The sequence below is a fragment of the Brachycentrus maculatus genome, unplaced genomic scaffold (assembly GCF_059751285.1).
Source record: "Brachycentrus maculatus isolate JH-2025_06_01 unplaced genomic scaffold, ASM5975128v1 h1tg000176l, whole genome shotgun sequence".
Lineage (NCBI taxonomy): Eukaryota > Metazoa > Arthropoda > Insecta > Trichoptera > Brachycentridae > Brachycentrus > Brachycentrus maculatus.
Window position 1 is genome coordinate 682795 of NW_028280928.1, and position 104012 is coordinate 786806.

Here is a 104012-nt window from a genome sequence, read left to right on the forward strand (position 1 = left end):
TCATACTGTCCTAATGTATTTATATGACTTCAGCAACAAGAGTGTTAATTTTCCACCACATTGGTATTTACTTCATTTCAGCAGCAGGTGTGGAGCTGTAGTTGCAAGGTTTACTCACCGAAATTTCCTTCACTCCGAGTTTTTAACATCATAATGTACTAAATATGGAAGCTGACCAATATAAAGGTTTCACTATAAAAATATTTTTTAGTGTTTTTTATTGGTAATATTATGACAACAAAAACTTAATTTTTAAAAAAATTCACTTTGAAATTCAAGAAATGATATTTTGGTGTGAATTTTTGGTTAAATGATGTTTATAATCTATTTTTAAAAAATGTTTTTGGATTATCTGAGTAATTAGGAAAAAACATCACAATTAATTTTGCTATAAAAATTAGTTGTCATTAAATCACACAGCTCAATATTTTTTTTTAAATACAAATAAACAAATTCGTTTGAATAAAATATATGATTTATCATTGTAACTTACAGTTATAAATTCTTAAAAAATATGAAAATATAAAATTTTCGAGATCACAATATATAAGATAATAATAACATTGTACTTAGTGGAGAAATGGAATGGCGACGTCTCACTGTGTACTAGTGGTGGGCGGTGTCGGAATCACTTCCGGCTCCTGTCCCAATCCGGGCGAGGTAACGGGACCGGATTCGGTTAGAGTTGGCCGTATCCGGCTGACCTTCCGTCCTCTCGTACGAGTATGCATCTATGGATTCCGATTCTTGCAACCTTCTAATATCATTCTCCTCGCTGAAAACCAAATAAGATATAGTATACTGCTACCCTAAAAAACTAGCAAGTTTTGAAAATAGGTGCCTGAGGCGAATACTGGGTATAAAGTGGTATGACTTCGTCAGGAATGACGATGTGAGGAGAAGAACTCAACAGCCCCTCATGCTGGAAGTCCTAAATAGGAGAAGGTGGACATGGTTGGGACATGTCCTTAGAATGCCACCTGAGTGCATCAACCCCTCATGTCTCTTCTTCCAACCTCGAGGATTCCGGCGCCCCGGAAGGCCGCTGACGACCATTTACCGACTATACTCAGCGGAACTTCGGGACGCCGGACTGACCTGGGAGGAAGCCAAGGAGATGGCGCGTGACAGAGTGACTTGGAAACGTCTCTCATATGCTCCACCTAGAGAGCGAACATGGAAGAAGAATAAGAAGATACTGTTACCCAGTGGCGTGCACAGAGTTTGTAATCAGGGTAGGGAGTAAGGTTGAGTAAGGATAAGGCATAGTAGGAACTGGTCGTGTTTCTATATGGAACGCGAGTAAACCAGGGTAGGCATTGATTTTCTGCCTATATATTGTAGAATGCACACCTCTGCTGCTACCTATTACATACAGATCTCAAAGGGAGCAATTGCGTATAGTGTGGCCCACTTTTTTTCTTTCCGTGACATACACAGTATAAATCACAACTATAGTGACATTTAAAAAAATAATAACCCTTTTTTTCTCAAGGACCAATATTTTTTATGATAACGGATGTGTATTGAAGTTCCAAAAATTAAATAATATTCAAACCACTTAAGCTTTGAAGAAGGCGACATTCAATTAAACATATTATTCCTGAAAACCAAACATTTTTACTGTACTTCACTTCTTCTCACTCTTAACCGCACCAGATCAACATAATGAGTTGATTGCTAATTACATATATGACCAGGTACCAATCCAGGGTGACATTAAATAAATATTCTTTCACATACGGGTAGAATTTGGGACCTCAAGTATGGTATCTAATGATGCTAACTACTAAACTATGGAGACAGATTGTGTATCTCCATTACTCTTAAATACGGCTGGTCAAGTTGTTATTATGATACACAGCGCAAGCGAGATGCACAGTTGTTTGATTATGGCAACCGCCGAGATCGATGTAACCCAATTCAAACATTTAACAAGGATATTTCTTCAATTTATGTTTTCAGCCCAAAATAACTATTATCTGAATAATTGCTGTCTGAATTATGAGAAGCACGAACTGTGTTTCAAACACGCAGAGGTTATTTTCCAAGGTTACATAGACTACTGATCAGGTGTCGCAGTCCTAAAGTCATGACCTTAATTTAATATAAGTATGTATCTGCAAATAATGGCAGGGAATTTTTAGTCTTACAGTCTTTTTTTCCTTTGTGACGGTGTCATGTTGAGAATCCCCTTGTTGGCCGAATCCAAAATTGCAATAAAGGCAGCAGAAATCAGTGCAACTGAAAAAATGCATAAATATGAACTTTAAAAAATACATTTTCCTATTTTTTTATACCTTTTAAATATAAAAAAGATGGAAAAAAATCTCATGACGTTGGCAAAGTGAGAATAGGGCCGTCATATCGCTCATTCCTTTCAAGAACGTCATAAATCAAAAAACTTGATTTTTCAGGAGAACATTTTTAAAGTTTAAAAATATAACACAATGTATTAAAAATAAATATCAAGCCACTTATAGAACTTTTTACTGTGCAACAGATCTTTTTAGGTAAAAAACCTGAAGGTTTTTTCTCCATTTTAAAAATATTTAGTATATTAAAAAAAATAATTAAACAATACCTTTTCTTCAAAATGCAAAAACAACATTTTTTGCCCTGTAGCGGGTAAATATTAAGTTAAAAATATGCCTCATTTGCTGGGATTTTGCTCATTTTCTGGGCATTCTGAAAACATGCACAACTGAAAATTGACAATTTTTTATTTATGACGTTCTTGAAAGGAGTGAGCGATATGATCTCAAAAATAAGTATTTTTCTTTGAAACATAAAAATTATTTTAAGTATAATATTTACCAAATAAGCATCCCAAGAAAAACATTTCCAGCATGAAGTATCCACTGTTGTCAACAATCATTCCAGATATGATGGAAACTATGGCGAGACCCAGGTTCTGGACTGATTGGCATCTGAATAACATTTTTAAAACATCAAATAATTGTTTTTTTTTAAAGCCTGTTAATTCCAAATTGTACAAACTGATATGTGGCAAAATTTATAAAGTTATTTACATTTTTTGTTAGCAAAACATAAAGCAGGGAATGAAATTAGTTTAGAAACTCGATTTAATTATTTTGAAAGTTAGTTAAAAATTCATTCAAATTTACTATTTATTAGTTATATACATATACATATAATGCTATGATCTGATCACACAGCTACTATTTATTTTTAATTAATGTTTTACTTAGTAAATACCACTATTTCTTAAAATCTACTGTGACACGTGTTTCGATGCATTCCGCATCATTTTCAAACACGGTGTTGATACGGTGTTTGAAAATGATGCGGAATGCATCGAAACACGTGTCACAGTAGATTTTAAGAAATAGTGGTATTTACTAAGTAAAACATTAATTAAAAATGGATAGATTTTACCACAAAGTGACTGCCGAATCAATTAATGAAGCTACTATTTAACTTGGAAATGGAAATCACATAGTTCCTGAATATTATTGATATTTTATTATTACACATTCAGAAATTATAGTCACCAACACAGCAGCTGTGATCACAAGTAGTATGTTGTTCACATATTTACCTTCTAGTTACGATTTTGCATTGATTTTTGTTATCAAAATTTTACTTTGAATGATCTTAAATTTTTCATAAAAAAATCATAGCAGGGACAAATTAAAAAAGTTCATAATGACTTAGTTCATAATAAATTCAATCTGTCCTTGTTCAATTAGACTCATTATGATAATGAAGAAATAACTTACATTCCATAGGCGGTACCGAGCTGATTCTCTGGAATGATGAGCGACACCAGAGGCCATAATCCACTGGCTAGCATTGAGTATGCCAAACCTAAAATGGTCTGAAAAAAAATATTTATTATAACTATACTAGAGTTCTTTTGACCCTCTATCTAGGGATTCCAAGTACTAAATTAATTAATCTCTCTCACAGAAAAGACCTTATAACATCCTCTTTCACGTTTTATACTAATAATGGTCTATAAGTAAATAAATACAAAATGAAAAATACACTAAGCTAATATACTAATAAACCATAAACCCTGCACAAATGAAAAGTGTGTTGAAAATGTGTGACAATCATGTGAGTGTCCCAAGAGTAAGACAGTCAACAGTAATACGTATGTGGTATAACAAAAAACTACAGATAGTTGTGTCAGAGCCTAAGTATCAAATTTTTACACAGTAGTGAGAATCTCAGATCTTTAAAACCAAAAAATGTAAAATTATAAAATGTAAAAATAAATCAATTCTTTCCCTTCAAACCTTCTCACAGCGTAATTATTCTGACCCACAGCCAATGATTCACCTCCGATTCTAAATACAAAATAACATAAATTTTTATACAGGAACTTTTGACAAAGGCATATCTTTTTTTCCTTTTTCAATTTTTTTACAATTTTTTTTTAAAGAGAAATTTTTGTATTTTTATTATTTACACAAATATTTCAATTTCATACTATTTCTGTGAGCCTAAGCAGCTAATCATTAAAAATAGGTATCAAATTATGGTAGAGTGGGTTCGAACCGAGAAACTCTGACTTAAGAGTCCGCGACACTAACCACGGGACCACAACCCGACACAATTATTATATTTATTGTAACTGCAGACAGTTGGTAGAATTCCATATTGAATTGTTGGGTAATATATCCAATATTAAACAAGGTTTATTGGATTGAATTCTACATTTATTTATGTATATGCTAATACGTGACGCGTTTCGTCTTATTAAAACATTATCAAACACTAAGTGTTTGATAATGTCTTAATAAGACGAAACGTGTCACGTTTTAACATGTACATAAATAAATGTAGAATTCAATCCAATAAACCTTGTTTAATTTTGGATATATTACCCAACAATACAACTATTATATTCATAATATTTTATCGTGATTGCGATTTATAAACTATAACTTCTTGAGATTTTGAGTATTTCGCAAAAAAGTGTATTATTGGATGTTACCATTCCGATGTAGGGGTTCCAGAAAGTAAAGGTGAGTATGGAGTGCGCTCCGATGGTGATGAAGATGCTGGAGATGACCCAATACAGATTCCTGCCCGTCTTGTCAATGATGAACCCGGAGGCGGGGCTCACGGCAGCTGACAGGATGTATATGATCGAGTTCACTACATTGGCATCCTCGGGGGAGTAGTCAAATTTCCGCTCGAAAAACATTCTAGAAAAATCAAGAACATCAAAACCAAACGGCGATTTTAAAACTTATACTTAAGTCTTGCATTTCTAGTATCCAAATTTCAAATATTTAAACTAATTTAAGTTGAGAAATCCTGATATCTCATTGAGTATAAATGTACAAATAAATACACAGTAGGATTGCAAAAGGGTGAATGAATAAAGTATTTATTTACCAAAACTAGATGTACTGTACCTCATTAGAAAAAAGACCAATATAACAATCGCAATAATCGGTAGCTTGAGTTTTACTTCGTAAAAACCACTATTTTTTTAAAATCTATTGTGATACATGTTTCTATGCATTCCACGTAATTTTCGAACACTGAAATACGTACTTAGATTTCAATAACTGGTAAAACCAAGTAAAACTTATAAATGGATAGATATTACCGCAAAATGACTGCCGAATCAATTAATGAAATAAATCATTAGTAGGTTTTATCAATATATAATTATTTGATGTTGCAAGCTGTGAGAAAAATATGTACATAAAATATCAACAAAAATGGATGATAATTTTCCTTACTTTCCGAGAGCGACGAAGGGAAATATTGCCACGTAATAGGCGACACAGATGACCGTCACAAGCCAGAAGGTGTTGCTGAAGTAGCGGACGTCCGACAGCTTGACGGGCTCCTCCTTCTTGCCATCCTTGTCCTCCTCCTTGTTCAGCACCGAGTCGGCTCTCTTGTCCATCCACGCCAGCAGGAGGCCGCACATCAGGGAGATGACACACGTCAGGGAGGCGAGGAACAGAACGACTCCGGTACGATGGTATCCAGAGTAAAACTGACCAATGTATTTATATAGCGGTTCCATGACAATGAAGTTGATGGTACTACCAACTCGAGCGAAGGAAAGTTGTAGGCCAAACACCATATTTAATTCTTTCCCTTTGAACCATCTCACAGCGTAATTATTCTGAGCCACAGCCAATGATTCACCTCCAATTCTAAATGTAAAAAATATCAATTATTATATAGAAACTGTTCGGCTGTCCAAACTCAAAACCCAGTAAGGGACATTTTTTTGTAGTAGGTTTTTTTTGTATTTTTGGACTAAGTAGATTCTACTTAGTCCAAAAATGCAAAAAAAACATACTACAAAAAAAATGTCCCTTACTGTGTTTCAAGTTTGGAGAGCCGTGTTGACAAAGGCATATTTTTTTATTTAAAGAATATTCATAATATTTTATTGCGCTTGCGATTTATGATCATAAATAATGGGATAAAAAAAAACATATTTTCTAAAGTGCCATTTCCGCTGCTTGTCTTGCAGCAATGCGCATACAATTTTTTTATTGTTTGCTCCTGGCCCATGGTCTTTCATGCGGTTTATCCCGTTTGAATGTCTAAAGGCAGCTAATCAAAGAAATAATTCATTCCTATAAACAGGGCTTTTTTTCCATGTAACTCGGTGGAATGGCATTCCGGCACCTTTTTACACAGATAAACATATATATATTTTTTTAAATTTTTTAAATCAATAAGACAAAAGATTGTTTGCGCTAACGTAATTACGATCCATGTTTACATAATTTGTCGAAATGATAAAATATTGTATTGTAATGAATATTTAAATGATATTAGAATCTATATTTTTTTTAGTAAAAAGCTCGACATGAAGTGAGTTCCGGGACCTTTTTTGTTGAAAAAAAAAACCCTGCCTTTGATTGAAAAAGTTGAACACTTACCCAAAAATAAATCGTCCCACTACCATCAACCAAAAGGCATCCAAATAGCCTCCAAGTGCAAATATTAACGCTCCAGTTAGTAATATAGCCATATATAGCAGCGTTCCCATACGGATTCCAAACACTCTACAATAATTAGGAAATAATTAACACAGCGCAACAATATTAACCTATTCATATCTCAAAATTTGTCCGCCTCCGTAGTGTAATGGTCAGCACGCTCGGCTACCGTTCTGTAGGTCCCGGGTTCGATTCCCAAGGGGGGTACAATAAATATAAGTGATTTTTTCACTGTTATATTTATTCAATATTACCCTGGACTGGTACCTGAAGCGGAGGGCTGATCACCTTTCCTTAATGCGTAAACGATCAAGATAACACTGCGTTTATATGACGCAGTGCCCTATGCACCATTGGGGTGCGGATAAGGGTTTTATTTTTATTTATTTCTCAAAATTTAGGATTGAAACATAGCTCGTACTATAAATGCCATTTAATAAATAGAATGTGTTTTATTTTTTTAAGGAAGAACCCGCAAAGCCTCTACTTTTAGAGGCTTGTCTGCAGGTAGGATAGTAGGGATAGGAAAGGTAAATGTGAAAAATACACCACAAACATCCTGACCAATTGAAAATAAATCTTTCTTGAATTTATTTTGCAATAGGTAGGAATCGAACCCGTGATACCAGTTTCGCAGTCGGGCGTCTACCCAACTACGCCACGGCGCCTGTGATGAACCCACGATTGATATTTTTACAAATAAAAGTAAATATTAAGATTACAAATGACATTTTGTTATTTAAAAGAAATATAACCTGATAAAACATGAGAGATATCCCACCTGTCAATTAAAAATCCTCCGATGAAACATAAGATGACATTTGGCCAGGAGTATATAGAATATAAGAGGACAAATTGGCTGGTGTTAATTCTAAGATCTTCTTTGAAGTTATCTTGAAGAGCTCCGGGGTTGTCATAACAGAAATACGAACCTGAAAAACAAATTCACATCAATTTATCAAATAAAAGCTATATTTAATAATAATGATACATATTTGGCTAACTTGTACAGTGCTATTTTTACAAAATATTGTCTCAAAGGCGCTTTACATTTTTCTTATTAAGTACATCTTATACTATGTACTATAAACGAACTTAATTATAGTCTGAATATAAGAGCTGAATCTAAATGCAATAAATAAATTACACCTCACAAAAAAAGTAAGGAGGAATATTGCTTGAAGGAAAAAAGCTTTGAATTTATTATTAAGTTTTAATTTCAATTTAATTGAAAGAATGTCTACCATTTGATTGCATTTGCGTTATAAAATTTGAAATTTGAAAATATTATCAAAGCTTTTCATACTATTTTCATAGGTATTTTATTTTACCATGTACACAATGAAAGTAGCTAGTATTTTTTTAAATTAAGTCCATGTAAGACACTTACCAAATCCAATCAAACACATCAAAACTAGAGCAAGGAATCTGTGACAAGTGTTGGTTGGGTTACAAATATCAGTACAGCAACTAGGACTTGGAGCATCCTCCTGATTGTCCCTATCTCGTAAAAGTGGACGCTGATCACCCTCATCAGCAGATGACTGCATTGTAAGCCTTAAAAAAATATAAGTCAATTAAATAAATGAAGGATACAGAATTCCCTTGATATTTGCGCACATGTTGCTCACTCCTTTCAACAACGTCATAAATCAAAAAACTCAATTTTTCACGAGAGAGTTTTTCAAGTTTAAAAATATAATAAAATGTATTGAAAATAAATATTAAGCCACTTATTGAAATTTTTACTGTTTATCAGATTTTTTTAAGTAAAACTTGAATGTTTTTTCTCCATTTGAAAAATATTTAGTATATTTAAAAAAAATAATTAAACAATGCCTTTTACAATCCAATGCCAATGCATTCCGAAAACATACACAACTGAAAATTGACGATTTTCGATATATGACGTTGTTGATAGGAGTGAGCGATGTACGTTTTTTTTTGTTATAAAAAAACATTTTTTATTAAATACATTTGAGTAGAGCCAATTGCAGTAGACAACTACTAAAAGACATTGAGATCTGCCAAATTTCATATATGGGTCACATTCTGCAGGGAGAGAGGTATAGTTTGCTTTAAACGATACTGATGGGGAAAATTGAGGGGCAGCGTGGTCCTGGCGGAAGGCAGACATTTTGGCTGCGCAATATAAGAGATTGGACCGGGATAAGGCATGTGAGGGGGCTGTTCCAGGTCGCGCATAGAGAAGCCTTCGCCAGAGTGATTGCCAACGTCGGGGGAACGTGATACGGCACAGGAAGAAGAAGAAAATATATAAAATTATAAATTAACTCTCTGACATTTCCGTAATGTCCAACATATGTTTGAGCAGAAGAAGCACAATAACCAACATTTTAATCAACTGACTATGGACAACCCAATGATATTTGCCTTTAAAAAAGCTAATTCCTCCTACTACAGACATTAGTAGAAATGAAGAAAAATATTTTTTGTATAGTTACAAAATGGTTGTTGGTCAAATAAAATTCAAGTGGAAAAAACTACATACTTGTTATTTTATTCTATAAAATAATGGTTTGCGCCCGCCGAAATTAAAAATAAAGAATAAAAAATTGTATCCACATGGAGATGAGTTATATATATGTACCAGCGCAGAAGAGGTACTTGTATTCTAGACCAGTGTTCTGCAAACTTTAATTTATGCATTCAAGGTACACCTACCAAATTAAGAAATTTCAGAGGTGCATATTTACCATATTATGGTAACGTATTTAACACATTATGTTTAATGTGAAATGTGAGCCTACTTAACTTAGCACAGGCAATCAAAATTTGGAGCAATTGTGTTATTTTCACAAAACTATACTTTTTTCTGCGGCACACCATCTAATCACCACGGTACACCAGTATGCTGCAGCACACACTTTGCGGAACAATGTTCTAGAATGTTTTGAGGAAGAAAAAACCCTAACTGGGTTTTGAAATAAGAAAGTCAAACTGCACAATAAAGTTTTATATATCGTAGTCGTACAGGAGAAAGTGACCAATTACCAAAACGTAAAATGCTTAGGAAGGCCATTTAAGTCACTTTTGCTTGGCAAAAAAATAAACACCAATGCAGTTAGTAATTTTTAACAAATCAATATATTATGCTTCCAAGTTTAAAATCCTTTGGGATTTTTACAGGGCAATATTAAGTTAGTAAGATATCAAATAGTCAAATGATCACGTTTTTGTAAAACAATGCACTTGGTCACTTTCTCCTGTATGACTACGATATATTAAATGTTGAAATTAAATTCTGATTTTTTGAGTCCACTAAATTGTATTTTATTGTTAAAAACACATAAAAATAAAAATTGTGAAAATTGTTTCGCCTTGTTATGGCATTTTCAAACCAATATCTTGTCACAAATTTTATTTTAATGTATCTTAAACAATAAAATACAATTTAGTAGACTCAGTCAAAAGTCAATGATTGATTTTAACATTTAATATTTAAATTAAAATGGGAGTTCTACAAATTCAACGCCAAATCTATAAATATATAAATAAATGCGCAATAAAGGTTGCGAATCATTCAAAACATCAAGTAGGTTGAATATTTTCTACAATTTATCGTTAAACGCTTTTTATTCAACAATTTCAAACATGATTCCTGCAATGATAATACTAAATTATGAATAAATAATAAATAGATTTCCAATTTAAAGCGAATTTAATATTAATACATTACAATATATCCATTTTCGAAAAAAAAACAAAGAATACAGTTGACAAACTGACATTCAAAAGCTTGAATAATTTAGTAAAAACAGAATTTTAAAGGAGATAAGCAATCAGTAATTTAGCAGATAAGGAACGTTACAGAATTACTAATACATTGTAGCACTCTACCATAATTTGGTAATACGCCTGTTCACTAATCAATAAAAAATGTTTTTAAACGGAATTTATTTATTCTTACCTTAAGATCAATATTTTATTTTATGCCGACTGTAGATGACAATCGGCCGTTCGGAACCAAGGAACTGAAAATATAATTTATATGTTACCATTAATTATTATTTATTAGTCACAAGTCTAATACCAATAGCATTATTGTATGCTTATTGACACAATTAGATAGCGGTTGACTCATGAATATAATACTCATGGTCCTGACAATACGATATTGATATCCGAACATACCAACTGATTAATCAAAAGTTACATACATGACATAAATGACGTAAAATGAAATAGTAAAATTATCACCCTTCTCTCGTTTCAGGCTTAATTTGTGTTTGAATTCATTACAAATAAGAAGAAAAGATATCTCGCTCCTTCGTCGGTCTGTCACTTTTTGACGTCAAAATCTGCCAAAATCAAATTTGTTCTTGTTATTCTTTTTCTTTGTTTCTGTTGGTTTCTTTGGTTCAAACATGGATAATCACGAGTTCACAGTTGGTTACAGTTCGACAAAGTTTATACAAAACCACATTACATTTTTTTAGTTCTGTTTAAATCCGCTCTACGGTGACCCACAAATCAGTTTATAAAAGTACCTTCAAAGGTTCTTCTTCTTCTTTTTAATGGCTTTTCACCCATTTTGGGTGTTATAACTAACAAAGATTATAGTAGGTACTAAATTGACAACCTAATTGGCTATGGTTAGGTCAGTGAGCCTTCTCCTTCATTCGAGTTTTCCACCGGGGTCTCCTTTTTAAGAATTCCGTATACCTATTATTAGGCCGGGCTACGGTTGAATGAAGAAAAAAAATGGGGTACAGAAAGAAAAATATGCCAAATTATGTTTTTACCATACATACAAAATTTTATACACATCGGAAATCTAATCCATACATACAAAATTTTATACACATCGGAAATCTAATCTCCGCACTCCGGATGGACTTTGTTAATTTTTTTGTTTGTTTTTTATTTAAATTTAAGCAGTTAGGCTAAAAAATCAAAATAGGTAAATTTAAAGTAAAAAAATTAGGGTCTTTATAACATTTAAGTAAGAATTTTAACAGTGTGTCGGGTTGTGGGTCAGTGTTTCTCGGTTCGAACCCACTCTGCCACAATTTGATACCTATTTGTAATAATGAGCTGCTTAGGCTTAATTGAAATATTTGTGAAAATAATAAATAAAATAAAACACAAATATTTCTCTTTTTTCATTAAAAAAAATTGTCCAAATACCATTCAACAAATATTGTTTACTTCATCATAAATATTAAGAATGTAGAGTTAAAAAAAGGTGTCCCGACTAAATTTTTCCGTGCCGATGGCTCATTTTACAATACACGAAAAATAAATTATTTGCAATTTATATTTGAAGTACTAACATTGTGATTTTCCATTTAATAATTTCAATTTAACATTATTTTAAAATCACTGTATCAAATATATAAACTGCAATAAAAGGTAAAGGTATAAATAACATAAAAGAGATAATGTCATAAGAAAAACATTACTGGGATGATCGATAGCCCACAGCTTAATCTTCTTCAAACCCAGGTAATATTTGTCATTGATTTTTTGCTTAAAACACTGCCTTTGCATCTAAAAAAAAATCAAAATCTTTTAGTTCAAAATAAATATGTATTAAAAAAAAGAGTTATCGAAAGGTTTTTTTTTCAATAAACCTTTGTTGAAAAACAAACAAACAATAAATACTTAATTATTACTTAGTGAAGACTCGTCTGGCTCCTCGCACAGCCGGTCGCGTAGTGAATTCTATAATTGCGAGTACCCCTTTACTTACAACAATAAAGTCACGAGTACTTTATAAATATAGGTACATACATAAATACCTAAGTACCTACTAGTTTTTCGGCAATAACGAATACGAAGTACTGAGCAGTACTGAGCTGTTAATTTTTATAGAATCTCTAGTCCACTCTAGTCTGTGGTTTTTTTCCAATATGGAGAAATAAAGTCTGTGAAATGTGATGTCCGGTGCGTTTTGCGATGGGTTCATTCCGTGAAATGCAAAGTTTAATGCATTTCATTGACAAATTTATAACAGTCTTAAACCATCCTCCGTTATTTTGTTAATTCATATGAGATGTCTCCCTACCCGAATGCATAAAAAACTAAACATGTTTATAGGTTAGCTTCGCTCAATGCCCGCACCACGATGCGGCAAAAGTAAGTGGTCACTGTTTTGTTTATATTGCAAAAACTTTGCGTTATGATAAAGACAGTTATGCTAAATGATGTTTTTTTCAAAAGGTTTTTATGAGATGATAGTTTTACTAGCATTTATACAGGGCGGAGAGTGTATTCTCGAGTTTCATGAGATTTGGCATAACAATATGTATATGTATACATACACATACACCGACTCAAGTCCGTAGTCCACTGGGTACTAAATTTTGAGAAATTTACATTGAAAACATAATCGATCACATTTTTTATTGTTATTCACGATATTTATTTCAAAAGGAAAATGTTTATTTTCATATTTTACTTTTGCAGCCTGGTTGTTACTACTTAACTAAACAGTTTGTTTTGAAAAAAAAAATCTTGCAATTATTCGCCCTCGTATCGTTTAGCATATTTGGTGGTTTATAACAAATGCGTTATCTACGCAGTTAAGTCAAGGGTAACTTTACTTCAGGATTTTAATTGGTAATATGAATCCCATGTACCCATTCTGATATTTTCATACCTATTTCTAATAATGAGCCGCTTGGGCTCACAGAAATAGTATGAAATTGAAGTCTTTTTGTAAATAATAAAAAATTCCAATATTTATTTTTTATTAAAAAAAAATAATGTTTGGCATTTTGAAACTGGGTGCGATCCTTATTGTCATAAAGTTAATGTTTGCTGTAAAAAAATAAGTTCTTTGTCCGCCTCCGTGGTGTAATGGTTAGTGTATTTTCTACCGTGCTGGAGGTCCCTGGTTCGATTCCCAGGGGGGGTGAAAATAAATTTTAGTGATGTTACACTCTAGTATTTATTTAATATTATTCTGGACTGGTCCCTGAGGCGCAGGAGTTATCACCTTGCCTTCATTTGTTACCAATCAAGATAAGGTTGTAAATACGATGCAGTGCCCTATGCACCATTGGGTGCATAGGGCGGATAAGGGTTAGAAGAAGAAGAAAAAAGTAAAAATTATATTTGTTTTTATGTAAATACAAGTTTATTTACACTTGACTTATCTACATAGATAATGCCTTATCCCCTGGTTGCCATTCCAGAAGTCCTGTGTTTAATTTCTGGATGAGTCTCCTGTCAATTGCATAATATTATACAGGATTGTAAAAAATTAAATATATAACGCATTACATTTTGAGTGTCCGAATACTTCTTCTCTTTTTTGTGTGTATATTAGGTTAAAATCGTTAAAAACAATAAAAAATGTATTAAAAAAAGAACTCCACCAACAAGACACACAAGGTGGCTTGGTGGGTCTCTGCAAAAAAAAGTTCTAAATATGAATAAATTGTGATTTAAATAAATGTATACAAATAAAAAAAAATTAAAAAAACGTATCGCTCACTCCTTTCAACAACGTCATATTTCAAATATCAACAATTTTTGTGCTGTTGTGCATGTTTTCGGAATGCCCAGAAAATGTACTATATCCCAGCAAAAGCGGCATATTTTTAACATAATGTTTACCCCCTACATGGCAGAAAGTGTTGTTTTAGCATTTGCATTGCATTGCTGAAGAAAAGGTATTGTTTAATTTCTTTTTTAAATATGCTTAATATTTTTCAAATAGAGAAAAAACATTCTGGTTTTGCCTAAAAAGATCTGTTGCACAGTAAAAAGTTCAATAAGTGGCTTCATATTTATTTTTAGTATATTTCATTATATTTTTTAACTTTAAAAATGATCTGAAAAATCAAGTTTTTTGATATGTGACGTTGTTGAAAAGAGTGAGCGATATCTGGATTATCTCCACTTCGGAGTCTTTTTTTTGTTTTTTTTTTGACATTTCTACAAAGATGTACAAGAATATGTAAGTCTCGGCATTTACAGGTCTTTCGACCATCATAGGCTTGGTTAAGTGATCACTTTACGCACATGTAATATTCACATTGTAAATAAAATATCTGGTCAAATTTACAAACTAATTGAAAAAAATTAAATCATGTTTTACGGCAAGCCTCGAGTATGTGAATATAATCCAGGATTCAGACCTCGCATACATATATGGAAAGAGTCTCTGCTAAATAAAAGCTTTCCCATTCCAACATAGATGGCTGTTGTGAACTCGCACATACTGTGTCACGAGTTAGATCAATATATCTAAAAGTTACACAAATTTGAGTAGTGTGGTTGTCAATCATGGGTAGAATTGGTGAATGTTACACATGTGTAAAGTGATTAGTTAACCAAGCCTATGACAGTAGTAAGCCCTGTAAGGACCCAGACTTCCATATTCTTCTTCATCTATGTTGAGATATCATAATAATATATAATACATTAGGCGAGTTACTGTTAGTTTTCAGATGTACCCTCAATTAATTTTTTATATAACTTTTAATTGTTACTGCACATGTTACAACTACATATTACTTAAGTACCTAGAATTTTACATCTATATAAGGACCATCAGTCCATTTAATCTTTACATTAGTTTGAAAATGGCATAACAAGGCAAAACAATTGTAACAATTTTTTTTTATGTGTTTTTAACAATAAAATGTAATTTCGTGCTCTGAAATTCAGTGTTTGATTTTAATATTTAACCTGTCCAGGAGAGAGTTTTTTTTCATGTGTTTTTTTTCCTTTTTATAATTTTATATCAAAGTCGATGCGATAAGCAACATATTTTCATGAATAAAAAAAAATATTTACACCAGTAAACACGATTCATCGAAACATCAATAATTTTGACATAAATCATATTTCAATTTTTTTTTATATAAATCATGTTTGTATTGGTCGTACATATACGACCATACTCCTGGATAAGTTAATATATAAATTAAAATGGAGTTATACAAATTAAACGCTAAATCTTCAAACAACTTTTAATGGATCTGTCTAATGGGTTTTTTTTCTCATTGATCATCATAACTAATAGTAAATAATTGATTTCAGCCGCTTCAAATGTTACTGAAGGCTCTTATGACTGACAATACCGCGGGCTCCACCACACCAGTATGATTTATTTCCCTCTTCCCCACCCGCACTGAGCTTTCACCAAAAGCTATGCTGAATTCCCAATTCATGATGGACTTCAATCTGGGGATCGATGTACCAAACATTGATCAGCAACTCTTTAACGGTGCGTCTGAAATTTCATATATCGTCCTCGTACAGGAGAAAATTATTAGTGATTATTGAATATTTGACATCTTACTAGCTTGATGTTGAACTAGTAAAAAACCCAAAGTGATTTTAAACTTGGAAGTATAATATATTGACTTGTTAAAAATGACTAACTGCATTGATGACAAAAGTGTAAAAATGGTTAAAAGGCCCTCCTAAACATTTTACGTTTTGTTGGTTGGTCACTTTCTCCTGTACGACTACGATATAATAACACATTTCGGACAGGTATTTTTACATCTGCGGACCGCTGGCGACAGGATTTGATAATTATTTACATATATAGTTGAGACAAAGAGATTGGTATATAATATTCATATAAAAATATTGGATACTTAATTCCTTCTCTTCTGTCCGTTACGCGAAACATTTTTTGTTTAGACTGGCGCAGAAGTCTTGGCTCACAAGTGAATGAAAAAGGGACTTACCCTGTCTCTGTAACTCCTTATGCGAAATGTTGCTTGTTAACCTGTTAACCGGGCGGGACGCATAAATACGTTAAATGTAAACAATATCGGGTACGGGTAGGACATATGAATACGTCCTTGAAATATATGTTTATTATATTATATATATGGACATATATTTTTCGAACAACAAAGGTATTAGTCATCCATACATGTCTCGACATGAATTTAAGACACAGAGTGAATCAGTATTCGCGCCCGTTACAAGTTGCGTAATTGGACAGCAGACCGCCCGGTTAACAGGTTAAGGGAGCGCTTAGGCTCACAGAAGTAGTATAAAATTGAAGTATTTTTGTAAATAATAAAAAACAAATACTTGTGCGAAATTATTATGCGAATTACTCGTTATGAGAGGTTCCACTGATCTAGAATTCAAGCCCGTGTTACATTTTGTCTATTCAAAGTGTATAACTATGTACAATTTGTTTTCAGATCACCTAAATCCGGACATCACAGGTACATTCGGTCTCTTCAGAGAATGGGCGATGCTCTCTGGTAAAATCACCCAGTTCATGAGCAATCAGACTATTCTATTTTCCGATAAGGACTTGGAATACGACCCGGAGCCCTCCAAATTGGCCATTATTTCCGATTTCACCGCCGAGAATGATAATCCCGAACTCCAAACCCAAAATATACATTCCACTGCGGAGGAAATAAATATTGATGAATTTTTGAAATTTAATACTAAAGATAAGGACACCGGTTTGAAAGCCACCAAATGGGTATCCCGCTGCGGAATATTCTGCAACGTCTGTAAACAAAACTACGCCGACAAGATAGACTTTGACAATCATTTTGCCAAGGATCACTTCGGTACTAAAACCGTTTACACTTGTTCTCTGTGCGAAGAAGAAAATGAAAATTATAACCGCTTTCGTAACCACTGTTACCGCCATTTCGCAAAAGGGAGGATCAAGTAAGTAACTTATCGTCACGCGGATTACTTCATCTGACCATTTCTCTACACCCTATCCACACCCGCTGTTGCATTGGACACCCGATCAAATTAATGCACCATTAACTTCGTCATTCATTATATGAACGTAAGGTGATCAGTCCTGTACCCCAGGTTCTTGGATTTAGAAATAATGTATATTTTACGGTACACGGATGACAAATGAAGGACATCACTATTATACGGGGAAGGAAATTGCAATATGTCTCCAAAAATCACACAGGAACATGAGCTTTTAAAGTTTAAGTGCTGTTGCTTATATTCTCCTTTATTTTCTTTGCAGATATAATACCTATAGTTTTGTCCGCCTCCGTAGTGTAACGGTCAGCACGCTGTGCCACCATACTGGAGGTCCCGGGTTCGATTCCTAGGGGGGTCAAATAAATATAAGTGATTTTTTCAGTCTAATATTTATTCAATATAACTGGACTGGTACCTGAAGCGGAGGGCTGATCACCTTCCCTTCATGTGTTATTGATCAAGATAACACTGCGTTTATATGATGCAGTGCCCTTTGTATTAACGGGAGCGGATAAGGTTTAAAATAAATTGTTTGTAATAAGTAGGGTGAATAGCGGCCACAGCTGGGGCACTTGTAGTTGCACACCCTTACAAGTTGGTGTGGTTTGTACACATCAGCATTGATTTACTGCAATTTTCTAAACGTGAAGAAAAAAATTGTTGATATTTTCCAGATGCAGTCATTGTCCAGATATTCGCTTCACTCAAGAGAAACATTTGCTCTCACACGAGAGATTGTTTCATCATAAAGAGGACACTGGATGTAATGAACCGACCGATCCGCCCGACAGTTTCCAAGCCCCGGTACCGGTCGTAGCGCCCACGGTTAAGAAGGAAATTCTTATATCATGCCCCCAAGCCCCGGTACCGGTAGTACCGCCCACAATTGAGAAGGAAATTACTATATTATGCAGCAAGTGTAAACAGAGATACAGTGGTCGGAATTTTTTCGATAAACACTTTAGAACCAAACATCCATATTTCAATTTGATTTACTCATGCCCTACCTGCAATGAGGATTTTAAAGAATACGAGGCATTCGCAACACATTGCAGCATACAACATGAAAATGCTAAATTCAGGTTAGCTTACCCCAACCATTTAACTAATTTGTATTGACTAATGTCTAAGGGTGAAAACTGACCGGAGCGTTTCGTCGTAACGTAACATGTTACGATGCGAGCATTCAGGTAGTCAGTGCAGCGAGCCGAGCTGCTCGCCGCTCCTTCCGAATGCTCCATCTGAAGTCGGATGCAATTTTAGGTCAGTACCAGGGTTGCCTATCTGTGGGAAATTCCCCAAACTGCGGGGAATCTTTTTTTTTCTTCATCTTCAGTAAGCTGTAATTTGTTAAATTAACAGAACCAAGAATCACGTCTTTGTCGTCTGACATTTTAACTACGAATGCAAAGTTGCAAAGATTCATACAGATTTTGGGTTATTGATTCTATACAGATTTCTAGACTTCAGTTCTTATTATCTTCATTAATTCAGATTTTTTGGTGACGTATGGCAACACTGAGCACGAGGCCACAAACGAGCACTGATCGCGGTCAGTCAGCAATGCTGTAAAGTCATAACGTAACATGCTTGCTGCGAGCGATGTTACGACGAAATGCTCCGGTCAGTCTTCACCCTAACATTTAATTTCAAAATTATAATCACTTTCCTAACAAATGTTGTCGCCATTTGGTCAAAGAGAGACAAATTTGGTTTTGGTTAATTTACTGCATTTTCCTTAAAATGTGATTTTTTAAAAATATTTTCCAGTTGCGGTCATTGTCCAGATATTCGCTTCACTCAAGAAAAACATATGTTCTCACACGAGAAATTGTTTCATCATAAAGAGGACACTGGAAGTAATGAACCGTCCGATCCGCCCGCCAGTTCCCAAGCCCCGGTACCGGTCGTGCCGCCCACAATCGAGAATGAAATTCTCATATTCTGCAACAAGTGTAAACAGAGATACAGTGGCCGGAATTTTTTCGATAATCACTTTCCAATCAAACATCCACGCTCAAATATTATTTACTCATGCCATACCTGCTATGAGGATTTTGAAGAATACGAAGTATTCGCAACACATTGCGGCAGTAAACATGAAAATGCCAAATTCAGGTTTGCCCAACCATTCAACTTATTTGTATTGACTAACGTCTATTCATTTTATCGTGTACAGTACGGCAGCTTGTGCACTACACGGAATTTTACCGTCCGGCAGTCCGGCTTTGAAAAATGAAAGCGACTACGACAGTTTAGCATGATCAAATTTACGCGCAACGTGTTCATGCACCGATCAAGAACACCGATCCGAAGAAAGATGGACAAAACCACAAGCCAATCCAAGTCAATCATCGTTTTAAAACGCTAACTGACGTGCCGGATGGTAAAATTCCGTGTAGTGCACAAACCTAAGTCCTCCACTTACGTGTTTTATTTATTCCAAAGGTTTTCATATAAGCCGAAAGAAAAAAAAATTGTGATATTTTTAGATATACGTTATGTGCGCTAGTTTCAAAGGATATAGTATGTACATATGTGAAAACAGAATAGATCTACATGCATATATTTAATAAAACATCATTTTTAGAAGTTATTAATCAGCTTCATACGTAATTATTTATGTGTACTATATTTGTCCACCTCCATAGTGTAATGGTCAGCACGCTCGGCTACCGTTCTGGAGGTCCCGGGTTCGATTCCCAGGGGGGGGTCAAATAAATATAAGTGACTTTTTTCAGTATAATATTTATTCAATATTACCCTGGACTGGTTCCTGGAGCGGAGGGCTGATCACCTTTCCTTCATGTGTTAACGATCAAGATAACACTGCGTTTATATGACGCAGTGCCCTATGCACCATTGGGGTGCGGATAAGGGTTTGAAGAAGAAGAAGATAAATATATAGTTGCATTTAAGTTCAAACTACTGATTTATTATTTATATACCTCTATTTTTGGTAATTATCATATATTGCATTAGTACTATTTTTTTACTAATTATTTTTAATAATTATCCTACCCACAGACTTTAAAGCATGGGTAACCAACTTTTTTTTTTTTAATTTGTGAGACATCTGATTTCGTTTGTCGGAACTAAGTACATCAATGTTGATACGTTAACGATTGATGTTGTTGCTACACCCAAACAGTTTTCCAAATGCTCATCAGTGATTATTGTTCTCATTTGAGATTTAATATGCTTCATTCGACTAGTATCATGGCTACTGCATAACTAGCTTTTACATAGCATTTTGACTTTGGGTCACTCTAGTACTCAGATATAGCAGCTTGTATTCTTATCAATGTGTATTTAAAAGTAGATCGCAAAATGTTGCGATTGTTTGTTAACACGAATATACCATAGGAGAAATTGTCACGATAGTGAGATGCCTCCATATATGGGATATGATACGAACTACGCACGATGGAATGTTCTTTTGGTGGTTTAATTGAAGGCTTTGTGGGTTAATTCTTTAAAATAATTGTTTCTTTTTCTAAATGAAAACGTGGAGAGAATATATTTTTTAAATCTCTCAAATTTAAAAAAAATATTGTATGTACGAATTCACGTAAGTCGAAATCATGTAAGTAGAGGACTTACTGTACTTGTTAATCATATGTAGTGCATATCGCTCACTCCTTTCAAGAACGTCATAAATCAAAAAACTTAATTTTTCAGGAGAATGTTTTTAAAGTTTAAAAATATAACACAATGTATTAAAAATAAATATCAAGCCAGTTATTGAACTTTTTAGTATGCAACAGATCTTTTTAGGTAAAACCTGAAGGTTTTTTCTCCATTTGAAAAATATTCAGTATATTTAAAAAAATAATTAAACAATACCTTTTCTTCAAAATGCAAAAACAACATTTTCTGCCCTGTAGCGGGTAAATATTAAGTTAAAAATATGCCTCTTTTGCTAGGATATAGTAAATTTTCTGGGCATTCTGAAAACATGACTAACTGAAAATTGCCGATTTTTGATTTATGACGTTCTTGAAAGGAGTTAGCGATATATGAAAAAGAAAATAAATATGGATAGTGTTTATGTAGCATAGGCGCTGCAAATGACAAAATGTGGCAGTATTAGGATATTTTTACCCAGTCATACAGTTTAAATATATATATTTTTTTTAAATTATATATTTAAAGTCCCGATTTTAAGTAAAAAATAACAATTCTTAAATGTATAGGAATGAATTTAAACAATGAAATATTTAAGTTTCATAAAACACGCGGTAGGGTAATATCATACTAAAATTAAAATTGTGACACCTTGACAGTTATCAATTCCTCAGCATTATCCTCACCAATTTCACAAAAAAGCAAACAAATTCCTTAGTTGGACAGCATTTGCCCGGTTCGGGCATAAATCATATATTGTGGCAAAGGCACTTGACAACGATCCGTCCCTACTGCAAGCGAGCGATGGGATCTTGCAATTCACATATTTGATTACCGTATTGTTAATTAGTAAATATCTAGCTTTTAATATGCATAATTACAAAATGTACCACATTATAAAATATTTGAAAATAACCTTCCATTAGTTAGAACATTTACGCATACTTCATTTTACTGCAATACAATTATTTTCATATTAAAATGTCATCAGTAATTATTTTATGATAAATTAATAGGTTTAAATTAATTTCAAAAATATATATTTTGTTTATTTTGAAATTATAAATGGATGATTGTACCCCGCCGGATTATGTTATTTCAGTGAAATATAATAAAAGTTGTTTTTGTTTTCTAGTTGCAATGAGTGTTCCGCGAGTTTCACAAACAAATGTAATTTACTAAAGCATACAAAATCGGTTCACTGTCAAGAAATCCACTCTCAGTTCACCGATAAGGAAATTACTACCAATAATTATTTTGGACTAAAACACGAAGAACTGGAAATTAATGATACAAATAATATAGTACAAAGAAGAAATTCCAATGTTGATATAGATATTTGTACAAATATAGATAAAACTTTTATTTTGAATAATAGTAGCGATATATTTAGCTCGGAAAAAGAATATTTTAAAATCGATCGCAAAACAGAAATGGCCAACAAAGAAGACATAAACAGTTATGTTATCAAAATGGAAGATCAAAATTCTTGGTGTTCACAATCCATAGTGTCGGAGAGCGATATTTCCGATTTGATTTCCAATATGGACACTGTTAGCAACATGGACAGTGAGCTCAATAATTGGCATCACCATATCGGGATACTGTGCGGAAAATGCAGCGAGAAATTCTCAGACAAACATGCGTTCGATGACCACTATCACGAGAAACACGACTCCTCCGCCATTTACACTTGTCCTCTGTGTAAACGGGAATATGATAACTACAATCACTTTCGGGGGCATTGTTACCGCCACTTCACACAAGGAAGGTTCAAGTAAGTCGTATCTCCTGATATTCTTAAAACATTTACTCAAAAATATTCCTACAGTGTTGTAATGTGGCGATGCTTGCAGGTGCTACCATTGTTCTCATCGCTTCCCGAAACTGTACCGCTTGCTGAGTCACATCAAGGCCGTCCATCCTTCCCACGCGCTACGCGGTGGGGCCGACAAGAATGCAGACTTCTGCCGGCAGCCTCCTTCCGTACCTTCGGCCAACACGGAGTACAGCGCCGATTCCGGAGGACAGAAACACTTATACACTTGGTTATCTCACTATGGGATATTTTGTTGTAAATGCAAAATGAAATTCCCGGATAAAGCTTCGTTTCTATCCCATTATGAAGAGAACCACCCCAAGACGGGCATCGTGTACACGTGCTCCGTATGCAATCAGCAATACGACACCTACAGGTGTTTTAGCAACCATTGCCTCCGCCACTTCAACAGGGACAGTCATAAGTATGTCTCTCCTATATTGTAATTGTACCTTCGGTCACCATCTGAATTCTGTCGGCTAATATACTCGAATCGTTTCAGGTGCCAGTTGTGTCCCAAAAGTTTTGCCAAGTACCGTACCCTGTTTCAACATATACAAGATATACATTCTGGAAACAACAAAGACATTGTCACTTTTACTTGTAAGTTTTGTAACAGGGTCTACCTCACGCAAGATCGCCTCATCCAACACAACCTGTCATCGTGCCACTCTGACGCCTCCAGCATCAGCAGCGCGAGCTCTTCTCTTACCAAGGCTTCGTGTTCCCCTTATAAAATGGATATATCGTCTCAGAGTTACACAGACACATCGCTGGACACCAGCTACTCTTCCAATAGCAACAACAAAAGTGAATACAGAGATACAACGGAGAGATATCTAGGCAAACATGAGGAAAGCTCGACCTTGTTTTATGAAGAGCATTCTGCTAGCGCTAGTAGTGTGGAAATATACAACTCTACCTGCGAAAAGGAGAAGAGGATTCGTGAAAATAAAGTCTCGGACGAGAACAGCGCTAGAAGCTTCAGCTGGCTTTCTGCCTACGGAATTCTCTGCATCAAATGTGACCAGAAGTTTCCCGGAAAAATTATATATCATTCTCATTATCATAAACAGCATCCGCAATGTGACATCCTATACACATGCTCTGTTTGTCTTCATCAATTTCAACACTACCGAACTTTTATAAGCCACGGTTGGCGCCATTTTGTCAGGGGAAGATTGATGTGAGTATTATTTTATGTTCGACTACAAAGTCTATATATTTTTTATCTATTCATAATCCGCTAACATGTTTATTTTAGGTGTGGTTATTGTCAGCTTAGATTTTCACACGAAGAGCAGTTAGACGCGCACATCAAAGCTTTCAAGTTATTCGATAAGAAACACCAAACTGACGATATGGAATCTTTGTCTCGGATAAATTATATGCCCTCCGATGAAAATCATAATAGCTATGAACATATAAATGAAATAAACGTAAAAGACCAAAGCGGAAAACCAACAATGTTATGTGACAAATCGATTATTAAAAATGTGCGTAATAAACCGAAGCAGCCAATTATCAACAAATCAGAAGAATATATCCAATATTTGAAAAATGACCCTAAGAATGACTTGAAGAACAGGAATAGTGTTTTATTGTGCGGACTGTGCAAGTACAAGTTTGAGAAGAATACAGATTTTGAAGCTCACTTTAGTAGTAAACATTTCGGCTGGCATCCCATCTACACATGTCAGTGTAGATGCCGTTTTATTAACCTGAATAAATTTTATGCACACTCTTGCTCCCCCACTTCCAAACTCATCAGAAGGTTTGTTTCACATTCATTTTTATTTCACTTATTATTATAATTATTAGGCAATAATTGAAAATTTAATACCTACTTAAAATCTGTATTATGAATATGCTTTGTTGAGTTAGCCAGCATTTTACATTATTTATGAACAATTCACCTTTACTAGGGCAAAAATAAGTAAAATCTTCAATTGATAATAAAGTCATAAAAAAATAGGTGGGCTTTAAGTCAATTTTTGTTACGGTATCTTCTCTTAGCACGCTAAGGACGGGAAAGGTATTTTCACCCTTTCGGTCGATTGATGCTTAAGGTCGGAAAGGGTATTTTTACCTTCTGTGCTGGCCTCCTTTCCAAGTCAAAAATAAAGGAATTACATATTTAATGTTTTTATGTAAATATTGTGTACCAATCTTTTGCTTTAGGTCTTAACTATATGTACATGATTATCAATTCCCGTCGCCAGCGTTCCGCAGGCGTAAAAAACACCCGTTCTAAGTGTGTTATGTGCGAAAGTGGTACTCATGAAGTAGTGTTTTTAAGTGATATTACACAAATTGAATGATGAATGATAAGGAGAGTGTTATATGTACGTATAATTAAAATGTAACTTTGTTTTGAAATCACTATAAACATTTTATTATAACTAAATTACATTTTAATTATAACGTACATATAACACTCTCCTTATCATTCATCATTAAATTTGAGTAATATCACTTAAAAACACTACTTCATGAGTACCACTTTCGCACTTTTCGAACATAACACACTTAGGACGGGTGTTTTTTACGCCTGCGGACCGCTGGCGACGGGAATTGATAATCAAGTACATATAGTTAAAACCTAAAGTAAAAGATTGGTAAAAGTTATAATGCCTACCGGTTTCGAAGCTAATCGCTTCTTTGTCACGACTGATTAATACTAATGTCAGCTTAGATTATACAGTACAGCTTCAAAACCGGTAGACATTATAACTAAGTTATAATTAAATATTTATAGTGATTTTAGAACAAAGTTACATTTTAACTATAAAATGGAAAATCACAAAGTTAGTGCTTCAAATATAAATTATATTATATGTATGTATTACCATACCACAAAGTTAACAATGCTTTCAATATGTAAAATAGAATGCTTATTATTTATATAAATTAATGAACTTTTCCTGTTACCAATTTCTTTTAGGCTTAGAGACCAGAGTCGTAATACAAAGTGGATAAGCCGGAACGGAATATTGTGCGGGAAGTGCGATCGCAAGTTCATCTCTGTACTGCTGTTTAGGGAACATTTCCAAGAGAAACACGTTACATTCAGCCTTATATACACATGCTGCTGGTGCCGAAAGGATTTTGAAAATTACGAGCAGTTCAGAGGCCACTGCTACCGCCACTCTAGCAAGGGAAAGTTTAAGTAAGTAAAATGCTTTAAAAAAAAATATTTGTAAAGAATGACAGAAATATATCGTTTTGTATCATAAGTAAAATTTTAAAATCGTGCAACAATTAATGACCAGCTAAGTAACCATCACGTTGCTTCGCCCTCTAGCAAGGGAAAGGTTAAGTAAGTATAATGCTTAGAAAAAAATTATAGGCAATGGCAGAAATGTATAATTTTGTATCATAGTAAAAAATTGTAACCGTGCAATAATTAATGACTAGCTAAGTAACCGTCACGTTGCTTCGCTGCGGTGGTAGGCAGAGAGGATAGAACACCACACCATTCTGTCTTTGCTAATTTGATCACCTGTGAACGTCCGGGGTCACCAATTTGGCCACCTTGTGTGTGTGTGTAGCGGATTGCTACGTTGAGGTGGCCATTTATACACGTGAAAGAATCACGTGTGAGTTATTGAAACGGGAAGCCAGAAAAGGATATTTAAAGAATTCTTACTTACAGATCCTTTATTTATATAAGCTCGTACACTACAATTACTATTGATAATTACTTTTAATATTTAATCTAATTAATTAATGAAATATAGAAGTAAAAATGTGAGGCTAGATAAACACGTCCGTTAGAATCAAGCGATGTAGGTGACCTCGTCGTCTTCTCTTCGGTTGGCCGCGATCGTTGATTTCGTTCGGGAATCTCCGTTGCGAACTCGTCATGTTCGTACTCTTCGGCGGTGCCAACCTGACGGCGTGGCCAGACGCCTACACTAACATTCTTAGCCTCTTCGACACTCGTGCATCTCCTCATACATACCCAGTGATTATTCTGATCCACGTGTCTAGAACCCCTAATGCAATTGTGTAACCACCGTATAACATGACTACAGTCTGTCAATAAAGAGTAGAAAACAAGGGAGGGCGCCACTGTTGTTTAAATGGCAATACTAAAATAGAACACATGCTGGAAATGTAAAGCTGTGTATCCTACAATTTTGTAAAATATTAACTACACAAAAATATTTTTTCATTGCAATATAGATAGGTACCCACTGATCTCAAAATTAAATGAAATACAATAAATAACATACAAACATAACTTAATAGTAAAATATTGTTATTATCGAAACATACAGTAAAGATAGAATTGTTAATGTTTTTTAACACGAGTTCGTAGAAAAAAATAATAACATGTAACTTTAAATATAATATAAGGTGGTTTCATGTAGACGGTGACATTCCTCGTGTTTTAAAGATATTTTTTTTATATATCGTTTACAGTGTTCTGCATTTACAGTGTCATTATGCTTAAAGAGAACTGTCAAAACAGCATGTAAACATAATCTCAAATAAAAAGTAATTTTCAAGTGTTTTCAAGCAACATTGTCTATATATCATTTCAAAGTATTACAGAATTAAAAATAAATAGCAAAAACTTCAAAACATCTTGGAAGTTTGCCTATAAACGTCCGTTATATCCATTGAGATATTTTCGGCTTTACATTCTTCCAAACAACGTTGAAAAACGTTAAAAATTACCTCCCTAGTGCCACTTTTTATTGTTTTATTCATGTTGATAATAGTTTTTATAATTAGTGAATTTTTTAAAATACATAAAGCCAATTTAAATATCAATATCACATGAAAACTCGTACGCCGACGCTAAACAAAATGTGTTTGATACTTTTGACAGTTAAATATTGGTGTTGCTAGTCTACAAATTTCGTAGTTCCACTTTTAATATTTTCTACTCTAAATTGACAAGCTGTACGTTTCCAATATAATTTATGCCAGTACCTACCGGTGCAATATTTCATGAATTGCCTCTTATCAATCCACCTACCGGTGCAATATTTCATGAATTGTCTCCTATTAATCCATTCAAGACCGAAGACCAAAATTCAGTAATCGTGTTTGCCAAAAAGTTGTGACTAATACGCATGTGACGAATGGTGCGGCAATACAGTGGAGCCCCAGAAATCCGAACAAGATTTTCAAGAAAAACATTTGTAGGGAAACATTTCAAAAACACGCAAATACTGAAGAACACATCACATAAAATTTCTATATAACAAACCTAATTTGGTTTATTTTTTTTTTTGAAAAGTTAATAAAGTAAACAGTACTGTACCAGTATTGCTACTCAAGTGCTGTAATATTAAATTTAAATGTAAAAAGTACCCAATTAGTTCAGATTTTTGGGGTTCCACAGTATTACATATAATAAAATACTTGTAAATTGTTTTATTAAAGTTATTTATCCTTTTTGCAGATGTTCCTATTGCAAATCGAGCTTTACTAAGCTTAGTAAACTGGTACTTCACAAGAAAAAAGTTCATTCTTATCAAATTTCATCTGCTCAATATATTAAAACTCCGACTCGAATGGATATGTTTCCATCACATTGTGAAGTAGATTTGTGTGTTCAACCCGAGAACACTAGAGCTGGGGAGCATGTGACAACCGCAGACATTGGAGAAACCTCCAACTTCGATGATAAGAGCACCAAATGGGCATCCCGCTGCGGTATATTCTGCAATATCTGCCAACAAAAGTACATTAGCAAAATGGAATTTCAGAGACATTTTACGATAGAACACGCCGGAGTAGACATTGTTTATACTTGTTCCCTCTGTGATGAAAAATACGAAAATTACGAACGATTTCGCTTCCACTGCTACCGCCATTTTGTCAAAGGGAGAATCATGTAAGTTACTACTATATCTATGAATTGTGTTTGGATGATGATACCGCTGGTCCTCGTAAAAGCGTAAAGATTTTCAAGTTTTCCCATATATAGAATACGGGACATAAGAATCCGCTTCAATTCAGCCATTATTTTTTTTTTTCTATATGTAATTAGTAGAATTTTATTTTTCAATGTTACGTTCCCATGAAATGTGTACGGCTTATTAAAAGTTAACTTAAAAAGGAATTTGCACGATTTTTAAATTTATTACGAAGATTGAAATTCTTTTGTTATTTTTGCAGTTGCAATCACTGTCCGGGGATTCACTTCACTCAACAAGAACATTTTCGCGCACACAAGAGGTTGTTTCATTGCAAAGAGGATACTGGAAGTGATCAATCGGCCAATCCGCCCGACGGTTCCCGAACCCCGGTACCGATGATGCCGCCCAAAACTGAGAACAAAATTTTTATATTTTGCAATAAATGCAAACAGAGTTACATTGGCCGGAAATTTTTCCATAATCACTTTCAAACCAAACATCCACACTCTAATTTTGTGTACTCGTGCGCTATCTGCTTTAAAGATTTTTTAGAATTCGAAGACTTCACCGTGCATTGCAGGAGCCAACATGAAAATATTCAATTCAGGTCTGTTTACTACTAATTAGAGATTGATATGTCGGCTTACTTTATGCTGGTAAGGAAAAATAAATTCTAATTTTATACATTGCCGTTATGTGCAATGATCCGTTCCAAAAGTATTTTAGTTTTATTTTTGCCTCTATTATTTTATCAGAGAAAGCCATAAGTAAGTCTTGACGAATATTGTATTCTTACTACTGTCTAAATTCTATTGGCTAATTTACTCAAATCGTTTCAGGTGCCCGTTGTGTCCCAAAAATTACGCCAAGTACCGGACCCTGTTTCGCCACATACAAGATAAACATTCTGGAAACAACAAAGACACTGTCACTTTTACTTGCAAATTGTGTAACAAGATCTATCCCACACAAGATAGCCTCAACCAACACAACCTGTCATCGTGCCACTCTGACTCCAGGATCCGCAGCGAGAGCTCGCCTCTCACCAAATCTTCATGTTCTCCTAGTAACATGGATATATCATCTCGGGATTACGTAAACGCATCGCTGAACACCGACTACTCCAATAGCCACAACAAAGGCGAATACTTCTCTCCGGGCAAGCACGATATGAACTCGGTAACATTGTACGAAGACGGTCCTTCTAGTATAGAGATAGATAACTCCTCATGTGATACGGAAAAGAGGATTCAAGATCTTTTGGAGGAAAGAATGTGCTTTACTAATACCGTATTTTTCCAACCTCCGAGTCCAGTCAATATACTGTCATACTGCGAAATAGACTCGGATACACTATTTGAATGCCCCGCAGATGCGTGTGAAGGAGTTAAACAACTCATGACAACCCCAAATTCAGATCAAAGATTACAAATAATCAAGGATAATAGCGATTGTTCCCTACCCAGAGAAAAGCAGAAAACTGATGAATATTTATCGGAAGACAAAGTAACCAATCAGCTTTTGTCTAATTTTGTTTCTCGGCGGAACAGAAGTAACATCCCTTGTATCGGAATAGTTTGCGGTAAATGTAAATTGAAATTTTCAACCAAGACGGAGTTGGACAAACACTTTAATACTACACACAATGGTTGCCAGGTGTTATACACGTGTTCCGTTTGTGACCGTGAGTATAGAGACTACCACAGCTTCCGGAATCATCGCTACCGCCACATGGGAAGATTCAAGTAAGCTTGTATTTTTATTTATTTAAAACTTATTGTATATAGGAATGTGCGTTGGCCACCTTATTACTACGAAGCATTTGAGTAAAAGTTCATTAATTTGCTCCATAATTTGAAATATGTTACATAATTCTGGTTTTTTCATAACAAACTTTCAACTGAAAAATAATAATTATGTTTTAAAAGGAATAATTCTTTTTTGTTGACAAAATGATAAAAAAAGTGAATAAAAGCGGTAATTAAAATTCACTTGATTCAAATCGTAGATTTTATCATCAAAAAATATAAATTTCTTTAAAAATTTTACATCAGCTGATTTGAAATGTTTGATAAACTTTGAATTTCAAATGAATGACATTACACTATAGCTTTTAACCACCCACACTACACAAATACACCCATACCTCGCTATACGGCCGCTCTTTACACGGCATTTCGCTACATCGGCCCTCTTCAATTAAGGCACGTTTTCGATGTACGGCCTGAAATGTTTTGCTATAACGTCAAAAAAAAAAATTTTGATGTCGATATATCCACAATTTATTTATTTGTCATAGGTATCAGAACTCGCATTAAATTAGTTATTGACTATACTAATATATGTCATTAACTCTGTGGAATAATAAAATATATATATATATATATATATATATATATATATATATATATATATATATATATATATATATATATATATATATATATATATATATATATATATATATATATATATATATATATATATATATATATATATATATATATATATATATATATATATATATATATATATATATATATATATATATATATATATATATATATATATATATATATATATATATATATATATATATATATATATATATATATATATATATATATATATATATATATATATATACATATAAAACCCTTATCCGCACCCCAATGGTGCATAGAGCACTGCTTCATAGAAACGCAGTGTTATCTTGATCGTTTACACATGAAGGAAAGGTGATCAGCCCTCCGCTTCAGGTACCAGTCCAGGGTAATATTGAATAAATATTACAGCGAAAAAATAACATATTTGAACCCCCCTGGGAATCGAACCCGGGACCTCCAGAACGGTAGCCGAGCGTGCTGACCATTACACTACGGAAGCGGACAAAATTGCTTTTTTATTATATTTATTTATTTAGTCTTTACAATGTTTCTTACGGCAATGTTTTGTTTTGTCCTCGTTTAGGTGCAGAATCTGCCCGAGCCGGTTCTCGCGGCAGTGCGCCCTGGGCGACCACATGCAGCAGCAGCACAGCGGAGACGCCCCCAGCTACACGTGCCCACTGTGCCAACGCCCCTACCACACGGAGCCCGGCCTCAAGCTGCACATCCGCACCCGCCACACCCGACACACCACCTATACCTGCACCGTGTGTGGCATCATGTAAGCCCATATTCTTCAACTTCAAACCCCTTGTCCGCACCCCAATAGTGCATAAGGCACTGTATCATATAAACGCGTTGTTATATTGATCGTCAACTCATGAAGGAAAGGAAAGCCCTCCGCCTCAAGTTCCAAGTTTGCAGTGATGATGCAAGACATTTTTTTAAAACTCTTATCCACACCCGATAGTGCATAGGGCACTGTATCATAAAAATGCAGTATTATCTTGGTCATTAACATGTGAAGGAAAGGTGATTACCCAAAGCGGCCTTCCGCTTTGGGTATTAGTCCAGGGTGATATTGAATAAATATAAGAGTGAAAAAATCACTTCTATTTATTTGACCCCCCCCTGGGAATTGAACCCGGGACCTCCAGAATGGTAGCCAAACATGCTGACCATTACACTACGGGGGCGGACAAATTGTATTCTCACCTCTCCTTTTACAATATAAACATTTATATTTTATTTATGGACCGGCCGTCAGCCACCCACGGCAGGATGTAGTGTCCGGCACTCGCTTATCGGCCGCCGCAGACTTAGAAGGCAACCCTGATCCGGTCGGGAGAGTTTCACTCTCATCCTCGTGACTGAATGTTTGAAAAGACTTGTAAATCATTATTTAGGTACTGGAATGTGTTTATTTTCGTGCCTTCTTTATTATACAAAATACAATGCTGCGCTACAACATATTTATAGATTTGGCGTTTAATTTGTAAAACTCCATTTTAATTTATGTATTAAATGTTAAATCAAATACTGATTTTTTGAGTAAGTTGATTTTCTAAGTTTTGTTTTATTGTTAAAAAAAATACATAAAAATCAATTTTGTGACAATTGTTTCGCCTAGTTATGGCATTTTCAAATGAATTTTATTCGTTGCTATAACTAGGCGAAACAACTGTCACAAAATAGATTTTTTTTTTTAAATTATAAAATACAACCTAGTAGACTCAAAAAATCAGTGTTTGATTTAACATTTAATACATAAATTCTTATTTTGGCCAGAGTTGGCGGTATATTTGCCTCCTTTTTTTTTTACCGTTTTCTCTGTAATTTAGTTGCAGTCAATGTTATTTAACTAGCTATCACCAATAGATCTACGCGGTATGCAGGGCTACATTCCATATGAAGGTACTCTACATACATTTAACACATTTCGGATGGGTATTTTTTACACCTGCGGACCACTGACGACGGGATTTTATAATTATATACACGTAGTTAAGACCTTAATAAAGAGATTGGTATATAATATTAATAATAAAACATTGGATAATTTCTTCTTTTCAATAAAGCCGCTTCAGAAGGTAAAAGTACCCTTCCCTTCCTTAAGCATGAATCGACTGAACGGGTAGAAATACCATTCCCGTTCTAAGTGTATTAATATAAGTATGTTGCAATTGTAGTATTTGTGTACAAATTACAAAGGTAATGTAGCGTGTAGCTTTACACGACCGAACGCTACATTTGTAAGTCTGAAGCTTATGAGCTGATCATAACACATTTGCGATGTTTTGCACACACCCTGCAAATAAGAGCGCACACAGTAAGATATTTAATTGTCACAAGTAGTAACCGCAATTGTGTTTAAATTGGGCAGGTTGCACTCGAAGAATGGCTACCTGTTTCACCTGGGGTCCCACAGGCAGAGCTTGCAGTACATGTGCCACGTGTGCGGGCGCCGCTTCTCGCAGAAGATCAACTTGCTGCAGCACCTCAAGCTGGTGCACCGCGAGGGCGCGCCCGCCGCGCTGCCCGCGCAGGGCGAGCGCCAGCAGTGCCCCGTGTGCCAGCGCTGGTACCGGAACGCCTACTGCCTGCGCAAGCACTCCCAGACGCATTCGGGCCGCTGCTACTCGTGCGGCGTGTGCGCCAAGCGCTTCCTCAGCTCCGCCAAGCTGCGCCAGCACACCAACGTGCACCAGGGCCTGCGCCCGTACCCGTGCCGCCACTGCGACATGGCGTTCACCAACTTTCCCAACCTGCTCAAGCATAACAAGAAGCGCCATAATGACGTCGAAATGAATGTCACGGAAAACGATCCTAGTTTATACGATAAGAATCGCATGCGGCTGACCGCATCGACTGATTCGACACTGTCTGTGATAACTACATCTGAAAATTTTAAATCTTCTGTGATAATAAAAAAAAATAAAGAAGTTAAGGATAGAAATAAAGATAATATTAGTTGTAGTACGGACTCGTCTCTCGAATTACGCATTCATCACGACACTAGGTGGAGTGAGTCTGCGTCATCACCAAACAAGTTAGACTTGTGCGGCGAACCCGAGGATAGCTATTCCGCCGTTCTCGCATTCCAAGAACACGACGCCCCCCAGAACGGCTCCGAGGCGGAGAGATGCGACTCGGAGCTTCTCAGTCTGATCGACTCCTTGCCTGACTATTGGTTGGATATGAGCAACGACACCCCGACCTACCGGGAACCCGACCATCAAATCGAATCATTTCAGGAAGACATAATCAAAGAGCTTGTAAAGAATGCAGACTTACATTTAGGCGAGGTATCATCCCAAAATGTAGAAGTTAGTGATGAATATGAGACTGAGGAAATATTAAGTAGGAAAATAAGTAATGGAGAACACGAATCCAGCCACCGCCAAACACTGGACCATTCGGAACACAATCACGCTTCTGATCCGTCTACCACCATATTAGACCCAGCGGTCTGCATGCCGAGATGGGGTGAGTAGTGTGCTCGTTGTCTATATCGCGTAGGGTCTGTATAGCGTAAGTGCCACCTAACCGGAGTTCTTGTTGCAGGTGAAGTAGCCTGGAAGCCCCGTCAGCCGGAGACGCCACGCCCTGGCGCCGCCCGCTCTCCTCAACACATAGATTTGGATGCTAACAGCCTCTTGTTACATTCCACCATAATAAGTGACGCGAATACAGACTCGGTACTAGGAGCCGCGCTCTGGCCGGACTCCGGTACCGACACGCTTACCATGAATGTTAACTCATCTACCTCATCTCTTATATCTAGCGCCGATGACTCGGAGTATAGTGTCATCGGCCACCCAGATCATACGCTCCACAACCTTCCGCCGTTTCCGGAGTGTCTGTACGCTCCGGACGATTTGGTATGTTTCCGAGACTGCTACCCCGATAATGTAAATCAAGCTACGCCAAATGAAATCGACCAAAGAATTGTTATTTGTAGTCCGTCTCTATTATCTAGTAATTTGTCCGAAGAGAATTACGATTCTTTAGATAATTTTGATTTTGGATTCTAATTCGCGCGGGGATGAAAGCCTTTTGGCAGCTGTTAAATGATTTACATATATTAAGATACCATTGTACCATTGGAGACTATAAATAATTATGTAACACGGTACCTTTAACATACAGGGATACAGAATGGAAGAGAGTATATCTGGTCGTATTGTATAATTTATATATTTAAGATATAGTTTTATTGCAACAATTTGTTGAACAAGTACAAATAATATAAGAAATATTTTATTTAATTATATATTTATAAATATATGTTTATATATATATATATATATATACATATATATATATATATATATATATATATATATATATATATATATATATATATATATATATATATATATATATATATACATATATATACATATATATATGTTTATAATATTATACATATGTATAATCGGTATAGTTATTATCGTATATTATATTTGCATCGGTGAGAGTGTATTTTATTTACTTATATGGATATATAAAATGGAATGTTGTCCTGTTATTGAAAATGTTAAATGTGCCTATACATACTGACCTGACAAGATTATATATGTACGCATTTATAGAAGTAGTATACGAGAACAACCGCCGGGACCTCTCCGAGTGCTGGAGTGCCGGTTACCTGTTGTCAATTAGTGGTCCCGATCCCCTCAAGGTTTGTGAGCCGAGTGAAACGGCCGAGTATTTTTATATACCGCGGCTGCTCTCGTATATTCCCTAGGTTTAAGGTTAATTAAGGCGATGTCTTCCCAAATGGTAACAGTATTGTATGGTAGATTTTGTTGATCATACTCGTAAAGGACAATGCGTTAAGTACCAGTGAAACGAAAGTTTACTATTCCGAGTGTGTCAAAGTGAACAAACAGGAAAAACGAAAACCATTTGGACAATTTACAAAACCCGGTTAGTCCGACGACTGGCGGGCAGTACCGCCACCCGGCCACATAAGCTTATAAAACAGCATGTTTACAGCTTACAGTAGCACGACACGATGAAACTAAGCGACGTCACGGGCATGCCCTGCGCGCGGTGCGCACGGCCACATGTCCCCACACCCCTCAGAGACACCAACTCCCCTGGCTAGCTACCCTACCTAGCCACGGCCAGCGCACTCTTCACTAAGTGACAATCAAACCAACACACACCTACCAACTATCTCAACTAAAAGTTTTCTTCAAATTCTTTCTTTATTATATCATTATACATAATATTATTTATGTTCGATTTTTATTGACTTTTTGTATAATCTTTCTTTCTAAAGTTTTTATTTTTCTCGATTCAGATTGGTCTGTTCTAGGGTAATATTGATTGTGTATGTAGATAATTTCATCAGCCATAAGTTTGAGATTATTAGACCAAATATAATTTTTCTTGTGTGTGTTTTCATACATTTTCATGATGTTACGCCGAATTACGCACGTCACTAATGTCATTTCGGTTTAATGAAGAAAAGAATATCATAGTGAAATAAGAAATACTAGAAAATGTTTTGTTTTGATTGGCTGCCTTTTTAAATCAGTGTAGTGAGTATTATTTTATGTTTAGTGAAAACTAAATGTGAAGAGACAAAATTCAGTAGATCACCGAAAAAATATACATAACAAAGCATGCGATTGCTGTTGATAATCTTAGGACAAGCTTCCCCGGCTTGTAGTGCATTTACATACTTAATGTTACTATATAAATGATAGTCCTAATTCAATAATTTTACTTTGTTCTTTTTTTTATTTTGGTGCTTTTATCACTTGTGCTCACAAAGAAAATCAGAGACATCCGCAATCACTCGTTTAAAACTAATTTAATTATCATTTAAAATTTTCCACATAAGGTTTTCAAATAATGAGTGTTGATTTTGTTGTTTAAAGCACAGAAATTAGCTTCAAAAATAAAATCAATTAAATTTCAATGATATTTTTATTCTATTCGTTTCTTATTTTAGTTGTGGGCACCCAATTTTTAATAGTGTATTTTTTAAAAAATAATATTGTATTATGCTCCATTATAAATCTGTTTTATCGTTTTTGAAGCTTATAAAAATCATACATTTATAATTTTTTTATTATTTTAATAATATACATATACTGAGGGTGAACAAATGACACGTCGTAAGTGATAAATTGGATAAATAATTATCCAGAAAAAAATCGTGCATGTGTTATATCATTATTCATAATGTTTTTCATAAGCATGGAAGAATTTTAGGAGCAATACGGACCTGATAAATGCGAGGTATCTTCTCAGACCCAAAAATATATTTATTTTATTTTTATTTTTAATATAATGAAATTATATTAGATATGAAATTTTTATCAAACATTTTCTTTAAAAAAAAATGAGTACATATTAACTTGATGAATAATGCCCCCCATTTATAAACTAGTAAAAATATCAGGTAAAAAATAAGCAAATAAAAATAAAATATACAGTTGAACTCGGTTATTACGAGCACGGATAAAGCGAGATTTTGGATATAATGAGGAAACATTTGTTGAAATTTTGAATTTTGATTTTCTCCATACATTTATTAACGGTTATAACAAGCAACTTCTCGGCTATAGCGAGCAAAAAGAGATCGTCTTTTTTTTAAATGTTGTAAATATTTGAATGTTTTAAAACATTTTCGACCTCAACAATAAATTATATCAATAAAATCTGCCCGGGGAATTAGACCGATGCAGCCGGGATCGAATTTTGATGAAACTGCTACAATGGTTTTGTATTCAAAGAAGCACAGGATTTTCCATTTTTTATAAGAAATCTGGATTGACAGAAAAATATGACGTGTGTAATTGGTGAATTGTATGAATTTTGTTTCAATTGTGACATATATACATGTTATGTGACCATTCCAGATAACATACATCATGTGATAGGTATGTTTAAAAAAAAAAACCTATTCTCTAATATAACGAGAAACGGTTATAACGGGCAAATTCAGTCTGTCCCTTCATCCTGGTTATAACCGAGTTCGACTGTATATCTGAGCAGGTAAATGGTTTGACTTACGGCAATGACGAGGTGTTGTTTGTTCACCCTATGCATTTTTATGGTGGTTTAATAGAAATATAAATGTTAAAAGTACTAGTAGAATATAAGTGTGCTGCTTGATGTATAACTGAACAAGTATAATAACCCAATCTATTATTATACATAAATGCAAATTATAAATAATATATTTTCCTTCCTTATTGGGATTGCTTATTTTTTGTATGTTAATGTCCTCAAATTTATAGTTATATTAATTCATAAGTATTTTATTTTCATTGTAAAACATATGATACATATCCAGTAGACCCTTCTCCTGAACAAATCGGTGGAGATTGAGAGTAATTCCTTAATAATGTATCAAATTATTCACCGATAAGCAAGAATAAAAAATGGTTTTCAAATCAATAAAACAGTTACAGTACCAAAACAAAAATTAAGTTACTTCTTTAAATATACCTTGCTAACCTTATCTTTACAATTGACTGGAACTGTCACTATTTTTTTATACAAAACTTATTTTGACATCATAAAAATTTGTGAAATTGCTGGACATTCTTTTAGTTTCAATGTATGTACTCGTAAAATGTTATACCGATAAGTTTTTCTAAATGTATTTTAATGTTTGGCAGATAATCAGTGTTGGCATATTTAAAAAAAAATGTATTTCCATGGTCGTCAAGTTGTTTTGTTGTGCGGCAAAGTAGAACCTTGTGTAAAATATTACCCTAAATTTACATTCTAATAATAAATGCATGTTTAATAGATGTCGTGAATCACATGTCAGTAATCGATCTCTGTATATATATGATTGTTCCGTGATCATCAATTTTGTCGTGGATAATTAATGTGTATTTCATGAAGCTGTTCAGTTATTCATTTGGTAAGGGCCTACTGAACATGTCAAATCAGCAATAGAGGTTAAGAATCCATAATACACCTATCCCACATTAGTAGAGGGATGGGTGTATGGTTACTTTGTTTTCTATTTGGATCTTGGGATATATTTTAATTTAATTTAGTTACTGCGGAGTTCTCATTGTTTTGTTACAAATAGACACTATGTTATACATTATCAACGTAAACTTTTTGCATATTTAATATAACATATAATATACAATAGTTACTAAATGAAATAGTTTAATCATGTTGCTACATAATTTGGAGTCGCGCGATAAACACACGGCCGGGAGACTATACAAATACAGTTGTGAACGGCAAGTCCTGTGTTTATTGCGCGATGCGCATATGTTTAATAAATACAAGAATACCTCCTCATACTAACTTCCATATTTACAAAACTAGTGCTGATAACAGAGAAAAGTTGTTGAAATAGTTATTATTAATTTTTATACATACCTACTGACAGATTGGATATATTTACACCATTTCATAATAGTTATAAAATAATTACAATAATATGCACGTTTATACTAATACATTTAGGAAGTGGGACCAAATAAGAGGGATATATCCCCAACATAGTGCAAATTAACCTTTATCAACTGGCCTAATATTTCATCGCATACGGTAACTTGTATATTTTTGGAGAATATTTATTGTTATAAAGTGAGAATATAATATACAGACACACAATTGGTCAGTAAGCCCGTGTACTTTATTGTAGTGTGAAACTAATTACCTGGAAATAAGCTCCGCTTACTGATATAATGTACAAAACCAAAGTACAAATAGCAGGTTTGTCTGTATCCAAAATTCTCAATTGCTTTGAAATAATTAGAAATCTGCACAGAACACAGAAATCTGGTAACTCCACTTCCATTTAGAAATAATATTTTGACACAGTTTTTTTATAATTATATGTGTATGGATGTTAAGAATAGAGCATGCCTATAGTTTCTTACACTGTTTAACTTGATCTACCTCGTAATTTGTTAATTGTAATAAATAGTTGTATAAGCATATTCTTATCCTTTGATTACCTCAACAGAAACAACCATTCACAAATATGTAACCTGTTTGTGTTTTGCGACATTACATACCATATTATTGTACCGTCTGGTAAAAAGGGATTTGATATTTTTTGTTCTTAGAATTTTTGCTATGTAGCCTAATATTTTACAGTGTCTAAAATTTGGATTTCAGCTTGTTTTCATAAAAATTACCAAAATGTTCATTGAAATAAATAAAAATAAAAACATCTTCAGACTGGCTTTAATTGAATACCTTTCATCCATTAGCTGAGGAATTTACTTTCTGGGAGAAATTACTATACAATGAAGCTTCCAATGGATCAAGAGTTGCCATTTGTTCTTATAAATCAGGACATGTCACCATTATAGACAATGGTGTCCTGAAGACTCCTGAAAGTTCCTAAAAATAGAGGAGTGTGAATAACCTCCCCGCTGCCAGTGAGGTTTTAAAAGCAATCGGTGATCAATTTGAAAGAAAACTAGTCTTTTTCAAGATGGCAACTCTACATCAACCTCATGCCCCAGGTTATCTTGCATTTCATCTGTTTTCATAAAATCTGAACAAAGAAGATCTGCTGTCACTGCTATTTAACGTGAATTTGCTATTTGTTGAGGGCTCTGTTAAAAATAAATTAATAGATTTGTGAAAGAAGTGGTAAATACTTTGATCGGAAACGCTGTCCTGGAATGTGTATTTTCTGAGGATGGAAAATAAGACAAATAGAGTGAATTGATATCAGTTATAGCAAACAAAAGCTTGTCATCAGTGGAAGTTAAACTAATAGTGCACAGGAAAGTCCCGGTCCTAACCCTAATACATACACATGTACATATATAAAAAACAACTAGCTAACTAACCATCACGCGCAGGGGTAGGCAGAGAGAATAGAACGCTACACCACTTTGTCTTTGCAAACATTCTTTGCCTCTTCTATGTTCATGCATTTCCTCATACATACCCGACGATTATTACGACTCCTAACCTAACCACTTTCAAGTATTTGGCATACCTGATAGTGCTAAGTTTTTCTTGGTCTTCCTCTGTTCCTTTTTTCAATTACATTCGCTTCATAAATTTGTTTTACCATATGTACATATATGGAGCTGGCGAAAAGTCTCTTGGATTAATTAAGAAAGGATATGACAAAATATTTATACTTGGGCAGATAATAGAGTATGTCAACCTTCCACCCCTCCCTCTGTCAGAGGTCGCAGTGACGTCACTGACCCCTAATTAGAATAATATATCCAGTACTACTCTATGTATACTATTGTAAGTGACAAAATGCAATTTTTCAGGTTTTGATTAATTTATTGCAATTTGTTAGATGGGACTAAAGATGTTATATAACATAATATACATACATATATAAGAAATACACTTATTTTTAAAATGATTTAAAAATCCTAAACATTGTTAATTTATATATGTTGGTACATATGTCGCTCACTCCTTTCAACGTCATATATAAAAAAACATATATAATACATATAATGAAATGTTTGAAAATAAATATCAAGCTACTTTTTGAACTTTTTACTGTGCAACAGATCTTTTTAGGTAAATCTGAAGGTTTTTTCTCCATTCGAAAAATATTTAGTATATTTAAAAAAATAATAAAAGAATACCTTTTTTTCAAAATGCAAAAACAACACTTTCTGCCCTGTAGCGGGTAGATATTAAGTTAAAAATATGGTACATTTTCTGGGCATTCCGAAAACATGCATAACTGAAAATTGACGATTTTTGATATACAAAGTTTATTGAAAGGAGTGAGCGATGTGTATAATAACCTATAAGTAACCTATATACATAGGAAGGGGTGATACGTGTCTGGTGATTACTTGTCAGTTTGAATTTTTAAAAAAAGACATTTTATTAAAAAAAAAAATTTATTTTTGATAAAAAATTAAATATAATTTATAGGATCCATGCTGTTATTTGTCGAGCCGACATAAAGCGCTATCAGCAACCATTTGCAGATCGACTTTAGGGCCGACGAGGTCTCTAATGTTATTGTAGCCATATTTGATCATAGTAGGTCGCTCTAAAGAGAGGCCCCAGGCGATGACATTCACATCCTCAGGCAGGCCCATGGGTAACAGCATTTCAGGTCTGAACACTCCTGAATTCCCCACTTCGATCCACTTGCCCAGCCCTGTAAAAATACACAAGTTTCATTTTTAACTCTGCGTCAATAAGTTAAAATATTTTTACAATGATTTTTACAATTATTTTTACAATTGAATTTTTTTTTTTAAAAGAGAAATATTTGTGTTTTTTTAAATTATTATTAACACAAATATTTCAATTTCATGCTATTTCTGTGAGCCTAAGCAGCTCATTATTAGAAATAGGTATAAAATTGTGGTAGAGCAGGTTCAAACCAAGAAAAATAATTAGTTAATGTTTAAATATACTATTTGAATAGTATCAAACCAATATTATTTTCAATTCATTATTTTTTATGTACTGCCATACAAGTGTGGTGTAGCGGATATAATATTTGTTTAGTATCACCCTGGACTGGTCCAAGAAACGCAAGACTGATCACCTTGGATTCATGTATTAACGATCAAAATAATGCTGCATCCGTACCCTATGCACCATTGGATACAGATAAATGTTAGAGAAAAAAGCTGTAAAAGTTATCATACTATATATTATTATATTTCCACACAGCTTTCATCTGTGTCAGTGATCCGGTATATATTTTCTTCTTCAAACCCTCATCTGCATCCGATGGTGCATAGGGCACAGCGTTATATAAACGCAGTGTTATTTTGATCGTTAACACATGAAGGAAAGGTGATCAGCCTTCCGCGTCAGGTACCAGTCCAGGGTAATATTGAATAAATATTACAGTAAAATAGTCACTTACATTTATTTGACTCCCCCCCTTGGGAATCGAACCCAGGACCTCCAGTACGGTAGCCGAACTTGCTGACCATTACACAGCCTAGGCGGACAAACTTAATACAAATGGTACAAACAATACAAATTAAATAAAATTCTTTTATTAATTAATTGTTACCTTCATGATAGCAAAATATTTCCATGCTAGGTTCGGTGTACGGATTGTATGCGGGTTTGAACTGCATTTTCTTGAATCCCAAGCGGTTGAAGAAGTCATGCAGAGTCTCGATGAGGTCTGCCAGACTGATTCCACGGTCGGCTATGACTCCCTCCACCTGGTGGAACTCTGCGAGGTGAGTCGCGTCCAGAGTTTCATTCCTGAATACCTAGAAGAAAACCACCAAATCGAGACTTAAGATCTAAGTCATCAGTCACATACAAATACATTAAATATGCATATGAAGTATGGCATTAGCAGTATTTACTTAAAGAAAAACTGAAAAGTGAATTATGTTTGTTTACTGGGGATATTTTTTGACATATCGCTTATTTGATGCAACAATGGTGTAATTACACTTTTAGAAATATTACAGGAGATGCCATTCAGATGTTGTAGCAACAGAAATGGCGCCATTTTACTCAATTCTACAATGCTTTTCCCAATATGAATAGTCTTTCCGCACATTTTTAACTTGTTTGTAAAAAAAATGTGTAATTACATCGTTGTAGCACCAAATGAGCGATATAGAGATATTTCAGAAAGTCCTGCAAAATTTAATAAAATGGAGATATCTTTAGTACTGAAAACGTAGGGTTTTCTAAAAAAAAATTGGCATTTTGAAAGTATTTTAAGTTTTCATCAGCGATCTATATATAGTTTATCAAAACTTAATAAAAATGAATATCGTTATTATCTTTGCTGAAATAAATACCTTGTCTATGCTGAAATATTTTTGTGGCGTGAATTCTTCCTGTTGAGCGAGGGCATACAGCATCCTGGCACTAACAGCTGTCGTGTGTGTTCGGAGAAGATTTTTCTGCGCTTCTTCTATCTTCCAGTCATATCCGTAACCCTATAAAAATAGCTTAGATGAGAAAGATTGCAACTCAAGAGACAAAAAACAAGAAACTGGATGACAAATGTGAATTTTCACAGTTAATAATAGAAATGTTTTTGGTTTAAACCGTATAATAATATAGCCTCCTCCAATTGTATAAAGATAAGTGAGTAAGCTACTAATTACAGTGAATCTACAGTTATTTTACCTCCAGGTGTTATGTTTGCTAACTAAATATAAATCAGAGGTAAAATATATATGAACGGACTATAAGTAACTATGACTAGCTACACTCTGTTGTGTGGCCTTACGCATGTGCCCATCCTACACTAGAGTCCGTCAGGAGTCACTACTATGATTAGCTAACTAAAGAAACTACTAGAAATACATACTTACTTGTGACCCATATCCTCCGTGGCTGTGAACTTTTTTAACCCTTTCTAAATATTCCATTGGAAAATTACTCGAGGAGACAGGATCAGAGATGAAGAAAGTGTCATGAGCATCTCTAGCGGGATGCTGCTGGGGCTGGAAAAGAGCATCGAAGTTCCAGAAAGAGCTCTCTACGTATTTGTCAGTCGGCATCTCGGTGAAACCCATCTCGAGGAATATCTGCCGGAACTCGGAACGCACGTTCATCAGCGGATGCAAGTGTCCACATTCGAGGGAGGCACCTGGACCAATTTATATAAATGTCACACTCAAGCCAACATCACAAGGCATCGTCGACCTAAAGAGATTGTTATTATGGATTTTGTATATTTGATTGACACAGCCATTATACTAAGCCAGGGAACTAATAGTAATTGGGACTGTAATCTACACTCAAATTAACATTGCATCGTTTTATTGGATTGCCTATCAACTATTAGTAGATAAGTGAAGAAAGAGAGAGATCTAAATAAAGACACTTGTTTATTACCACTTGAGTATCACATTAATTTTTTTACGAGTTTCGGAAGCTTCAGATGCTTCCATCTACGGGTTAAAATATAAACTGGATGGTAGATGGAAGCATCTGTAGCTTCCGAAACTAGTCGTTAATTTTTTTTTTCGTTCATTCAAACCCTTATCCGCACCCCAATGGTGCATAGGATACTGCATCATATAAACGCAGTGTTATCTTGATAGTTAACGCATGAAGGAAAGGTGATCAGCCCTCCGCTTCCGGTACCAGTCCAAGGTAATATTGAATAAATATATGAGTGAAAAAGTCACTTATATTTATTTGACCCCCCCCTGGGAATCGAACCCGGGACCTCCAGTACGGTAGCCGAGCGTGCTGACCATTACACTACGGAGGCGGACAAAAAATAAATATAATATAATATAATAAGTGTATAAAATAAAATAATAAATATAATTTAATTTATAATAATATAACTAGTGGAAATAAATAATTATCTTTATTTCCAATTTAATCATGTCTCACCACAAAGTGAATGTCGAAACAATAAATAAAAGAGAGAGAGATTATGGCGAACTACTAACCGAGGGCATCAAAGTTATATGCTTTGAATTTAAGATCTTTCCATGATCCATTTGCTATCATCTCCGATGTTAGATCCGTCTCCAACTTTGTGACTGTTGTCGTAAATTCGGGACCTTTCTTCAAGAGAAAACTTTTTATAACCACTTCTTGAAGCAGTTTCCTCTTTTTGTAGTCATTTCTTACGCTGTCCGGGATGCTTGCATTGATGTCTGTCTCTATAGCTCGGAGGTGTTCCTGAACCGTGTCTGTGATTGATGGGACCTTTCGTTTGATGAGTGGAGCTCCTCCACTTTTGTCTACCATAATCCACCCGGCAGACATGGCCTTGCTGAAGCCGACTTTTGCATTTGGGACATCCTAAAATTAAAACAAATATTGAAGTTACGATTGTTAACTTTGTAACATTTACGAGAGTGTGTAACAGGCGTCGTGGCATAGTTGGGTAGATGCTTAACTGCGAAACTGGCGTCCGATTCCCGCCAATCGAAAAAATAAATTCAAGAAAAATTTATTTTCAATTGGTCTGGGTGTTTGTGATATATTTTTCACATCTACCTTCCCTATCCTTACTATCATATATGCAGACGAGGCTCTAAAATAAAGGCTTTGCGGTTTTTCCCTTTTTTAAATGGATTTGTGTAAAATAAGTTTCGGGTTGTGGTCCAGTGGTGAATGTCGCGGATTCTTAAATCAGAGTTTCTGGGTTCGAACAGACTCTATCACAATTTGATATCTATTTTTAATAATAAGCCGCTTAGGGTCACAGAAATAGTATAAAATTGAAGTATTTTTGAAAATAATAAAAACAAAAATATTTATCTTTTTATTTAAAAAAAAACCCTCTCTTAGTGAAAATGCATTTTCTCTGGTATCGCTCAAGAAACGCTTAAAATTACTGTTTTTTTTGGGCATAAATTATTGAAAAAATACCAATTGTAATGACGAGTCTGTGAAAACGTTGTCAACGAACCTTCATAATGATTGCTTGCGCAATTCCTTCATGAGGGACAGCATGATACACCAGAGCTTCGTGACTTCCATTGACAGACACTTCTTTCCCTTCGGAGCTCAGAGCCCATTTTTTGCTGGTGATTGTCTCAGAAGTGATTAAATCACCCAAAGCTTCCAGGCTTTTCACGGCTCCTACCACTTTCTGATGATCTTCGCCAAATTCTGACGCAAGAACCAATGTGTCCACGTCTCCATTTTTGTCTAACCATAAAAGTATTTTTTCAGCTAATTCAGAAGCCATTTTAAAACAAAAATGGATAATTCCTTAGTATGTAATTTCGATTGAATAAGTTAATAAACAGGTACGATTTTAATAAAATTGAAATAAAGTAGCATAACCTCACAAAATCATACGTTATGAGAGTCCATAGATAAATTTTACATTTTTGTTAAACGTCAAAATTGAAATGTAGGTACCACCCTACCAACATACTATGTAGGTACATATTACGTATATCCCAAATCACAAAATAATGACAGCTGATCACGACAGCTGCTGTCAAATTGCTATTTGATATTTTCAATAATTTCATACGATATGTATTATCCATTTATTATAAAAATAACATTCCAATTTCCAATCATCTTTCGTCCGTCAAAAAATATGAAATGATTTTTATTTTGAAATAATTTTAATTTGATTATAAATCTGTTGGTAGTAAGTATTATAAAGTATTATTTTCTACGACATACGAGCTATATAAATTAGTTAGTCTGTGATACGAGCCTATAATTGCATCGGTTTATGAGTATGATAAATGGCAAAAATATACTTATTTTCCTTAACTGTATACATGTACATACTATCTCAATATTATGTTACTTCAAGGCTCTGTATGATATGATAATAAAGATAAGTGTATATATTTTCAAGAAGGTTAACTACCTTGTACCTATTAACCCACGAGGAATGTCGTTGGGTAAAAAAGACCCAAGTCATCGTTCGAATTTGACAAAATTGATTATCTAATGAAATCTCACCATAATAATAGATTGTATATACTTAATGATCAAAGTAACTCTTGATTTATAAACATATTTGAAAAAAAAACAGTAATACCCCTAGTTACGTGAGTAATTTGTTCCAAATACTTGTACGTTACTTAAATTCACATAATTTTTATTCAAATGAAGAGAAATATTTCTGTTTTTATTATTTACACAAATATTTCAATTTCAAACTATTTCTGTGAGCCTAAGTGGCTCATTATTAGAAATAGGTATCAAATTGTGGTAGAGTGGGTTCGAACCGAGAAACTCTGACTAAGAGTCCGCGACACTAACCGCGGGACCACAACCCAATACAATTGCATCGGGTAATAAGTCAAAAAATTCCGAACGAGGTTTGTACTAAGCTACTCACCTAAGGTTGTGCCCTTAGGTGTCCACAGATCTGTGTGAGCATCGCGGTGATGGGAATGGTTACTCAATTACTGTTTTCATGTAACAATTATTATAATTATTAATGCTACATGAATATCTGTGATGCACATATCGCTCACTCCTTTCAAGAACGTCATAAATCTAAAAACGTGATTTTTCAGGAGAATGTTTTTAAAGTTTAAAAATATAATACAATTTATGAAAAATAAATATCAAGCCACTTATTGAACTTTTAACTGTGCAACAGATCTTTTAAGGTAAAACCTAAAGGTTTTTTCTCCATTTAAAAAATAGTTAGTATATTTAAAAAAATTACTTAACAATACATTTTCTTAAAAATGCAAAAACAACACTTTCTGCCCTGTAGCAGGTAAATATTAAGTTAAAAATATGCCTCTTTCGCTGGAATATAGTAGATTTTCTGGGCATTCCGAAAACATGCACAACTGAAAATTGTCGATTTTTGATTTATGACGTTCTTGAAAGGAGTGAGCGATATGATAAATATTACATAAAATGATCATTGAGATGTTAATTGTATGAATTAAGAATTGTTTCCCTTAAATTATTTAATACCTGTACAAATTCTTATTGGTCTTAGCATACATTGTTGAAAGAGGACCTAAAAAGGTTCCTTTTATGGAAACGTGTGCTTTTCTCAATAAGTCAAAGAAATATTCAATAAATCCTATTGAAGTCTGATGACAGAATAATGAGCATAAAAAGTTGAATCTAAAATTGAAAGTTGAGTCACTAAATAGTTGATACCGTACTACATTGAGAGCATCTTAGAGTAAAATGATTCGACTAATGAGAGAGCTAGAATCAATATTAAATCCAAACAAACACAATTCTAGTAGAAATTCATATTCGACCAAACCACTTTATTTTGTTTATAACTCCGTTTTCATCACTGAGAACATAACTTGGCAAGGGAATGGATAGACATTGTCTTGACATAATCAGAAAAGATAAATCCCATATGTATATGTGTTTGGGCCTTTAAAATATGGCCTAACTTATGGAATAATTTATGATTACTTTTACCATTGTTTAATTTTAAAATTGTAATTATGTATATATTTCTGCACATACTAATATTGTTATCACATAAATGTAAACGGGAAAAGCAGAGGTACGCAGTATATACATATATTGTTGTGGGTAGTGGCGTGCACAGAGAATTAATTAGGGTAGGCAGTAGAGGTAGGTAGTAAGGTAAGCTAGGTATTACTTAGTAAGGTAGGGTAGGTACTGGTTGCGTTTTTATATGTCACGCGGGTAAGTTAGAATAGGTACTGTCTCTCTGCCCATATGGAGTGCACGCCCCTGGTTGCAGGTGTATGCATATTTTTGTGATGTTAAAATGCTTACTGGTAGAAAAATTTGCGGGTTCAATATACTCACCATGGCGCTTCCGGGAATGGTAGTATATAAAGGAGGCAGGACTCAAACTCAATCAACAAAAAGTAGGCAGTACTCATACCCAAGACTCAGTGGAGGATTAAAAACTCTATCAGATACAATCGTAGTCTCAATCGGCCGCAACTTCAAGAATTCCTCTATCTCCTGGTCATCTTTCAAGAGCTGGAATCATCCCTAGACTCTTGCTGTACGCAGCGTCAGTCAGTCTTGACTTTTGAACCCAATCGGTTACAATACTCAATTATTACATGACTATATTGATTATTGATATAAGAAACATTGAAGGAAATATAGTGTTTAAAACCCTTATAGGCAAAGAAATGATCTGTTTTTACAGTCTTTACTGTCTACTGTTTGTGATTTTATAAAATAAATGTTGTCCCTGCATTTAATAATGTTAATTGATTTTAAAAAAAATGTTTTTTAAGCTATCCATATAAAAATAAATGTAAAATAGTTTTATCGTAAATGAGTTCTCATTGTTCACATGCGTTTTACCACTTGGGTTATATTTATTTTTAACGACTAGTTTTGGAAGCTATATATTTAATATATATTATTTAAAAATCCCTCACCTATGCTTTCCATGTTCCCGTTATTCTCAAACTCCACCCCCTAATTCACCCCCCCCCCTCCTCACTTATACTACAGATAATTATTTATGCTTTAGTTTATATTCAAACCCGTAGATGGAAGCATCTGTAGCTTACGAAACTAGTCGTTAAAAATAAATATAACTCAAGTGGTAAAAAACAAGTGTTCTCATTTACAATATAATAATATCTCACACAAAGTGAATGCCGAAACAGCAAATAAAATATTTTTATTTAATTTTTACCTTTTCATTTGAAGTTTTTTTTTTCTAAATACAGGCTTTTTACAAATAATACAATGACAATAGTATAACAGTCATTTTGGGTATTTTTTACCCAGAAATATTACTTGCGTTACAAAAAAATAGAGAACACTATCAATATATTTTTTTTGTTTGTCAACTAATTTAAAATTGTGTATTTCACTGTTCAAAGTTCGTGTGTCAAAGTATGTTATAAAACAACATTATGTTTATCGCATATTTTGTCAGAAATCTAAAAAAATAGTTAAAAAACGTTTTTAGTTGAATATATATTTTATGTAAAAAAAAAAACGGTTTGTTTTGCAGTATTATGTCTCAGCTTCAACGCATTTGATTCCTATTTCTGTGTAATTTATGATATAGGTAACGATCATTAGTTGTAGACAAATTTGTAATGATTTCATTTGTATTTGCAGTAACATGGCTGAGAGAGTGGATATTATTGTTTTTGGAGCTAGTGGATTTACTGGAAAATATACAGTCGAAGAATTGAACCGAATTACTAAATATTTTGAAAAAGATATCACTTGGGGTATAGCCGGAAGGTCGAGGGAGAAATTGAATAAAGTTTTAAATGAGTTAACTAGTAAAACAGGTAGGATTTTTGGGAATTAACCACTTTATTAAGACGATTTAATGACATTCTACTAGGCTAGGCCAATACTGGCATCATGTAAATAGGCATACTGTGACAATGAAATGTTCTTGATTGAATTTTTAAAGGAGGCAAACCATCAACTAGAATGCTTTCTAACTTTTGGCATCAATAACTTCCACAGTGGCAGTGCTCTATTGGCTTATTGTAAATGTGTATTCCTACCAAGTTTACTCCAGTCTAAAACTCAGAATACCTTAGTGGACTGGCATCATAATTTACCTTGCAAATATGATCTCTGTTCATTGAAGTACGCTTCTGGCTTATATATAAATATGACATCTTGAATGGATTTTATCGTTGGACTGTCTGATATTGGTTTCTAATGAATGTGTACATTATATTATACTTCCAGGGGACAATTTTTCTAATGTGAGAGTCATAATAGCAGACATTACAGATGAAGCATCTCTGGTTCGCATGGCCTCACAAGGCAAGGTTGTGATCAACTGTTGTGGACCATATAGATTTCATGGGGAACCAGTTGTAAAAGCTTGTGTAGAGTCCGGAACACATCATGTAGATGTCAGCGGAGAGCCAGCGGTAATAAAAGAAATTTTATATTGTCAGCAGACACTTGTTATTATATCTCTTTCCTATCTGCAATCAATCGTCCTACAAGAAATCTACAAATTGTAATATTTTTAAAATAATTTTTTCGGAGTCTTTCGTTATATTTACTTCTTTATTATTTAGTCAATATGGTACAGCAAAACTCATTTTGAAATCAGAATTCAATAAATTGACATTTACTTTATAATACCATATTGAATACCACTTTTCATCCACCTTTTATGCTTTTTTTGCAAAATAAAAAATTTTACTTACCACCTCGCCACCATATCAGCATCACGTCCCCTCATCATATCTTTTCATCACCTTCTCTAATCGCCTCAATTTTAAATTGTGATTGATTGTAAAGGAAAGCAACCAGAGAAAAAAATATATTACAAAAGTAGGGTGTCCGTGAGACGTGACTACAGACTATTTGCATGCAGTTAACATGGTGGTACCGTGGTGATCGCAAGATGTAAATTTTGTAATTGCAAGGTGACCACCTACTGCATGCTGTTAATTAACTTGTTGGAAGGCAATGTGTTGATGATACGCTTCTGATAAATGTGCTCTGCTGTAAGAAACTCCATAAAAATAAATCGGAATGATTTTAGTTGAGCCGTTACTGAGATAATAAGTGTGCAACAACCTTTAAATGCCAAATCATGAACCTGTAACAAACATGTTTCATTATTATTATTTCAGTTCATGGAAAAAATGCAATTGAAGTACAATGATTTAGCTGAAAAGGCCGGAGTATATATAGTCAGTGCTTGTGGATTTGACAGTATTCCTGCCGACATGGGGGTTGTTTTTCTTCAACAGAATTTTGATGGTGTGTCTTATTTTTTGCTAATATTTTAACAAAGTTTCTCTGTTTGAATAACATGTCTAAATGAATAAATATATATTTTACTCAAGTTTTACTTGATTAGTAAGTTGGTACACAGTATAAATTAAAAATGGATGGATATAACCACAAAGTGACTGCCGAATCAATTAGTGAAAATAAATGACAACCATACTTCTAAAATTTTTGGAACTCCTACATATATGATCAATCTCATGACAAAGTACATATGAGTCCACAACAGCCACAATAATTCAAACACAATAAAAATAAAACTCAATGTTGGATTGAGTTTTATTTTTATTGTGTTTGAATTATTTTCTTAGTCATTAAATAATGACTAAGAAAATAATTGTATATATTATAAATATTGATGAATATAAATTTTTTATGTGATTTTTTTTTCTAGGCGTTGTAAATTCAGTGGAGACATCTATGCGTATGTCCTCCGATTCTCTGTCCAATGATAAAGCAGTGTTTCACTATGCCACTTGGGAATCTCTCGTAAATGGTGTATCAGAATCTGCTGAGCTAAAATCAATACGGAAACAGCTTTATCCCAACAAATTACCTTCTCTCAAGCCGCCTTTAAATAAGAGGTAAAATTAATTACAGTAAAGCGTTTAAAATAATTGTAACTTTTTATTTATTGTTATCCCTATGTGGTCTTATATCACTTCACAAAAAGGCACTGTGACATGGTCGGGTAAAACTGTCGACTGAAACTAGGGTTGGGAACTAGATTCCCGTGAGTTGTAAAGTGGATCCAAGAAAAGTTTGTTTTCAATTGAAACCAAAACTTCCTTAGATCAACACAACATCTAAACTTATTAGTCTGGATGTTGTGATGTATGTTGATACTTTTTTTAATCTTTTTTTTCACCCACTCTTAACCATATCGGACGCTTATATTCAAGTTACGTATTTTGAAGGTATCTTTCAAAATATGCGTCTTCAAAACATCCAGACAATGTTGTGTTGATCTAAGGAAGATGCGTTTTCAATTCAAAACAAATCATTATTTTATCCTTCTAATGTATTGTTATTGCAAAACAATGTATTCATAATAAATTTAAAATGTTATTTTTCAATAATGTTTATATCACAGCTTGGGAGTTATGATTTTGAATGCTGTCAGTTTATTATTATGCGTGTAATATGATTAGTGAGAATATTCTTATTTAAAAAATAAATTTATTTTATTATTTTAGATCTCTGATTTATAAAAATCACTTGGACAATTACTGGTACGTGCCTTTCTTGGGTGCCGACCGCCCAGTGGTTAACCGCACACAGAGATTTCTGCACGACAACTATAACCTACGACCGGTTCAAATGGAAGCGTACTTTGGTTTCCCCACTCTGATGAATGCTCTCTCCTGTATTTGCATGGGTGCAATTGTAAGCTTTCTGATCAAATATAACTGCGGAAAGAAATTACTTTTGAATCATCCCAAAATGTTTACACTTGGAGTGGCATCGCACGAAGGTCCTAGTGAAGAAAAAATGAATAGTACTAAATTTTTCGTAACCATATCTGGGGAAGGGTGGAATCCAAGCGAAAGTGTCAGTAATGCACCGTCAAAGAAGATGAGAATAGAGGTAATAATTTATTCATTCTTATTCCTATTGAAGTAATTAACTAACCATCACGCCGCTTCACCGCAGGAGCAGGCAGAAAGAATCGAACGCCACACCACTCTGTCTTTGCAAACATTCTTCGCCTCTCCTACATGCATGCATCTCCTCATTCATACCGGACAATTATTACGACTCCTGAACCAGTCGCTTTCAAGTATTTGACATACCTGATTGTGCCAAGTTTTCCTCGGTTTTTTTCTGCTTCTTTTTTCATAATTCCTATTGTCATAGTCAATTATGCATATGACACTGTATTAGATTGATGCATTATAATTGATCCATTTATATGCAGATATTGTACAATTTACGGATTTTAAATTAATCCGAGATAAAATTATGTTAGCTAACACGTATCCTTTCGAGGTTGCATCAACTTATTGTCAATTACATAAATGAAGGCATGTCCTGAGCTCTAAATTCTTGGATCTAGGAGTGTTTGATGATATATAGATGTTATTTATTTTCGTCCGCCTCCGTAGCGTAATGGTCAGCACGCTCGGTTACCGTTCTGGAGGTTCCGGGTTTGATTCCCAAGGGGGGTAAAATAAATATTAGTGATTTTTTCACTGTAATATTTATTCAAAATTACCCTGGACTGGTACCTGAAGCGGAGGGCTGATCACCTTTCCTTCATGTATAAACGATCAAGATAACACTGCGTTTATATGACGCAGTGCTTTATGCACCATTTGGGTGCGGATAAGGGTTTTTATATAATTTATTTTATTATTGTATTTTAACACTGTGACCTAGTACCTATATTTTATACCTAGCACCTTTTTTTTGCTATATTTATATTTTCATATAATTTGTAATTAAATAAAAATACTTATCATAGTCGTGCACTAGAGTATTTTTATACTTATATATTATTTAGTTACTCAACTATGATATTTATCCACAACATTCTACACAATGGCAAGATGTAATGGTAGATGACGTAAGTAATGAAACTTAGGGCGAAGGACACTAATACTATATGGGAAATGAAATGGAGGAGGAATTGTAGGTCCTACTTAATAAGGAGATTATAACTCTACTTTATTCTCTTTCATGATGGCGCACGGTCAGTGACCAATCTCATATATAATTGGTGTACCTACGTAAAAAAAGATAAATATTTAGTGCAAATTTATGAATTACATACTAAATTTTTTTCAGATGCAGATAAATGTAAGCACTAATTAAATTGTTGTCATTATTAAAATTGTCTCATTTAACTACATATTATTATCTAACTTCTTCACAGGTGACTGGGACCAATCCCTGCTACGGGGCAACTTGTACATATGTTATTTACAGTGCAATAACGCTTATAAAAGAAAATCACAAAATTCCTGGAAAGTAAGTGTCCTTCAGTTAATTCATCTACAGAGTGTCATAGTGAATAGTTTGTTTATTGAATAATTTATTAACAAAAAAAAAACTGCAATTGATATTTTTCATTGACATCATTATATTATTTATTTTTTCTAAGGCAATTTCAGTCAATTATATCCGAATCATGGTCATCTCTTACTTTAATCCAAGCAATAAATATGAAGTGATGTAAAATAAGAAATATTAGATATTATAAAAATGAAGTGAAGTGATACAAAAAGTAAGAAATATATAAGGTGTTTTTTTAGAGGTATACAAATTTAATATGTATACCTCTAAAAAACATCCTATACATAAAAGTCGAGCTACAAGAAAGAAATAATAAAAAAAGTAAAAAGAGAAATGAAAAGTTATGAAGGTTGCCAGTGTTGCCATATTGAGAAAATATTACATTTAAAAAAATCAGTTTGCGTTTATGTCATAGTTACCCATATGTGTAGTTATTAAACCTCTCCAGTAATAGTTGTGCAAATAACACGCATATATAATGTGTTCGTATGTGTGAAAGTTGTGAATGTCTTTAATTTTTTTGTATGAAGCAAAATATTTTTTTGTATTATAATTTTCCATGTCTCATAATTATAAGTTTTGTTCATTTGTCGATAATATTTTCATTTATTTATCTTTTCAGTGGAGGTGTGCTGACACCTGGCGCAGCCTTTGGCAAAACAAATTTAATTGAAAATTTAGGAAAACATAATTGTAAATTTGAAGTTATCAGTGTCGAAGACAAAAAATCAAAGCTTTAATATATTTACTATAACATATTCTTTACCAAACGCACTGCGAACAATAGCGATGCACACCATGGAGTGCGCATTTTGCAGATTTTGAAAGCACATATCTCCATTAAAGAAGTTACGGATGGGCAAATTGCTAAATATTTGTTTACTAATGCTGCTTATAATACAAATGTAATAAATATTTACAAGATTAAAAAAAACTCTTACTTTTACTTTTTTATTTGTTTGACATGGCCACCACTGGAAAAATTGCCACTAAAAAAAGGAAAGCTTACATTGTCATTATTACAAATTTTGAATAAGTTTAAATAATGAAGCCAATTTTGACCCTTTCCGGTCCATATTTTTTTTAAAATTCCATTAGGTCCACAATAGATTTACAGCATTACAGGGTAAAACAATACATCCAAGTTTTTTTTTTAATAAAACTATACTTGTGTTAAAAAAATATTTTTATTTTGAATGTATACAATCTTGTCTCTTATTATTACATTTTATAGACATCTTTTGTATGATATTAGTGAAAACAGTCACCGATGCAAAGGCCAGGCTTTCGCAAGTGACGCAAATATATCGGGTTTTTTTCCTACCTCCAGGAATTTTTTGTTGAGCGTAACATTTTTCCATATGCTATTGTGGATGGAATTGTCATCACTGCTGCTCACATGCTCAGGGGTCAAGTGTAACTGATGCCGGTAGCCGGACATCCGAGTGACGGGTACCGAGCCAGCCCCCAAAACAAACCTTTTGTATCATTCTCAGGCAGAAAGTTACACATTCTAGTGTTTATAAAAATCATTGAATCCTCGTCTCAGTATACCGCACACTAAATACGAGTGAGAAAAAAGTATGTTTGCTTATATTTTAATACTAAACTGATGAAGAAAAAAATGTCGAATGACATTCGACATAGGACTCACCGGAATAAAGTCGATGTCGAATGACATTCGATATAGGACCTGAAAGGGTTAAACAAATATTGATTACAATCTCAATATCACACCCCAAAGAAAAGGTTTCGAATTGTGGTTGCCGCCAAATCATACATGTATCTGTGATACTCATATTTGTGTAGTATCACAGACGTATGAGCCACTCTCAAGGGGTAAATTACCTTCATACAAAGGATATTAGGAAGGGGACACTTTACATTTTGTTAATTTGAAAAAAGTTTCTGACATCTGTAAAACTCTGAATGCCTGTTCAGTTGTAGCACTGTTAAAATAGATTTTTTTCTGAAATGGTTGGAATATTTTAATATGTTTCTCTCTTAGCACTTGTGTTTGAGTTCTTTAGCTAGTCTCTGCTTTGGAGCGTTCAGCGTTTTCAAAAAAAATAATTTATTTTCAACATGTGATATTACTGTTAGAAAAAGTAAAAAAAATATAATTTTTAAATTGTATTCATCAAATATAAATTTGAATATTTAAATAAACTTTTCTGGTTGAAATCCTTATATCCTTTTTTAACTTTTTGACTTAATTTTGTAATTCACTATCTCAGCTTTGGGTTTTTGCTTAAGATTTTTGGGATACATAAAGTATAATTAGGAAAGAGTTTTTGTAAAAAAAAAACATGATTAGAAGAATTCGATGTTTGGAATACAGAAAGTATGCTTAGGAAAGGGTATTAAACCCATTCATCTCTTTAGATTTTATGTCAATAATTGTGTTTTATTTTATATTTCAACACAAATTTCATGGAATGGTTTTCTTTCGAGATCAGGAACAGTACAATCTGAAGAAGGTTTTCCCACTGGCAACAAAATAGTGAGTCTTTCCCAATCCGGTCTTCCTAAAAGGTCGCGAAGCCGTCCTCCACACTGAAGAGGTGTCGAAGTTAATGTTACAAGACCAGCATTCTATAACAAAAATAATTTAAAATAAAAATATTTTCATGTTTACACATGTATTATTTGTCTGGCCTAAGACTCGGACATGGAAATCACTATCATTAATAATTTTTCTCATCAATCAGACTCGGATTTTTAGATCAATACACATGTAGCCCACTTTTTAACCTGTTGACCGGGCGGGACGCATAAATGCGTCAAACGGAAACAATATCGGGTACGGGTAGGACATATGAATACGTCCTTGAAATATATGTATGTTGCGCCCTGGAAAGGGCGAGATGTATATTTTTCGAACAACAAAGGTATTAGTCATTCATACATGTCTCGACATGAATTTAAGACACGGAGTGAATCAGTGTTCGCGCCCGTTACAAGTTGCGTAATTGGACAGCGGACCGCCCGGTTAACAGGTTAATATTAATAATTGATTGTAAAACCATTTTAACTTCTTATTTATTGATCAGACATCTTATTTAATTTGCTAATATTACGCTAACAGTGCTTTCTTTATTATCAGGGGCAAATCAAATGGGCATTTGTATATTTGGCCATGCCTGATACATTCACCCAGGCAAACAAATAATTCTAACTGATTTTACTGTATTATTTTATGAACTCCAATGTATGAGTTGTAGTAGACTCTACGCCAAATGTCGGTATTATTTCGGACATATCTTAATATCATACATTTGAAATAAAAACCCTGCCTTTTTTCTACATGAAAACTCATCAGTCAAAGAGTTAATATCACCCTGAACTGGTACCTAGGTAAGGGACTGATCACCTTATTTTCGTGTAATTAACAATCAGGATAGTACTGCATCAATAAAATTCAGTGCTCTATTTACCATTTACTGCAGATAAGGGTTAGAAGAAGAATTATTAAATAAAGTTACTAGTGTACATAGAAACATATATATTTACCTGTATAGCCATTAGAAGCATGCCACAAGCTATGGACACGCTTATTTCATTGTAGTAGTGGTTCTTTCTTTCCCCTGTGTCAGTGAAGGAGTAAAGCTGCTTGAATACCAGGATCAAATAAGGAGCGTCGGTTAAATATGGTTTGTTCCAATTGGTTTTAAAAGGTTTCAAGTCTGCAGTCCATTGGCGACCCATCCTTCTTGTGTAATTTATGTGTTCTTCCTCTTCCACTACTTCCCTTATCTGTTGTTTCACCGATTGGTCACTAACAACCACAAAGGTCCATGGTTCGGTGTGTGCTCCACTTGGAGCGGTTCCTAAAGTCAAACATTACATAAACATTTTTTTGCGCAAAAAAACCTTTACATTCCTTGCGCCAAAGATATTTAATATGCTGCTCGAAACCATTAAGAATTCCAGTAGTGATCATGTCTTTAAGAAAAGTGTCCCTCGATGGTTGCTTCTCGTTAGAAGGGACAAGGTAAAAAGTGAGTTAATTGAAGTCCAGGTGTAATTATTTTATTGTAAAACTTTTATAATGTAAATTGTTATTCAAATTGTTTAATTGTTATTGTATTTATTGTATGTAATGTACATAATCTAATAATTAAAAAAAAAACAAATAATAAAAAAATTGTATTAACATGTAAGTATTTCGGCTCAATACAGGCCATGCCCAAAGAGCCGTAATACTAATAGTAAAAAAAATGTATGTATCTATGAAATAAATAAATTTAAAAAATATTTCAAAAAACACAATATGAAACAAAAAACAAACCAGTCTGGTGTGCTTTAATAAATAACAGTCGATAATATTTTGAGTGAGTTCAAATGTTCATAAATTCTGGGTTGTATCCAGTGATGTGCTGCTATGGGTTTACAACGGCTCTGCCGAGCTGGTTGCTAAAATGATTCGGGTTCAGAGAGATAGTTGTTAAAATACGTTTTTTTTACTATTTTACTTCTGAGATGGAATTTTAACACAATCACAATAATTACTTGATTTGATATGGATAGATTTTATATCACTCGTAAAAAAGTGGAAGTAGTAAAAAATATATAAGTAATAATTATTGCGGCTGTTTAGTTTACTATTTTGTTTGCATATATCTATCTATAATGTATGAAGGGAGGTGGATAACACGCGCGGGAATAGCATACTATAAATTCATTATGATTATTATGATTTAGATTTTGAAGTCCACATAAAACTACGCTGAATGTCAATAATTATTGAATATTTGGTGCATCTCTAGTGTTCGCCAAGGTGGGAACTGGTTACTAAAATTTTAGAGGCACATCCCTGCTGGTATCTCACTTTATTCTGGAGTTATTTTTTTTTTTACAAGATATAATTGATAATTCACCATAGATGAAGAAGTGTATTGAGATGAGAATATAAATCTGGGTATTTAAAGAGCTTACAATCTGTCATTGGCTGGTTTAAGTGATCACTTTATACACTGTGTATCATTCACCGTTCTGCCCATTGTTGACAACCACAGGACTCGAAAAGTTAAATAAATATTGATGGTTAGTGACAACATAAGGTTTATTTTGAAAAAAAAAATCTGGCAATGTTTTGTCATGGGGCCATTTAGTTATGAGGACAATGATTCGTCTGGAGACTTTTTGTCATGGACTTTCTGTCGCTTGATATCTTTCCCTTTCAAGTTTTTTGGTTGAACCATATAATTTATTATTATTTTAAAACTAACCTGCTGTTTTAACAATGTTCCTTATTACTTCCACTGGAACCTGTTCTGTACTAAAGAAACGAACAGTCCTGCGAGCATTCATTAATTCATAAAACTGATGGGATCTTGTAAGCATTTCTTCCTCTGAAATACTTGTATATTTGAATGGAATATGTTTCAAGTCCGTGGGTAAAGCAGGAATAACATCTTCTATGTATGATTCGTCAGCTTCCTCTTCATCTTCATACGTTTTTTTAACTGCAATAAAAAATATAGAGTTAACACACTTCGGACGGGAAAGGTATTTCTACCCGTTCAATTGATTGATGCTTAAGGACGCGAAGGGTATTTTTACCTTCTGCGCCGGCCTCATTTTAAAGTGAGAACAGAAGGAACAAATACATTTTTAATGTTTTTATATGGATATTATGTACCAATCTCTTTGATAAGGTCTTAATAAAATGTACATAATTATCGAATCCCGTCGCAGGCCTAAAACACTCGTCCGAAATGTGTTAATGAATAAATAAAAAAAATATCATATTTGATCATAATGATAAATAATATCCACATCCATTGCGTAGATGTTTATATTTTTAGTTAATGTTCGGGAGATCCAGAAATCGATTCCCCGTGGGATGTAAAATAAATCAAAAAGTATTTTTTTCACTCAAATATTGAATAATTATTACTGCTTGTGGGGCACAGATGGAGTTGGAAATAAAACATCATTAGAGATTAGTATTGGGATTATGATTGCATAAAATAAATGATTATTAAAATACATACTTATATGTTATTAGAATACATACCTGCTTTGTTATTTTTATTTATTTCATTTTTTACCAAATTGTTTTTGTTGTCTGTATTTTTTTCAAAATATCTTACCATTTTGACGATTGAAAATGATAGACATAAGGTCATTATTGATACCAATACTGCATTACAAGAAAATATAGTAAACAATATTTTTTCTATCATTTTTGAATTTAGCTTAAAAGATAATATGAATAAAATTTGTTTGTAATTTGCACACTTCAAATTTCTAACACCGAAAAAATATTTCTTGAATTGATTACAGGGAAACCTTCTTATGAATGAAATAAGCAATGTATTTTTTTTTCAACTAACAAAACATCTTATCTTAAAATATGTTGGAAGAGTTTAACCAAAATAATGAGATGATAAGAAATTTTCAATATGAATATTATTATAATTCTTGATGGCCTTGATGACTCCTGTAATGGCTATCAAGCTTTTTAACCCTTTGACTGGTGAGTTATAATGAATATTTTATTTGTAAAAAGGACATTTTCATTATTATTTTTAATATGTATGTATATTATATTTAGATATGGCCAAATAATACCGACATTGGGCTATTTCTTCATCGGAATGCCCGTACCAGGCAAATCCGCAGAGTCTTTTTTTGTGCCCGCGCCAGGTGCGGTCAAAACTTCATAGGCCACTTTTTTTGCCCGTGAATAGTACGGTCAAATCGGGTAAAGGGTTAATTAGGTAATTTATAATGTCGACATTTTGTTCCTTGGGTGCATTTGTTTTCTCGAATATATTTATGTCTGCTTTTGCAGAGTAATGAATAGCAAAGACGCATCATGAAACATTATTGTTTTAAGATAAGCACGTTTACGTTTCCTTTTGGTAATTCATATTTTAGTAAACGAAAAATAAAGCATTGCTTTTATATGATAGAGGTCACTTCTATACATGCTATTTCGCTGAAAGTAAAGTTGCACATCAGAATTAATATGTTTGACCAGGTTTCGGATTCGATTTTTTTTTAATATTGTTATATATGCACTGCTTTTAGGGAGCTCGAGGTTGTTCAAATATCAAGGACCCAAGTCAATTAGACAATTAGTGACCCAAAAAGACCTCGACATTTTTGTTCAATACAAACAACTTTAAAAAAAAAACTTTAAAATATGATTTTTTAACCAAATGTCTCAAGAATAATAAAACTTCAAAGGCCTCCCAAAAACTACCTTTCCTTTTTTGGCTTTCACCAAATATACGCCGATACTGCACCAACATTTTTATAGGACTCGATCATTCTATAGCCTAAGCACCTATAATGAAAATAAAGTACCTAATTGAAATTTGAAACATGGAAGCCTATATGGTACATGGCAGCACTTTTTTCTCACTTATGACGTTGCCATGTTATTTCTATGAGCTGTCAGATCGTTGTGTCAAAAAATAATTGACTCGATTTTTGTTGAAGCGCCGCAAGTTTGCAGTGATGGCTAATTACGCAAATCCAAATGATCCTTACTGGCAAAGTCAGAATACTCACCAGAATTATAGTTTTGATACCAGCGGAGGGTTTACAGATATGCCTTCTCAACAATTAGGTTAGTATCTATTTTTTTAGTCTTGGCTTAGCGTTGTTTTGCGTTGCTTAATTATTCGCCTATTAAGTTCAATCAATTTGCCGAGCACTTACCGTTTGGTGAAATATTTCTCAATTATTTTTATCATGAATAAGCGCGGCTAATGAAAGAATTCGGGTATATTGCTTTTGAGTGGGAAATTTGGGGAATATGTTCATATTTCATAAGTTCCTGATTGGCCCACACTAGATTATCCCACCTGTTCCCAGCACAGATTCAATTAAAAACATATTTATTTAGTTAGAAGAAACAAAACCCACTAATTGATCTATAAACCTTTTACATAATAAGCAAGGTAAATAATAAATGCAATTCCTATCTTTAAAAAAAAACAAAAAAAACTAACAAATTCGCCGCTGCATAGCGCCTGCTCGCGCCATTTATTAAACATCTGCGTTTTTATTTCGCGACTACATCATAAATTAACTAAAAAAGGCATTGATTTCTGTGACTCGCATTTTCCGAGTAGGCAGTATTAATAGAATTCTTCATTTACAAGTTGTTTATATTTGTTTACTCAAGCCACATCTGTTTCATCGTCAAACCATTATTCACATTTAGAATTTAATTACATACGTATAATTATTATTTATTTATTTAATGAAGCAACAAGAGTTTTTATATAATAATTTAAAAATTAATTTTTATTTAATAATTTCGATTCCCAAGGGGGGTAAAATAAATATAAGTGATTTTTTCACTGTCATACTTATTCAATATTACCCTGGACTGGTACCTGAAGCGGAGGGCTGATCACTTTTCCTTCATGTGTAAACGATCAAGATAACACTGCGTTTAGTTGACGCAGTGCCCTATGCACCATTGGGGTGCGGATAAGGGTTTTATTATTATTATTTAATAGTTAATTTTCTTGACTTTTTTACTTTACAATCTTAAAATTAATTACGCTGTTCTCTCCAATAAAGAGACTTGACTCTTGTGCTTTGAGAGGGACTCACACTTATTATTAATTATTTATGTTTGTGGGTGACATAATATATTTTTATTATTATTAGTTTAATATGTTTAATATTTACAACATTTTGAGTGTGTCCAAATACTTGTTCACAAAATCTGGATTATCTCCAATTACAGGAGTTATTTTCATATTATTTTTTGACATCTCATCAAAGATGAAGAAGAATATGGAAGTCTGGGCATTTACAGGGCTGACGACCTTCATAGGCTGGTTTCAGTGATCACTTTACACACGTGTAACATTCACCAATTCTACCCATTATTGACAACCACACTGCTAAATGTTTCAAAAATTGGTTCATATATATAGAACTTCCAAGAATTTGAGTAGTGTGGTTGTCAATAATGGGTAGAATTGGTGAATGTTACACGTGTAAAGTGATCACTTGAACCAGCCTATGACAGTCGTCAGCCCCGTAAACGCCCAGACTTCCATATTCTTCTTCATCTTTGATGAGATGTCAAAAAATAATATGTTTTATATTAATAATGTTTTAAGTATGTTCAAATCTTTTTGTTCACACAAATAATGGATTTATTATGAGTATTAAAGTAAACTCACAATTTCATTAATTACTTTGACTAAGAATAAAAATATGTTTCATAAATATTTTTTTCTTCTTCAGATTTCCAGTCTTTTGGTGATCAGCAAAATTATGGACAACCAAATTCCCAGTATGACCAAAAACCATACATGGAAACATCTCAACCGTACTATCCCAATATCTTCACACCGACTCCACTTCCCCCGGAAATAGCACAAGGAGATAGCGAATTTGACGAACCCCCGCTCTTGGACGAATTAGAAATCTACCCCGACAGAATACTGGAGAAAACTTTAGCTGTACTTAATCCCTTCCACGGACAATCTCTCGCAGACGATGCCAACTTTTTATTAAGAGACACGGATATCGCTGGACCCATAGCGTTCTGCATGACATTGGCTGTGTTCCTATTTATCTCTGGTAACAAAGCTCAGTTCGGCTACGTTTACGGGTTGTCAATGATATCAGTCGTTTTAATGTATTTTTTACTTTCATTGATGAGCCGAACAGATGGAGTGTTCACCCTGTTGAGTGTTGCCAGTGTGTTAGGTTACTGTTTGCTTCCCGTTGTAGCATTGGCGGGTCTCGGAGTCGTAGTTTCTCTCGAGGGTCCTGTTGGCTTTGGGTTGGCTGGACTAGCTGTTCTCTGGTCCACACTATCGGGCAGTAGGTTATTTGTAACAATGTCTGGAGACCGGGAGCAGAGACCTCTTATAGCATATCCCTGTGCCCTCGTGAACGGTGTCTTTGCTCTTTTAGTCATATTTTGATCTTACGTTATTAGGTATTTATGATATTTTCAAAGCTTTTTTTCTCCTATACTTAGTATATTAACCATATATTTTAATGGAATTTTAAATGTTATTTTTATTACCTTGTAAAATTGTTTACAAATAAAAGTGAAATAAAACTTACTCGATATTTTATTATTAAAACCTCACATGAAACTTTGGTAATTATTGGCCCTAGTCTGTAGTGTTGTGTTGTTGAAAGTGTCAATCATGGAAACATAACTTCAAATCATTGAGTCAAGAGTCTCAAACAGTTGCAGTTTCTATGTTGAGAAGTTAGTAGGGGTAGAGTTGAAGCCAATCCGGTTTGGGTCGAATTGTGGCATCGAATTAAATTCTATTCCATTGAATTAGGCATGCTTGACAGCCACTCATACATATTACGTAATCATCATAAAATCTTGTCGTTGTTTAACATTATAATGATTCAAAAACACTAAAATATACACAAAAATTAGTTCTTTGGTTTTGGTTATTTTATATGATCTTTTGTCTATGGATATGATTTTTATTTTTGGAATGCACGCTCTTGGTCTGTATAAAATAAAACAGCAAGTTTTGCAAATAATGATTTATTAAAATTCTAAAGATATAATCTAGATACTTATACCCACTGAGATGAGATTATCTAATTCATACTACATATTTTATTGTTTTTAATTGTTGGTTTCTGACTTCGGCATAAACTCTGAGTAATCATATTCTCTGAATGGAACATCATAAGTGATTCTTCCTTGATCTTTAGCTCGATTAATAGCAACAATTAGCTCCTTGTGTTTTCTCTGGCAGAGGCCCGTCGTACGATAGCTGAGGGTCTGAAAACATAATTTTATTTATTCCTAACATTGAGACGGAGTGTGCAAGGGTTCATATGGTTATGAGGGTTGGTTGACATACTGCACTTCTGACCTATTTTGGAGTGGATGAGATTTTTTTTTATTATTATAGTCTCCATGAACTTGTACATTTGTTCTAATGATTCTCCAACATTTCTACAGCTTCCACGTAGAACGTTTGTCAGACCTCTGGCAACCATTTATTTATACAGCACATGACCTCATTGTCTTCCAAAAAAAATTTCCTGGGTTTTAACACATTGTTTGCGTAAAACGCTTAAAAGCATATTTTACATACTGTTAGTAAAGAGCGGAAGATGCTTATAAACATTATATTGGCTTACTTTTGGTAGAGCGCAAGAGACGCCAAAAAATATTATGCAGATCGGAATGGGATTTGCGGTAACTTGTGGTTAGTATACCGAGTGTCGGGCGCCAAACTCTCTAAGTATAATTAGGGTCAGAGTTGATGAAAAAAAAACCCCCGGACACAATGTGTTAATATCTGGTAATCACCATTGGGTGTTTAACCAATTTAAATTCAACATCGTGAATAGCTCCCATTGACACTAATGTTGGAGCATTTTTTATTTTTTAATTACGCCTACAGTCATTTACAAGTGATTTAAATTGTAATTATTATTAATTTGTATTATTATTTTTGATTTTTGTTGGAGCATTGTCCTGGTGGATGATTTTCATTTGTCCTGCCTGTGGCAATTTCAGATCAGCTTACTTTATATTTTTTTATGAGGTTCCTCTACAACTGATCTAGGATTTCACCTATTATCTGATGATGTTAGTTACGACAAAACCCGGTTGCTGGTCAAATAAAATTAATGTGGAAAAAACTACATAGTTGTTATTTTATTCTACAATATAAATCAAATTGAAAAGAGAAATGTAAGTATACATAAAGAATAACCAGTATGAAAGATATCCACATAGCTGTGGCTTGGATGGTCTCATTTGTTGACTTCTGGATAAGGTGCTAGAGGCTCCGTGATCTAAGGAGTAGTACGGCGGAGAATGAGTTCAAATAATACTCTTCAAACCCTTATTTGCACCCCAATGGTGCATAGGGCAATGCATAATATAAACGCAGTGCTATCTTGATTGTTAACACATGAAAGAAAGGTGCAAATAATACACCCTAGATTAAAAGTGGTGATCATCAAAAAAAATAACAAAACACAATACCTGTCCAGTGTGCTCAGAGATAAACTGCTTCAGTAAATCAACATTTTTCTCGTGTAAAACTAAGTATTCATCCCTACAAATCGGACAAGGGTTTCCCGATGAAATTATCCCGTTTCTCACGCAAGTTCGGCGAGTTTTCCTGGGAGGGATTGGGCCTTTATGATTACGTCTGTATGTGGTCCAAATTGGTTTATCGCCGTATGCTGTCTTGTAAGCATTACTTTCCATATACCTCAAGCTAGTTTCTAGCGGGATGGGAATTCTTCTATCCTTTAATGGGTCTACAGGAGGTGCTGCGGACTCTTCGGTTTCTTCGACCTCCGAAGAAAACATTCTATTCAAGCCACTTCGTTTAACAACGTGTGAAACAGTGCGCCATTCGTGAATTCCCGTGTTTCTTATCATCATTAAGAAATTCATTTTGAATTATTTTGAACGAATTGACCGAAAACAAATTATTTCTTCTTTTTGTTATCGGTATGAAATCAAGCGATTTTAAGGTTATAAATCATAGATTACATTTATCAAATAGATATATTAACTGTCAAAATCCATAAGCATACTCTATAATTTGTTTGTCGATGATGGTTAGATATTTACTAAGAAAATATAAAAATATCCCTTATGGTCATTATTTAAAAAGACTATTATTCCATGTAGTTATAATCCTATTTTCATTCGCAATAAACGTGATCTATGTATTTTAGTTTTGCCGCGAAAAGTGGCGTGAATTTGTGAATATATCTCAATCTGTCAGTGTTGAGAAAAATTCATAAGTTTTATTTTACTGTTTAAATTCGTATTTTATATTTTTAAAATGGACGGCGAAGGCGATATTGATCAGCGTATGCGCGATGTTCAGAGAGAATATCTCGAGTTTCTGGACGATGAAGTGCGTAAGAATGCGAATAATGTTGCAGCCAAGTGTGTTCTTTGTTTTTGTTTTTCTTAATTCTTTCGTAAATTGCAGGAGGATCAAGGAAATTACATGCAAAGGGTGAAAATGATGATCGGGGACAAGTCGTCCAGGCTTGTCGTGAATGTTAATGACTTGAGACGGAAAAATCCGGCTCGAGCGATATGTTTGCTGAACAATGCGTTCGAGGAGCAGATGGCCTTCCAGAGAGCCCTCAAAGAGTACGTCGCATCAGTAGACCCCGGGTTCGCCAAGTCGCACACTGATCTGTTCATTGCATTTGAGGGCAGTTTTGGCAACAAGCACGTCACTCCGCGTACGCTTACATCAAGGTATAGCATACACATTAGTAAAGGTCATTTTCTTTGAAAATTTGCAATGAATTTTGAAGATTCGAAATTTAACTCTTTATATTTAACCCTTTATATTTAATCACTGTCCGCCACCTTAGTGTAATGGTCAGCACGCTCGGCTACCGTTCTGGAGGTCCCGGGCTCGATTCCCAGAGGGGGGTCTAATAAATATAAGTGATTTTTTCACTCTACTATTTATTCAATACTACCCTGGACTGGTACCTGAAGCGGAGTGCTGATCACCTTTCCTTCATGTGTTAAGGATCAAGATAACACTGCGTTTATATGATGCAGTGCCCTATGCACCATTGGGGTGCGGATAAGGGTTCGAATAAAAAATTTAACCACGGTTCTACTGCCATAAGGTTGGAAAGAGATGGTCACCATAAAATAATGCAAACTGTCCTGACACTATTGAAGCCAAACTTTTTTAACCATGGGAATTAGTTCAGAGGTTGATTTCAACACCTTTTAATTAATATATTATTAGATTAAAACCAATATTTTTAGCTTTTCCATTTTTTTTATTTGACCAGCGACCGGGTTTCGTCGTTACCGACATCATCAGACTGGTGATGATATCGGTAACGACCAGTCTGATGATGTCGGTAACGACGAAACCCGGTCGCTGGTCAAATAAAAAAAGTGGAAAAGCTAAAAACATTGGTTTTAATCTAATAATATATTAAAAATGCAATTCCATCACGAAGTGTCAGTGGATAATATAAACCTTTTAATTAACTGTTTTGATTCATTATCTGATTATCATTTTGTATACAGTGACCCATTCAAGTGTAACATGTTACCACAGCGTTTTTTATTATTAATAGTTATCAAATATTATCCCGCCTCCATAGTGTAGTGGTTAGTGCGCTAGGCTACCATGCTAGAGGTCCCGGGCTCAATTCCCAAGAGGGTCAAAATAAATATTAGTTCTAAATTTATTTAATATGACCCTGGACTGGTACCTGAAGCGGAAGGCTGACCACCTTTCCTTCGTGTATTTTTAATGATCATGATACGATGCAGTGCCCTATGCACCATAAATGTTAAAAGAAGAAGAAGATGTACTGTTTTCTGGCCGGGAGATTCAGACAGACCACATGATATATAACACATATAACAGAGGTTATATTTGTTTACTGAAGTAAAGCGCTATTGAGGTTTTACTGAGTAATATGTTGATTGTCTTAGGTACCTGGGCAGTCTGATATGTGTGGAAGGGATAGTGACGCGCGTCTCGTTGGTGAGGCCCAAGGTAATCCACAGCGTGCACTACTGCCCGGCCACCAAGAAGCAAACAGACCGACGCTACACGGATCTCACTTCCTTTGATGCCTTCCCCAGCAGTGTCGTCTATCCCACCAAGGTAGGTCGTCTACTCCACCAGAGTAAGTCATTTATCCCACCAAGGTAGGTCATTCATTCCACCAAAATAAACCATTTATCCCACTAAGATAGGTTGTCGGTTTCACCAAAGTAAGTGATTTATCCCACCAAGGTAGGTAGTCTAATGCACCGGAATAAGCCATTTACACCACCAAGGTAGGTCATCTATTCCGCCATAATAAGTCATTTATCCCACCAAGGTAGGCCATTTATTCCACCAAAATCAACCATTTATCCCACTAAGATAGGTTGTCCATTTCACGAAAGTAAGTGATTTATCCCACCAAGGTAGGTAGTCTAATGCACCAGAATAAGGCATTTATCCCACCAAAGTAGGTCATCTATTCCACCAAAGTACGCCATTTATCCCAAGATAGGTCGTCTGTTTCACCAAAGTAAGTCATTTATCTCACCAAGGTGGGTCATCTATTCCAATAAAGTAAGGTATTTATGCCACCAAGCTCATGTATTCCACCAAAGTATATAATTTATAACATCAAGTAGAACTAAAAAAACTAACCATCTAGCCGCTTCGCCGCAGGGGTAGGCAAAGAGAATCGAACGCCACACCACTCTGTCTTTGCAAACATTCTTTGCCTCTTCTACATTCATGCTTCTCCTCATACATACCCTACGATTATTACGACTATTTTAAAACTATTTTATCCTTAAAATATTTTGTTAATTTAACATCAAGTAAATCCCGGTCAAATTACAAATACCCGCATTTTCCCCCGCAGGATGAGGAGGGCAACCTGCTGGAAACGGAGTACGGGCTGTCCTCGTACAAGGACCACCAGACGCTGAGCATCCAGGAGATGCCTGAGAAGGCGCCGGCGGGGCAGCTGCCGCGCTCGGTGGACGTGGTGTGCGACGCGGACCTGGTGGACCGCTGCAAGCCTGGCGACCGCGTGCAGGTGGTGGGCAACTTCCGCTGCCTGCCCAGCAAGCAGGGCGGCTTCACTAACGGCACTTTCAGGTATCTAGTTAATGAACCACTATCAATTTTACATTTTAGATAATGTCCGCCTCCGTGTTGTAATGGTTAGCTTGTTTAGCTACCGTGCTGGAGGTCCCAGGTTCGATTCCCGGGGGGGGGGGGGTGAAAATAAATATTAGCGAATTTACATTATAATACTACCCTGGACTGGTCCCTCAACCGCATGAGTGATCACCTTGCCTTCATGTAATTAACGATCAAGAGAACACTGCGTCAATACGATGCAGTGCCCTGTGTACCATTGGGTGCGGATAAGAGTTAGGAAGAAGAAGATAATGCAAAATAAATGGATCTAATAAGCGGGTACAATGTTTTCTAATACATTGTGTAAGCCTTGCAATAATCTGCAATTAAAGAGTCCTTGAGGTCTTGCTCAACCTTGTACGAGCTTTTAGAAAATTAATAAAAAATTCTCACCAACTTATAATGCAAGTAACACACCGTGGACTTCGTTATTTAGAATTTGTGGTACCAACAAGTGCTACCAACTTCATGCGTCAGTATTTTACTTACCAAGGGCGTTTGTGCACTACACAGAATTTTACCTTCCGGCACACAGTTAGCGTGATAAAACAATGATTGGCTTGGATTGGCTTTTGTCCATCTTTCTTCGGATCAGTGCTCTTGATCGGTGCGTGAACACGTTGCGCGTAAATTTGATAACACTAAACTGTCGTCGCTTTTATTTTTCAAAACCGGACTGCCGGACGGTAAACTTCCATGTAGTGCACAAGCCCCCTAAAGGTGGTATCGAACTAAATAGATGAATAGTGAGTGGGTTCCTTTGTCATTTTTAATTCTATTTCGTGAGTAAAAAATAAATGTAAAAACAAATTAAAATGTAAAAAAAAATAAAACAGGAAAAGAATGTAAAATAAGAAACCATAAAATTAAAATAAATGTTAATTAAAATTTTTATTTCTTGAATGTTTTTCGCAGATACTTTGCGGCACATTTTGTAAACTTTATAAAATAAAACAACAAGTTGTCATCCGGAGTTGTGTGTTTGCTGCGCAATGCTCAATAAAAACGACATTTAGAAGTTTTTTCCCGTTTTTTAAATCATATTTTCATATGGTGTACGTAGTGCGTGGAAGTTTTAGAATGTTTTAGAATTTAGTATATAAACCCTGATGATGACAAGGTTCTTGTCGAAACCAGTTGGATAAAGTGTACCAATAAAAAGTGGTTAAAACAAAGTTGTTTCATTTTATAAAGTTAAAATTTTTAATTCAGAGTATGAATTATAACTTCTTTTGCCATTTCCTACAACTATAATCATGTCCGCCTCCGTAGTGTAATGGTTAGCACGCTCGGCTACCGTTCTGGAGGTCCGGGGCTCGATTCCCAGGGGGGGTCAAATAAATATAAGTGATTTTTTCACTCTAATATTTATTCAATATTACCCTGGACTGGTACCTGAAGCGGAAGGCTGATCTTCCTTTTCTTTTTCTTCCTTCCTTCGTGTATTAACGATCAAGTTAACACTGTGTTTATATAATGCAGTGCCCTATGCACCATTGGGGTGCAGATAAGGGTTTGAATTGAAATAATCGTGGCAGTTACATCAACTTGCCATTATGGCTACCGGGACCTTTGCAAAATGTCAAAGTTGTTTACTGATATTACAGGACTATTCTGATCGCCAACAACATAACCCAACTCAGCAAGGACTCCAACCTGATGATCTGCCGCGAGGACATTGTGATGTGCAAGAAGCTGGCCCGGAAATCCAACATGGACATCTTCGAGCTGCTGGGCAAGTCGCTGGCTCCTTCCATCCACGGCCACGAGTATATCAAGAAAGCCATCCTCTGCCTGCTCCTGGGGGGAGTGGAGAAGGTGTTGCCAAACGGAACCCGCTTGAGAGGGTAATTTACTTTCTTATTAACAATATCAATATTTACAACATTCTGAGACACCTTAAAATTGACATCTCATCTGTACAGAGTTGTTATTTTTTGACATCTCAGCATAGACGAAGAAGAATATGGTCTGGGCATTTACGGGGCTTACAACCATCATTGGCTGGTTTAAGTGATCACTTTACACACATGTAACATTCACCAATTTTACCTATGATTGACAACCACACTACTCAATTCTTGGAACTACTAATTATATTGATTAATTTCGAAACAAACTGTTTGAATGAACTAGAATTTCACTGTAGACATCTATGATGAGATGAGAGACGCTTTTTATTAAGCAGAAACTCTTTCTTTGTATGTGAGGTCCAAATCCTGGATTATATTCACATACTCGAGAAACGCTAGAAATTACTCCTTTCATTTTTATTTTTAGTTTATAATTTGACCAGTTAATTTATTTACAATATTTTGATAGGAACCATGTATCGTTCTTCCCATTTTTTATGAAAGAAGATGGAAGTCTGAGCCTGAATAATCCAGTATCTGGTATAATGAATAATAATGAACTATATATACTGAAACTTGTATTTCATTGTATTATAGTGATATAAACGTGTTGCTGATTGGGGATCCGTCGGTAGCCAAGTCCCAGCTGCTCCGCTATGTGCTGCTGACGGCGCCGCGGGCCATCCCCACCACCGGGCGGGGCTCCAGTGGAGTGGGGCTCACTGCGGCTGTCACCACAGACCAGGAAACAGGAGAAAGGAGGTGCCATATTATTAAAAAATATATATATATTCTATGTTAGATAATACTTTAAGAATAATTTTAAAATACAGCAGGACCTCTATAATCTGAACGTCAAAAATTTACCCTCTGTTTGCACTAGTGGAGCGTTCGGATTACAGTGCATAGAATCTGTAGGGCATTTTTATCAATTAAAACAAATTTGTATTGTGAAATTTTAAATGTAATTTTTTTTAACCATTTGCCAGTTTATCTTGAGCATATTCCAACTTGGTGGTATTGATTTGCCCGAGCCAAAAATATTTATGTATTTGTTTTTATTGACTAGTCCGAGCAGTGTTCGGGTAGTCCTTTTTCCATTTGTTTGGTGATGATTTCCTGCACCGACGAATTTTCTCGCTGAAATTCAACTGTTAAGTGGTTAAGAAATCAGATATTTTAGTTGGTCGAGATTTATTTCATGACTAGTAAAAAGCTTGGTCTCGCAATTTACGTATAAGCATATTTTCTGGCACAGGAATATGTTGGTGATTGCATGGATTTCCGTTTTTAAGTGCATGAAGGATTAGATCGGATTACAAAGGTGTTCGGATCATAGAGGTCCTTCTGTATAATTTATAATTCATTCAAATTCCTTCATTCATTTCAATTTTTTAATATTAACGCAGGAAAGTTTTATGGACTCCTCTGTGTTCTGTAATCAGGGCTGACAATCCGGCAGGTTTACCAGTGCAGGCAATCTGGCAGGTTTGATTGTTTGTTTAGGTACCTACTCGTGACTGAGTGACGAGTCACCGCTCTAATTTGTAATTAATACTTTGTGTCAGGTTGGAGGCAGGCGCCATGGTGCTAGCCGACCGCGGCGTGGTGTGCATCGACGAGTTTGATAAGATGTCGGACATCGACCGCACGGCCATCCACGAGGTCATGGAGCAGGGGAGGGTGACCATCGCTAAGGCGGGCATCCACGCCAGCCTCAACGCTCGCTGCTCCGTGCTGGCGGCTGCCAACCCCGTGTACGGAAGGGTGAGCTCAACTAATCATACATCATTCACATCCATCGTTACGACTAGTCTAATATTTAAAGGCAATTAACCGTAAGTCAAGTTGCAACTGTTTGGCTTAAGACGACTCAAAGCATTATTTTTTTATATATATTTTTTTTAATTACTTGTTTGGCAGTCACCCAGTGAAAGGATGTTTCTGCCAGTGTCAAGTATTATTTTTATTTACAAACAAAAAATTAATAGAAAATAATAGTAACAATTAATACAAAAGTTCATAGTTTAAATGCGTTTAGCTTTATCATTTTAGAAATTTGCCCGCAGTTCTAGAATTAAGTTAAAATAGAAGGGTGGATACTTGGGTGGGGAGTTGGATTCCTGCCCGTGTTAAGCTATTTAGAAAATTCTCCTTCTCTGTTGTCAGCGGACACTGAAAGCATTCTTATAACTGGCCTCTTTCATATACAATCACAGATTCTGCTCTATCTCTTTCCTTTACCGAGTTATTCATTATCCAAATAGCCGCAAAATTTTATTAATTTGATACATGTTTTGGCATAAAGCATCATTTTAAGTTAACTATAAACTCATTTATCTCAAAACTACTGTTTTTAACATGTGGCTATTTGCCTTTGCACATTAGTAATGGTACTGAAACTAAAAAAGATACTCTAAAAGTGTATCTTTTTTAGTAATATCACAGCTTTACACAACTTACTTTTTGGCAGAAACAAAATTAGTTTAATGTACTTTGTTTTTCTCATAGTATGTTTGTAACTTTTTGTGATATTACAACTAATTGTAAGATATAAATGATCATTCGATTCTAAATATCGATGTGTAACTTATCAAAGAAGAAAAATATAATATGAATTGAAATTTTTTGCACAACCCTGAAGGAATCCCTAACATACTGTATCCATGATAATCCAAAATGTCTGATACTTTTATAAATCATGATCTCAGATCCAACAGATTTGGTATTTCTCACTAGATTACCGAAAGCTGATGTATCAGATTTTGGTAACCAAAGGGTGAATTATCTCAATCAACACTTCTTATCGATGAAATAAATTCAAAAGTACGAATGTGTTTTGGCAGTATGATCAGTACAAGACTCCGATGGAGAACATCGGGCTGCAGGATTCTCTGCTGTCCCGTTTCGATTTGCTGTTTGTAATGCTGGACCTGGTGGAAGGAGACCACGACCACATGATATCGGAGCATGTGGTCAGGATGCATCGCTACAGGCATGTTTTATTCACATACTTTTAAGTGTAGCTTATCACGTCGGCAACTTGTCGGGAAATATTTTATTTTATTTATTGTTTCGGCATTAACTTTGTGGTAAGACATGTTACAATAATTAAAGAAAACACTTCGTTTTTTACCACTTGAGTTTAATTATAGACTACATGTTTCAGAAGCATGTTTTAAATAAATAATAATAAAATATTTTATTATTATTTATTTAACCTCTTGAGTAGTAAGATATTAATAAAAAGGTTTGTACCCTGCAGTGAATTTTTTTTTATACGATTCTGTAATTTGAAAACTATTTTTTTTTATTGATTATCAACATTTTAAACATATGTCACGCACATAATCAATTAATATTGTCAATTTGAAATAATCACTATGTCACAAATGTGGGGCCATAAGCTATGTGACCTGGTATTTTATGGCTCTACAGTTGGGGCTGTACGCACGGAAAGGTAAACACGTTTCGAATGGGTGTTTTTACTCCTGCAGACCACTGGCGACAGGATTTGATAATTATTTACTTATGGATAAGACCTTAACAAAGAGATTGGTATATTATATTTAAATAAAAACATTGGATAATTCCTTCTTTTCGAAGAAAACTTGGCATGATCAAATAATTAAAAGTGAACAGGTCAAGAGTCAGAATAATCGGTGTGTATGTATGAGGAGATGCATGGATGTGGCAGAGATGAAGATTGTGTGCAACACATTGGTTAGTCGTTCTATTCTCTCTGCCTCGCCTGCAAGGAAACGGCGTGATGGTTAGTTTAGTTACAATACCAGATTTATAGGTTAAGTTAAGTTAAGCCTTTTTATTAATTTTCACTTCATTATCATTTGCAACCAAGAGCGGCTTTGAAATATCACTCATTATCATTTTCATTTTAGCACGTTTGTGAATTCAATATTTGTTTACCTTTTTTTCATAACCGCCATTTTATTTTCTAGAAATCCAAAGGAACAGGATGGGGAAGTATTGCCAATGGGTTCCACAGTTGAGATGTTGTCCACAAATAATCCCGATCAAGATGAAACAGAGGTAATTTTTTAAAGATACGAGTTATAAATGTATTAACAAAAATGAGGACTTTTTTGAAAATGGGAATTTGGAGATCTGGACATTTACAGGGCTAGTTTTGAGAACTACCGATAATCTAATAATCTAATTATAACAGATCTTATAATTAGATTATTAATCTAATTATAACAGATCTTATAATAGATATCACTATTTTATTATAGTTTGACATAAAATCAATCTGGAAAGTGATATAAACCGTGACGGTAGTAGTAGTAGTAGTATACCCACGATATAGTGTTGATAAAAATGAATAAAAGTGTAGAAGAGATTAAAGTTTTGATTCAATTGGTGCGTGGATATTTTATTAGGAGACCGAGACACCTGTCTACGAGAAGTACGATGTACTGCTGCACGGCAGCTCCCGCTCCAAGAAGGACCAGATCCTTTCCATGAAGTTCATGCGCAAGTACATCCACATCGCCAAGTGCATGAAGCCCAAGCTGACGGAGGAGGCCTCTGAGGCCATCGCCGACGAGTACTCCAAGCTCCGCTCCCAGGACATGATGGACAGCGATGTTGCTAGGGTATGTAGTACAATCATTATTCTAAATCATACTCAAATTTCGGAGACAAACTCCCATAGAGGAAATATTCAATGATTTTTCAATGATTCAAGAATTTTGTCATAACGTTACGTCGTAATATCGCTCGCGGCGAGCATGTTACGTTATGACATTACGGCATTGCTGACTGACCGCGATCAGTGCTCGTTTGTACACAGTGATGCCATATGTGACACTAAAAAAATATGAATTACAGTCTAGAAATCTGTATAGAATCAATAACCCATAATCTGTAAGAATCTTTGCAACTTTGCATTCGTAGTTAAAATGTCGGACGACAAAGACGTGATTCTTGGTTCTGTGATTTTAGTAAATTACAGCTTACTGAAGTAGAAGAAAAAAAAAATTTCCTCGCAGTTTGGGGAATTTCCCACAGATTGGAAACCCTGGTAATGACCTAAAATTGCATCCGACTTCGGATGGAGCATTCGGAACAAGCGGCGAGCAGCTCGGCTCGCTGTACTGACTGCCTGAATGCTCGCATCGTAACATTTGTTACAACAAAATGCTCCGGTCAGTCTTTACCTTAAGAATTACTCTCATACAACACAAGAAAGCACCTCCTAGCAAAGCACACAAATCACAATTAACACACTTTATGGAGATGTACATAGAACTGTCCGGTTCCGTAGTGTAGTGGTTAGCGCGCTAGGCTACCATGCTGAAGGTCCCAGGTTCTATTCCCAAGAGGGTCAAAATAAATATTAGTGATTTCTCAGTCTAATATTTATTAGTTTGGCTCTGGACTAGTACATACCTGAAGCGGAAGGCTGATCACCTTTCCTTCGTGTATTTAATGATCAAGATAACACTGCTTCTAAAGTCACAATAGACCTAATATGGTCGCAGTGACATAAGGGATGCAAGATCCCTTGACCCCAAAAAAAAACACTGTTTCTATACAATACAGTGCCCTATGCACCATTGGATGTGGATAAGGGTTAGAAGAAGAACATATAGAACTACAGGATCCAAAACACAGAGTGTGCTGACCTTACGTATGCATTTAAGAGACACGTATGCATTTAAGGGACACATATGCATTTAAGGGCCTCTACAGAGGTGAAGAAATTATATATATAGAAAAAAATATAAAAAATTCCTTAAAAATAAAAATAAATTTTAAACAGTTATGAAATTTCTAAGATTTCAACCAACAAGCAGCTTCTTTACGCTCACACAAGATAAGCATTTAAAATTTTATTCATTGCATATAAATTTTTCCACTGCTCTCCATAATCACAATATAACCTAAGTATGTGCTTGTTTTAAACCCAGAGTTTCCCAACCTTTTTGGGTCTATTGTAGTGGTGTATTGGGCCTGCCGTAATTTTTTTCTGAAACCTGAATATAGTATTTTTAATTATTTAATATGGTTACAAAAGTTTTTTTATATATATTTTTTAAAATGAATAACCCGCAAAGCTTCTATTTCAAATTAATTTTCTAGACATTTCTACTTTTACAATCTTAAAATTAATAGCGTAGTTCTCCCTAATAAAGAGACTAAGCTCTTGGTGCTTGGAGACGGACTTACACTTATTATTTATTGTTTTATGTTTGTTGGTAACATAATTTATTGGAATATTGATTTGATATAATTCCAGACGCAACCGGTGACAGCCCGTACCTTGGAGACGCTCATCCGTCTGTCTACTGCGCACGCCAAGGCTCGCCTTAGCGTGAAGGTCACGGCGGAAGACGCAGCTGCCGCCATCGAGCTGGTGCAGTTTGCCTATTTCAAGCGGGTCCTCGCCAAGGACAAGAAGAAGAGGCGGCGCGACTCCGACAGCCAAGAGGAACACTCCGACACGGAGCCAACCCAGAGGACGGAGAGGCCACGCGCAAAGAAGTCCAAGAAAGCGGTAAATAAAGCCTTTTATTCAACTAATGCATTAAATTGTAGGTAAGAGTTATGTGTCTCTTATCAGCTGGCATGTAAAATTTGGCAAGTTTTCTTTACATTTCTCCAATCAAAAAAAAATATAGAAATAATTTTGTTTTGTATCGTCATTTTCTTAGAAATATATTTAATTAAAAAAAAAAAACTATAAATAGAAATCTAATAAAAATAATGGTATATATTTTTTATATATTGTGCAATGAAAATATTCCTCGACTGTTTTTCGTATATGGATAAAAAAAAGCTTTAAGATAAGCGACTGGTTTCCACCTAATGTAATGCTAAGAGTTTTGAAGTCTCAAAAGTTGCGAATGTATTCATTGTTATTTATATTTCCTGTAGCCTGCTGATGGAGATGATCCTTTCGAATACACTTCGGATGCTGAGGAAGACATGGAGACGGAAGCCGCCATCTCCTCCATCCGTGGTCCTAGCACTTCTGCTGTAGACCAGCAGGTGCCCGCCAGCGTAGAAGGCCGAGAAACAGGAACCATCACATCTCAAAGGTACCATTAAAAAAATACATACATAAATTTTAGTGTGGGTTCGAACCGAGGAACTCTGACTTCTTGAGAGTCTGCGACACTAACCATGGGACCACAACTTGACACAAAATAGACGGACTTTAAACTGAGCATGATTTCAACTTCTCCCTTAGGGCGTTGTCCACTACACGCAATTACACGGAATTTTATCATCCGGCACGTCAGTTAGCTTTTAAAACGATGATTGGCTTGGATTGCCTTGTACTTTGTCTTGTAACTTGTCCATCTTTCTTCGGATCAGAGCTCTTGATCGGTGCTTGAACACGTTGCGCTAATTCGATCACGCTAAACTGTCGTAGTCGCTTTCATCTTTCAAAACCGGACGGTAAAATTCCGGGTAGTGGACAAGCGCCCTTACGGTGCTAAAAACTTCTGCATACACAGGTGATATGTATTATGTTCACCGTATGAAAATGTGGTTTAAAAACGGTAAAAATTTGAATATTCCTATATGTTGCTTTTATAGATCATAGTTGAAGTTAAAATGTAACAATTTTGTAACATTAGCTCTGGTAAGTATCTGAAAACGAGAAAAAAATACATTGCAAGTAGGCGCAATAGCTGACGTAGCGACATGACGGCCGCATAACACAATCTGCGCACTGCTGGCGCAGTAAACACGTTACTACATGAGCGTATACGCAAAGCACGCCACGCACGCACACACAGAAATGTTTGTGTATTGGCGATTTTATCCCCGACGTCCTTAGATCGCTTCATAGCTTTGGAGTCCTGCAGCCACTCTTGATGGTATTGCTCCATCTGCCCTGGTCTCTGCCTGTTAATAATATATTTCTATCTGTGGCATCTCCTACGACATGACCAAAGTTTTATAGAATAGTATCCGTCCGTAGTAGCATTTGTCCGCCGCTGTGGTGTAATGGTCAGCACGCTCGGCTACCGTACTGGAGGTCCGGGGTTCTATTCCCAAGGGTGTAAAATAAATTTAAGTGATTTTTCACTCTAATATTTATTCTATTATTAGATTAAAACCAATATTTTTAGCTTTTCCACTTTTTTATTTGACCAGCGACCGGGTTTCGTCGTTACCGACATCATCAGACTGGTAAAAATATTGGTTTTAATCTAATAATAAATTAAACATGCAATTCCATCACGAAGTGTCAGTGGATAATATAAATCTATTAATATTTATTCAATATTACCCTGGACTGATACCCGAAGCGGAAGGCTGTTACTGTTACCCCACATGTTAATGACCTTTCATTCACTTGTTAATGACAAGATTATATATGATGCAGTGCCCTATGCGCCATTGGGTGTGGACCCTTATCCAAGGGTTTAAAAAAAAGATATATATGTATATTTTTTTTAAAGTCTTGCATCATCATTGCAAACCGTAATTTTCGATCTAATATTTTAAAACCGTTTATATAATTATATTGTAATTTTTTTTTTATAATTCCAGATTGACCCTATTCAAGCAAACCTTGCAGCAACTGTTCCGCGAGGAACGTGCCCAGTCCCTTCCGCTGCAGAGGATCCGCAACTACATCAACCAGCAGTTCTCACACGATGAGTTCGGCAAGTCCGAGGTGGAAGCCGCACTGAACAAGATGACGCAAGACAACCACGTTATGGTTGCAGATGATATCGTTTTCCTCATATAAACCACAACCATCCGCTGATGGAAACACCGTGGAGATGGCGGATATTGGAAGCACATGCCTCATTTACTTGTCCGAGTTCCAATTCTGCATAGCACAGTAAACTCCCCTACAACGTTGACATAGGTACCCATTTATCTTAGGGAATTTTAAACCCTCATCCGCACACAATGGTGCATAGGGCACTGCGTCATATAAACGCAGTGTTATCTTGATTAACTCATGAAGGAAAGGTGATCAGCCTTCCGCTTCAGGTACCAGTCCAGGGTAATATTGAATAAATATTAGAGTGAAAAAATCAGTTATATTTATTTTTAGTAGAATCACATAGTACCCAGTCATTTGAAAAAATCACTTATATTTATTTGACCCCCCCCCTGGGAATCGAACCCGGGACCTCAAGAACGGTAGCGGAGCGTGCTGACCATTACACTACGGAAGCGGACAAAAGGGGATTTTATAAGGGGTTAATGTTTTCACCCCTCATGTCTCTTCCTCTAACACTCCGGCGCCCCGGAAGGCCGCTGACGACCATTCACCGACTATACTCAGCAGAACTTCGAGACGCCGGACTGACCTGGGAGGAAGCCAAGGAGATGGCGCGTGACAGAGTGACTTGGAGACGTCTCGTGTTGGCTAAATGCTCCACCTAGGGAGCGAACATGGAAAGAAGAGGAGAAGAATGTTTTGAATTATATTTTTCATTTTAACCAGCGGAAATGACTTTTAAAATTCATTTTTAAAGTCATTTAAAATTGAAATACAATTTAAAAACATTGACTTTCCTATAACATCCCCTCCGATAATGCGGTACCTATCTCAGCATTATAGGGGGGTTTACTGTATAATTCATCATTGTTATGTTATTAACCACTTAACGGACGAATTTTGGTGAAAAAATTTGCCCGTGCAAGAAATCGTCACCAACAAGTTGAAACAAGACTGCCCACACACCGCTCGGGTTAGTCAATAAAAACAAATACACGAACATGTTTAGCTCAGGCCAATCAATACCGAGAAGTCGGAATATGGTAATATAATATAATAATACAACACTCGGGGTCATTATTACAATGCAAACTCCTTGTCCGAGTCACACTCGGGCTAAACCAGGAAATGGTTGATCTACATATCCACATTTGAGTCAGCTATTCAAACGAAGCTAAAAACCATCGGGAATATTGTTACTTTAAGCATTCTGTCATCTGTTTTAAGTACATCTTCTGTCTTTCTCTGACGAAAATAACCCAAAGATGGTATTCTCTAAATTAATTTCATTGAATGCGATTTTCAAATTATTCTCTCATACAAAAAACATGGAAATTACAACAGTATCCCGAATGCATTACACAGCATACCATCATTAAAACCAGGAATAATTTTGTTTACTATAATTTTTGAACCTACGTTTTCGGCAATTTTTGAAATACAAAACATTTGGGATAATCCGGTTCTTAGATGCTTCAATTCCAGTAAAATAAGGGTCCATTATAATAATTAAAAAATCATTTTTACTTACACATTCGCAAACATCTTTTCAGTATAGGGTCAGTGGTGTGGACACAAGTTTTAATAATCATTAAAAAAACTTTCATACTGGGTCATTTTTGATCCAGATATGTTAATAATCATTTAAAATAGGTGTCTAAGTGCTATAAATATAATATTCCCACCATATAATTGTTTGTTATATTTTATGACCGCCTATTTATTCAAATTCGAGAGATGTAAATTAACACTCTCTTATCATTCGTCGTTCACTTTGTGTAAGTTGTAAATTGACTGATGTTTCAGCTATAATCTTGAATATGTTAAAATATCCTATGTATGTCCAGTATATTTTTCATTGAATTATGCTCCTATGAATCAAATTACTACCCCATATTAATCTACTTAATCCACAAATCTAATACATATGAATTTATTTTTATTTATTTTTTTACTGAAGATATATATATATATATATATATATATATATATATATATATATATATATATATATATTTTTTTTTTGTATCCTTTGGCAATCTAATCTGTAGAAAAGTGAAAAAAATGGAACTGAAAGAATGTCACGTCAGTTTTATATAAAAAATGGTGACAAGAATTCTGATAAGTTTGCTGAGGTATAGTATTATTTCTCCCATTTTGTTGGCTACTTATAGAATCTCAATAACATATAAATTTCAGCTTTTCTATCATGTATTAGTGATTTTTTTAAAACCTTATAAAAATTAAGAAAACAAGGTTTTTTGTTGTTGTTTTCTCAATTACCTGATATCTATTGTAAGTATACATGTGCCTTTTGTATATAGATTTAATATTCTTATGATTAAGTCAACTTGATAATTATTAATATTTTGTATTTTTCCTATTACACTGCGCTGTAATAAATCATTTTATAAGAAATTGAGTTTTATTTGTCAAGTATATACCATGTTTGTTCGATATTCATGTGAAGTCACATGAAAATGGTCAACAGTGAAAATAAAATACAAGTTTTTACTAGCCAAAGTAATTTTCATCAGTTTATTTATTATTTTTATATAAACAAAAATAAATTTCTAGATTTTGGACTGCGCCTTGTTTCTAAATCAAATGACTTTTGGTGCACTGTAAAATAAATTTTCGGTTGAAAGGTTTTATTGTTTAATAAAACCTTTCAACATATAAAGGTGGAGACTGACTGGAGCATTTCGTCATAACATAACGTCAAAACATCGCTCGCTGCGAGCATCACCGAGCATCCAAAACTATGGATGGAGCGCTCGGCTCGGTGTACTGACTGCCTGAATGCTCGCATCGTAACGTGTTACGTTACGACGAAATGTTTCGGTCTCCACCTTAAGGGTTTATTTTCGCTTTCCTTTGAAACCTTTACTTTTGTTAAGTTTTGAACCAAACACCTTCTTTCCTTTGGCCGGGTTCCCTCCCTTTTTGAATGCTCCCTTTGCTCCGTCGTTTTTTCTGAACGCACCTTTTGTTCCGTCATTTTTCTTAAACCCGCCTTTTGAAGGGGCTGTATCCTCCCCGTCCTTGTTCTGGGCCTTCCAGCCATACTTGGGATTCCCTCCCCTCCCCCCCCTCCCTCCAGTCCTCTTGTCCTGTTGATCCTTACCCCCCCTGCTAAACGACTTTCCCTTGTTGAACTTCCCCGGAGACATGTTCTTTCCGGGTCTGGTTTTGAATCCGGGACTGCCTGCCGGCTTTTTCTTGTCCTTGCTTTTGTCAAAACGTGCCAATTTAGGTTTAGGTCCTTTATTAGGGTCAGCGGTTCGCTTCCTGTTGCCCGGTAAATTAGAATCAAACAAATCTAAAAGAGAGAGAATTTTAATCAATTATTATTACACATTCAACCATTTTTATTTTTATTTTCATCATTAAGAGGATTGTTGAATAAAAAATTTCAGAAATATTTTTTAATGTTTTTGACACACCCTTACTGGTCCAATATCGAATCTCATTTGACATCGATTTTTTCCTCTTAGGTCCCATGTCGGATGTTATTCGACATTTTTATCATTAGTATTATTTATTTAAAATGCAAGCTTACATTTTTGTCCCACGTATCTATTAAAATAGTATGTGGAGCAGAGTACAAATAATTTTTTTAATTTTTTATCTACCTAGATTTTTTATCTACCTGGAATTTAACTATCTACCTAGATTTTTTTTTTAATTTTGGGGGACTGGAAAGGGTTAAAGAAAGAAGACAGGGTTGTTGAACCATTACAATATGTAGTGTAAAGCCCTTGAGACAATATTATTTAGTGTCAATAAAATGCCTCTTTACTGACCTTAACATGGTCAGTAAAATAGACTTTCACACCAGTTTTACTGACCTATGTCCAGGGGGGGGAGTCTACATTTACTACAGAGAAAGAATGCTTTGCTAGTAAATTGAAATTGATGCATTTTATTACCGTGTTCAGGTTCCTCTCCAACTTCTTGCCTATAATATTCTGCATCGTCATCATCTGCTCCGCCGGTCACCCTCTGAGATTCTGCTGAAGCTAAGTCCATAAGCCTGGAAAATAGGTTTCCATTAAGAATAATACAAGTGCAAAAAAGGTATAATACAAAGAGTAAAAAAATGAATTGGTAGTTTACCTCTCAGTTTCAGTTTGAGCTTTCTTTTTCTTGATTCCCTCCATGGATTTAATTTTATGTTCCTCCTTTTTAGCTTCCTTCTCTTTGACATTTTCTTCTTGTTGTTTCCTTCGTTTTTCCTTCAGTTTTCTAAAACAAATATATTTATTAGATCCTGACATGGATCAACATGCATTGCAATATATGTACAACGCATATAACAATACATACTTCTTGGCTTCTCTCATCTTTCTCGTAGCTTCTTTTTCTTCCTCAGTTTTGTGGATGAATTCGTGGAATAACACTTCTCCATCCAAAAGGCCATCCTCGACCTAGAAAAAATACACATTAAAACATGTATGTATAAATTCATAAAGTAAATTCAGTATCTGATGTGTCTGAATAATAGTCTGTCTACTGTAAAAAAAAGAGTAAAAAAAGTAGTTGCGAGCCCTGGTGCAGTTTTTGAGAATACTTAAAAACTGCACCATAATCTTTACATGATTTTTTTTCAATTTCTCAAATTAAAAATCATAAAATCAACCATACTTGCACAAAATAGCCACGCTATGAGTGCTTGAGTAAATGACTTAACAATTACATTACCAATGACACAAAACTACACCGTATGGTGTCAAAATAGTAAAATATTGGTTGTAATTGTGATCTTTTCAGATTTCTGCTCTTTTGTTAACAGAGTATTGAAGAACAAATCACTCTCTTTATTAATTTTATAATGACAATGATTCAATAGAATCTGCAAGTAATACCTTGACTAGTTTGAGGGTTAGTCGGGGCCCTAATTCCGACAGTCTCACTGCGGACTGTCCGTCGGCCCTGCTGCCCCGGGAGCCCAGGTCCTGTGGGAGGACTATCTTCGCACTTGGTTCATCTTCCTGCTCACTCTCGGACAGCATACCCGCCCTGAATAACACAAACAATGTATGTAAATAAAAAGATATCAATGCCAGAAAGTATGACTCTTTAATTATGAGCTAGGGGAAACTAAATAGGTGTTAGACAAAGACTTATGGCTACAGAAGTGTATATTTACTACATGTTGCAAGGGTACAACAGTACGGGAAGACCACGACTGCTCACCTCACAAAACTTATACATCACGCTGTCTATAAATATATATTTATTTTTAATTTCAGTTTTACTTGGTAAATACCACTATTTCTTAAAATCTATTGAGACAAGTGTTTCGGTGCATTCCACATCATCATACAATACGGTGTTTAAAAATTATGCGGATTGCATCGAGAATAGATTTTAAGAAATAGTGATATTTACTAAGCTAAACTAAAATTAAAAATGATACCATTTTACAACAAAGTGACTGCCGAATCAATTAATGAAATATATATTTAGACTTACTTTTCAAAGAATTCTGACATATCTGTGCAACGACTTAAATTGGGAACCTTTCCCTGGACAATCTTTTTGGTTCCCCTTGTTAATCCGACAGGTGCCATTTTTATATAATAGTGCCTAAAGTCAATCAATTTTGTATCGGGATTGTAATTCAACAAGACGCATCTCCTTATTGTTTTGAGTTTTACCTAAAAAAATATTATGAAATTAATTGAGATAAGTGTAATTTTTCTAGACCTAATAATCTAGAGCACAGGACTGATCCCCCTGCCTTCATATAGATAACATTGTAAACGATTAGCACATTTTGGACAGGTGTTTTTTCCGCCTGCAGACCGATGGAGACGGGATTTGATAATTATGTACATATAGTTAAGACCTTAACAAAGAGATTGGTACATAATATTCAGATAAAAACATTAAATACTAGATTCCTTCTTTTCTGACTTAATGAGGCCGGCACGGAAGGTACCCATCCCGTCCTTAAGCATATATTGATCGAATGGGTAGAAATAAAGGAAAAGACAAGAAAGGTCTTGTCCATAGTGTGTTAAGATAACACTGTGCCAATACGGTGCAGTGCCCGTTGCACCTTTGTGTGCGGATGATTTAATCATTGATTTATTTTCAGATAATTATTAAAAATGAAAAATAAACAAGAAGTTATCTACTTACGTTAGATATGTTGATGGTAGGAAACATATTCTGGAACATGTTGGCCATAAGCTTAAGGTGCATTCCTTCTCCCGAGAAACTGTTCATTACAATAAGCGGAGAAGTATGGAACGCTTTTTGTAAGAAATACTGTTTTTTCAAACTCGAGATAACATCCTTAGTAAAGCAGAAATCTTGGACTTTAAATGTGAGCGTAGGGCCTCTGGGAAGGCGAGCAATCTTCAGATACAACCCCAACTTAGTCATACTGAATATACATAAATGTGACACATGTAAATAGCCAGCAACTGAGACGAAATCTTTAATACTGTTGTTTTTTCTCTCCTGAAAAGAAAATGTGATTAGTAGGAGCTAAATTTGAATTGACAAACAAAACATGTATATTTATATATTTACTTTTAATTGAGATGCTGTAAATGGTTCCATAACTGTCCTAAAATCTTTCGCTAATTCGACTGTATGTTTTGAAGCCAGGCCTCTGTGAATAACGAAAGAATGAGGTGCTTTCGTTAACCACTCGGGTTCAGGAGCATCCTTAGTTATTTTATTTTTTCTAGAACAACGACCCTTTCTTTTTCCCATTTTTATTAAATTCTAGTCAATAAATATTATATTCAAAACGTAAGAGGTTATGTGTAAAAATCAACTTCACTTGTCAGACGACAAACGCACATGGACTATTTCATAGATAAAATATATATATTCTTATTTTATATCTTAAACAAAACAAACGTAAAACTAATATAGCCTTAAAAACACTTGTATTTAAGAGCCAGTTTAGCTTACGCAAATTTAGTTTCGTAACATAGAAATATGGACTTGTTTATGAAAAAAAATGACATTTGACAGGCAATTACAAATAACCAAAAAATAGTTTTGTTTGACTAATATTGGTTCAGAAAGTTCGTATTGTGAATGAATATATAAAAAATAATTTTAATTTTCGATGTTGTATTGACTTTTTTTGAATAATAACCATGTGGAAAAGATATTTGTTGTGGTTCGCCCATGAACATGTAGATTTCCGTTATCCGGTAAATATATGCCAATTATAACAATTAACACATTTTTTAACATCTTTAAGGCCTTTCAGATGCTCTAACCGTGTTTTTGGATTATTACACCTCTTGTCATTTGTTCCCACTACCAAAGTTTCAAACAGCATAGCAGTGTACATCTTCATTCCTGACATTTCCATTAGATGATGGATGCCCCAGTTGTATATAATTCATTAATGAATCTTGCAATGTGTCGATAAATATATTTTATTTAAAGTGCTTAAAAAGTCACTAAAGCATTGCATGCAGGTATACAATTTGGTAATAAATTTTGCCTAATTGATTATTAACTATGCACTGATCGATTATGATCATAATAAATTATAATCATACAAAATCATCCATATAAAAACATTCAGATGTACGTGTGCCAAAATGTGCAAACAGTGAAATACGGAGTGAAAAATAATGTGAGGATGAGATAAGCATTATCGATTATGTAAAGAAAGGAGTATTAAAATGGCCAATTAATTATGAATGAATGGTGAAACAAACTTACGATGCGAATGTGTCTGGAAATGGAAACCGAGGACCTCATTCTTTTTTTTTTTTTTTCAAATAGAAATATTTGTATTTTTATTGATTACAAAAATACTTCAGTTTCATACTACATATTTCTGTGAGCCTAAGCGCCTCATTATTAAAAATAGGTAACAAATTGTGGTAGAGTGGATTTAAACCCAGAAACTCTGACTTGAAAGTCCGCAAAACTAACCACGGGACCACAACCCGACCCTATTATTATCATCTATTATTATAACTCTAATATTTATTCAAAATTACCCTGGACTGGTACCTGAAGCGAAGGGCTGATCACATTTCCTTCATGTGTCTAAGATCAAGATAACAATATAGTTTTAGTTTAAGATCAAGATAACACTGCGTTTATATGATGCAGTGCCCTATGCACCATTGGGGTGCGGATAAGGGTTGAGGAAGAATATCATAATTATATTATTTTTTCGACATCTCATCAAAGATGAAGAAGAATATGGAAGTCTCCTCATTTACGGGGCTGACGACCGTCATGGGCTGGTTTCTCAAAATGTTGTAAATATCATTATTGATATCTGTGTATAATTTTTTGTTATTGTTATAGGAAATGCAATCTCTGCTGTCGCTTTTTAAGATTCAGATGAAGTGGGTTGAGAAACCGACGCATGAGTCTCTTTACTGGGTCGTTGAGCTGCCTTCCGAGGAGTGTGCTCTTCAGCTGTCCTCGCGCTCCATGTCCCTCCGCTGGTGCATCGAGCTCTGGGGCAGGTCCAAGTCCCTGGACTTGCTGCATATGAACTTGGCCAAGTCCCTCACCAATTACACGGACGCCTGGCACTCCACCTGCGGCAGCGGAGATGTAGAGAGTAAAAATGCCTACGCCTGCCCGAGAAACGTTATGGAGCCGTATTTCTCAAAAGATAAAACATTCAAAATTACCGTAGAGACATTTTGTAAACATTACAGTTTACCCGAGAAAATAAAGAAAATCGAGGTAAGCTTGTCTGTCACAAAGAGCAGAAAATAGTTGAGGGTGCTGGTGTAGTTCTGAAATTTGTATAAGATATTATTAATCTTCAATTTCTCAAATGAAAAATTAATAAGTAGGATAAAACTTCCATTTTACATTTAAAGGTGTAGTTCTGAAATTTGTATAAGATATTATTAATCTTCAATTTCTCAAATGAAAAATTAATAAGTAGGATAAAACTTCCATTTTACATTTAAAGGTGTAGTTCTGAAATTTGTATAATATATTATTAATCTTCAATTTCTCAAATGAAAAATTAATAAGTAGGATAAAACTTCCATTTTACATTTAAAGGTGTAGTTCTGAAATTTGTATAAGATATTATTAATCTTCAATTTCTCAAATGAAAAATTAATAAGTAGGATAAAACTTCCATTTTACATTTAAAGGTGTAGTTCTGAAATTTGTATAAGATATTATTAATCTTCAATTTCTCAAATGAAAAATTAATAAGTAGGATAAAACTTCCATTTTACATTTAAAGGTGTAGTTCTGAAATTTGTATAAGATATTATTAATCTTCAATTTCTCAAATGAAAAATTAATTAGTTGGATAAAATAGCCGTGTTACATTTAAAGGACTTAACATTTTATTGCCAATGACACAAACAACCTAATTGATTGATGATGTTGACAGAGTCTAGAGTGGACTAATGATTTTTTTTTAATGTCATTGTTTCAAGGTATAATTATTTTTTCTGCATAATCCATATCGCGGCATTACTTGAAATGTAACGTTTAATCACCAAGGAAAATTTTCATCTTGAAAAATATCCTTTTATGTAGACTATAATGAAAGATTTTACTTATTGGGTGAATTTTCATGTTATTACTCCTGTAAAGTAAACAGTTCTATATACCTTAAGTTACCTTTAAATCGCAAAAAAAAATCTAATTTTTTTTATATTTCTCTGGTAGTTATAAAATTACGTACTTATGACATATTTAAGGAAGTTATTAATTTACTTTCAGGCGTTTGAATATATTCCAATGGAAGGGAAAATTAATCTGAAAACACCAGACACTAAATTAATGTATCTGGAATACTATGGCGTTGACTCTAATAATATTCCTACAGAACCGCATGATCTCTTTTTAGGAAGATTTGTGAGTATGCTTAATTAATTGACTTTTCTTCCAAACTCATCAATAAAAATATGCATAAAAAAAACAATTTTATAAATTTTCCTCAATCATTATTATAGAGAATGACTACATTTTTCTAATTGACTAGGTACCTTTTCTAATTGACTAGGAATTATATACCCTAAATGTCGTTTTTTGCGGCATTTCTTGCTCATTTCTCATTTCTTGATGGAACAATTTTACCAAGCAAAATCAAATTAGAAAGTGTTTAGTTTTATAGGTATGTCAATAACCCGCGCAAAGGCTGATTTAAATTCGTAAAAAGGGGTTAATATCTAGGGAAAAGATATGTTGTAACCCAATTGTACTAAATAAATAAATAATATTGTTTTTAGGTGTCAGAAGGCCAGAGACAATTGATAACAAAGCTTTCTCTAAAGACTCGGAAGTTTATTGGAAACACAAGTATGGATGCCCAACTATCAGTTCTAATGGCAAATCAAGTACAGATACAACCCGGAGACACAGTCATAGATCCCTTTGCCGGAAGTGGCTCTTTGCTCGTAGCTGCAGCAGAATTTGGAGGTTTATTATTTTTCTTTTTTTAGTTTCCAAACAATCATGAATTATTAGCTTACAAATAGCTTTATAAATCCATGAAACATGCTCTGGAGTAAACCCATTTTTAAATTTTGACATTCTCTGAAAACTAGACTTGATATTGATATTATAATATTTTGGCTGTATTTTTGTTTTACTTATTTTTTTCAATACAGGGATTGCAGTTATTATTTGCCTCATTTTGATGAACAAGGGTTATTTATTCAAGAAAGGGGTTTTTATAATGTCTTAGTAACTTTTGTGTGATAATCAGGTAGTACGATTGGCTGTGGCTTATCTATGGTAACATTTCCATGTCTGCCTTTGTGATGAAAACTCCACAAAAAAACACTAGCAGGAAAAACACAATGTCAAACTTTTCACTGAACTTCTTAAGTATTTGGCATTTTGTGTTCTTTTTATTCATATTTTTAATAGCTTTTTCTTTATTGTGAATTCTTTCGTGACAAATCCCCATGACTCATACAATTGACCGAACTGAACATATAAAAATTAAAAAATAAATTGCTTAAAATATATTTAAAAACATTGGAAGTTTTGCTTATTTTTTACAGGTGTAGATATAACATAAAGTATATTAAAATATAAATTTATTGCTAAGTCCATTTATCCATGCTGTCATTTACTGGAAGTTAACATAGCAATCATGACTATCAAAAAAATAAGCTTCTTATAAAATGGTCACCAAAATATACAACAACAAAAAAACTTTATCCTCTCACGTTTAAATATGCAGATTTTCTTTTAATACCTTATAAAAAATATTTTAGGATATGTGTGGGGCGCAGATATTGACTTTTTAATGTTGCATGGTAAAACTAGGCCAACTAGAGTAAAACAACAGGTAATCCTTTATTTAAAATAATTTAGTAAATAAATTTCACTAAACTTGAAAAAAATAATTAATGCAACGTTATTTGGTTACAGATTCTCATTTTGCTTTGTGGCGTTTTTAAAACTTTTTTAAATCCGAAACAATTAAATTCTCCAACTACTACTATAAACATAAACAATTGACGAAAACACCACATACTTTGTGCATTATTTAACTAGAATTATTACTGAATTTGAAATTGATGATTTTAACTCATTACCGGCCGTACACAGTCCATTGTTCTCCTTACTGTACTCTGTGGTTAGGTTTTTACCTATCTAAACACACCAAATCACTCTTTAAAAAGTTGTAAACAGTGGGCGGTATTGCCTTAAAACACTAGTGTTATCAGTAAACATAATATTAAAAACTTGATATTGTTTCAAGAAACTTTGTAATATTTCATTTAAATTTCAGGTGAGAAAAGAAGATGAAAGCATACGAGGGAACATGTGTCAGTACAAGACTGAAAAACATTATTTAGATGTTCTAGTTAGTGACTTTTCCCTTCCCGTTTGGAGGGATTCCATGAGATTCGATGCAATCATTACTGATCGTAAGTTAATAATAAAATCATAGAATGAATTATCGAGTTGTTGTGCCTCAAATGTAAGATTTTCATTATTTGTTATGGTTGATAGGTTATTGTAAAAAGTTGTGTTTATTGCAGTGCTAATCCCTATTGTACTAGATGGAATAGATTTATTCCTCACTGCGCCTAAACATTTTTTCTTCTTCTTCAAACCCTTATCCGCACCTCAATGGTGCATACGACATATATAAATGCAGTGTTATCTTGATCGTTAATACATGAAGTAAAGGTGATCAGCCTTCCGCTTCAGGTACCAGTCCAGGGTAATATTGAATAAATATTAGAGTGAAAAAATCACTTATATTTATTTGACCTCCCCCCCTGGGAATCGAACCCGGGACCTCCAGAACGGTAGAGCGTCCTGACCATTACACTATGGAGGCGGACAAACATTTGATCAATTATTTTTTACATCAAGACAAGGTGATCAGTTGTGTACTTGAGATTCTTGAATAAAGAAATGGAGCCTACTTGGTGACAGAGATCAAGGTGGGTTACCGTTATAAAGGAAATTAAATAATGGAGAAGTAGAAGTAGGAAAGGGAGAATAACAGTAATGGCTACTGCATTCAAGATTGCATACACATACTCCAAGCTCATGTGTACTATACCCATATTCATATTATCCAGTGTGACATGCAAGTCACTGGGAATTTGTTTTGTACTGGGAAAGATCTTCTTCTTCTTCTTCTTTTTGTAGATCCTAGGGATCTGTTTGTGCCTCCGCATGTCACTCTTGGGATGTCGACTCCCAGCTGTTTTTCCATCTTTTCGGAGGTCTGCGTCCTTCAGGGTTGCCTTGGAGGGCGATACGTGGAAGTCTGCCTTCTGACATTCTGTTTATATGTTCCTTCCAGTATCGCCTTCGCTGTCGTTCCCACCTCACGATAGAGGTCTTCTTCGGATTCTGCTATAATGATGGCATCATCGGCGTAGCAGATATTGCTGATTCTTTTTCCGCCCAGTCGGTAGCCCAGGTTCATATTGGCAACCTCTTCTATCAATTTGTCCATAGTCAAAAGATATTATAATGAAAATCCATAATTTACAAATGAGTTTTTTATTTTTTATTTCCAGCCCCATACGGCATTAGGGAGGCTACAGAAAAGATTGGAATAGAAAAAGAAAACTATACATTAACACCCGAGCAGTTACTGAATCACTACCCAGCTAAAGTAGAATATGGACTAAATAAAATATTCAGCGACTTGCTGTCATTTTCTGCTAAACATCTCACCCTGGGGAGGAGACTAGTTTGCTGGTTACCTATTTACAGGTATGTTATTAATTAGCTAACTAACTAACCATCATGCTGATTTTTCGCAGGGGCAGGCAGAGAGAATCAAACACCACACCACTCTGTCTTTGAAAACATTGTTCGTCTCTTCCACATTCATGCATCTCCTCATACATACCCGACGATTATTACGACTCCTGACCCGGCCGCTTTCAAGTATTTGACATACCTGATTGTGCCAAGTTTTCCTCGGTCTTCCTCTACTTCTTTTTCCAACTATATTCGCCTCATAAATTTGTTTAACTGTTCTTTCCTCACTCGTACGTTCTACATGTCCAAACCATCTCCAAACCATCTCAACACACCATTCTTAATTTTATTGATACTGCTTATCTCGGCCTTGCATTCTTTCCTTATTTCATCATTTGAACATCTATCAAACATCGTTTTACCACACATTTGTCTGAGGGGTCGAATTTAATTAAAAAAGACATTAATTCTTAGTATGTTTGAATCAAGATGATAATCTTGGGGGTTAGGTGGAATAAGCCAGAAGCCAGGAGTGGTGGAAACAAGGAGCGTACATAAAAGTGGTTTGAGCAACTATCACAGTTTTCCATATTTTTCTACTGAATGAACACAGGATAATATTCCCTATCGAAAAAGTCAATATGACTAGGTGCATGTTTAAGTAGGTGTATTGATTTATAAAGTAATCAGAGATGGCGCTAATGCTAGCTTCTGGCCTACAAAAACAGTATTTTTTTTCTCACTAATACAAATGCGACATTCCTTGTAGTGAATACACATACATATATATTATTTAAATGTAGAATAAGTCAGTATTTGAATATATGTGAAGCAAATGAGACAGATTTAGTTTATAATTTTAACACATAGTGGCGCAGCTGTACCCTTCAATGAATTATTCAAAACGAAAATCCTATAATTTGTTTGAATTAATTTTGGGTAGGCTCTTTTATGTGTCTATATCAGTGGTCACCAACTTTTTTGAGAAAGGGCTGGATTGATTTTTTTAAAAACCTTTGGGGCCGAATGAAAAATAAATTTGTATTCCGATTATAGTATTAATTATTTCATAATATAAAAATATTTATTTTAATGCATGAACATCTAATTTAATAAAATAATAATAAAGGTCTTCCAAGTATTTAATTATTTATGTACAAAAATAAGCAATTTTTGGAGGACCAGATACAAATCTTTGTCGGGCCATATGTTGATGACCACTGTGGGGCGCCAAACCTCACACTTTGAACTGTAGATAGGTGCGGTGTGTCTTCTGCAGCGCTTCGCTTCTGGTGTCGTAAATCCCAGAAGTTCTGAATTCCTGCGGCGAAAAGTAGAGAATATTTACCAATAAATATTTCTCAGGTCCGGTTCCGATGCGTAGGTCGAGGTGTTGATACTGGTTCGTAGTCCGTGGTCGTTGCGATGGTCAAGTCCAGGGGGAGAATCCAGTAGAGTAGCGAAGGGTAGAGCGAGCGGAGAAATAATAACACTAAGTTCGGTCGTCCAGGATGGAATGATCTATTTACCAAATGTACACATATTTATATCCCTACGGAACTAATCCGCCGGGCTGGTCCCCCTATCGCCTACATGCTCGGCCCCCATCACTTTCCTGCTGGGTTCCCGTTGGCCCCAGCGTAAGTAGTGGGAGCCACGCCCCCTTTCCCCGCTCAGTTTGGCGGGTTTCAATATGGGGACGGCTGCTCGGACATTTCCTTACATTTCTAACTAAATCATGCCTATGGCGAGGGCTGCTCCTCTGTGGCAATACAAAATCCTTTATTAGGAACAGCCTCTCGCTTACAAATTGGGTGCATTTACAATTATATCGCCTATTTTATAACTGCGGTCCTTTTGTGGGCCTCGTGTTCATCTGGTCCGTTACAACCACTGATTTATATGCAACGAACTAAGCATTCTAATAATGCAAGCTATATTGTATTGTATCAAAATCTCAAACTATAAAAACCACTGTATGTTTTTTTTCATTTCAGAGAAGACTACGATGAAGAAAACCTCCCGTCTCATCGGTGCTTAAAACTTGTAGCTAATTCAGAACAGGTCCTTAGTCAATACACATCTAGGAGATTACTTACTTATGAAAAGATACACGAGCCATCAATGAATGAAGAAGAAACATCCTGTTATGCCTCAACTGATAGCAAAGACAGCACTCCTGATAAGGATATTTTAATAACGTCAGATTTTAGGGAAAGGTATTTCAATGCCGGAGATCTGACAAGAAAGGAGAAAAAAGAACAGAGAGCTCTAGATAAAGAAAGAGGTAAAGTTGAGAAGGCTCTAAGGCTAAAACGAAAACTGGGATTAAATATAAAAGACTGTACTACGTAAAGTATAAGGAATGTAATTTATGATATTAAAATGTTTATGATGCTTGAGTTTTTAAATTACAAACCCTTTTATTTTATTTTATTTCGTCCTTTCGTCCGCCTCCGTAGTGTAATGGTCAGTACGCTCGGCTACCGTTCTGGAGGTCCCGGGTTCGATTCCCAGGGGGGTCATATAAATATAAGTGATTTTTTCACTCTAATATTTATTCCATATTACCCTGGACTGGTACCTGAAGTGGGGGGCTGATCACCTTTCCTTCATGTGTTAACGATCAAGATAACACTGCGTTTGTATGATGCAGTGCCCTATGCACCATTGGGGTGCGGATAAGGGTTTGAATGAATTTATTTTATTTATTGATTTGGCGTTTAATTTGTAGAACTCCATTTTAATTTATATATTAATTTTTAAATGAAACACAGATTTTTTGAGCCTACTAAGTTGCCATAACTAGGCGAAACAATTGTCACAGTATAATTTTTTTAAGAACTTAGCTTAACTTAACTTAGTAGACTCAAAAAAATCTGTGTTTCATTTAAAAATTAATATTTTAAATGAAACACAGAATAATATTTTTATTTTATTCTAAATATGTCCCAATGTAAACTTTTGTGGTGAATTTATGAGATATACTGCGACAATACATGCATATATGCGTCATATCTCAATGAGTAAATCCGCTTAGTTTATTAGAATCTATTACATATATGGAATTTGGTTATATTTGTTTTTGAAAGATGGAGGAACTAGAAATCATATAACTCGAACAATTTACTCACAAATAAAAAATTGAATGTTAATAAAAACAACTTAATGGAATTATTACTTATTACTTTATTAAATACAACATGGAACAAAACTCAAGAATATTTGAGCACAAACTATTTAACAAACATAAATTAAATATGTATCATTAACTAAAACATAAATCCATGAGGATATACTCTTAGCTAATGACATGTGCAATTATAATATAATAATCATATAAAATACATACATTGAACAATGTATGTACAATAAAGGTTTATTTCTGAAATTCATCTTGTTTGATACAAATCAATATTTTAATATACAATATCCACATACATACAGCATAGTATTCTTGTTTTAAGCCCTTATGGGGATTCATAACAAAAAGATAATAATTTTCATACACACAAAGGTATAATATTTATTACTAATTTTTATCTTAGAGATGCATCTTTTCGCTCATCGTCTTTAAATTGCACATAAAAATATGTATTATAAAAATACAAAATGTGTATTCATGGCTTTAGAGTTAAGCCTAGGAAAGAGCACTTGGTAAGTTTAACACACCTTATGTGAGCATTGTGTCTGTTGGTAGTATTATAAAAAAAAATTATAGCGTCAGGTCTAATCTACATGCAGATACATGTTATGTTATCTTTGGGATGTGAAAAATAAATGCACTCTCACAGATGAAAGACAATTTTGAAAATTCATTATACGTTTATCTACACCAAGTTATTTTACCGAATCAAAACACTAGCAACAAAAAAATACATAGAAATGTTTAGTATATTCTACCCTTACAATAAGGGGAAAAATGTGTACCTATCTGGAGTAGTATACTACCCTAGATTAAAGTATTAGAAAACAAAATAGATCTTCACAATATTGCACCCTTTTTCTGGTCAATTCTCAAGAATTGTAATTGCAAATTAGTTGTACGATGAATTGATATAATTTTGTTTAATTCATAGTCAAAGCCGACAGAGTTCCCATGATGCTTTCGAGGGGGTCTGATTTAGAGTCAATATTTTTGGGACCGATTAGCATGGGAATATCTTTCCCCACATTTTGATATTGACTTTTGATGTTGTTTAAAGCCCACGTTCCTAACTGATTAACATCTTTCTTTTTGCTAGATCCTCCGCTCTTGTACTGAGAAGCCAAGTTATTGCACACCTGGAAATTAACAAGAATATATGTTTAGCATTCATTAGCCACAAAAATTTTTGTTTCTGGTTACTTTATGGTATCCGGACAACCTGTTAATATTATTTATTTGATAATATAAACCATTCTTACCAAATAAAGACCCAACAATGCGCGCATGTTGTTATTGTTTAATTTAATCGCCTGGCAGTAGTATGTTTTGGCCAACTCCATATTTTCTATTCCACCCTGCAAATAAAAGGCTAATGCTGTGATAACATATTAATAAAAATATTGTAGTCTTATATTATTGTAATACATTATTAACACACTATGGACGGGAATCCTGCGGACCACTGGCGACGGGATTTCATTATTATGTCCATATTGTTAAGACCTAACAAAGAGATTGGTATATAATATTCAAATAAAACATAATAGTAAAATTCTTTCTTTTCTGCCTTTGAAATGAGGCTGGCGCAAAAGGTAAAAATACCCTTCCCGTCCTTAAGATCAATCGACCGAACGGGTAGAAATACTTTTCCCGTCCTTAGCGCGTTAAAAATGACGACTAATAAACATTTTGGAAAACTAATATACATATAAATTTTGTTGAACATTGATGAAAATTTTGTATGTATTACATAGCCATAATCTGCCTCCGTGGTGTAATAGTTAGCATGTTTAGCTACTGTGCTGGAGGTCCCGCGTTAGATTTCCAGGGGGAGGGGGGTGCAAATAAATGGAAGTGGTTTTGAACTCTAATATTTAATATTCTTCTGGACTGGTCCCTGAAGCGCAGGAGTTATCACATTGTCTTAATATGTAATGATCAAGATAACACTGCATCAATACGATGCAATGCCCTATGCACCATTGGGTGTGGGTAAGGGTAAGAAGTAGAAGAAGAAGACATGGTCTCAAATTTCGTATTTGGTTTACTTTTGATCAAATTAATTAAACAGTAAATGAAATGGTTATTTGAGCCCTCAAGATGCTGCAATTCAAAGAAACATTATTCCTAAAATAGAGTCCGGTACTTTATTGATAAAGACATACCATAGTGTAGCGGATGTCAGCTACCCGCTGATGGTAGAGATGTGAATGCGGCTGATGCAGTAACAACTCCTCGGCACAGAACACAGCCCGAGCGTACTCTCCCTGATTCAAATAAAGCTCGCACAGTTCCTGCCACGCCTCCATGTCTGACATGAACCTATAAAATATACAAATGAATAGGTATATTATTAAAATGATTCAAAATGTTTATTACCATACCAATTCATTTTTGTTGGTTCATTGTATGTTTTCACTTTTCTACTCACTTCTGGTCGTAGTAATGTTTTCTTTCTTCACAATTACCATGATTTTACTTTCTGATTACCTCCACATTCAAATTATTTATAATATGTACTTACAAAAAATCAATAAGTATGAAATTTGCTCTTATAAAAAAAAAATTCTAATGTCTGTATGCGGCCCTTGGGAAAATTTTAAGTCATCGATGCGGCCCTGGATGTTATTTGAGTCAGCCAGGCCTGAACTAGACGATATTTAAAACAGCACTTACTTTTTGAGATACTCGGTCAACTCTTTAATAGCTTCGGGGATCCTTCCTCTGGCCTTGAATATGGCAACTCTACGCTTTCGGGGAGCCGCATTACTCTCGTCATGCTTTATCAGGGAATCCAATAACTCTAGGGCTTCATCATACCTGTTGACAAATTGTATGTTTTTTAATTGAACTTGCTCACTGTCTTTCCCTGGAAACCATATCTTATTGTGTGGTCTCAATCTTGTGGATTGGTTTGCAACAAATGACACCTCCTTCGCCATTCCGGTTTATCATGTCACCCTCTTCAGCTCCTCATACGTTGAACAGCCCATTTCCTAAAGGTGAAGAAGACTGACCGGAGCATTTCGTCAAAACATGTTACGATGCGAGCATTCAGGCAGTCAGTACAGCCAGCCGAGCTGCTCGTCGCTCGTTCCGAATGCTCCATCCGAAGTCGGATGTAATTTTAGGTCAGTATTAGGGTTGCCTTTCTGTGGGAAATTCCCCAAACTGCGAGGAATCTTTTTTTTCTTCATCTGGAGTAAGCTGTAATTGATTAAAATTACAGAACCAAGAATCACGTCTTCGTCGTCCGACATTTTAACTACGAATGCAAAGTTGCAAAGATTCATACAGATTTTGGGTTATTGATTCTATACAAATTTAGTACAGATTTCTAGACTGTAATTCAGATTTTTTGGTGTGACATGGCAACACTGAGCACAAGACCACAAACGAGCACTGATCGCGGTCAGTCAGCAATGCCGTAACGTCATAACGTAACATGCTCGCCGCGAGCGATGTTACGACAAAATGCACCAGACAGTCTTCACCCTAATACAAGTCGTAAAGATATTTGCAGTATGGGCGTCCTCTGGCGTTAGTTCCTTCGCTAAAATTGGTAACCCAGATGCTTAATCTTCCTACATTTATGGATCGAATATGGTGGAAAAATGGTACCCATCAACAAAATATAAAGTGAACAAAAATAACCACTCACCAGTTCCACAAAATTTCTAACATAAACAAAATCAGTATGACCAATATTGCGGATATTAAGCAGCACACGCACAAACGATGTATGAAAGAATTCTTAACCTTTAACTTTTGTCAATTTTACTCATTAGATATAACCAAGATGCAGATCTCCCATTGTGTTATTGAAAATATTGTAAAACATATATATTTTCATTCACAAAATATACCTTGTGCTAAAAGAACTTTTAAGGGCATGCGAATATCAAAAATTCAAAATGACATTTCAATAGGTAGGTACTTTCGAAATTGCTATTCATCCCATGGTAGCTACCTCCTTCTGGACTCAAGTTCGATGTTTGGTGTGTTGGTATGCTTGGTTAAGGACATAATGGATATAGAATACAATCCACCTAGGATCGTACTAAAATTTGTTTAAGGATTAATAAGAAGTCGGTTTAAACAAAAGGGTAATCTCTTACTTCTCCATAGCTTCTAGTTTCATGGCATGATAGCGGTGGACTCTGTAGCTTCCCGGGAACTCCGCCATTAGAACTGCGATGCATCTTTCAGCTATATCAAATCTGTGGCAGTCTAGAGCGGCAAATATAATCTGTTCCAAAATAATGTGTTCTGAAAGAAATAACATGTAAAAAAATATTGCAGTATATTGTGGGAACATTGTATTCTCACTAATAGTGATAATAATCAAGTAATATAAACTTACTCTCTTTTCCTAGCTTATTCATATTTCCGTCGATTGCAACTTTATACAGTTCAACAACATCATCACTTCTCCGAAGATTGTTTTCCCTCCAAGTCCTCAGCAATGTCAGGATTTCTAAAATTTAAGTATTAGATGGTTCATTTAAGTTTCAATCATATCTTTAATTGAAATCATGTAAATTATTTTGAATCAGAATAAACGAATACAAAAGCCTCTAGGTAACTCAATGTAGTACGAGTATTGATAAAAGAAAAGCCGATGTAAAAGAAATGTATTAAAAAATTACGAACCACTCAAGCTAAGATCGAAGTCCAACGACATAATTGTTTTATATGAATTAGGCGAAACCTCAAATATGTTTTAAAAATAGTAGATCAACTATGTTTTACGTTTCACGAGCGTACTGGCATATTTAATCATTAAAAAATATGATTAACATTAATTATGTACCCGAACGTCATGTACAAAAATTGACAATTGTAAATCATAGACTATGAATATGATCACAGACTAACTATTTTATATAAAGACCGCCAACTACCTCGATTTTTTATGGCTAGAAGTGATATTCGCCAGTGGCCGGAAGTGACGTAAACGGCTAGAAGTACTAAGCTCCCGGCTGGGCGTGACTTCGCCGCGGCTGAATGTCAAATCCACCCGCCGAAATATTTATCATTCATTTTTCAGGTTAAATGGTATTTATATTGAAATTTGTTGTAAAACATATTTTCAAAATTATAATATTAATATTACAAAGAAGATATTTCACTATCTAAATTTATTTATTTCAGTGTAAACAAAAATAGAAAGGTCACGGCTAAAACGCGACATTTATAAAAAGAGTTCAGGCGATTAATAATGGTTACTCAACTCAGCCTTACAATGGTAAATGGTAATGGTAATGGTGGTTTTGAAATTATTATCTCAAACTATGTATAAATATAAGGCTTTTCAACAAAAACAAAAACGATAGAATTTTCAAATTACTATATTATATTTAAAATTCTAGAAAATACAATATTTTAAAAGGGCGGAAGGAGTGCCCACCACTTTCTGAAGTTATGTTTCTTAACGGGGGTGCCAGCGCCCCTTTGTGGGCGTTTTGGAAGTCTGGCTAGGCGTTTTTAAATTTTTTGCATTTGGGGGGTGCTGCAGAAGTTCAAGGGAGCGTTGTGTTAAGTAAAAAAAACTACACTTTCATACGCAAAATTTAACTTTAACTTTGGCATAATACTCAATATTATGAAGTTCTTCATAGACGGATTTCTATTTTTCTATCGATAATTGTCTATAACCATAGTCTGTCCATATTTATTTGAAATATTTGAACAACTTGTTGGTATCTCGTATTTTTCGTTCCCGTTTTGGTGTTTTTGTTAGTGTATTAGTGTGTCTCGTCATTTTCTGGTCGTTTTTTGAACAATCTGACGTTTACGAGTCGACCCCCCCTGAATATGATTTTTGTTGGTTATGGTAACCAACAAAAAATGTCTATGGTAGACAGTATAGATTTCAAAGGTACCTATCTAATAGATCTGCCAATACTCCTAAAAAGATAGACGCACTGGATGGACAATTAGAGGACATGGCGTCACCTTACGGATGACGCAGTGCATATCT

At 34.6% G+C, this 104012-nt stretch overlaps 11 protein-coding genes across 15 annotated transcripts; 5 read left to right on the plus strand and 6 right to left on the minus strand.

The window, feature by feature from the left end:
* Positions 1-457: 457 nt before the first annotated feature.
* Positions 458-11298, minus strand: LOC148308079 (lysosomal dipeptide transporter MFSD1-like). Its single transcript, XM_088262347.1, has 11 exons — positions 11175-11298; positions 10885-10948; positions 8344-8510; positions 7735-7885; positions 6894-7019; positions 5727-6152; positions 4967-5180; positions 3744-3841; positions 2818-2930; positions 2154-2244; positions 458-775 (listed from the first exon to the last, which is right to left on the minus strand). The coding sequence occupies exons 3-11, from the start codon at positions 8501-8503 to the stop codon at positions 607-609; spliced, it is 1548 nt and encodes a 515-aa protein (XP_088118473.1). The 5' UTR covers positions 8504-8510; positions 10885-10948; positions 11175-11298; the 3' UTR covers positions 458-606.
* Positions 11299-12803: 1505 nt separating this feature from the next.
* Positions 12804-35527, plus strand: LOC148308080 (uncharacterized). The gene is made up of 16 exons (XM_088262242.1): positions 12804-13055; positions 15972-16158; positions 17102-17588; positions 18323-18730; positions 19419-19766; positions 22411-23052; positions 23132-23518; positions 23597-24280; positions 24359-24868; positions 26039-26263; positions 28514-28948; positions 29233-29580; positions 29813-30718; positions 31944-32141; positions 33744-34846; positions 34925-35527. The coding sequence occupies exons 2-16, from the start codon at positions 16083-16085 to the stop codon at positions 35392-35394; spliced, it is 7227 nt and encodes a 2408-aa protein (XP_088118368.1). The 5' UTR covers positions 12804-13055; positions 15972-16082; the 3' UTR covers positions 35395-35527.
* Positions 35528-42104: 6577 nt separating this feature from the next.
* On the minus strand, positions 42105-47134 carry alpha-PheRS (phenylalanine--tRNA ligase alpha subunit). Its single transcript, XM_088262243.1, has 6 exons — positions 46686-47134; positions 45715-46072; positions 44620-44897; positions 44098-44238; positions 43344-43551; positions 42105-42467 (listed from the first exon to the last, which is right to left on the minus strand). The coding sequence occupies exons 1-6, from the start codon at positions 46965-46967 to the stop codon at positions 42247-42249; spliced, it is 1488 nt and encodes a 495-aa protein (XP_088118369.1). The 5' UTR covers positions 46968-47134; the 3' UTR covers positions 42105-42246.
* Positions 47135-47179: 45 nt separating this feature from the next.
* LOC148308082 (saccharopine dehydrogenase-like oxidoreductase) lies at positions 47180-56426 on the plus strand. Of its 5 annotated transcripts, none has more exons than XM_088262377.1 (8): positions 47180-47384; positions 50807-50985; positions 51401-51588; positions 52306-52435; positions 52860-53049; positions 53662-54052; positions 55341-55435; positions 56103-56426. In XM_088262377.1, exons 2-8 carry the CDS (start codon positions 50811-50813, stop codon positions 56218-56220), a joined length of 1287 nt encoding a protein of 428 aa, XP_088118503.1. In that variant the 5' UTR covers positions 47180-47384; positions 50807-50810; the 3' UTR covers positions 56221-56426. The 5 variants fall into 5 exon arrangements, with proteins under 5 accessions (XP_088118503.1, XP_088118504.1, XP_088118502.1 ...); XM_088262378.1 differs by lacking the exon at positions 47180-47384 and adding an exon at positions 50515-50575; XM_088262376.1 differs by lacking the exon at positions 47180-47384 and adding an exon at positions 50552-50683.
* A 199-nt stretch (positions 56427-56625) lies between these two features.
* On the minus strand, positions 56626-61789 carry Iyd (Iodotyrosine deiodinase). Its single transcript, XM_088262381.1, has 4 exons — positions 61503-61789; positions 60712-60948; positions 58994-59310; positions 56626-58075 (listed from the first exon to the last, which is right to left on the minus strand). Exons 1-4 carry the CDS (start codon positions 61669-61671, stop codon positions 57893-57895), a joined length of 906 nt encoding a protein of 301 aa, XP_088118507.1. The 5' UTR covers positions 61672-61789; the 3' UTR covers positions 56626-57892.
* A 1095-nt stretch (positions 61790-62884) lies between these two features.
* Positions 62885-65538, plus strand: Yip1d1 (Yip1 domain-containing 1). The gene is made up of 2 exons (XM_088262382.1): positions 62885-63065; positions 64709-65538. Exons 1-2 carry the CDS (start codon positions 62954-62956, stop codon positions 65395-65397), a joined length of 801 nt encoding a protein of 266 aa, XP_088118508.1. The 5' UTR covers positions 62885-62953; the 3' UTR covers positions 65398-65538.
* Positions 65539-65974: 436 nt separating this feature from the next.
* On the minus strand, positions 65975-67976 carry mRpS18B (mitochondrial ribosomal protein S18B). The gene is made up of 2 exons (XM_088262274.1): positions 67455-67976; positions 65975-66233 (listed from the first exon to the last, which is right to left on the minus strand). The coding sequence occupies exons 1-2, from the start codon at positions 67872-67874 to the stop codon at positions 66075-66077; spliced, it is 579 nt and encodes a 192-aa protein (XP_088118400.1). The 5' UTR covers positions 67875-67976; the 3' UTR covers positions 65975-66074.
* Positions 67977-68165: 189 nt separating this feature from the next.
* On the plus strand, positions 68166-83622 carry Mcm3 (minichromosome maintenance 3). The gene is made up of 14 exons (XM_088262273.1): positions 68166-68346; positions 68425-68702; positions 69918-70092; positions 70853-71091; positions 72744-72983; positions 73587-73751; positions 74558-74756; positions 75836-75984; positions 76949-77039; positions 77390-77605; positions 79252-79509; positions 79890-80053; positions 81522-82009; positions 82059-83622. Exons 1-13 carry the CDS (start codon positions 68272-68274, stop codon positions 81721-81723), a joined length of 2451 nt encoding a protein of 816 aa, XP_088118399.1. The 5' UTR covers positions 68166-68271; the 3' UTR covers positions 81724-82009; positions 82059-83622.
* Positions 83623-83723: 101 nt separating this feature from the next.
* On the minus strand, positions 83724-88536 carry ppan (Brix domain-containing protein peter pan). Its single transcript, XM_088262254.1, has 8 exons — positions 88255-88536; positions 87859-88182; positions 87187-87371; positions 86577-86730; positions 86038-86138; positions 85828-85956; positions 85641-85744; positions 83724-85030 (listed from the first exon to the last, which is right to left on the minus strand). The coding sequence occupies exons 1-8, from the start codon at positions 88438-88440 to the stop codon at positions 84570-84572; spliced, it is 1644 nt and encodes a 547-aa protein (XP_088118380.1). The 5' UTR covers positions 88441-88536; the 3' UTR covers positions 83724-84569.
* A 145-nt stretch (positions 88537-88681) lies between these two features.
* On the plus strand, positions 88682-97278 carry LOC148308088 (tRNA (guanine(10)-N(2))-methyltransferase TRMT11). Its single transcript, XM_088262349.1, has 8 exons — positions 88682-88892; positions 90016-90405; positions 91414-91548; positions 91923-92112; positions 92919-92992; positions 93440-93578; positions 94692-94890; positions 96879-97278. The coding sequence occupies exons 1-8, from the start codon at positions 88836-88838 to the stop codon at positions 97234-97236; spliced, it is 1542 nt and encodes a 513-aa protein (XP_088118475.1). The 5' UTR covers positions 88682-88835; the 3' UTR covers positions 97237-97278.
* Positions 97279-97803: 525 nt separating this feature from the next.
* On the minus strand, positions 97804-102873 carry LOC148308089 (ER membrane protein complex subunit 2-A-like). The gene is made up of 7 exons (XM_088262350.1): positions 102683-102873; positions 102393-102506; positions 102148-102298; positions 100706-100849; positions 100195-100351; positions 99289-99384; positions 97804-99165 (listed from the first exon to the last, which is right to left on the minus strand). Exons 1-7 carry the CDS (start codon positions 102711-102713, stop codon positions 98950-98952), a joined length of 909 nt encoding a protein of 302 aa, XP_088118476.1. The 5' UTR covers positions 102714-102873; the 3' UTR covers positions 97804-98949.
* Positions 102874-104012: the final 1139 nt, after the last annotated feature.

Bases quoted from the DNA above. Each gene is read 5' to 3' on its own strand.
- alpha-PheRS (XM_088262243.1), bottom strand. From the start codon at position 46,967: ATGGCTTCTGAATTAGCTGAAAAAATACTTTTATGGTTAGACAAAAAT. The intron at 46,073-46,685 runs GTTCGTTGACAA...TTTTAATTTTAG, and splicing joins CGCAAGCAATCATTATGAAG to GATGTCCCAAATGCAAAAGT. The intron at 44,898-45,714 runs GTTAGTAGTTCG...AAATTGGTCCAG, and splicing joins ATATAACTTTGATGCCCTCG to GTGCCTCCCTCGAATGTGGA.
- LOC148308079 (XM_088262347.1), bottom strand. From the start codon at position 8,503: ATGCAGTCATCTGCTGATGAGGGTGATCAGCGTCCACTTTTACGAGAT. The intron at 7,020-7,734 runs GTGGGATATCTC...TAATTATTGTAG, and splicing joins GGAGGATTTTTAATTGACAG to AGTGTTTGGAATCCGTATGG. The intron at 2,931-3,743 runs GTAAGTTATTTC...AATGTTATTCAG, and splicing joins CTCGGTACCGCCTATGGAAT to ATGCCAATCAGTCCAGAACC.
- mRpS18B (XM_088262274.1), bottom strand. From the start codon at position 67,874: ATGAATTTCTTAATGATGATAAGAAACACGGGAATTCACGAATGGCGC. The intron at 66,234-67,454 runs GTATTGTGTTTT...TTATGTTTTCAG, and splicing joins TCTCTGAGCACACTGGACAG to ACCCTCAGCTATCGTACGAC.
- ppan (XM_088262254.1), bottom strand. From the start codon at position 88,440: ATGGGAAAAAGAAAGGGTCGTTGTTCTAGAAAAAATAAAATAACTAAG. The intron at 86,731-87,186 runs GTAAGTCTAAAT...TGTGTTATTCAG, and splicing joins ATGTCAGAATTCTTTGAAAA to GGCGGGTATGCTGTCCGAGA. The intron at 85,745-85,827 runs GTAAACTACCAA...CCTATTTTCCAG, and splicing joins GCTCAAACTGAAACTGAGAG to GCTTATGGACTTAGCTTCAG.
- LOC148308080 (XM_088262242.1), top strand. From the start codon at position 16,083: ATGCTGAATTCCCAATTCATGATGGACTTCAATCTGGGGATCGATGTA. The intron at 24,281-24,358 runs GTGAGTATTATT...TGTTTATTTTAG, and splicing joins TTTGTCAGGGGAAGATTGAT to GTGTGGTTATTGTCAGCTTA. The intron at 24,869-26,038 runs GTTTGTTTCACA...AATTTCTTTTAG, and splicing joins ACTTCCAAACTCATCAGAAG to GCTTAGAGACCAGAGTCGTA.
- Iyd (XM_088262381.1), bottom strand. From the start codon at position 61,671: ATGATAGAAAAAATATTGTTTACTATATTTTCTTGTAATGCAGTATTG. The intron at 60,949-61,502 runs GTATGTATTCTA...TTTTTATTGCAG, and splicing joins AAATAAAAATAACAAAGCAG to TTAAAAAAACGTATGAAGAT. The intron at 58,076-58,993 runs GTAAATATATAT...TTTTTGTTATAG, and splicing joins TGCTTCTAATGGCTATACAG to AATGCTGGTCTTGTAACATT.
- LOC148308089 (XM_088262350.1), bottom strand. From the start codon at position 102,713: ATGTCGTTGGACTTCGATCTTAGCTTGAGTG. The intron at 100,850-102,147 runs GTAAGAGATTAC...ATTTGTCAACAG, and splicing joins AAACTAGAAGCTATGGAGAA to GTATGATGAAGCCCTAGAGT. The intron at 99,385-100,194 runs GTATGTCTTTAT...TTTTATTTGCAG, and splicing joins CTGACATCCGCTACACTATG to GGTGGAATAGAAAATATGGA.
- Mcm3 (XM_088262273.1), top strand. From the start codon at position 68,272: ATGGACGGCGAAGGCGATATTGATCAGCGTATGCGCGATGTTCAGAGA. The intron at 72,984-73,586 runs GTAATTTACTTT...ATTGTATTATAG, and splicing joins AACGGAACCCGCTTGAGAGG to TGATATAAACGTGTTGCTGA. The intron at 79,510-79,889 runs GTAAATAAAGCC...TATTTCCTGTAG, and splicing joins CAAAGAAGTCCAAGAAAGCG to CCTGCTGATGGAGATGATCC.
- Yip1d1 (XM_088262382.1), top strand. From the start codon at position 62,954: ATGGCTAATTACGCAAATCCAAATGATCCTTACTGGCAAAGTCAGAAT. The intron at 63,066-64,708 runs GTTAGTATCTAT...TTTCTTCTTCAG, and splicing joins TATGCCTTCTCAACAATTAG to ATTTCCAGTCTTTTGGTGAT.
- LOC148308082 (XM_088262377.1), top strand. From the start codon at position 50,811: ATGGCTGAGAGAGTGGATATTATTGTTTTTGGAGCTAGTGGATTTACT. The intron at 52,436-52,859 runs GTGTGTCTTATT...TTTTTTTTCTAG, and splicing joins TCTTCAACAGAATTTTGATG to GCGTTGTAAATTCAGTGGAG. The intron at 53,050-53,661 runs GTAAAATTAATT...TTATTATTTTAG, and splicing joins AAGCCGCCTTTAAATAAGAG to ATCTCTGATTTATAAAAATC.
- LOC148308088 (XM_088262349.1), top strand. From the start codon at position 88,836: ATGTGGAAAAGATATTTGTTGTGGTTCGCCCATGAACATGTAGATTTC. The intron at 88,893-90,015 runs GTAAATATATGC...TTATTGTTATAG, and splicing joins ATGTAGATTTCCGTTATCCG to GAAATGCAATCTCTGCTGTC. The intron at 91,549-91,922 runs GTGAGTATGCTT...TATTGTTTTTAG, and splicing joins ATCTCTTTTTAGGAAGATTT to GTGTCAGAAGGCCAGAGACA.